The 120,063-nt window shown below is 37.5% G+C and overlaps 6 protein-coding genes across 7 annotated transcripts; 4 read left to right on the plus strand and 2 right to left on the minus strand.

Annotated features, from left to right (window-relative positions):
* Window positions 1-14,028: 14,028 nt before the first annotated feature.
* Window positions 14,029-21,087, plus strand: LOC140169439 (uncharacterized). Its single transcript, XM_072192700.1, has 4 exons — window positions 14,029-14,088; window positions 14,213-15,381; window positions 15,752-16,446; window positions 21,008-21,087. The coding sequence occupies exons 1-4, from the start codon at window positions 14,029-14,031 to the stop codon at window positions 21,085-21,087; spliced, it is 2,004 nt and encodes a 667-aa protein (XP_072048801.1).
* A 4,475-nt stretch (window positions 21,088-25,562) lies between these two features.
* On the plus strand, window positions 25,563-59,112 carry LOC140170143 (LHFPL tetraspan subfamily member 6 protein-like). 2 transcript variants are annotated; one of them, XM_072193465.1, is made up of 4 exons: window positions 25,563-25,730; window positions 40,448-40,920; window positions 57,180-57,278; window positions 58,480-59,112. In XM_072193465.1, exons 1-4 carry the CDS (start codon window positions 25,672-25,674, stop codon window positions 58,623-58,625), a joined length of 777 nt encoding a protein of 258 aa, XP_072049566.1. In that variant the 5' UTR covers window positions 25,563-25,671; the 3' UTR covers window positions 58,626-59,112. The 2 variants fall into 2 exon arrangements, with proteins under 2 accessions (XP_072049566.1, XP_072049565.1); XM_072193464.1 differs by lacking the exon at window positions 25,563-25,730 and adding an exon at window positions 34,552-34,744.
* A 12,719-nt stretch (window positions 59,113-71,831) lies between these two features.
* LOC140170147 (peptidyl-prolyl cis-trans isomerase NIMA-interacting 4-like) lies at window positions 71,832-79,840 on the minus strand. The gene is made up of 4 exons (XM_072193468.1): window positions 79,684-79,840; window positions 74,779-74,834; window positions 73,609-73,728; window positions 71,832-73,161 (listed from the first exon to the last, which is right to left on the minus strand). Exons 1-4 carry the CDS (start codon window positions 79,760-79,762, stop codon window positions 73,003-73,005), a joined length of 414 nt encoding a protein of 137 aa, XP_072049569.1. The 5' UTR covers window positions 79,763-79,840; the 3' UTR covers window positions 71,832-73,002.
* Window positions 79,841-79,983: 143 nt separating this feature from the next.
* On the plus strand, window positions 79,984-99,220 carry LOC140170145 (uncharacterized). The gene is made up of 5 exons (XM_072193467.1): window positions 79,984-80,192; window positions 89,873-90,588; window positions 92,639-92,806; window positions 94,246-94,416; window positions 96,092-99,220. Exons 1-5 carry the CDS (start codon window positions 80,120-80,122, stop codon window positions 96,248-96,250), a joined length of 1,287 nt encoding a protein of 428 aa, XP_072049568.1. The 5' UTR covers window positions 79,984-80,119; the 3' UTR covers window positions 96,251-99,220.
* Window positions 81,421-85,678, minus strand: LOC140170144 (uncharacterized). The gene is given in 5 exon segments (XM_072193466.1): window positions 81,421-83,896; window positions 83,898-83,969; window positions 83,971-84,898; window positions 85,067-85,298; window positions 85,439-85,678. Coding segments are annotated over 4 exon segments (3,399 nt in total). The 5' UTR covers window positions 85,261-85,298; window positions 85,439-85,678; the 3' UTR covers window positions 81,421-81,691.
* A 2,860-nt stretch (window positions 99,221-102,080) lies between the features above and the next one.
* LOC140170148 (ADP-ribosyl cyclase/cyclic ADP-ribose hydrolase-like) lies at window positions 102,081-114,370 on the plus strand. Its single transcript, XM_072193469.1, has 7 exons — window positions 102,081-102,418; window positions 102,857-102,983; window positions 106,865-107,086; window positions 107,570-107,646; window positions 110,989-111,081; window positions 111,332-111,418; window positions 113,318-114,370. Exons 1-7 carry the CDS (start codon window positions 102,195-102,197, stop codon window positions 113,412-113,414), a joined length of 927 nt encoding a protein of 308 aa, XP_072049570.1. The 5' UTR covers window positions 102,081-102,194; the 3' UTR covers window positions 113,415-114,370.
* The last annotated feature ends 5,693 nt before the right edge of the window (window positions 114,371-120,063 follow it).

The following is a 120,063-nucleotide window of genomic DNA, read 5'->3' on the forward strand; positions in this document are numbered from 1 at the left end:
CCATTTAAACACCTGGGTAGAGAGGAGTAATCGAGATAAAGTACCTTACTCAAGGGCACAACACGATGGCGTCGCCGGGGCTCGAACCCGCAACCTTCCGATTATGAGTCAGTGCCCGTTCCGCTAGGCCACCGTGCTCCCCAGTAGTATTCTCCTTCGTGAATGGCCCATTGTGCCCCATTCAAAAACATGACAAAGGACATACAGGCATACTTAGTGGCTTTAACAGGTGAGTGAACACCAAAGCAGTAGCCAGGGCGTTTTGAGTTACTAACACCTTGCGACTTTACGCTGACTTCGTGGTAGCAGGTCACATATTGGCTTTTGAAGAAACAAGCTTTACGTTGTTATATCTGTCTGTTGTATACGATATTTCTGATCATGGGGTGCGAGTTGAGCGCAGATTTATACGCCCTCGTCATTGACTTACGTAATCGCGGCTACAAACAGAAGGATATTGGTGCCGCTTTAGGAATTACCTAAGGTGCAGTTTCTAAAATTTTAAAGAGACGTCGAGAGACCGGAACTACTACACCTAGACCAACCGCCAGGAAAGGCCGATATCTCCGGAGACTTTGCCGTAATGGCCGCACGAAGCCTGCATCTCGACTAAACAGAATGGCTGAGGTCCATAAACTCGCCTTTTACCAGGAAACTTGTGAGCAACCCAGCAAACACAAAACGTTTTCGACATCATTCGCAAAAGGTTATAAAAGGTTTAAATATCGGGTTATATAAAGGGTATATTAAGGGTATAAAACGTTTTCATAACATTAAAAATCATTTTTTGATAATCTACTGCTCAGCAAACAAAAAATGTTTTAGAGAAAATGTTTAAATGTCTGGTTATATAAAGGGTATAAAACGTTTTTTTAAATAACATTCCAAAAACATTTGTGAAAACTTGACACAAAACATTCTAAATAAAATGTTATTTTGGGGTTGAAAAAATATTTTGCGAAAAATGTTTGCCCAAAATATTTGCAATAACGTGTTTTTTTTTATATAACCCGACATTTAAATGTTATTAAAACGTTTTGAAAAAAACATTTTAAGAACGTTTCTGTGTTTGCTGAGTGCAAATATTCTAACATAATGTTATTTAAGTGTTGACAAAATATTTGGCAAAAATGTTTGCAAAAATAGTTTACAATAACATTTTTGAAAACATTTTTTAAATATTGTTGTAGTGTGTTTTCATACAAAACGTTTTCATGACCTTTATATAACCCGACATTTTAATGTTAGGGAACAACCCAAATGTTCGATGAAGACCTATAAACGAAAGTCCTTTCGTTAGGGAGGAGGGGGGGGTCAAAAAGTCCGATTACGTTTGTAAAGAAGTAGTCAAAACATCGGTCAAAGCTGATCTTTCTTTAAGGATTTAATATATAATTGTAAAATTGTAGTATTTTCTGCCGATTTTCTAAATACGATATTGACATTTTACAGTGGTTGCTTGAAAATGTTTTCAAATAAATATAGAGTACAGTACTTGTGAGTTCGTTTTTTAAAGCAGCTGTACCGCACCTTGATTCTTTTTTATTTAAAAATCCAGCAAGTCCTAATTTATATGAAGAAAAATATTTCAAAATAAAATAGAATTATTGTTTCTTAAACGTGATCAATATCCTAGCAGTGTCGCACCCCTCCACAACCCCATCGACCATAGCGAGGCCCTGTGCCCAATGAAAACGGATGGGAATTTTCGATATTTGACACTTACGTTAGAGGAGAGGGGGGAGGGGGTTAGCCTTCTAACGAAAGGACTTTCGTTTATAGGGCTTCATCGAACTTTTGGGTTGTTCCCAATATTAAAACGTTTTTATGTAAACCAAAAGCCAAAATATAACTTATTAAAAACGTTTTTAAAACGTTTTTGTGTTTGCTGGGAATAGACTGGTAAGTGCATGTTTTCGCGCAAGATGACCAGTAAGAAATGCGATACTTCTGCAAAGACATTGGCATGCGCGCTTGCTTTGGTCACAGAGACATAGCCATTTGACAGTAGGCCACTGGCGTAATGTGTCCTTCAATGACGAGGCCCGATTCCTCCTTTACAGACAAGATGACCGATTCAAGGTCCGAAGACAGGTTGGCCAAGCCCTGCTTGAGGATTGTATCCTACCTAGAGTCGATGGAGATGGTGGTGGAATCAGAGTATGGGGAGCACTTCCCAGTAGGTTAAAATGTACATGTAAAAGGCACACATGAACCAGGACCAATGCCTGCATTTTCTTGATGCAGTTATGCTTCCATTTGCAAGAAGAGACTCCGGGAACAATTTTGTGATCCAAGATGATAACACCACGGAGGTCCCGAAGGTATGGGATTACAGCTTGCTGCACAGAATAATGTTCAATTTGGCACATTCTGTTTGAAACCTTACTACATTCACAAGAGACGTGTATTCAGTTATGAAAAAGGCGATTATGTCACATGTGGTGTCATTTTAAAGGTGAATGTAGCAGCTATCTATTGATATGCAACACGATATAAACATGTCACAAATAATCTGATATATAGATGCTTGAAAAAACTTGTCAAAATTATTGGAGGAGTTAAAACTTATATAACTCATACTATTGATTATTTTGGCTATTTATAGAAAAGGACTCGAATTGTCCATTTTCCATTGCATTTACTCGCAGACACAATATTAATCGATATCCGCATTCTCAAATTGGCTAAGATTGAGTGGTTTACCGCTTTTCGCTATATTTGAACCAGTCACACGAATACCAAGGAACAAAGAAGCAGTGGCGTATCGGTCTAAAGTTCGAGGAGGTTACAAAGTTGTCCCGCAACAGTGGCGTACCGCGGCCGCCCCTTCCCGGGTGAAGAGCAAAAAAAAAGGGATTTATAGGCGCTATCGCCCCAAAAGCAACACATTTTGATGTATAGTACATTTTTTTCACATTTTCCGCCCTTTTTTCTTTACTAATTCTTTTTGCCGCCCCTCTTTTGCCGCCCCTTCCTGTTTTGGCCCTGGGGGGTGGGCCCCCAAAACCCCCCCCCCCCCCAAAAAAAAATACGCGCATGCGCAAACAAACCTCAAGGATGAACAGGTGATTAATTGTGTTTTCAACTGATTAAGTGTCCCAGGTTAAAGAAGAAAACAAACAGACAAACAAAACATATGCGCATGAGGTGGAGCGCGAAAATTTGTAATTTAAATGCTAAAACGTGTCCAAATTGCAAAATAAAGTAGTTGATAGATAGACTATTTTGTTCTGCGTAGCGTAGTTTGATAGACCTGATTCGGCAAGATACGATTTTCATAACTAAAAAGGAGAGCTTTTCAAAATTGGCACAAATTTACACTGACTTTTGATCGAAGAATGCAGATATCGAACACAGAAGAGTATTAAAAGCGTTCATCGGTCAGGCTGTAATAAGGCCGTAATAAAGGCAGTGGAAACTGTACCTTTGTCATTCATATGCGTATACGAGCGTAGCTTTATAAAGTCGCATCGTGCCGAATGAGGTATCAAAGTTCTTTATTTTGTAATTTAAATTTAATAGTGTCTTTTGTTTTTAAGTGCTCGGATACTTTTTGCGCGCAGTATTATGCGTTGAACCAACTGTTCTGCTCCTCATGCTTTTTGTTCGTCGTCATATAAGGTTAAATACCACGAATTCTCTACAACACAGTTTTCAATTGAAAAAAGGCCATTTCAAGCACGATTTTCTCACACAACTGTCAGAGTGAAAAGACATTATTTTGAATTGTCCAATGTGATCGTACACCACAAATGAGCCATAAATGTTCTAAATTGCATTCTGAGTTACAGTGTAAAATGTGCATGAAGGTCGTATTCATAGGCACCTCAAGTTGGTGCGACATATGTCTCATTTTGATTTGATGGTCACCTTTTAAACCAATCAATAATCCTATTGTTGAAGAGGATAATAAGCTTCTACCTTAGATGTCTTTAGAATTCTTAATAGCTCTGGTCTTAGTTTACTTCGGCTAAATCCTGTTCAAGTGGTGGGTTACAAAGCATTGTATTTTGTCTAGGTGTGTATAACCATCAACCAACATACTGGTAGCATAAATACTTGCAGCGACTTTTGAAGCAAACCAAACACCAATTTTCACGCACACTGCTGATTTCATGTTTCTATTGTGAATCGCTACATAATAGCAAATCACCCCATGGTTTTGGGTGTTTTTAATTGTCACGCGCTTTTTTAGATTCAAGTTTTTGCGTAAACTTATCCTTATGCCTGACTATTCACTGCTCTTTCATTCATTCATTCATTCATTCATTCATTCATTCATTCATTCATTCATTCACCCATTCATTCATTCATTCATTCATTCATTCAATCAATCAATCATTCATTCATTCATTCATTCATCGATCAGTTAAGTATCGGTTGATTGCTATTGTTTGATTGAGACCGACTGTTTAGCTGATTCATAGATATCCCGGATGTACCAGTTGATCTCGAACGCCAATAGCACTCGCGTAGGTGGGTTCTAATGTGACGACAAAAAAACCCATACACTATCGGATTAATACAGCTATTCACGTGACACATAAGCATGACCACGTCTGCCAATATCACGCTGCCTGTTTCCCAACCCGCAACAGATGGTACAAAGGCAAACAATATTCGTACCAAATAGAAGGGACAATAGCATACGAAGAATGCCGTAATATAGGACAGGACCATGCGATTTAGCCTGCGGCAACTTTTGAAATCACCCACTCTTAAACTGGTATCTCTTAGCTTTATAGCAATGGCGCGGTAGCAGAAAATAATAACCGGGAATGGTATTACAAAACCCAACATGGCAGCGTACACAACGTATAAGCGTTGAGCTAATTCTACGTGGTTAAACGTGCTAAAATCTGATCCGCATGCTTCTTGTTCGTTGTCATAACTGATGATATAAATAAAAGGGCTTGCAGCGGCTATGGAAACCACCCAAACACAAATGTTCACGCGCACTGCTAGTTTCATTTTTCTATTGCGTATCGCGAAGTCCCTGTGACATATCGAAACATACCTATCAATAGCCATCACATTGAGGCAGAATATAGTGCAGAACTGGTTTGTATCGTTTATTATGAGTACAATATGACACATGGCCCTTCCAAACACCCACTTATAGTCCAAGAAATTTGGGATCGCTAAAAAAATCACTGATATCATTAACATAATATCTGATAAGCTTAAGCTCATAATATGAATATCTATTATCCTTTTTATTTTAGTGACCCTAAAGATGACAAACAGGACTGCAATATTACCGAATAATCCAAACACAGCCACAACCATGAACAATATGCCCGTAACAGTTGCACCAACCACTCCGCCGTATAAAGTCTCATCAGTTTCATTGTAGGAATAGCTGTGTGGCATCGTGGCATATGGAATACATATGATCTTAGATATACCGCATTCAGTGTTTCTAGATCCCTATCACTAATCTCGTAAATACGATGACAGCAATCGTATTCCAGAGAATCCAAAGAGAAAGTGCAAATAGCAGCCATATCCGTTCCTCCATGAGTTCGTGTTGAGGACAATCCTTCATTGTTCAATTCCGAGTCACACCGCCACTGGATTGGAAATAAAATGAAAAAAACACACTTAGCCAATAAGGAGAGCGTGGTTGCGTTGGGAAAAGCATGTTACTTTTTCTCATTGGTCATACCACACCACCTTACGCCATACATAAATTCGCCTAGCCAATTTTCCTAAAATAAAATGTGAAGTTTCAGACAAACATCATTGAAACTAAATTGAGAGTAACTTGGTTAAATTTTATGATTGCCAAATCAATAAAATACTCACTAGTTTTAGACTTTCGCCATCTCGGCTGATGGCTTCTTCAGAAATGACCATTGGGATCCACTTTTCCCGCGGTTTTGGCCGCTGCTTCCTGTGATTTTCTCATCTCTCGGCGGCTTGGTTCTTATAAGTGGATCGCATACATGGTCTAGAGCTGCCGATGTCCCTGTTGACTGTTTTGTCCCCCCGCCTTCTAATCCAAATTGCTTCTCTGATAAGTCTTGTTTGTTGGTTCCCGTCTTTGTCAAGTAGATTAGGCTCCTCCCAATTGATGACATGGTAATTGCAATGTGGTCGGTTATGGCAGATTTGTTTAATTCCGAAGTTGATACTGTTCTATTTTTTTTCTGGTGTATTTTCTGTTCGCGACTTTTTTCCGCATCTTTCTGGTGCTCTTTTAGTCTAACTCCGAAAGGACGACCTGTCTCACCAATGTACGACTTGTCGCACCCTTTGCAGCCTATCTCGTAGACCACCCCACTAGTCATGGTGGTATCCACTTTGTCCTTTGGGTGTACTAAAAGTCTTTTGAGTGTGTTGTGTGATTTCATGGCTACTGATATTTTGTGCAGTTTTTCTGATAACCCTTCCACATAAGGAATTACCAGCACGCCTTTCGTTTCAGTCTCCTGTGTGGTGTTCTTCTGTTCTCCTTTGCTCTTTTCCAACTCCGCTTTACCTTCTACCTGTTGTTTTTCCTTGTCGAATGCCCACTTTGGATATCCACAATTGGTGACTGCCTTTTTGATTCTACATTCTTCTTCCTTCTTTTCTTCGTCACGATGGAATGCATTCTGTCAAGCAATGTTCTGATGACGCCTATTTTTTGATGAAGTGGGTGTTGTGAATCGAAATTCAAATACTGGTCGGTATGTATTTTCTTTCTGTATACCAGAAGTTTAACTATTCCATCTTCCTTTCTCACAATCAGTGTGTCCAGGAACGGGATCTTGCCATCGCACTCTTCCTCATAGGTAAACTTGATGTTTCCTGTCGTGTCTACCGTGTTTAGGTGCTCAGTTAGTTGTTCTGTAGTGTCTTTCTTTATAATTTCTAGGACATCTTCGACCTAACGACGCCATAGCCGGGGTTTACATTCTAACGGAGCGGTGGCGATGGCCTTCTTCTCCAACCATTCCATGAAAAGGTTTGCGATTATCGCACTGACCGGACTTCCCATTGCTGCGCCGAATCTTAGACCATGTATACGATCCACTTATAAGAACCAAGCCTTCGAGAGATGAGAAAATCACCGCAAGCAGCGGCCAAAACCGCGGGAAGAGTGGATCCCAATGGTCATTTCTGAAGACGCCATCAGCCGAGATGGCGAAAGTCTAAAACTAGTGAGTATTTTATGGATTTGGCAATCATAAAATTTAACCAAGTTTAATTTCTACAATCCTACAAATGCATCTATTTCACTAAATTAAGAGATTCAGAAATTTTTTAACAACTAAAATTTGAAAGTATTTATCGACGGAAAACGTTATCGACGGAAACTTTTATAATAACACTACATTGAAATACAGTGGCAGACCACCCGCTGTGCTAAAGGTCATTTTTCAGATATCATGTCTATAAGCTGTAATGTCAGCGCCCGTCTGGTCACGTGGACATTAAATAAAGTGCCTTTTATAAAATAGCATAAGTTTGCTGTTAATCAACAGACGCTGAAATATTTTGTATAATAATGGATGATAATTATTGTCAAAGTATGTAAAAGAACAAGATTGAATTTGGTGTTTTAATAACCCTCTGGACACTACTGGTCATCTAACAGCATTTCTGATTGGTTGATGGCTTGATATGTTCATTTCAATTGCCAATTATGACTAGGTTTTAAACTATTGATGGTCAAACTTGCATTTGCAGGTGATCTTATTAATTCCTCCTTGATTGATTCAAAATTGGACACAATATTCATTTTCAACCAACTAATTGCATAAAATTAATATTCAAGTTGAGTAATAGGGAGAAGGTAAGAGTAAGAGAGAAAGAGAGTAATGTCAGACCTTAATAACCTGATTATGGTTTTCATGAATATTCATTAACAGGCAATTAGAGACAAGTCATAGTCAATATTGTCGCTATCTCTCGGGGGATGATTGTAGCTAGAATTTGACATGCATGTAGTATGTACTCTTTGTAGAATAGACGAAAATATAACTCTTCAGACTCATTGGGGAACACTCAACAGTTTGAATAATATTCAGTTAAACAATACACAGTTCCTGGCACAAATATTTGTGGGAGCATACAGCTGTCAAATAGACAAAACCGCTGAGAAAATACGTAATACAAGGTGTGGCGTAGCCAGCTGGGGGCAGGGGCAGAGTAATCCACCCTCTCGACAAAAAAAATGAAAGAGAAGTGCCCCTCTGCCAAGAAATGACAAAAAATTGAAACAAAATCGGGAAGAGAAAGAAAAGAAAAGGGGCAACGAGCCTGTTACCCTCCAAAATTCACTACGATCATGGCCCAAAATAGTGTAAATTATCATTTTTGCACGCTTCCTGTATTGTAAATTAAAGCCATCTTATAAAATTTTCATACAAAACAGATTCGCATTTCTTTGCCATCAAATGTTAGCTTTTACTGTCAGATATATCCCCTTTTATTTTTGAGCCGAACAACTGAGGTAAAGCAAAGAAAATTGAAATTTACTACAGGCGCAGGTGGTGCCAATACGTATCACCTTTTCGGTCGTGTCATGGTACGATCCTTAGTTGTGTAGATCACCGTCCCGCAAGCCATGTACGTACTGTGTTATGAACATCGTGTATGCGTTCGACTAATATTTCCATCGTAATAATAAAACGACGGTTCCTGCGTTTTATTCAAAATCTCGGATTTTGACAAAACTACAGCCCTTAGAGTCTTGATTTTTGCAGGGTATGTTGCTTTAATAAAGTACAATATAATCGTGTAAAAGATAGTTTTGAACAATATTGAGAGCGTTCTCTTCAGCAAATGTTATAATATGGCTTTATGCAAGAATCTTTCCACACGCGGTTTGCGGCTGAAAGTTTGTTAGTTAATTATTATTCAAGCCTTCCCTCATTGTGAAGTCGTTTTCACGGAACTTCACGATATTGAGTAGAGAAGAGACAACACGGGTCTTTAAAATTATTACTAACAGCTTTAATTGATACTTTACAACGTTGAACAATTTCTTGATATGCCCCCAAAATTGGTTACCGCTCTCAAAACTACAAATTTGCCAAAAATGTTCATTACTTTGTACTTTTTATAAAGGTGTCACTTAAACAGTCTGTAAAAATGGCAAAATGGCAATACTTATTTTCCGTTTTAAAACCGAAACGGTCTGTAAAAATTGAACAATTCTGTAAAAAACTAAAAGCAAAAAACTATGAACTTTATTTGTTGTTGCCTTACCTGACGAGAATAAGCAGACTCTGAAGAATAGCGATGTAGTGAAGTATTTATTCCCCGAAAATAATAGAAAATGCTTGCAGATATTCAACATCTAGCTATTTTACGATGTGCTTCTCGGCTCTTTCCAAAATGCGGACAAAAACTGCTTTCAGATCAGAGTTTCCAAATCCAGCGCCTTTACACTCAATGGCTTCCTGTACATATATTCCGAAGATTCTAGCAGTAAAAATGAGTAATTTCAACTTTGGAGAATTGTACAATTCACTTTGAGACAGCGGGAACTTTTATAGGTAATTAACAGGTAATATTCATTATGAATATTCATGTTCGACCGAAACTACGCCCATTTTACAAATTTGTTCGCAAGTAACGGTTTACGCGCATGCGCAATACTCAGTTAAGCTGAGGGTTACAGAACTAGTTCAACAGTAATGTTAATGGTGCAACTCTATTGTCGAGTTCAGTACGGTGATCCTCTATCGCACTACTATATGTGGGCATTTTATGCGTTTGGGCACTTTCTCAGGAGGAGTTTACTTAAGATTATAGCTTAATGGCATTTGGGCACTTATTTCAGTGTTTTATTACACCGGGAAAATCTGTAAGGGCGGGGGTAAGATTAGCCCGTGTCCTTCAGTCCCTTTCTTAGAAACTGGTAAACATAGCGATGCGTAGCAGTTGACGGGTTGATGGATTCATCTAGTGTAAGATCAGAGTTGACTATTATCTGATTATTAGATGGGTATAACCTGATTGAAATCTCACCCCGCCCACGTTACCGTAACCAAATTGAGAGATGGTATCTAACGAAAGCTCATAATATTTCAAAAACCAAAGTAACATTTTATGCATGAAATATATACTTAGTATTATGTTTTACATAGTCTTGAGCAATAAAGTAGTACTATCGTTCCTTAGACGAATACCACCGGCACCGTACAGTTCTACTATATATTGTGGTACAAGGTGTATCAAAATAATTGGTACCCATCAGTTTTAGTAATGAATGAGTCTGATCCCTGTGGGGCACATCTCTATTGCCCATCTCACACCTTTATATGACCCGACGTTTTAATGTTTTAAAAACGTTTTTACCTAAACCAAAAGCCAAAATATAACTTACTAAAACGTTTTTGTGTTTGCTGAGTTCCAACAAATTGTGTTTAGTATTAATACGGCGGGCTCACTCATTAGAGAATGAATTTGGAGAAAACCTTCTGATATTAATTACAAACACTCGCTGAGCAGCAAGACCTTCCCTCTAAGCTTTTAATCCGATAAGCTGATTATCTATTTGTTTTCATGAAGACATTATTTGATATATTACTGGAGCGTGAGCCACCCAGGCTGGCGGTAGTATTTTATTAACAGAAGGTTTTCTCCAAATTCGTTTCCTAATGAGACGAGAGTTAATTTAAAAGTATGGTTTAAACCGCATTGGCATAGGCCCTATCATTATGTATTCAGTGTATCCATGATTATGGGGATTTCATCACTCAAAACTGAGATTTTTTGGAAAATAGAGGTACTTCTTGGTAATTATAATGTTTAGAAACATACTAGACAGAAAAGCACTTATTCGCCCTTCGGACGTGACAGTACTGTGCCTAAAAGACCTCGCCATTATGCAGTCATGTCTACAGCAGAATTCACCACGACCTTTGGAGGACTTAAACCCCATTACACCAAGATAAACCTCATTCAAAACAGCTCAACTATGTTAAATCAGGGATGTGTCTCATATCCCTGGATAAATCCATAAATATATGTTTCTGATTTACCTGTCCGATATCGCAATGTGCTGTGATGAAATAGGTATTATAATTTCAGTTGGATGCACCATTACAAAGCAAACGCACATTTACAATACTGAGCGTGGCCTTTGTTTCAGAATGAGAACACAAGTCTGCATATTGTTATCCAGCCATGTTGATGGTACAACTCATGTCAAACTTGTCACATTTATTGTGATCGTATCACACAAGTATGAGAAACATGTCGTTTTAGACTTAACACGGTTGGGAAAAAGTTTTTCCATTTTTTAGCTCCCTATCGGGCAGTCAGAACTCCATATTTGGGAGGGCTCGACAACAATCTTTCCAAAATCGCATTTTAATCATTTTTAGATGACCATAGAGGGAAAGAATTAAATTTTTTTTCACAGCTTCTATGGCGAAAATTGATCAAACCGATCACACGATGGTGCTCGCTCGAATTTGGAGCTATCTCGAGCCAGCTGTTGAGCACAATTTGCCATTAAAATTACACGCACTCTCTTCGGAAAAACAGCTCGACAACAGCTTTCCCGTGACATTTTTTACTTCAAATTGTAGTATGTTAAGGATGAACATTATAATTCACATGTGAGCCTCTATGGCTATTATTGGATGAAGGGTTTTCCCTCCAGCCCACTAACTAGTCTATTGCTTATACCTAAAGTACAGTGAGTGAGCTAAAGGTCAATCATCAATTGGAGCGCTGTGTGTGCACTGAATAGGAAAAACGGAAAGTAACGCAGCCATTATAAGTACGCCTATTAATTCATGTTATAATTTAGGTTCACAACTTACTACTGTTAAGCGTATTCACAACATTTTAACATAGAAAGGAGTATGATTTATTTACGCCAATTATAATACCCAATTAGTCCAATGTCGTTCAATATTAAAGAAAAATGCCCGAATTTTAAAAGTTGCCGTTAACAGCGATCATTTGTTATTACGAAAGCATAGTGGCATGTGAAATCCGCCATAATTTTCATTCCGAAGTCAAATCAGACAAATAATTGTGTTATTTATACATATGTGACCATCCACCACACGGATGTCTCCAGTGCCACTATTGAGATATGCTCCATTAAACTTAACAATAAACAATAGGAAACAAAGGATTTATTGACTGTTTTATTGATTTTTCATTACTTAAATGTCAAGTACTATAGACATGATATCATTTTAAAGCTAATTTCAAGCAGAATATGGTTGAATATCTCAAAAATGATGATTGGCGACTTCAGGGCTCAGTTGTGCTGGATGGTCACATATATTGTTTCATGACATGTAGAGCTGTATTACTTTTTAAGCAAAGTTGAACACTGATGGCGCTATTTATCTTAATTCTTGCTTGCATCTTACGGGTAGACACTTGCATAACGGCATTAAAACATCATAAAAATGAGTAACATATGATCTACTTTTTATCATGAAATGAAAGGAATAACTCATATTATCGGGCTAAATTAATTTAAAATATATGTAAATAGCGCCCTCAATTTGCACACAAATATACAGCTTATAGGATAAAAATGACCACAAAAAGACAGAAAAAGACAAATTTGATAAAGAAAAAAAATCCAAGTTAAAAATAGCTAAAATATATATTTGTATATTCGTGTTGGTATTGTAATTGAAAATTAAGTAATGTTTTGTTGGAAACATTAAATAATGGTCACATCAAACAACCGTGTAATTGAAAATTAAGTAATGTTTTGTTGGAAACATTAAATAATGGTCACATCAAACAACCGTGTGTTAATATTGAACGACATTGGACGTATTGTGTATCAAAATGCACGTAAATAAACCGCCCTTCTTTCAATGTTTAAATATTGTCGATACGGTAAATAGTTCTGAAGCCGATATACTTTGATCAGCTCGTAATAGGCGGGAATTGTTAGCCTTTACCACTACGCAGAAAAGTAGACCCACGTTAATAAGAGAGCTATATAGTTGACCTGACTGGTCTTTGTGTGGTAAAGAAAGTAGACAAAGTATAGGACTTGCATTAATAATTCGTGATGCTTCTTGAGAGGTGCGACAAGAAAATTCTCAAAATAAAATATTTTGAAATTAATCCGCGATGTTATAAGGCCCGCCGATTACGAACTGATCAAAGTATAGGTGTATTTATAAGGGCTGCGTTGCTTTTTGTGAAGTCTTTATGTCACGAACAGAATTTGTTTCATTCCAGATCTGATCTAAGAATATTATTTTATGCACTCTCCTCGCTACACTCAAGTTTTGGAAAATGTTGATGTAACAAATAGGCCCTATGTCGTATTTGCATAGTGATTGTGAAGCACGCAATGGTTGCGCTCTATAAAAGCAGTATATTGTTTACACCGTCCCACGTTAACTGCAGACGACAAGTTTCAACAAAAACTTAAAAAATCCAAAATTTCATAATTGTAAATTTTCATGGCCATATTTGGAATCAGCATGACAAATACATCAAAATGAGTACAAACAAGCCCAGTTCAGAGGTTCTTAAGATAGTTGTTATGAATTTTTAATTGGGGAATTAGTCCATGGTAAAGGAGAGAGCGAGGTACCAGATTTGGAGTCTCAAGGGATGAGGGAATGAACGGAAACGGGAATGACTATCTCTAAATGAACAAGATGAAACAGAAATTACGTTTAATAATAGAGTTACGTCGCAATAAGTATAATTGAATATATCAAGTTGATTTAATTAAAATCTAGTCAACTGGACTTACTATTTATTGACTGGCGACGTTTCACATCCTATCCTGGATGCTTCCTCAAGCCGTCTGATTTTTCGGCGGCGATTGGTCAGTGACCCGTGACGGGGTCACAGAACTGAGACGTCGAGGGATCTTTTGGATTGCAGAACTGTAGGCCCCCGCCAAGTTGTGGCGTAGACCTCCTCCTCTGTTCAGCGATGGCTCCTCCCGCTTCACATAAACAGCCTCTTTCACACCTCTTTCAAACCACCGCGATTCTCTGTGAAACGTCGCCAGTCAATAAATAGTAAGTCCAGTTGACTAGATTTTAATTAAATCAACTTGATATTTTATTTACCTGGATGACTGAGAATATACACAAATATATCGGTAACCAATTTGGCAAGGATTGCCTAAATTCGGTGAGGAACTTTGAGAAAACGTCGAGGAAACTAGCGGACTATAGAAATCATCTACGGTTCAATTTGCGTTGCCTGCATTCAAACGTAACACCCCGCAGTTTATGGATTAAACCTCTCGTAAAAGGGATACAAGGCTGAGAAAATCATAGCCAAAGCTCAAAAGGATTTATTAAACGAACGTGTTCGCCAGACGAATTTTACGATCAATGTCTTGAAAAATAAAGTGAGTGAGATTTCTGATAATTTGCGTGGCCGGTTACCAGGTGATGTTCATGATCGTGTGTCACAGTTCACGGCGCAGTCGCAATTGACACAACACCAGAAATCGAAAGAGAGACAGCAAAATAAATACGCAAGGCTGCAGAATTCTGCACCGTCTGCACGGCGGTCGAGGTCTGACTTGGACAAGAACTGGAGAAATAATGATGGATTACATCCAGATAGTGATTTAAAAGATAGATGGGTAAAGAACCTATCTAGTAGACCGCTCAGTGTTGTGGAGAGAGATGTACTCGCGAAGGGCTTGAATTATTCGGTAGCGCCGGATCGCATCCCCCATGTGGAATTAATAACAGCAACAGAGTCAGCCATTAAACACAACAATTTGGATACATCGACAGCGGACGAGTTGAGAACAAAAATATCATCGTGTTTAGTTAACGCTAAGGTTCCGAACTCTAACCTGAATAAAGAGCAACAGGAGGCTGTTAATTCGCTTGGAAAGGATAAGGACATCTTTATCTTACCAGCTGACAAAGGCAGGTGTACCGTTGTGTTGGATAAGGTTGATTATGACAAGAAAGTGAGTGAATTATTGAGTGATTCTAAGACCTATGAACTCCTCAAAAGGGACCCGACCAGTGGATATAAAAAGAAAGTGATCGATTGTCTACAGCAGCTTGAGAAATCGGAGGTTATTGACAGACCCTTGTATTACAAATTATACCCGGGGGAGTCGGTTCCTAAATTCTACGGGCTACCAAAGATCCACAAACAGCACGCCCCCTTACGACCGATCGTAAGCAGCATAGACTCTGTTACCTACAATGTTGCTAAACACCTAGCATACATAATCGGTCCATTAGTCGGTAAGTCGCAACACCACATCGTTAATTCCAAAGACTTTGTTGATAAAATCAAGGACATTCAGTTGGAAGAAGGGGAGACTATTACATCATACGACGTGTCTGCCCTCTTCACATGTGTTCCACCGGATGAAGCCGTTGATGTTGTGAAGGAGTTTCTGATCAACGACAACACTAAAGCGAAAGAACAAAGCTTAATCCTGATCAAGTGTGTTCATTGTTAGAACTTTGTTTGAACACTACATATTTTGTATACAATGGAAACTTCTACAGACAACGCCATGGATGTGCCATGGGTTCCCCGGTTTCTCCGATAGTTGTGAACTTATTTATGGAACGCTTTGAACGCCGAGCCTTGGAGTCGTATACGGGTACAGCGCCATCGCATTGGTACCGTTACGTGGATGATACCTGGGTAAAGATCAAGGAAGATCAGCTTGTTCCATTTTTGAGCACATCAACAACGTGAACCAACACATCAAGTTTACGCAGGAGGAACCGAAGGACGGAAAACTCGCGTTTCTGGATTGCCTCGTCAGTATCCAAAGTAATGGTGAACTGATCACTTCTGTGTACAGAAAAGACACTCACACGGACCAATATCTCCTATTTGACTCTCACCACCCATTAGTCCATAAACTAGGGGTTATCAAAACGCTATTCCATCGTGCGGACACTATTTCATCGAATGAAGACGCCAAGACCAAGGAACACAAGCATTTGAAATCTGCACTTGGTGCTTGTGGATACCGCAAATGGACATTTGAGAAAGCGCTTCATAAGCCAAAATCGCCAACAAAGGACGACGCTTCACATACTGCAACAGCAGGGGAAGAGAAACGACGACACAACGTCACCATCCCCTATGTGTCAGAGCTCTCCGAGAAAATTCGTAGAATTTTTAGAGGATACCAAATCCCTGTCTCCTTTAAGCCCACCAACACACTGAGGCAAAAACTTGTTCACCCTAAGGACAAAGTCCCGAAAGACAAACAAAATAATCTTGTCTACGCGATCCCATGTACAGACAATGGGTGCAAGGACTTGTATATAGGGGAAACCAAGCAACCGCTGGCTAAGCGCATGTACCAGCATAGAAGAGCAAGCTCCGGTTGTGGAGACTCGGCTGTATATTCGCACCTCAATAGTACCAACCACACATTTGATAACAAGGACGTTGTCATATTGGACAGAGAATCGCGGTGGTTTGAAAGAGGTGTGAAAGAGGCTGTTTATGTGAAGCGGGAGGAGCCATCGCTGAACAGAGGAGGAGGTCTACGCCACAACTTGGCGGGGGCCTACAGTTCTGCAATCCAAAAGATCCCTCGACGTCTCAGTTCTGTGACCCCGTCACGGGTCACTGACCAATCGCCGCCGAAAAATCAGACGGCTTGAGGAAGCATCCAGGATAGGATGTGAAACGTCGCCAGTCAATAAATAGTAAGTCCAGTTGACTAGATTTTAATTAAATCAACTTGATATTTTATTTACCTGGATGACTGAGAATATACACAAATATATAATTGAATATGTTTCACGTGCAAGACATGATGACATTATAATCGTCATCATGTTACCAGTCTAACTATTCATCATGAACCAAAGTTGAGTAGGTCTGCATCAGTCGCAGGGCTAGCAAGGAGTGAAGACTTTATTAACGGAGAAACAAATCCTTGCTTCACTCAGTGCAAGTGATGCACAGAAACGGATATAAAAAACGTTCACTTGATGAATGGTTATCTGCACTATGATCAATAATCAATTATTGACTGAATTATCGTCACAACATAGTTCTTGATATTTTGAGAAAAAATCTAAAAACTTGGAATTTTTATTTTGAAGCCTACGGCTAGCACGCAGAGCATTGAATATCGATATAAACACAACAAAAAAAGATAGTTCTCACTTATGTAAACTAGTCCGACGAGTGACCCTGTTTTTTTCTTAGTTACCAACTATGCTCTGACTCTGATCGCTCAAGAAGATTAACCACACAAATCCACTATTTGTCGGGCGGCGCGGTCACTGGACTTTCGCGATTCGTCTTTCTTGCGCCATGTGAGATAGTGATCACAGTGTGAAATGAGTATAGTCTGGTAACTTAGAAAAAAAGGTCCTACTCGCCGGACTAATGTAAGCCGCATTAAATCTAAACCTGCTTATGCCGATTTTGATTTATACAATCTTGTTAGCTCTAATTTGATACCACATTTGCTACCAAAACATCTAAATTGGCCAATATTGATACCAGTATAATTTATGAAATCTGATACATTTGTAAAAGTTGATTTAAAAAAGGAGCACGCAGAGCTGTCACATTCTAAAAGTATAAAAAAACGATACTGAACAAATCTGGATTGGGCTGCCCTCTTCAAAGTGTCAGGTATTTTGGCACGGGTCAATTAAGGTCAAACAGGAGTCAAAATTTAAAATTATCTCCAATTTTTTTACCAAAGTACTACCCTAGTCATAAGGAATATAAAAGGTATAGTTTGCAATATCTGCGACCTTTGGTTACTAAGCTATTGTCAGAAACGTGGTAAAAGTCAATGCACTTTCAGCTAAATGCATTTTTACTAAAACGGTTAGCATGGTTAGGATTGCCAATTTCAACGATTTTAGTGTCTAGTTATATGTTTTCTGACAAGATAAATTCAATTGAAGGACTTAAAACATCTAAATTGTCGCCTTGGCCTTGAAATTTCAAAATGTCAATATTTCAGGCATGCTAAAAAACACTTTCAAACCTTCGTTCCAAGATTTGGTCACGAAACATTAGCGTTCTTCTTCTACTGTTATCAAATTGGAGCTAACATGATGACGGGGTACCCAGCAAACACAAAAACGTTTTAAAAACGTTATATTTTGGCTTTTGGTTTAGATAAAAACGTTTTAATAACATTAAAATGTCGGGTTATATAAAGGTCATGATAACGTTTTAAAACGATTTGTATGAAAACACACTACAACAATATTTTTAAATGTTTTCAAAAATGTTATTGTAAACTATTTTTGCAAACATTTTTGCCAAATATTGTGTCAATACTTAAATAACATTATGTTAAAATATTTGAACCCAGCAAACACAGAAATGTTCTCAAGATGTTTTTTTTTCAAAACCTTTTAATAACATTTAAATGTCGGGTTATATAAAGGTCATGAAAACGTTTTTAAAACGTTATTGAAAATATTTTGCGCAAACATTTTTCGCAAAATGTTTTTTCAACCCCAAAATAACATTTTGTTTAGAATGTTTTGTATCAAGTTTTCAAGAATGTTTTTGAATGTTATTACGTTTTTATACCCTTTATATAACCCGACTTTTAAACGTTTTCTGTAAAACATTTTTGTTTGCTGAACAGTAGATTATCAAAAATGTTTTTTAAGGTTATGAAAACGTTTTATACTCTTAATATACCCTTTATACAACCCGACATTTAAACGTTTTCTGACAACCTTTTATAACCTTTTGCGAATGATGTCGAAAAGGTTTTGTGTTTGCTGGGTATGTAACACTAATGCAATTATACATACAATTTTAGCTATTTTTAATACAGATTTTTGATATGTTTTTTATCGACTTATTCTGCATTTTTGTGGTCATTTTTATTCTATAAACTGTATACTTTCGTGCAAATTGAGGGCGCTATTTACATATATTTCAATTTTAAATTAGTTAATTAATACGATTTAATCCTTTCAATTCATGATAAAAAGTTTTTGAAAATGTCCTTGCTATTCGTTTCTCATAACTGATGTTTTAATTCTATTATACATTTGTCTATCCCTTGTAAAAATGCAAAACAAGATTTAAACAGGAAGCCCCACTTGGCCAGTTTTCCACAAAAGAACTGACCTACACCTGTTTCATTGATGATAGACAGAACAGAATTAAGGGATCGTTCACAAACACTTGTAAGGGGGCCCTGATGCAAAAAGGGGGGTCCTGAAAATTTTGACCCTCCTAAGGGGGGCCCTGAAAAAATGACCACAAATTTTCTTGGACAAATTGAGTTTATATGCTTTTCTATGGGGTTGACCCATAATGTTCATGTCAAAAAGGGGAGCTGGAGGGGCCTGAAAATTTTGAGGTCTGTAAAGGGGGCCCCGAAAACTTTTCGCGATGAATTTTTTTTGCATCAGCCCCCCCCCCCCCCTTACAAGTGTTTGTGAACGGTCCCTAACATGTATAAACTTTAACCTTGACTAATTCCCTAGCAATTTAGGCCAGAGGCGGGGCTTCATCTTTAAGATAAATAGCGCCATCAGTGTTCACCTTTAGCTAAAAATGACTTCTTGGAAATGATTTAAGTTACAACCGTTTCAGAAGCACAGCAGAGTTGATAAGGCTTCTCCAAGCTGATTTTGATGGAGGATTTATAATCAGGTCACGTGCATTTGGAAGGTCGTGATTGTTGAGGAACTTACGCACAACTTGAGCAACTTATGAACCAGCTTTTTGATGAGATATCCTTCATAGATAGTTGTCTTTCTGCCATATTACTGTTGTGACGATAATTGATTCTATAATTGAATATTGATCATAGTGCAGTAAGCCATGATAACTATTCATCAAGTGAACGTTTTTATATACGTTATACGTGCACCAATTGCACTGACTGTTAGCGATGGTTTGTTTGTGCGTTAATAAAGACTTCACTCCTTGTTAACCCTGCGACCTATGCAGACGTGCTCAGGATGGCTCATGATGATTAGTTAGATTGGTCAACATGATAACGATTATATTGTCATCATGTCTTGCACGTGAATCATATTCAATTATACTTATTATGATGCGATGAACTCTACTCTGGTAAGACTTTATATTAATACATACATTATATTATTTTGATCAGCTTGTCTGATGATGTAAATTCGTAATAAATTGTTATACTTAATTTCTGTTTCATCTTATTCATTTCGTGATAGTCATTCCCGTTCCCGTTCATTCCCTTTTCCCTTGGGACTCCAAATCTGGTACCTCGCTTTGCTTTCCCCTTGGTCTAATTCCCCAATTAAGATTCATAATATTATTTTCCAAAGAAGGGGAGGAGATCGTCATCAAGAACAAGGACAGGATAGTTGTTTTAGCTCGATCCTGACTCTCATTGGCATAGCTCCCAGAAGTAAATAAACTGCAGCATGATCTACTGTTTTGTCAGGCATTTTGTATGAGTATCTTTTTCTGGAAGGATGTAAGGGTTTAATATCACTCACTTTCAGTGAGGTGCATTGTCTCAAGACCATATAGGTGCTCTGGCTCCACATATGCAAAATATGTATGTATCAACTTCCACGTATATGGGTTAATACCTTTCAATCCATGTAGACCAGTCCCCATGAGAGTATAGTTATAGCTCGTATGTCTGTCAAAGGTGTTGCTTGTACGACGGATTTATTTGACAAATGAATGCTTCTCTCAACTCCAATGTGCATACCACTCTCTGCCACTTTCACTTCGTCATCATTTAGAGACAGCGGATTGAATTCATTCAAAGAGGAGAAAGGGAATTTAGATTTGACAGGAATTACCGATTCTGTGGATGGAGGATGGAGGATAAATCTTTTTCTTTGCGAGTAGATGCCTCATCAAGCATCATACTGTTGGATGCCAAAACAATATCATCTGCACAAGTTGGTGCTCCAATTCTGTACACCTTTGGAAAGTTCGAAACAGCCAGATAATTCACCTTTCCATTTCACTTTGAATCACACCTTCATACCAATGCTTGATGATAAGGGTGGTTTATTTACAACATCAACAATGATCAAAGACGTTTCTTGCATCCAGTGTTGCAATGAATACATTTGTCTTGTTGTCTTGTGGTCCCTAGCTTCACTTGGCAATTCTGATATTACGAGTGCAGAAGACAGTGAACATGGTGAAGATCATCAGAAGATGTATTTGCAGTGAAGCCTCTCTGGAGTTGGCTGTATTTTTGGTTCCAAGATGAGTCTCATACGGGCGAGAAGTGCATTCTCAAAGACTTTTCCAGTTGTGCTGGGTGTTATCCCACGAGAGTTCTCTTGAGGAGACGGTATTATCCTTCTTTGGTACGATAGAGATGACAACTCCTTCTTTGAAATCTTCAGGTACTTCTCTTTTTGTCGTAATATGACAGAATAAGTGAGATTGTGGGTGCAGAACAGCATAGCCTGCTTTGTAGACTGTTCTGTTTGATTCCCATACCCGTGTGTGTTTTTCTATTGTTCAGCTATTTAATAGCTGATTGGCTGAGTCCATATCACCAGCGTTCAGTTGCGCAATGATTTCAAGATCACTTCAACTTGTTTCAGGTAGACATCATCAAACATGGAGTTATTCTTTTACCTAACTTTCGCTTGTCAGAACACAATTAATTGTAGGGGAGACCGGGGCAAAGTGGACCGAATTTTTTTTGTCCAGCCCAAACAGGATTACAAAGCAAGGCATGGTAAAACTTAAGGTTTATAATCTTACCTATAGGACTCCAACTAACAAATGACAGAATAGCAAACGCCAAACCAATATTTTTCTTGGCTTTACTCTGGTCTCCACTATATTGAGAGCAGGTCTCTTATTTTATCCCTTGAGAAAGAAAAGTTTTGTCTTTTCGAAACATCGGGTTTTTAACTTTGTTTATATGTCTTGTAAACAAGACACTGCTGTGTACAACAAGATCCTTTGTTTATATGTCTTGTAAACTGGACTTTGCTGTGTACAACAAGATCCTTCTGAACAGGATCCGACCCCACATTGATCCTTTACTGAGAAGCAACCAGGCTGGCTTTAGATGGGGTCGCAGCTGTGCTCAGCAAATACACATTTTGAGGAGGATCATGGAAGGCTTCAAGGAGTACCAACTTCCCTTAACAGTCACTTTTGTGGACTTCAAAAAAGCCTTCGACTCCATCAACAGGTCCGTCATCTTTTCAGTGCTGCGGCATTATGGAATACCAAAGGTTGTGGTCAATGCCATCCAGGTGCTCTACAAAGACTCCAATAGTGCCGTTATGGTAGATGGCAGTATCTCATAGCCTTTCCAAGTAACAACTGGAGTGCTTCAGGGTGATGTGTTGGCACCATTCCTGTTCATTATCCTGGTAGACTACCTTCTGATGAAATCAACTTCTGGAATTGACGCTGGAATTGTTACCTACCCACGTCGGTCAAGCAGGTATCCTGCCAAGATGCTGAATGACCAGGATTTTGCTGATGATATTGCCCTGCTGGAATCTTCCATAGCCCGGGCCCAGTCACAGCTTACTAGGACTGCAACTGCAGCAGCAGATCTAGGCCTTGTCATCAGCGCACCTAAGACAGAATATATGACTGCAAACTGTAACGCCCAACCAGCACTTGAAGTCTATGGTAGTACCATCAACCATGTCACAGACTTTAAGTATTTGGGTTCCAAGATGGGCTCTAGTGTTGGAGACCTAAAAAGAAGAAAAGCGCTAGCCTGGGCAGCTTGTAGTCGCCTGCTCCGCAGCCGACTGATGATGATGATGATGATATGTCTTGTGTTACTCCCCCATTGGATGTTGTGTCATATTTTCCCTGTTTTTAATTTTAACAAATGACATTAATAAGTTTATAAAAAAACGCAGTTTTATTCAATGGTGTGAGCTTGAAAAAGTCCGTTCCTCTTTGTCAGGTTTTTTGGGCAGGGGAAAAGTGCAACATGGAGGTGGCGTTACAGAAATGCACTCCCTTCCGGTGTGCCTTCATTGTCAACACCGCTTAGGCCCTACCTCCTGGTACATCAGTATACTATGTACAATTGTATTACATAGTTCTGAGTGGGGTCTGTTTCTGGCGTTCCACTTTGCCCCATCCACGTTGGAAGCTGTTGGACACGTTCCACTTTGCCCCAATCCACTTTGCCCCGACCAAGTGAGATCTCTCCCAACGTGCATCACTATCATGTACGCTAATTGTATGCTACCCCTGTTACCATGCACAGAGTAGACTTAAACCCATCTATCATTAATACAGACTTGACATTTAATATGGAATATTTTTCGCAAAGTTCCAAGACTGGTCTGGACGGGCTAAATATTAATGGGGTGTGTCGGGAGATGGTGTACAATAATTATTATTTGATAGAAAATGTGCTTTCGATATGTTAACATTATGGTGCGCATAATGTAGCACATTTGCCTAAAATGGCGGATTTAGGGAGGCTGAATTTGAGCTTTGTGGGGGACACAATTTCGGACTTTATGCACTCGTGGTTCTGTTATAATTACATTTAAAGGGGTTTGAGGTGATATTTCTTAAACTTCGTCAGCAACTGGCATTCATCACAGCTGAAATACACTTACAATGTACCAAGTTTTTTGAACAGGGGAGGAGCTTAAAAATAGGGCTCTTAAATGGCCCCCTGGATTCAAATGTTATAAACTTATGGTTCAAAAACAACTGTGCGGATTCCTGGTTGTCCAATGAACTCGCACTGTTTCTTTGTGTACAGTAAGAAGTTTATAACATTTGGCCCAGGGGACCATTCAAATTGTCTGAGTGCATCCACTTTAGAGCCATATTTTTTAAAGCTCCTCCCACTTTCAAAACTGGTAGAGCACAGGTGCGTTTCAATTCTGACGCGGAACACTTATTGGTATTTAGGTTCAATAAAATTGCCTCAAACCTCAATAAATCTGATAATATCGGAAAAATGTTGCTCAAATTCAGAAATTTTACCCCCACAAAATTCAAATTCCGTCTCCTTAAATCCGCCATTTTAGGCTAATTTACTACATTATGAGCGCCATGATGTAAGCTAATGGAAAGCACATTTTCTGTCAAACAATTATTTTTCCCCATCTCCCGACACACCACAATTAATATTTAGCCCGTGCCGTTTATGCAGACCTCTACCAGACCAGTCTGGGAATTTTGCGAACAATTCCATATTAAATGTCAAGTCTGTATGACTATCGAAGTAATTCAGCAAGCACAGTACTTTGGCAGATAATAATATCATTAATTATCGGGTTAAACCCTATCACAAACAATGCTGGATCCTAGCCGTGTTCTAAGCCCGAGCTTGGAGATTGCAGGGCAGCATAGGCCTAGGCCTATTCGCGCTACTTGCACGGTTCCGCCATTATGCACTACGTGCGGGGAGAGCCTCGAACTGGCAGCATACATGAAAGGAAGAATTATGTAACCTTACACAGAACGTTATGACTAGTTCAATTCCCATTCATGTATGCTGCCAGTTCGAGGCTCTCCCGCACATAGGGCCTAGTGCAAAATGGCGGAACCGTGCAAGTAGCGAATATGCTAGTAAGTTAATGGGGTGTTTCGTTTTGCCCCGTGGTCCACTTTGCACCGCCGCGCCGTCTCCCCTATATAGTTATGAACGTTCCTAATACGCTTAAAAATGAGTCACTAAAATGCGTGATTTAAAAAAAAAGTGGATTTTTTTAAAAAAAATTTCTCAAATTTTTGGAATTTTTTGACCAAGAAAGCATGATGACCCGGTGGGTTCAGTCTTCACTGACAATGTGTACGCATGATGGTTCCAATTAGGGGTACTTTTCAAGAAATGTCCGCGGAATTTTCGAGGACAAAATTGTTCGCGATTGTTCAAATAAGGGGTGTTTTGGAGCAAAATTGTCCTTGAAATGAAAAATAGGGTGTATTTTTAGGACTTTTGTCCTTGTTTTACCACTACAGTTTTCGTTTTTTGTATTTTTTCTGTCCGTTTTTTAATAGTTCCACACAAAAATTGATAGGATATTTTTTCCGATAAAATTTGTCCTCATTTCCCCGTGAAATAGGGGGGGGGGGATTCAAAAGCGTCCTTGAAATGGTAAAAATAGGGGTATTTATTTTGGAAAAATGTCCTTGATTCCTTGTGATAAGGGGGTGAAATGAAATTGCGTCCTCAAATGATAAAAATAGGGAGGTATTTGGGGCAAATTTTCCTTGATTTCGCGCAAAATAGGGGGTAAAATTGCTACAAATGTCCTTGATTCCCCGTGAAATAGGGGTCATTTTCAAATCCTGGAACGGTCATACGTCCCGGGCATACGTCGTACCTTCAAATACAAACTGAACCCACCGGGCATGATGAGAAACCCAATTTCGGATATGAACCGAAAAAGCATAAAAAACACGCTTTTTTTCTTCTTCTTCTTCTTCTTTTTTGTTGCTCCCTACCTTTTTGGCCTTTAGTGATGGGGGGGGGGGGGCTACCTACGCCCCTGCCTCCAACACCCACCCCAACTGGCCCCACAAGAGCTCGAAAACGTGCAGTGACTTTTTTCTCCTAAAATAGCCCCGGCATATTCCTGCATGCTTGACGAGAATCTTGTCTTGTGTGGCCTGATGCCGAGTCTGTAAAGTTTTACAAATTTAACAGCGCCGTCTAGATTGGAGGGCAGTGACCTCTGATCCATGCACCTGTTTCAATGTTTTGGAAGTTCGGAAAACTATTTTAGTGCCGATGCCGGTGCTACCACCAATTTTATACGAAATTACCAGCCTGTGGTTTTGTACCGTGTGTTTATGCATATTGTTACAGATGTGGAAAGGTGGAAGGCCCGTAGATGCATAGAGGTTAAAAGGTAGGGATATCATTTTTCTCGGGGGATATTTTTTGTCTTCACCACCATCATCAGTGACAGTGTCATCATCATCCATCATCATAATCATGCATGCATGACATAATTAAACCAGTAAGCTTACCAATGCTTACCACCATACATGTACAAGCGAATCTAGTCTTGCCAGCAAGACTTCAGTCTTTATCATAAACATATGACATCTACGGACCTGAAGTCTTGCAGCGGTACATAGGGATGCACTGTACGTTTAAGAAATCCGAACTTCAAGCATCAAGAAGTATACCTTGCATAAATTTGTCAGTTTTACCTCAGAGATGTTGTAGACCCAGCTACACAGTGCAGAAACATCACAAGGAGAATATTGTGATGTTTCTTATTTGTGGAATAGATATTAATAGAGAGCACTGTAACCATAGAGAGTATGGTTACAGTTACTGGAACTACAAGCGAATCAAGCCTGCCGATACGGAGACTACTATTATTACGTTGGTTTAGATGTGTTGCAGCAGTTCACCGTTACCGACGAAACCACATTGAGATTGAGATTACAATACTACTATGACTACTCATGAATATTAATTGTTATTGATAGCTTTTATGCATCGAAATGGCACTATTACTGTCTATTTTATTTTATTTTATTTTATTTAGTTAAACTTAAAGTTAAAGCCATATCATTTGCTGAGGAGAACGCCCTCAAAATAATTTTAATTCTGGTTTTTACACGATTGTAATAATTCGAAGTAAACAAAGATACTCTGCAAAAATCAAGACTTTAGGTGCTGTAGTTTTGTCAACGCTACCCTTTTTTGCAAAAAGCTTGAAATTGATGCCCTTATCGCGGCCACAGAACACCCTATACCCTTTTCGGCGTTTTTCTGCTCAGGGATGACTTCAAGTTTGATTTGAGTGCCCCCCCCTACCGGGTACATCCTGGGCATTAGTCCCTGCCCCCTAACCCTGGGGCAACCACTGCAAAGATCATAAAAATCAATATGCATGAATTAACATTAGGAGCAACATTTTGGATTACTAGTATTTGGATGATGCGTGAGATTGTACTCATTTTCCAGCGTTTTGTGTGAGATTTACTACCTGGGAGTGAGATTATACTACCTTGACGTGAGAAAGTGACCCAATGCGTGAGAGTTGACAACCCTGTTGTTAAGTTAAATTTAAGCACGTATCATATCCCCACAACTTGTGACACGAGTGCAACCATACTGATTTCCTAACTGACTTTATCAACTTAATATTAACCTATTTTTCAAAGTCAAACAGACCATAATAATTTTACTACAACAACAGAGTTCTTGATTCGCCATTGTCAATATGGCCTAACCATGATGATATTTCAAAAACGGAGACTTAAAGCCATATTATAACATTTCTGTAAAAATAGATTAATTATAGTATTTATTTTCCATAAAATGTTAGCTTTTACTGTCAGATATATGTCCCCTTTTAATTTTGAGCCGAACAAGTGAGGTAAAGCATAGAAAATAGGAATTTACTACTAGCGCCGTGAATGTTACTCCCAGCGGTTGTAATACGGTTCGATCCTCGGGGTGTGTGTGTATGTGTATCCCGCACGCCGTGTACATACTGTGCATACGTGTTCGACTAGTATTTCCATCGTAATAATAAAACGGCAGTTCCATCGTTTTATTCAAAATCTCGGATTTTGACAAAACTACAGCACCTAAAGTCTTGATTTTTGCAGAGTATCTTTATTGACTAGAAAGTACATTACAATCGTGTAAAAACCAGAATTTGAAAAAAAAATTGAGGGAGTTTTCCTCAGCAAATGTTATAATATGGCTTTAAGGGGGTACTACACCCTTGACAAATTTTGTGCCTATTTTTGCATTTTTTTGAAAAAGTATAACACATTGGATGGTGACAAGTTAGATACATGTATATTATAGGGGCAAGGACTACAACTACTGTACTGAAAATTCAGCAACTCAAAGCAAGTACGGTAGTTATTGATTTATTGATCAAATATTTTGTCTGTGCTGAAATCAAATTTCCAGTGCAGTACATGTAGTTGTAGTCCTTGCTCCTATCTTACACTACGGGATTCTCATGAGAGTAGCAGCGCTGCTACCCTTGTGGCCCAGCAAGCCGGCTGCAACTCGCGAATACCTTGTGGTGTAGGTACTTTGAAGGTACTCCGAGTACCGACATTGGTACTCACCTGCCAGGTACTCTGCAGCTGAGTACCGACATGGGTACTCTGGCAAGAAAATGAGGCAAGCGGGTTGCCATTTCTTATTTATTTCTGTTGCCATATTGATTTATATTGATTAATATGTTCTTGATTTATGTTTCTTATTTGTTTTTTGGGCATTTTTTAAGCGGATAAGTTAAGTAGGCCTATTAGTAAATGAGTGAATAAATAAGTAAATAAACAAATGTATGTGTAAGCAACTTAGTAAATAAATAAGTAAATAAATAACTAAACTAACTAAAGGAGTAAGTAAATAAATAAGGAAATAGGTAAACAAATAAATAAGTTATAAAATAAATAATTACCCAAAGAAGTAAATAAATAAATAAATAAATAAATAAATAAGGAGATAGGTAAACATCTAATTATGTAAATAAGTAAATAATTAGGTAAATAATAACTAAATGAGTAAGTAAATAAACAAGGAAATAAGAAAATAACCAAGTAAATAAATAAGCAACTAAATAAATAAATAAATATCGAAATGAGTACGTAAATAAATAAGTGAAGATAATAAATAAGTATATAAACAACTAAATAAATAATAAATAGTGAAATAAGTAAAGAACTAAGTAAATTCACAAGTACATAATTAGATAAATAACTCAATAACTCAATAAATAAATAGGTAATAAATAAATCAGTAAATAACTAAAGCAAATAATGAGCTAATGAATAAAAAACATGAACACTTTAATAAAATACACGATGGAATCTTTTCTAAACATTTCTGGAAAATAATACTTACTAAATAATTAATTAATTAAGATAAAAATTACAAATGAAAACAACCAAGCTGAGTAACCATCAGCAAAGCAAACAGCTAACTAACCAACCAAGTAAACAATCAAACAAACATAAAACCGTGTTATTTTCCTAACAGAATAAAACAGAAAACAAAAGAAAAACAACGGAATTATAACACTGTCGCCGGCGCACGGAAAAACTGCATTGTGCAATAAGCAATTGCATCCATCATAACAAATTAATAATTCCACTTCAACGCGTTCGTGTGCAAGCCTTGTTGAACGCGTAGTTGAACGCGCAGTCGGCCGCGTAGTTGTACCACGGCGCTGCTGCATGCTTTGAAGTCAATGAACTTTACGATCAAAGGACTTTGGCGACGGAGTACCTCGCGGGTGAGTACCTTCACTGCTACTTCACTGCTGACACATGGGTACACCATGGATGCGGTTACTGTGCAGGTACTTACGCTGAAGGGCCAACGAAGTACCCCCGACCATGGTGTGCCTATAAGTCACCTACCGGTACATCGCAGTTGACTCTTAGGTGACGAATGGTGGAGTATCAATGTAAGTACTTTGCTACGGGGGTATCTACAGTATGGTGGCCGACGCTGCTACTTTGGTGTAGTACCAACGTCGGCCACAAAGGGTTTGGGTACTCGGTAGTAGCAGCGGTAGTAGCCGCGAAGTAACATTGCAGCAGAGGTACTACGTCGCCAGGAATCTTGTAGTGTACTTGTCCCCAATGCACTATAATTTTGGAGAAAACTGCAAAAATAGGCACAAAATTGGGTAGGGTGTACAATGTAGTACCCCCTTATTAGCAGTGGCGTAGCGTCATATGGCATGGGGGCACGTGCCCCCCAAATCGATTGCAAAATTGAGAAAATCCCATAGGAAAATTGGCAAAAAACAGCTTGTGCCCCCCACCCCAATTAGACCCAGTTCCCCCTAATCATGGTCGGTGCCCCCCCCAATCGCTATGCCACTGAATATTAGGGTGAAAGTGTGAGATTATCTATCAGTATAAAAGGGTCCAGCCACATGGATTTTTCGCATTTTTGGACAGATGTTTCAATTTCAAATGGACAAATTATATACCAAAATGTTCAGAAGAGTCTGGAGAATCTTTTCTACCATGTTGTCAAATTTGTAACCTGGGCATGCTTTTCCGTTTCCATGGCAACGGTCATGTTATTAAATTTTGTATTTTTTATATTTAGAAACTTATTATTTGGTGTGCAGATTGCAGAACACATGACGCATGAATATTTTAAAAATATCTATGATCTTTTGGGGAAAAAATGTATATATCTTCAATACAAAAGGTCAACATTTTCAAATGATTGACATACTTCAAGCACATATCATTAGATTTATAAAGTTTTCATCAAGGAATGTTAAATGTCAAAAATATAAATTTTTAATAATTTGCCATAAAATTTTGTATTAATACATGATGCATTTTTCTAGATGTATTATGTTCTAAGGTGGGGGGGTGCATACCCTGGGAGGGCACATCAAAAAATTTGGTGGGTATGTTCCCCAGAATTTTTAGGTGGTGGGTCTTTGGGAGGTGACAGCGTACCGGTAAAAGGGGGTCTTTTGGAGCTGCGAACAAAAAATATTTGGGACTTTTGGAGCTGCAAACAGTCAAAATCAAGGGTCTTTCTTGGATTTTTGGTTGAAAATCCCCAGAAATTATGAGGAATGAGCAATTTTGGGGTATTTTAGAGCTGAAATTATGAAAATCAAGGGCCTTTCGGAGCTCTATTTTGGTCAAATATAGGGGGTCTTTCGTAGCTGCGAAATCCAAAAAGGGGGAGTCTTTTTTTACACTAAATTGATGTGTTTAAATTAGGGCTCTCAACTAACGGGTAATTGTGAACCCGGTACCGATTGAATTTTTGGGCAGGAATCCGGTACAGTACCAAAAATCTGAAAAAAAAAAAGATAAAAAAAAAATGGGGTTTTTTTTTTTTTTAAATTTTTCAAAGTTTTGGCGACTTTGGAGAACCACTTGACCTATTCTTAGGATTATTCACAGTTAATTAAAAAAAAATTGAAAAAATTACGAAAAAATTACAGTTTGTTATTCCTAAATATGTAAACCACAAACTTATGTTTACCTCTTCATGTATCACATATTATTTATGCATTGGTTTTCCATGCATTTATAATATGTAATATATGAAGAGGTAATGAACGGGCGGGAACTCGGGTACCCGGGAATCGGTGAGAGCCTTAGTTTAAATTATCTTGGCTATATTCCTTTCTAAAAATGTACAGTTTGTACACACTATATCAAGTACGAATAAGGCCAAAAAAAGAGGTTTGTCTCAAAGCTCACAAGTGGTTTGAAAACAAATGCGATTTTTTAAACTATTATTATTCCCGACTTTTTTATGGTATATCTTGAGAAAAAAGTCTGATTTTTCCGAAAAACTATTTAAAAAAATTGAAATAAAAAAATTTTTTGCATTTCTTTTTTTTCAAATGTGCGCGATTTACAAATGCTGCGCAAGATGCAAGCTTTGAGACTAACCTTTTTTTTTTTTTTTTTTCAAAAAGTTTTGCATAATCTGAGACTGAGAGTTCCCCATAAAGCAAGTAATGTTGTTGTTTTTTAATGCTTGTTTGTTTGGGTTTTTTTTACATTTTTAGCAGTGACAAAATTGATTGCACAAAATTACCATTTTTATAACTCATGTTTAAGGAGCAGGCTATATAATATAGTAATTTACTAAAGCCATGATTTCTCTGTGATATGGAAAAAATGGAACAATTCATAAAATTTGGGGTTTGCTTGAACGGAAATTTGAAAATGCCACAAAAAAACTTTTGTGTTGATTTGCAACAAAGCAAAGTGATTATTTAGCAGTATTCAATCATTAAACAATCCATTCTACATGTAGCATTAATTCTAGGCCTACGATGCAAGATTCTGGCCATACTACAGTAAAAGGTAAGACATTTAATACACTTTTAAAACATGTTTGATTGAACTTTTCAAGTGCTTATAGTGGGAAACGGAAAATCGCAGAAAGAATCCAATTTGTAATACGGATTTTTAATTTTTTAACACCGAGAAATCATGGCTTTACATATTACAAATGATAACATCGGGCTATTCTAGTTGAAGTCCATACACCCCAACATGCCCAATGTAGACATGACCATAATCTTTCAAATGGGATTACCAGAATGGGTGACTCCATTTGAAATCTGCACCCCCTATATTATGTACCCTCTCTTCTATAATAAGGGGTGTATGGATTTCAAGAGGAATAGCGCATTTTATCACAGATGATGAAATAGGTTCATGACTCCTGTTGACCTGTGCAGGACCTACCTACCGATATTCATCACCCATTGTAATGTGCGGTGTCCGCCTCATTGTATTGTTATTTACCCGGCCCCAGGTAAACTTAACTTCTCTATGTGTGGCAAATAATACCTGCTATTATAAGTTGTTTAGCAGGAACTGGAGGGAAGTGGGGAGAGTTTTCTTGGCTTGAAACATAGTGATATCAGATATCAGTGGACTGAGGGGGAACAGTCTCTTGCACAGACTTGCTGAGTGAAAGTGCAATATAAAGTTCAAGCAGGTCTTCTAGAAAAGGAACATGTAGAAAGTAATTTTAGATATTTTTGTTTTTAAATAACTTGAATGATTTTATTTAAGGCCCATTTTTTTTTAAACAGGGTCTGTTTGTTTAAATTTGGTTGTTTGTAAAAATGGTCATAGGCCAGTCAAGATTTTTGTTATATAGATTACTAAAGATCTGTGCAATAGTGAAAAAAAAAATGTGTAGTAGGGTCTAAAGTTGTGGAAAATAATGACGGATCTTTCATCTTTGGTTGAGAGGGGCACTCGATTATGAAAGTGATGTACATGTACCTGTGCCTACCGGAGTATGATACGAAGAATAGGGCAATGTCTTGGATAGGATTTGTTGAAGGTTTGGGTGTGTAATTTCAAAAACCTGGGTGTGTAAATTAAAGATTTGTGTACAAAATATAGCCAAAACTGGGTGTGTATTTACAAATTTAGGTGTGTAAAACACTTCCTACATGGCTGGCTGCAGAAGCTCTTGAAATAGGGGGGTCATTCAGTGGGGGCTACAAGAAAATGGGGGTCATTCTGTGTTAGAACACTATTTCATTGACCCTGAAAGTAACTTTCTGGGGAAAAAATGTGCAAAACTTTGTTAAATTTGTACAAAATGCATGCACAAATTTGCAGATTTGGTGTAAATTTGTTTTAAAAAAAAAAGAGGGTCATTGGGTGTAAGCTGATGAAAAAAGGGTCACTGTGTCACCGGATGGCAGATTTGCAGGAAAAAAAGGGGTTCTTTTGACAGGCACATGACAAATGCCAATGTCCAGTATTTTGATTTAATTCCAAACTTCACATGCCAATAATGCAAGTGCCCCCCCCCCTCGTTGACCATAAAACCTGCTTTACCCCATATTACATGTAGGGTGATCATGCAACATATAGAATAAAAAGTTCAGCTGGAAGTACACAAAGTGAAGTATAACTGTAACTAAACTCTGCCAGACTGCAATGAAAGACTATCCGTAGTAGACATGAGATAGTATAAAGTAAGTTAGATTTCCCCGTAGGCTGTGACTCCCATATGTAACCCACTCCCCAGTAATTGACAGGCTAGTGATAAACACAGTGAAACGGGATACTGTTAAACTTCTTATTTTCACATACTTCATTGTTCACAAATTATACTAATTATACATTTTCTTACTAATTAGATTATTAAAATGTATTCAAAATATATCAATGTTCTTCAGATTTATCAATTTTATACCTAAATTAATTTATCAAGTTTAAATTGACTCTAACCGTATCAACATTGAATTTATCATTATTTTCAAAAAATAAGATGGAACAAAAAAATAAGAGTTTATCTATGACAGAATGGCATTTAGCCAGTGATGCAAAATGATATTAATGTCACTCTTGAGGTAGATACTCCTCAGATCACACCTTTGATTAGGTTCGGTGCAGAAGGAAGGAAGGAAAGTTTCAACAGAATATTGTCAACTTTCAAACTTTGAATTTGTTATCCGATTTGTGGAATTTCGTTGTGTCTGACTGGTATCTTTTTCTAATAGACTGGGATTACTGCACAGTTGTGGATGTACTGTAAGATTGACAGATTTAAAAGCTTGTCTGAAATCCAAGGAAGGCTTTTCCGACTTCTTTAAAATCTATGTTTTTGACATCATTGGGAGCTGCGAGTTTCACATCACATTGTTCTCAAAGTTTGATAATCAATACTCTTGATACTTGTATTTGAATGGTGGAATCTGATGATACAGTACTCATATTTCAATTCAAACCAGGAGTTTCTTCATTTCTGAAAGTGTTATCAATGCTTATGGATTTGTGAACTTCAACTTTTCCTGATCATCTTGATTTTTCTGTTCATTTTATTCACTTTCTGTTGAATTTTGTGGATCTGCTGCATAATTATACTTATTTACAAAATGTATCTTTGGAATGAAGAATATATATTTACAACTATGTGACATAAACTAACCATTGTTATATCAGACTTCATAAAATTTGGTGGACTTTTGTGTGGAATCCCTGTGGATCAACATCAAGCTTCTGCAACTGATAGTAATAGTATTTCACTTTTATAATAACTGCCGACAGTTTCAGAACAAATAATTATCTACATCTGTGTCAGACTTATTGATAATCGACATCCCTGTGGATCTCCACAAATCCACATACATCTAGGCCTGTGAATTTACTACATTTTTTTTGTATACAAGTGCATCGTCTACTACTTCAATGATTGTAGGCAGATGAACTTCCCTAATTTTGTGAACTTGAAATTCTTGCGGCTGAGTTTTAATCAGTTTTGGCACCATCGGCTTGCCTACTGTTGTTTGGCAGACAAAATGGATGCTTCCTACCAGCGAGGGACTTTTCCATCCCGTGGCTTCACATATGGGCATAAATCCTCAAGCATGCCACCAGGTTACCCTGCAATTGCATACAAGTAAGAAAATTTACTCGGGTTGTGTGTGTTGTAATCTGTTGCAATGTTCCTTTGATGCAAAACCATTGTTAATCATGATTTAAATCACAATTTCTTTTCACTCATTACAATTTTTGTTTAATTTTTGGTAATTATGGACAATTCACTGTTGTTTGGTTAATAATCATATATATATACATTAGCAGTGGCTACCCAGGGGCTGGAGAAAAGGTGAATTTGAAAAAGTGAAGAGGGAAAAATGATAGGCAAGAATAGGAAAGAATAATCTAGGTGTAACCCTAGGCGCTAGCAACTAATAACAATTTTTTATGTATAATTCCATTTCTTTAACAATTTTAAACCTTTTGACCATTTTTTTTTTTCTTATAATAATTCTTTCTCCGCCTCATCCTTTTTATTTCATACCGTAATCTAGGGGTATTGTGTTTTAAGGAGCCACTTTCGTGATTGACTTTCGTGGATGTTTTTGTGGTTCGGAAGAAAAGAAAAGAAATAAAATTAAATCATGAAAATCAAACCCATTTTGGTCACCTGAACCTGAGCCTGAATCAGGTTCAAATTCATTTTTAAAAATGTGAGAATTTCATGACTCACAGATTTTTTTTGCAAATCACAGTTCAAAGAAGCATGTTTGCACCTTGTATTTGAATAATTCTTCAAGTTATATATCCTCAATACCAAAATGAAAGAAATTTGTAACTGCAACAAGTCACCACATGAGTTTCTCGTCTCCATAATTCGGCAAAACGGTCCAGCTATGTCGTCAATAAAAGATGCCCTTATAAGCGTGTTTGACTACAAGTTGTCGTGCAGTGCACACAGTTGGAGTTTGTTTTACTTGCAATATTCTTTGAGGTTTTCATGTCACATTTATATGATGAGGTTTGTCATGCACTGAAACTCAGCTGTCATACTCCTGTAGATAATTTGTAGATGAAAGCATATAGTTCTATTGAAAAATGTGTGTGCCCTGCAAGATTGGTGAACATGTTATTGAGGAATGAGGCTATTTTTGAAAAAGTTAAAACTTCAATTCTGAGATGAACTTCACTATGGACCACAATGGCCTCAGCCCAATGGCATAGTTCAATAACTTCAATTAAACAATCATAGTGCAAAATTTGACCTCAAGTTGCAGAGTATGAGGTTTTGTACCCAAATTTTCAAAGGTCATTCAATGAATGTGTAAATGTCCCAGGTAAATGTATTGGGGTTAATTAACTGTGCCCTGATAGATGAGAATGTTGTAGATCCTAGCGCTTGGTTCAGCCTGTAATGGTATGGACCCTAACTGCATTAAGTTTTTGAAGCAAAATAACTCCAAAGGGTGCCACTGATAATGTAAAGGTCATGTGGTATCTGGTTGAGGTCAGTGAACTGTGCATGGGTGATGAGGTTGCTGTTTGAGGCGCCATAAATGAGATATTTCATTATTGGATAACCTGATGAGATGGCACACATATTTTGTAAGAGTTCAGTCAAGTAAATGGTCATACAACGGTCACATTGGAGCTGGAGATGATTTGATTTGGGAGGGAGAATAATGCTGCATAAATTTACCCAATTGTATGTGCAGGGGTTGTTTGAAGTGCAAAACATTTTTTGAAGACACTTTTGTTTGATTCTCTTGTTCATGCATGACTAATTTGGACAAATATTTATTGGGACATCAGTTTCTGCTGGAGAGGACTAAATCTTGATATGTGTATGCTGTGTGTGGTATGTAAGAACTCTGTCATTTTCATTTGAACTAGTCGTATGTGATAACTATTTCTGCATCTGATAAAAATGTCTTCGCACGATATATTGAAATTATTTCATTTTTCAATCCAATTCAATACTATTATGGAAACTGCAGACAAACCTGCAAAATCATTTCTCTTGATCATACTTGGATTAAAACAGTGTGTGAGCAAGGTTGCTGAATTTTTTTATTTCAATTTTTTTTTAAATCTAATTTTTTAAGACTTAAATCGGATTTTTCAAATTTAAATTTTTATTCCAAGAACTGATAACCCTATGATAAAGTCAAAAGAGACCAGTGTATTGCATAATCCTAAAACAAAAATTCAAGGCATGTTGGGTTTTTTTAAAGTGTTTTTTGATTAATATTGCAAATTCAAACTTTTGGGTGAGAAAAATCACTTATTTTGGAAAAAATATGTAAATTGCGCAACACATGAATTTTCTAAAACTATGTAGTGCATACATTTTGCTCTCGTATACCGCATTTTCCGTATACCTGTAAAGGTATCTATAGGATGTAGGTCATAAGAAGTTTTACACTGGGAAGTTGAGCATCTCTCACATGGCGTAGTTCAGTGAGGTTCCATGATACACAAATGAGTCCAACAAACTCGGTCCTTATAGATGAGCATGATCCTCTTCATCTTCATCCAATCCAATTTGTTGAATTGCTGATGAAGATGTTTACTCCTCACATCATAAACACTACAGTGCCACAACATGCTCATCTATTAGGGGCACAGTTCTTTATTGCCAATACATTTGCACATTCATTGAATGACCTTTGAAAAATTGGGTACACAAACTCATACTCTGCAACTTGAGGTCAAATTTTGCACTATCATTGTTTAATTGAGGTAATTGGAATATGCCATTGGGATGAGGCTGTTATGATCCATAGTGAAATTGACGTCAATATATATTATTTGGCCTGTAGTGATCAGAAGTGAATTACACAAAAGGTTTATTTTTGTGGCCATAAATTGTTGAAAAAAACATCAATATCTTCTTCAATTTCACCTTCTGAATTATGCAAGTTAGGTTTTTAATTTTACCACCACAATAAGACTTTGTAAGATTCAAGTTTGTTGATTTGAGGTTGAGTCCTGTCATATGAAATTGTATAGAATTGAATAAAGTTGAAAATGAAATGGATATTTAATAGGCACATATGTATGCAGTAGATTAACTGGGTGCTTACATTTATCGCAATCGCTTCTCTGCATACCAGTACTTAACATCATCAAGATGGCTGTATGGAATAAATTTGAATCAATCACAACTGCTTACTAGCATTAGTATAGCCTATATATTTAATTGTCTCATTGAATTTTGATTACTGGTACTGCAAGTGATTTGTTTGCGTTTCAACTACAATTAAAGGTCTATTCAGTGATTTCAGCGAGGTGTAACAAATTTAAATTGTTTATAAATTGCGTAAAAGTGAAGGATAAGTCATTCAAATTGTCATTAGGTGTTTTTGGCATGAAAAAATGGCAAAAAAAACCCACGAGGAAACGGCAGTATTGGCAAAGTTGAAGCCCCATTCAAATACATGCAGTTAATATATACTTTTAAAAGTAGAGAAATTACTTTTACAGATTCATCTCAAATGTCTCATTTTGTCTTAACACCCCCCCCCCCACCCACGACACTACCTCTGATTGGTCAATTACATGATATCTTCACTTTAATCACCAATCAGAATGGAGCTTTGCAAATAATTCACCCCAATTTTTTGTGTGGTGAAATTATTGTAACAATGTTGCTAATTGGTCCAATTGATAATGAAAACTTTTTTTGGCCAATCGGCAGGTAGTTCTCATGGGGTTAATACACAGTTTTCAGCTTAAACCACTGGCTAGCTATGTTAGCACATCTATGACACTAACAAAGGTGCCAAAATCTGAATTTTGATGATTTTTATGAATCTCCAGATGAGCAAATCACTGAATGGGCCCTTTAAGTGTAATAATTGGTACGGCTTCATAGGCGTGAGATACGAATCTCTTGGTCTAGATCCTCGTCATATCTTTGGCTCAGTTTTATAGGGTTTTTTTTTTCAATATAACTCATGTACATCTTGACAGTTCTTTGAGTAGTTGCCATCAACATTTTTACCATCAAGTAGACCCCCCGGCAGACCCATTTTCCATCCCCTTGGAAAGTGAAGGTACACTAGCCCGGGGCACTCAAGTATGATAGTTTACGCATGCGTGACCAAATTTTCTTTAAACACCCCCTAAACAAGTTTTACCCTACCAGCAAATTTAGGCCCTTAATAAGGTAATTTAATATAAAATTTACCCCCAAATGAGTTTTTTGGCTAGTAAAAATGAAAAAATGTACCCTTTTTGGACTCGTAATTTACCAAAACTTTGAAAAGGTACCCTAAACAAGTTGTTCAGATTCAGAGAACTACCCTTATTCTTGAAAATCAGTGTTTTTAGACCCTAAATCGTCACTCGCAGTAACTTGCCTTGCCTAAAAAAACACCCCCTTTTCCTTGTTTTTTTGGTCACACATGCGTACAGACCATTTATGTGAGTGATCCCCCCGGGACACTAGCACAACCAACAAGTTTGGCTATCCAAGGGTAGTGTTGCAAAATGCATAGTGGGCACATTCTTTATTTTGCCAAATCTTACATCTGGATATTTTGGTTCTAATTGGTCAGAACCGGTACTTTGCAAGAAATGTTCAACTTGTTTCAAGTTAAATGTCAGCTGATTGAAAATAAGCAACAAAAAAGTATGCAATTGCAATTTTGACAACTCGTACAAATAAAATCATGCGAAATTTGTAGAATTTCACATTCCTAAGAACGTTGATTTCTATTTTGTGCACACTATTTGTGCTCTTCCAGTTGAAACCCATACACCCCTATGAAAGACTTGACCTTATAATCTCCCACACAGGGAGTGTGAATTGCAAATGGGTTACCTGATGAATGGGTGGCTCCATTTGAATTCTACACCCCCTTTGTGGGAGATTAAGGGCAAGTCTTTCATAGGGGCTGTATGGATGTCAAAAGGAATAGCTAATTAGTCAGTAATCATGCTAATTGGTTAATTGCTATTTTGACCATGACTTTGTAGCAGGTTTATAGAGATTTATTATTATGCTTTTATGCATGGATGAGTGAGGAATTTTGCAAATGGATGAGCATGAGTATATACCTCGTTAATTCCAATTGGATGCCTACAAATGCAGAGTTCAGGTTCAATATATGACATTGCTGCCTGCTGGCAGCCTTTGATTGGGATTTGCATCTGAACTCCTTAAATGCAGCCATTACTTGCCTATCCACATACAGCTTATTAATTCATGGGATGATGTAATCTGAATCAACAAATGTTTAGGTTGGTTGAAAATTTGTGCATGGAAAATTTCAAAGAATTTATTTCAAAAACAGATTTGGTATCATTTTTAAGCTTAATTTCTATCATAAAGTAAAATTTAAATTGTGACATTCTAGGTTACGGAATTGGTCACATTTGGATCAGATTGTGTTTGTGGATACATGCAATGCAACAATCCAACTTTGATTTGAATCAATCCAGTTTATTATAATGATATGGATGCCCTCATTATAGCTTTAATACCTGGGTATTACTAATCACATCATGAGGCTGATTGAATTGTGCAGTATCTTGGTCTACATTGTAACTGCAACCACTATTGCACTTGCAGTTTAAGTCTCGGACCACTTACAACCGCGGCTTAAACAGCACAGCAGCCTGATTGGGTCAATGCTTTAAAACTGATATTCACATACCGTACATTATATTGCCTCTTTTGCATAAATCGGTAGGCAAATACATTTATGTGCTTTAGGCTACCTATATAATGCATTTTGTGTTGGGTCCAGGAACTTAAGTATCAGCATTTTCGATAAATTTGTATGAATTGTGTGAAATTTACCATTTTTCATTTTTTCTTATTTGCAATTTGCAGGATACCAGAGCCTGGGTCATACAGCAAACGCTCCTTGAATTCTCTCAACTCAACAAACCGTTGTCGACGGACATCATACAATGATAACAGCGCCATGGTTTCAGCCGGCCTGACCGCTATTGGTGTACTATGGGCCATGATATCATTCCTCGCAACCTGCGCATCATGCGTAGGTTACATGCTACCATACTGGATCCAAGGCTCCATGCTCAACAACACACAGGCTGTATATTTCGGGGTGTTCAGACGATGCAATTACCCGACTATCGAGGCAGGTTTTGTGAACCAATGCGGACGTTATAAGACTTTTGTGGATATACCGTCGTTATCGTGGCAGATTTGTACGGTGGTGATCGGTGTAGGGTGTATTATTGCAATGTTTGTGTCATTTACAGCATTATTAGCGTGTTGTATGAACGACTTGGTGACCAAAAGAGTTGGCAGATTTGTTGGTTGTCTTCAATTTATGGCAGGTAAGCATGGGTATAACCAATGATCGTCTAAGAGCTCTTTTGATTGGTTCAATGCATGTTATATCCCTCTTTATAACCAATCAAAAGGATTGTTCTTAACCACTGTGAACATAATTATTGGCTTCTAAGAACTCTTTTGATTGGTTACAAAGAGGGCTATATATATCATGTGATGAACCAATCACAAATATGGTAAGAATAGGCAATTAAGCTAAAATTACAACTTAAAGAGATCTAAAAGCTCCATTTTGATTGGTTACTTAGATGGAAATATCATGCAATTAACCAATCAGATCACAGTACGTGCCTATGGGGTTAAAGGTGGATGACCCGAATGACAGCCTCATCCCCACTTAACTGTACCGCATTAAAATTTAGATTTTGTAATGCAGGTAAAAGCTCATATTTTTTTTCATAACCCCAGTGAAATATTTGACATAAGACATGTTTTGTTTTAGGCGGTAAGTCCCATGCTTGTGTAAATTCACAAAAGCATGTGTCAGTCACATAATTCTTACTTTCGACTGAATTTATGCCATTGAAATGTGGAAGTTTTGGTCCAGAAACTTTTTCTTGATTTGTTTGTTTTGTTTGATTAATTGTTTATATTTGCTGAGTAACTTCAAGTTTAAACCTTTGCCAAAAGAGTGACATACATGACATGAATCAGAAGTGAGTGAACAACATGGTGTGAAATAGTCTACTTCAAGCCCCCTTTTTCAAATTCATAAAAGTATCACACAAGTTCAGAACGAGAACCGCTCCAAAAACTGATGCCACAAGAAAACTGGGCAAAGTGCAGTTACTGGATATGTGTTGTGTTTTATGTAAGGGCATAGCTGGGGTGATTTGTTTATCAAAAAGGGGCTGTAAAGCAGTCTAGATGTGAAATAGTTTGTCAGTATGGAATCACAATTTTAAGCAGAATGTTTTATGACAGGCAAACCCAGCATGGTGCAACAGCACACCATGTTTCGTTTACATGCCGTAATGGATCTTGGCACGTCCACATTTCATAGTAGGCTCAGCTTTACTGTAGGCCTATAGCAGTCTGCATAACACAAATTTCTCAAAATGACAACAATTTAAAGGGGGGATTTGGACGAGTGTTTATAATATAAACACATTTTGTATAAAGAATATATTCTTATTTAAATGTTAGTTCTCACTGATCACATTGTCCCCTTTTAATTTCGAGGCAAACAGCCGGGGGTGATGGGAGGGGCAAGGAAAAGTATTAATAGGCAAGCCCATGGACACACAAAAAGCACCCTAAACAAGTATTTCTGAGACTGAAATAAAGTGAAATTTGCTCCCTCAACATCAAGTATATGTAGTTATAAGTAGTGCGATTTGTTACCCTAAACTTGTCAAGTCCTTAAAATGAAAAAGTTTTGAATTTGATATGCAACATTGCAGTTAAATGCAGTGACCAATGGAGACCCATGCCTCTTTAATTTCTTAAAGTTAATATGTTACTTATAATTACCAAATCTGGCCTTGTAAACAACTCGGGAAATGATTTTTGTAACTTAATAATTTGTTTTGAGATGAAAAAAGTGAACTATTCGTCACTTTTTTAGTTTTTGCCATTTTTACCAGCAAAAATTGGCAAAAATTGTTTTTGCCAAGTGGTTAAAACCACAGTTTAAATCATGATTTTTTCCACCTGTGGCAAATGTGAACCCTGCATGTTGGAGGACAGTAAATATGACACAAGAGACAGATCTCTAGTTCGATTCCACAACTCATGATATTAAAAAAGGTCTCTTATCAAACTCCGGATGTGTCTTAGACTTGACTGAAATCATTTTAATAAAGTTATTTCTGGAATAAATAAATAAATAAATAAATGTTATTTCTGGATTCCCTATGATGTGTATACATGTATGTATTATTGCACATGTCCAAGCATTCATGATAATCCTGATAACCTATACCATGCTGCATAACCAGAATACTTCCTCGTACCTAAACCCATCTCACCCAGCCTAAGGGTACAGATACCACGCCACGGTATCAGATACCGTAATTACTGCTACGCATGAGCTGATAACGATGGTGACGGATATTTATATCACCGATATGGATGGTGGAAAAATATGCCATGCATGATTAGCTTAATCGTGTTAAGAGTTGATGCATCAGGGAAATGCAATTGTTGACTGTGATTTTATGATGATGAAAGTGAATGCAGTTTTATTACATACATAGGCCTACATTGTATGAAAATTGTGTTGAATAAAATTAATATTATGAAATAAAATAAATGAGAATCAAAAATTCAAAATACATAGAATTTTTAACATTGGTTTATTCAAACCTGCAGTGTGGTAAGGCCAAAAAAAATAGTTTGTTTGTCCACGTCCGACCGACCGTGTACCCTGGTGCCGACCGTTTTTTTTTTGTTTTTTTGTTTGTTTTTATTTGCGTTGAATGTGCTAGTAAAACAGTGGTTAGTATAAATTTAAAGAAAGAAAATGTAAAGAAAATGAACAGTATAACATGCAGAACCATCTCAAGAGTTAAACAGTAAAGTGCTGTTTGTTTTGACATATTTACCAGTCTTCAAATTGTCAGTTTCAAGTGCAATATCTGTAAAAATTGTTGTTTTTTTAAATCCGACCTACCGACCATAAGCCTCTATGGACAAACAAACCTTTTTTTTTTTTGGCCTAATCAGTATTGTGCTTTTTTTTCTGGAAAATCATAAAATTATTGTGTGATCATTTTCTACTGCTGCAGAAAACTGCTTTGAAATTGGACACTTCATTTTAAAGAAATGAGCAGTTGAAGGGTTTCAAAAACAATAGGAAAGAGGAAATTATTATATCGTAGGGAGGCTATCCTCCTACGATTCTTGAGTTTGTACGTGGCCACGAGCTTACTTCATTGTCAGTGAAATAGTATGAGTGCTTGGGTACATGGTATTAGGTTTCGATAAATGGTGGTGTAGTAATTAATGGATATTGAATTGTTTTTTCAATTGCGATTTGTGTAGTGGAGCGTGACAGGGTAGGAAAATGTGTTTTGGGAGGAGTTGATGATTTAATGAATGTGGTGTTAATGAATGTTTGGACTGGTTTTTATGGAGTTTCAAGGGTTAATATTAATTGGAATTTGCAGTGGGAATTGGTAAGTTTGTTTAGTTGAACTTGGCCAAATTGTTTGTTTTCAGTTGATGGAGATTAATGGAGAGAGTATTAACATATGGATTGATAAGGTTGTGAATGCACAATGATCCCTAGGGAGTAGTGAAAGGTGTTTACTAGAAGTTAAATACCAGTAGGGATTTTAGGAGTTGTAAGTGCAGTAAGTAATGTGACATTGATTGAATGGACTTGAACCGAGTTCAAGGTTGTAGGAAGTTGTAACCAAATAATTTAGTTACTTTGAACTCAGAAAGTTTTGTAGATGACTTGTGTGATAGCTGCTGTAAGGTGAGTGGCTGCTGTTTGTGTTATTCTTAATTGTGCGTAATATGGGACGTTTGTTTTAAAGGAGCTGTTATATTAGTGGCAGGATTGGTGTGGCTGTTTTGTAATGAAGGGAGTGGTGTTCACACTAGCTAAGGGGTGTTCAGTTGTAAGTATGCGAAGGTACTTTCACACTAGCTGTATTAGAGAGAGGGGTATTTAACTTTCGAGTAAACTGGGTATTTATACCTCGAGTAAAGTGCCCAGTTGTGGTAAGCGTGTGGTACTGTAGGCTTACCCCATTGACTCATTACAAAACGTTTGTTTAAGGGCTTTAAAGACAGATATTACTAGTACTTGAGGAATATGTCACTAACCATTTGCTTGCCTCATCAGGGTATAGATAGTACCCGGGAGATAGTAAACCTTAGAGGAGAAGGCCCTGTAAGAATGGGTGACCATTGGGAGAGTCTGTTTAATATTCAGTAGTAACACTAACATCAATCCCCATCGCACCAGTTCTTTTGCCCAATATTTCTGTACAATAATTGAATGACCTTTGAATGTGCTAGGTACAAAAACTCATATTCCAAAAGATGAGGTCAAATTTGAGCAATGATTGGTATTATGCTGGTGAACGATAGCCTTTACGGAGATGGTGTCACTGTACATACCCACAGATTATAGGTACTGTGGTATATATGAATATGAACTTGACCAGGTCAGTGACTTTCTCTGTCAAAACATATTATGGTATTGTTTCAGTGCGAAAGGGGAGATATCTGAACAAAATGATCATAGTGCAATTATCTTGATTGTATCAAACAGTCAAAAGTCTTTTTGAAACCAGTTTTATGATGTAAGTTGATGTAACAACTTAACCTTTGTTTGAGATAAAGAGGTATTGCAACAATGTTAATATGTCTTCACATCCGAACTGGATAATATTTTGATGATTTGGAAAGATTTGTTGGGTGATTTGTGTTTGTAATTTTTGCTATTCGTGATGTGTATTTTGAGTTGTGTTGGTGGAAAAGGTAAGCTTCTGAACCAAGTTTGAACTGATGAATGCCAATGGAACATGTAGTATGAATTGAGGGAATCATTCTAAAAATTGTCAATTGATCAGAATGTTCAGCAGTAGGCCTATTGATCAGAATGAAATGGGGGAAATGATAAGTACAATCAAGATCGCTAGTTCTTATTGACAGAACGAACTCATAAGAGTCATAAGTTCTGAATATTGGGGAAAATATCTCAGGTTTGGGCATATAGCCACAAAAAAAATGGTATTTATAAACAAGCAACGAGTTAATAATAGGTCATCACTGGAGTGATTGGTTTCTGGCCCCCAGGTAAACCATATAATAACAAAGCTATTGTGGCACTCGACTGCCCATCTATATGCTTGTTCAGACGATCGCTTGTAAAGTCGCTTGTAACTACATTCAAATGTAAACTTGCATGTAGTGCCCGTCTAAACGCACTCGCATGTAGCTACATGCAAGTTACAAGTGACGATTTTACATGTCAGATATCTTACATGTAGCGAGCCGGGGGCACTCCCACTTTGGAGGTCACGCGTATGTAGGGCTGTTAAGACCCCCCTTTTTCAGCGTCGCTCTACCCAAAAACCCCATATTTTTTACGAACACATGTTCTGTCACCCGAAGGCCCCTTATTTTTCCATTTGATCTGTCACCCAAAGACCCTTATTTTTCAATTTGAACAGCAATTTTCATTTATCACTGATTTTGTTACCTATTATTTGACAAAACAAAGAAATTTGAAGCCTTTTTGAACTAAAAATTTGATTTTTGAGGTTTTTTTGACACTGTTTCGGCTCTCACCCAAAGGTTCCAAAAGTCATGTTCTCACCCAATGACCCCATATTGTTTACATTTTGCTCTCACCGAATGCCCTTACTGCGAAAGTGCCAGCCCTACACCTATATCCATTTCATATTGAAGTGCCCCGGTAGCGAAGTACATTGAATGTAAGGCCAGTGTGAACAAGACTTGCTTGTAAACTCGCATGTAAGCATGACCTTGATGACCCAATTCTATTCTGATTGTGCATAATCATGGCATAATTTACCAGTGAAGGTCACTCTTACTTTTGAGTTGGCTCATAGACCATGTTGGCTTACAAGTAAGTCCCGTGTGGACACACACTCCCTTGCAGCCTAGTCTCACTTCCCTGGCATAATTTAATTGCCGGCTTGCTTGTAAGTAGGCTACCGTCTAACCTAATTTGCAGTTGGTGGTGCAATAGGAAAGGTTTTGGGAAGGATATCAGTCTTTGGTAGGGCATTAGGCACAACTAACCACCAACATCCTAACAACCAAGCCCCAACCCCACCTCATCCCCCCCCCCATCAAGAGTTACAACAGCCATCACAGAAAAAACCTACGATATATGTGGCTCGAGAGCCACAGCGGCTCTAGTTACCTTTGTTTGGCTATAGATATCTCAAAATCAGTATTTGCGACTTCCAACTGATTTTGCTTGATCATGTCACAATTTATATGGGCTAAACATAATTTGGATATGGGGTCAAATTCATTAATTTCCAATATGGCAGGGGAAAAGGTCATCAAAGATGCAGATCCCAAGATTGGGAGGAAATTTACCCCCTCCCCCCACCACCACTAACAGATAGACAGGGAAATTCATTAGCAGTGGTTCTTTTGCCTGTTGGATCCTGATGCTCCACATTAGGCCAAAAATATATATTTTTTTTTTTTGAATGATGATTTTTACAGATTTGTTCAAAAACTCAAATGTTTTTCACTTAAAATTAATATGTTATTGAAAGACTAGTCTTTAATTGATGTCTAACAGGAATCCAGAAGTCAAAATTGACAAATGTCCCCTAATTGAAGAAGCATTATTTAATATTTGAGGGGACTTTTAAAAACTGAAGGTTTAAAAAAAAAAAAAAAAAAATAATCCGACCGTCCGACCCAAATTTCCCATTTTCCCACTTGAGGGCAACCCAACAATATTTTTTTTGGCCTTATCATCAGACTCTACCAATGATGATAATAGAGGATATTTATATCACTGATGGTGATAAAATATGCCAAGAATGATTAGTGTAATCATGTTAGAGATGATGCATGGATTGAATCAGAATGTGAAGTTATCAAAGGAAGGAAAGCTTAATTGAGAACAAATAAACATCATTTAACATGAATCGTCAGTACTATGTGTAGTATGTGTGATCACATTAGACGGGTTTGGTCTGTCATATCTATGGGATTGCGCAAGATGGGGCACAAGGGAAGCTGATGGGGATATGAAGACCTTTGTTGCAAAACCTCTTCCAGCTTCCACCCACTTGCCCAATTTTGAGAACACATCAAAAAGTCATCAAAATTCACTGATATATGGTCGCATGTCATAAGTTGGGTATGCAAAAAGGGTGGAGGGATTACACTTTTCTGAAAATTGTGATACAAATTTGATTGGCTTTCCGTAACCCCATATCCTACAGCAGTGGTTGATACCTCATTTTAAGCCTAATTTTATACTCTTTCAATCTACTTAAGCATATAATTATACATTATTCAGTAAAAAAATCACATCAGTTGAAATGAAAAATGCCAGGGGTGGAGGAGCAGGCGGATGTGGAGCAGGCGGATGCGGGAGTGTGCAATAGGGCCTATGTGAAATTTCACATGTCAGCATGTCATAACTACTGGTTATTTTTTCAAATCTAGTGAGGGTTTGATGTATTGACAGCTTTGAATGTTGAATTTGTACAACTAAAACAATTACTGACTACTTAAGGTGGTACTACACCCCCTGATAAATTTTTTGACTAATTTTGCATTTTTCTCAAAAAGTAACTACAAAATTACTACATTTTGTGTACACACTGGTAACAAAAGTTACGTATTATTGGGGTAAGGAATCCAATATACTTCACTGAAATTTCAGTGATTCAAGACAAAGGGGTTCTTTATATAAGTTAAACTAGAGATAATTTGCGCTCACAGAGCGCAGACAATCGCAAGGCATGTAACCCTTTAATGGCAGTTTGACCGGACCTTTGACCTTAATGTTTCCCGGGTCACGAGGTTGTCACTGAAATTAAGCCCCCATACCCCTTACAGACAATGAAATTACGGTATAAGATTTGACCCCAGATAACCTTTGACCTGACCCCTGCAAAGTGTTCCAACATATTCCCCTGGTCATTAAGTTTGTTGTCACCGAGTTTGAGCCTCGTACCCCTTACAGATGTCCAAAAATGCATTTCTAAAATTTGACCTTTGACCTGACCCCTGCAAAATGTTCCCCTGGTCATGAGATTTGTTGTCGCTGAGTTTGAGCCCGATACCCCTTACAGATGTCCAGAAAAGGAAATTATAAGATTTGACCCCAGATAACCTTTGACCTGACCCCTGAAAAGTGTTCCAAAATATTCCCCTGGTCATTAGGTTTGTTGTCACAGAGTTTGAGTCCCGTACCCATTACAGATGTACAGAAAATGCATTTCTTAAATTTGACCTCTGCATGACCTTTGACCTGACCCCTGTAAAATGTTCCCCTGGTCATGAGATTTGTTGTCACTGAGTTTGAAGCCCATACCCCTTACGGATGTTGAGATAATGCATTTGTAAGATTTTACCCCTATAATGACCTATGACCCCAATTCTTTGTACAACTTTTAGACACTGGCTAAAGGCGATGCAGGTATGCAAGTGGCGACATTGTGTTATGTAATTTGTGGAAGAAGAAGCATTTTTAGTGAAAATCACATTTTGGCCATAATGACCTTTGGATGACCTCTGACCCCGAGTTGGTCATGTAACATTTGTGCCCCCACCCAATGGTCCTTGTGACCAAATATGGTCACACTGGCTTAAAGCATATGGCTACGATGGCTCGTTAAAAGTTTGACAGAAGAAAGAAAGAAAGAAAGAAAGAACTAGAGATAATTTGCGCTCACAGAGCGCAGACAATCGCCAGGCATGTAACCCTTTAATGACCTTTTGATCTGACCTTTAACCTTAATGTTTAACAGGTCACGAGGTTTGTTGTCATCAAAATTGAGCCTCGTACCCATTGCAGATGTCCAAAAATGCATTTCTAAAATTTGACCTCTGCATGACCTTTGACCTGACCCCTGCAAAATGTTCCCCTGGTCATGAGATCTGTTATCACTGAGTTTGAGCCCCATACCCCTTACAGATATCCAGAAAAAGAAATTATAAGATTTGACCCCAGATAACCTTTAACCTGACCCCTGCAAAGTGTTCCAATATATTCCCCTGGTCATCAAGTTTGTTGTCACAGAGGGTGAGTCCCGTATACCTTACAGATGTACAGAAAATGCATTTCTAAAAATATGACCTCTGCTGACCTTTGACCTGACCCCTGTAAAATGTTCCCCTGGTCATGATATTTGTTGTTAACGAGTTTGAGCCCCATATCCCTTATGGATGTCGAGATAATGCAATTGTAAGATTTTACCCCTTAATGACCTTTGACCCCAATTCTTTGTACAACTTTTAGACACTGGCTAAAGGCGATGCAGGTATGCAAGTGGCGTCATTGTATTATGTAATTTGTGGAAGAAGAAGCCTTTTTAGTGCAAATCACATTTTGGCCATAATGACCTTTGGATGACCTTTGACCTCGAGTTGGTCATGTAACATTTGTGCCCCTACCCAATGGTCCTTGTGACCAAATATGGTTACATTGGCCTAAAGCATATGGCTACAATGGCTCGTTAAAAGTTTGACAGAAGAAAGAAAGAAAGAAAGAAAGAAAGAAAGAAAGAAAGAAGAACTGACCAAAAACAGAACACTCGCAAATTGGAAATTTGCGATTGTAAAAATGAGGTACATTCTAGCGGTACCTCTTTTATCATAAATAAATTATACCGCTTGTCTTGAGTCACTGAAATTCCAGTGTAGTAACTTGATTCCTAATATTCCTATAATTTACATAACTTTTGTTACCAATGTGTTATTATTTTTTGAGAGAATGAGAGAAATAGTCACAAATTCATCAAGGGGTGTAGTACCACCTTAAATGGTTATAATGTTCCATTTTTTAAATTTTAATGAAATCCTAGTTGAATTTCAGTATTTTTAGCAACATGATATAAATGTACATTTCTCTTCTTGATATTCATTTCCTTAATAATAGAATAACCGTCTCGCTAATTACTCATAAAAAGGTCATTGACCTTCACAATGTAATTAACATCACGCATACAATTATTTTAAATAGTTCATTTGAAGCATTAATGTATTGAGACCATATCCTCCAAATCTGATGACATTCTTGCATAAAATAAAAATTTTACAGTCATTTTTGTAATTGAGGTCCGATTTGAGAAAAACGCATTTGAAAATTGAGATTTACATAGACACCTGTGTATTAATTAATTGGTAATTAAGCATTATCTCAAAAATTAAGCATGTGATAAGGTTAAAAATGGTGTTAATTATTAGATGTTGTCAATATATACAACATATCCAAAAATACATTTTTTGTCATTTTTGACCATGTAATGGAAATTGTACCCAACTTATGACATGCGACCATATGGGGGTTTGCAACAAAAGCATTTTTTTGCAGGATGCTTGATGGGTAGGATGAGCATGCCGCCAAAAACTGCTTTTGTTGTAATAGCAGTGATTTTTTTGATGATTTTGTGATGTGTTCTCAAAATTGGCCAAGTGGATGTAACTTGTAAAAGGTTTTACAACAAAGCTCTTCATACATGTCAGCATCTCAAAATTAAGGGACTTTCAGTGGAGACATGATGCTAAAAAAATGGGGTCAATGGGTAAAGGCCCTTAAAAGTGGGGGGGGGGGGGCAAAGGGCATTCATTTACATTGTAGACTTAGGACAATTTTGGATGTCATAACAAAAAATTGCTGAAAATGTTGTGAACATTTTAATTACAAATAATAAAATGAAGTTACTTTAACTTTTATAGAAAAATATGTCATTTTATGAGAGATTGTTAGAATTAAGAATTTTGAAAAAAAAATGGATCAATTGATTTCAATTTTAAAGAAACATCTGATAGACTTAGAAACAAATTTGGAGGCTGGAGACAAGATGCCTGGAGATATATATTGTATTCAAATTTATAATGTTCTTTTAAAACACTCCAGTAGGTTCAAGTTCAGAAGTAAACACTGGTAAATCAATGATTTCCTCATAAACACAGGTGTAGGGAAAATAAACATTTGAGTGAATGCCACAAGCTACAGTCTGTCTGTCATAGAGGTGTTGACATGGGGACCACCACTCAAAGGAAACTCAAGAAGATCAGAACCCTTAAAGATCCAGTCAGAGGTTTCGCCCGTGTGATCACACTTTGAGATTTGACACTCCAAGAAAAACTTAAGAGGTTGACCCACCTCAAACCCCCAAAGTGTTGACATGGGAAACAACCACTCAGAGGAAACTCAAGAGGATCAGTCAAGAGGTTTTGCCTGTGTGACCACACTTTCAGGTTTGACACTCCAAGAAAACCTTAGAGGTTGACCCACCTCAAACCCCCCAAGGTGTTGACATGGGGATCGAGACAACCACTCAAAGGAAACTCAAGAGGATCAGAACCCTTAAAAATTCAGTCAGGGGTTTCGCCTGTGTGATCACACTTTGAGATTTGACAGTCCAAGTAAAACTTAGGGAATGTAATGTGGTTTTGTTGCACCTTCAAGCTGACTTTCTTTTATACCTACTTTGCAACCCATCAGTATACCAATTTCCCCCAAAAAGTACCCAAATTTGCCCATTTTTAAAGGCACTTTTGGCTAAATGCACCCAACTGGTTTTCCACTGAAAAACTATAAGCATCAATATACCAAAATTGCTGAAGGTACCCCAGAACCGTGGCACATCCCGGTCCCGTACACCTTCAACCAGAACAGGTTTTCAGCTGCTGAAACCACTGTGTTCACACAACTCGGACTTATAATTTCTACATTGGAGGTCCAAACCCTTGAAGGCCTGTCTGAACTAAGAGGTGTTGACTTGCTATGGAGAACTAATCTTGACATCAGATCTAAATAAACACTAGAAATTGGTACAGCTGAATATTGCCCTGAAAACTATTCATGGATAGTTTTCCCAGACTTTCAACTTTGCTTCAATCATATACAATTTTTTTGTGAATGCATTTTTCAGTCAGATATACATCTGTTATATAGGGCCTATATAGTGAGGAATTTTCTTGAAGTTTTATTTTCATTAGGCCTATATTATAATGCTTTTCACTGCTATCATGCCCATTTGTCTTTGTATCAGGGCATGGAATGAGATTCTAAATTTCTTAAGGGAAGGGGTATGAACGTTTGGACAGTATTTATTGTGGGACATTAGAGCACATCAGACATATCGAATTGCATTCTGAGTACGAAGAATGTCATTCTGATATCAAATAATTTTGATTTTTTGAAATTCGCAATGTAATACACATTTTTATGGCAAATCATTAAAAATTGATATTTTTGATATTTAACAGTACTCGAATTAAACTTTATAAATCTAAATCTGATGTATGTAGGTGGGATGAAAAGCCGACGATCAATTGAAAATTTTGACCTTTCATTATTGAAGATATGGATTTTTTTCCCAAAACACCAAACAAAATTAGGTCTTTTTGGGAAAAAAATCCATATCTTCAATATGAAAAGTCAAAATTTTCAATTGATCGTCGGCTTTTCCTCCCAGCTACATACACTTTAAGAATATATCATTAGATTTAAAATGAAAATTATTTGATATCAGAAAGACATTCTTCGTATTCAGAATGCAATTCGATACGTCTGAGGTGCTCTCATGTTCCATAAAAAATACTGTCGAAATGCTCATTCCAGATCCCTTAAAGGGCTATTGAGGAATATTGTACAATTGATATGTTGGGAGGGGGTTTTCTTTTCCTTGCTCGTTTTCCTCAATCTGTTCCTTCCTTTTCTCCTCATATAGACCAGCATGCTTAAGCTTTTAAGGCTTGGCTTAAGTATTTTTGCTTGAGCCTGGTCCCATCAGGATCCAGGTGTGTATCTACCCGAACCGACCGGTTAAACGAACAAACAAGCAGATAGAGTTAATGTTTTCGAAGTCATCATTAAGGTTTTATGTCATTTTGGTTCACTCTTTTGGACGGATATATATCATCAGGGTGTAACTTCTATTAAACTTCTTTATTGAAAGAAATAAAATAATAACTTTGATGGAATAAAGTGGAATATGTGAATATTTTGCTTTATTCCACAATGGATTGCATTAATTTACATATAAAATAACATCAATACACTAAGTCTCCCCCCCACACACACACAAACAAAAACATACAAACAAACACCATCAGTAGCAACTGTTAAAGTACTGTTTAAAAAGTAAACATGATTTGGCATACATTGCAGTTGATCATTACAAAACTTCTAAAGAAAATATTCAAAATAGTCACCATTCATTCAGAACAGCATAATGAAAACATGCAGGCCTACATTGTAGCTCCAGGGTTGCCAAATTTGCAGCCCAACTTGAGGGTCAAATAATAAAAAAGCACCCAATGTTTTCATGAACATGGGTTTCTTTCAGCAGTGGCATAACAGGGAGGGGGCAGTGGTGTAGCACGAGTCATCCTATTGGGGGGGGGGGGGGCACCAGCCATGATGGGGGCCACAGGACTTCATTGAGGGCACAAGTCATTTTTCGGCAATTTTTCTATGGGATTTTTCTAAATTTTCAAATTTAGATGGGGGCTACACCACTTGGGGTTGGTAAATGCCCCAGTTAGAACTCTTGCCCCCCCATAAAACCTAAAATTACACAATTTCCACTTTTTGCAGCAATTTTGCACAAAATGTGTTAATTTTGGCCCCATTCACTTTGCCCTCCACCCATATAACCCAATCCCCTGAAAAAAATTCTTGGTGTTAATGGGACAGGAAGCTGTAGGCCTACCTGAAGTCACAGGAGCCATAATGTTGAAAATTTGCCCAAATTTTAAAAATAGTGTCTAATAGGGGAGAGCGGGGAGTGTTCGCCCTAGGGGTAGGTTCGCCCACCCCTTGTTTCTCAGCACTACGGCTTTCGGGGAATTTGATGATGGCAAAATTAGGTGACATAGGTCACTATAGACTTCTCATATTAGCTACGCGACATATAGGGACGTGTTCGTCGAACTGCAGCCAAAACAAAAAAATTACACCAAAACGTATTTTTTTCTTGCATTAATAATGTTGTATTATCATTGATACATAAATACAGATGGTTTTAATGGAAATCTGTATTTGGAACATATGGGATTTGTAAAAGATTTAATGCAGTTATAAACTCCTTATTCGATTTGTATTTTGCATACCCTGAAGAAAATACAAAAAATGTGCACAAGGGACACGTTAAGCCCTTTGAGGATGGGGCATGTTAGCCCCATATCTTCCCAGGCGGACTTACCCCAAACTGGAGGCGGACATGCCCCATTAGCGTATTATGCAAAATATTGATAATTAAACCATTAAACAAGGTAAAACTACTGAAAAGCATGTTTTTAAAGTTATGTGGTATCAGTATTACTCATACCACCGTTTATGTCCTAATCCATAATCCCCGAAGTTGTAAACATGATACGTTTAAGCTCACTTTGGACCCCTACATTTTATCCTGACCCGACCCCTGCAACAAATTTAGTGATTCCCCAGAAGAGAATGAATGCCCTATATACTCTTGCTAAATGTGTACATTGAATATGTTATTGTTACGCAATGTTTAAACCTTTTTTGTGATTAGGGTGAACTTACCCCACCATATGGGCGAACCTGCCCCAATATGGGGCAAGTTCGCCACTTTGAAAAACTTTTTTGTTTGCTCTATCCTGTTGCTATTGTAAGGCCTATAGTTCTGGGATTGTGGTCGTATATAGCTAAGACATAGGGCTTTCACATGGGCTAATCAGGTCATCCCTAACTTTAACATTGACATCGCTAGGCGGGTCAGAAAAAAATAGGGCGAACACTCCCCGCTCTCCCCTACTGTAGGCCTACATGTAGTCACATGGAATATCTTCAAAGGTCACCCAATTGGGCCACCAAATCGCTGGTTTGGCAACCCTGGTTAGCTCCACGGTATTCAACTCACTTTGAGCCAAATAAGTCTCATTTCCATGCCACAGTTCACAAACATCCATTCAACAATGATAATGCAAAAGTTGACCTATTGTTGTACAGGATGAGGTTTTGTACCCTACAAAGTTAAAGATCAGTCTATGACTACAATGCTATTGGGATGGGAGAACTGTGCCCTCTCATGTTGGAATGTTTGAGATCCTTGCAACTAGCAAATAAAATCCTTTGTTGGATTATTTTCATCACTTCAAGGCATGTATCCCACCTTTATAAAATTTTGTACCTGGCAAACAAGATCCTATTACCTTACAGTAATGGAGTGCTATATACCCTTATTACTTTCTATATTCCTCATAATATAGACCACAAAACAATTATTAAAGGTACCAGTTAGTTTTTCCCCCTGTATCCTAGACAAAGACAGATATGTCATAATTAGAACCAGCAGCCAATTAGCTCCATCTTTTAGCTCAGATATAAGACCTCATTTGTTAAAATTGATTTTAGTAGATTGAATTCAGAATTTGCTTCTAAAATATTTTCAATTATGGAATTTGGTGTTATTTTGAAATGTTTTATATGCCCTCCAATTCATATTGCAGGGCCTTTCAAAGAAAATTGGGTTTCAGCTGCATATGATTCAGGCAATATGATTCAGGCCTTAATCTTATTGAATAGGCCCCCCTCTTTTTCACGCGTGCATTTTATAGATGCGCCTTCACACTGCGTTGTTTTTAAGTCGCGATCTTTTTATGCTTGTTTTTTACACGTTCGCATTAATTTTTCTTGCTTGTTTTTAGATTGTTTTCTTGTGTCATTTCATATGTAATAAAGCCTGAAGAAGGTACGCTGTACAACTGTTTCCGTCTTCGTTTGTTTTATTTTATGTTATATATTTCACGGAGTGCATCTTTAGAGATCCAGTTAAAGTATGTGTGTTTCGTCAACTTTCTGTCTACAAAAAGGCAATATTTTTATATGCGAGAACTTTTTTTCTTATTTTTGATTTTTCAGGCTTAGTTATTTAAAGTTTGCTGACCTTGTTTTCTACCCCTACGGCACTAATGATATTTTTGCATTCTGGTAACTTCCAACTGAAATAATCAGAAGTAGAGTAGACATGTTTTCATATTTTCAGTCTTTTCCAGATTCGTATGTTGGTTCAGCCCAAAAGTTCATGATGTATATGGAGGCATATTCTATGAAAGGACAAGGATCAGTTTAGATACTGATATTTCCATTCAGATGAGCATGAACCTCCAAAGTTTCAACCCTAAAGTGTGGAAATGAAATCCTCAGTCACCCGGAGTCGGTGTCGTAGCCAGGTTTTCAGAACCGGGGGCACAAACTTCTTAATGTACTGGCAGAAATGTTTTTTGAGTAGTGAGTTGCCCATTGCGCTCAAGAATCTAACAAGTGAGGGAGGGGTCCTGAGCAGCGAGAAAAATGTTATACAATTGTTGCACTTTGTTTCTTCAACATGCATAGCAGTGCACACAGAATTGTCTCTTGTTGACCCAATTTATTTATTTCGCCAAGGCCCATCGTGTGCCGACGACGGCCTAAGATGTACCGATGGTCCATGATGAGCTAGCTACACCACTGCCAGTTTCCTTATTTTTCAGGTTTATTGTATTTATAGCGGTTGACTGCCTTCTCTGACAAGATAGACCATGAAATAATCCATGCATCTAACATGTAAAGCATTTTATTTTCATTTCTCTTTTTCAGGTATATTGGTTGGATCAGGCTGTGTCCTATACCCTCTGGGATGGGATCATACACAAGTTCAGCAAGCATGTGGGCAGATGTCTGGCCTTTACAGACTAGGTAAGAATATTCTCCCCTCTCGCCAAATACACCTTGCCCCCCCCCCCTTCACCCCCCCATTATGTTTCAAGTCATCTCTATAGAGAAGGTAACACAAGGGATTGTCACAAAATATAAAATTTTAAAATAATTGTCACCATATTTTTTCAAAAATGGACAAACAGGAATATTGGTATGCTGAAAGGGAATGGAGGCATGCAAACCTGTGGTTTCTAGAAAATCAGCCAATGATTGACTATCTCGGACTGTGCCCCAATTGGTGTCTTTGTGTACAAAACCCCTGAAAGATATTTCAACTTCATTAAAATGCATGTACAATATACAAATGAAGAGCTTTGTTTCAAAACCCCTTAAAAATCATCAAAATAATCACTGATATTAAGGTGTTTTTCAACAAAAGCAGTTTTTGGCAGGATGCTCATCCTACCCAAGGAGTTGGGATGCAGAAAAAACAACAACACAGACTCAAAAAATGCAATTTATTCAGGCAAACATTGATTTCTTTTATTGCAGCTTCATAATAAACACATTGAATGACATCCAAACATATCATAATACTAGTAATTGTGATATGTGTCAAATGCAGAAATTGAATCCTAGCCTGTGTATAATGCATACGTAAGCTTATACAGCAGAAGGACAGACTACTACCTCGGCGATTGAAGATAATGTTCACATTTGCCCTTCGTGCACATGCACAACAATGTAAGCTTTCTCATGGAAGTTATAGTCACTGACATTGGCAATTACAGCATCTGGGATGCCATTCTGCAAAACAAATTCATCCATATCACTTCATTCATTCGCTCGCCACCACGAAATCGCAAAAGAAAGATGGCGGCTGAGCAGTCCAGGAAAAGCGTTTCGATTTGATCACGTGCATGCACCATCAGCGTTGTGATTGGTTTACTGTTTAAGTCTTTGAAAGATTTAAAATAGAATTTCTTTTCCCGATCCCAAAGAAAATTTAAATCAAACCTCGCGTAAAATAAATCTTAAAGACGTCAAAATTTTCAAGTCTCAACTAAGATTTAAATTTTAAGTCTTTCTAATTTAGAGAGCAAGTGGATGTAAGGGGTTTTGAAACAAAGCTCTTCAAATATTGACTGCTGTGAGGGATAGCATGGTTTTAGCACCCTTCAAAAGTTACTGACTTATGTAAAATAATTTTGACTTTTTTTCTTCTTGTTTCATTCTACAGGTGATTGTAGTATGTGTTTTGGTTACTACACGACCATTGGTGGCTGTGGCCTTCTACTCCTGGCCTCTTTATTGTCATGGAAAGCAGGGACTTCAAAGACTGATGCATATGGTATAGTGGGACACTGTGACCCAAGGAGGGTATAGTGTAATGATATGCAAAATGTGTATGGAGGTCAAACCTTGCAGCTCCTTTATATTGCCTCTTTATTATTGCATATGGTATAATGGGACACTGCGACCCAAGGAGGGTATAGTGTAACAATATGCAAGATGTATTGAGATGTCAAAACTGAATGGAGGTCAAACCATGCAGCTCCTTATTATTCCCTCTTTATTATCTGATGAGTATGGTATAGTAGACACTGCGTCCCAATGAGAGTATAGTGTAACAATATGCAAAATGTCAAAACTGAACAGAGGTCAAACCATGCTGCTCCTTGCCTCTTTATTATCATAGAAAGCAGATACTTCAAAGGCTGATGCATTATGGTATCCCAAAATGGATATAGTATAACGATATGTAGAAACTGCAGGGAATTCAGAGACTGCTCTGCATGCTGCTGGACACTGGTGTGACCTAAGAAGGGTATAATGTAACAACATACAAATTGTCCATTGGATGTCACAAACTGCCAAGATATCAATAACTAATGCATGTTGTATTCAACAGTGGGAAACGAGGACCCGAGGAAGGTATACATGTAGTATATGGATAACAAAATGCAAAACCTGCATTTTATATCAAAAACTGCAGTTGAGTTAGGCCTTCTTCAAAAACTGCAGTGACTTCAAACATTGAGGTACCTGTGCAGTAGTCTGTTGTGACCTGAGGATGGTATAAAATGAGGCAAAAATGTAAAATTAATCTGCATCGTTGGATTTCAAAGACTGGAAATAATTGTATCAAATGCTGAAATATGGGCTATTCCAGTTGAAATCCACACTACCTCTGCCCCAGGGGATATATCGTCCACAGGGGGAGTGTGTTTTTCAAATGTAATTGGTCAAGGTTAATCATTTTGAAACCCATACCCCCCCCCCTTTACCTATATCTTCTACAACTGGAGTGAGTATTTCAAGTAAAAGTTACACAACTTGTACATTTAATTGTCTATTCTAATCAAAACTCTCTGCGAAAGATCTCAGCCAAATCTTCCACAGAGGTAGTGTGGATTTTAAATGGAATAGCCCAATGCATATGATAAAGTGGGGTACTTCCAAAAAGGATAAAGTGTTACAAAGTGTACTTTATTCTTTCATATGGAATAGGAGGCTCCAAAGACTTGATACCAAAATATTATACCATTCATACATGCTGATGCCTACATTAATTGTACCATATTGTATTTGTATTTTGGATCAAGGTGTATATATATATAGCATTTGTATTCATGACCAAAAGTATTGTAATGTTGTGCAAGGAAGTTCTATCAGCAATAGCTTTCTTGTGTTATTTGAAGTTTATTCCATTTTCCTGGACCTTGTTGAATAAATTTCTGGATTCTTCATCATAAACAATAGTGACTGCAGCCAAGAAAACTATTACTCATACATGTACATTTATGTACAACTCTCTTGCACTTACACAACAAACTGATTGGTTGTCTTCACCAGAGTATAAATAATTATATGCAATAATGTATGTGTAGCAAGGGATAATAAGTGATGCCAGTAATTCGCTCATTTTCATCGATGTCTGTATACCCTTGAGGCAGGGTTAGAAGTTTTTGTGATCGACACTGCAAATCAATTTGTGCAGAGATTTTCACAATAATGGTAAAATCAAAATTAATTAATTTAATCATTACCACTTACACATATATGCACGGGACGTCAGGAAATCAGGAAATTTTCGCAAAAATTGGATTTTCAGTGATTTTTTGTCCTGACTGCCACCACTGTTTGGAACTTTAAATTGCGATGGTAACATTATTCAATTTTGTATCAACTCAGCGTTTTTATTCAATGTTTGTATTATTATATTTATTGTTTACTCTTGTTAACCAAAGATTTCACATGTCGTCACTGGGCGGGAAAAACCTACATGTACTTTTTGCCCTTGAACATGGTTGAAGCAAACCATTCAATATAAAGTCTACACCTACAAGGCTTTATCCATTATCAAGGGCCAAAAGTAAATATGAGGTGTTTCCTGCATGTTCTTTTGGCCCTAGAACATGGATGAAGCAACCCTCTCAATATAAAAGTCTACACCTACAAGGCTTTATCCATGTTCAAGGGCCAAAAGAACATGAGGTTTTTTCCACCCAGTGACAATGTATAAAATGTAAGCAACTTGTGTCTCAACTTGAGAATTCCACTGTAAAATGTGTATGTGATCTGCTCTCACAAAATGAGTATAGAGTTTATAAGATATTTCAGACTTTAGTCCTTATATTATAAGCTTTTGCCATGAATTTTGCCATGTTGAATGGACTGAGCAGGTCACATATGAAAATGTGTAACAGGCACACTTTTTCCTCTAACCTTGTAAATGTGATGCGATCAAGTAAAATGAGTCTGATGTCGATCAAAATCAAAATTTAGTTTTCAATTTAATTACATATGCCATTTTGCTGCAAACCCCATCATAATTTGATTTATAGTTTCAGAGATATGGCCATTTTAGTGTTGCTCAGAACAATAAAATACAAAGGAAGTTGAATACGATTATTGGCTATATCTCAAAATCAATATTCCCGACATCCGACTCATTTTGCTTGATCACATTACAAATTAGAATGTGATATGCTTCATGAACAGCTGAAGTGTGGATGTGAACAGCAGCTGAAATTAGGCCTATGAAATAAAGCAGCATTATAATGACTTTAATAGGCCTACTTAAAAATAGAGAGTCAAACATGTGTATTTGAAGGCACAGAGGAACTTTTCTCACTGCTACCACCACCCTAACCCTAAAATAAACCTTTATATCCTAACCCTAATACAAACCCAGGGAATACAAAGCTTTATATCCTAACCCTAACACAAACCTCTTTGTCCTAATCCTAACATAAACCTTTATATCCTAACCTTAACACAAACCTTTATTTCCTAACCCTAACACAAACCTTTATATCCTAACCCTAACACAAACCCTAACCTTAACTCAAACCTTTATATCATAACCCTAACACAAACCTTTATATCATAACCATAACACAGACCCTAACCCTAACTCCCACCTTTATATCATAACCCTAACACAAACCTTTATATCATAACCCTAACCCTAACTCAAACCTTTATATCCTTACCCTAACACAAACCCTAACTCAAACCTTTATATCCTAACCCTAACACAAACCTTTATATCCCTACCCTTACCCTAACACAAACCCTAACCCTAACTCAAACCTTTATATCCTAACCCTAACACATACCTTTATATCATAACCCTAACACAAACCCTAACCCTAACTCAAACCTTTATATCCTAACCCTAACACATGCCTTTATATCCTAACCCTAACACATACCTTTATATCCTAACCCTAACTCAAACCTTTATATCCTAACCCTAACACAAACCTTTATATCATAATCCTAACACAAACCTTTATATCCTGACCCTAACACAAACCCTTTATGTCCTAACCTAACACGAACCTATAGCTGTACCCTAAAGCAAACCCTTTATATCCTAACCCTATATATCCTGGCCCTAACACATCTACCCTTTCCTAACACTAACTTTTATCTTAATCCTAACACTGCTGTAATTACTTCAGGTGGTGGTAGTGGGATGAACTTAAGCAGAATGCCCTATAGAATATATATGAACAACACTTTGGACATATTTTGCTTTACAAAGTAAAAAAAGATAACTTTTAGCTGTAGTTTATATATCCTAACCCTAACACATACCTTTATATCCTAACCCTAACTCAAACCTTTATATCCTAACCCTAACACAAACCTTTATATCATAATCCTAACACAAACCTTTATATCCTGACCCTAACACAAACCCTTTATGTCCTAACCTAACACGAACCTATAGCTGTACCCTAAAGCAAACCCTTTATATCCTAACCCTATATATCCTGGCCCTAACACATCTACCCTTTCCTAACACTAACTTTTATCTTAATCCTAACACTGCTGTAATTACTTGGTGGTGGTAGTGGGATGAACTTAAGCAGAATGCCCTATAGAATATATATGAACAACACTTTGGACATATTTTGCTTTACAAAGTAAAAAAAGATAACTTTTAGCTGTAGTAATTCATAGGGTCAGTGAGAAATGTATGGCCATTATTTCCACTGATACCAAAATATCCATTTTGATGGAGAAAAATTAGGAATGAGGGTTTTGCATGATCAGACCATCTTCCTTTCTGGTTCTAATCAAATACTTCCCAACGCTTCATACGAAACCAGGCTGGAAGGACCTGGGCATGTAAAGTTAGGGGGATGAGGCTGTGGATCTCAAAGAGCTTTATTGGAATGAAAACAGTATATTTTGTCAGTGTATTGCTTAGTATTTGTCATTATTGTAGTTTACAATACAGAAGTATATTTTTAGATAGAATTATCTGCACTTCCAATATATATTTGTATGTGATTTGTATATTTTTGTATTCATGTTTCTTCCTCTTGTATGTATGATATATAGTCCATCCAACATCCCTCTAACCCACCAATTTTTTCCCACCAACATACCAACCAAATCTACCTCTCCCAGAATCCCACTTACATGTAGGCTTAAAAATAAGTTTGTTTTCATTTGAAAAAGTTCATTGGGAATGTTAATTTCAGCTGTTCATTTTGAACAATTCCTGGTAAAAACAAAGATTTTTACTCATATTTTAGTTTTCCATTGATTCGCCATCAAATAAGGCTAGTAAATGTTGCAACAGATTGAGAAAAAAATTTCAGTTTGTTTTGCAAAAGAAATCACAAGAAAAGTGCAATTTCTGTTAATCACCAAAAACATGATGAGGGAATTCTTAAATTTTCATTATTGACTACCTCCTCTACCCATACAACTAAGAAAACTGCTGAAATTATCAGCAGGACATGTGCGACATGTGACATTTTAAGATTATTTCCATCTCAATTTTCATGAAAATATTAAATGAAGAAATTTTGCTAAAATGAAAGTCATGCAGGCAAGTGACCGGAAATCAACTTTCATTAGCCTACATGTACATGTAACCCAGAGATCCAATGCTCCGGGACAATGCTAGACTGATTTCAAACCAATTGAAATTAGTCATTTGCTGCATGCTTAGGAAAATGTCAGTATTTATATATGTCTTATGAGAGTATACATTGATTAGTTTATACCATTCAATAAAAAGATATGTAAATCTATATGGGCAGGTAATGTTTTACAATATTTACATTTTGTATCTGTGTGGATTCAACAACTTGCATTTACTGTAGCAAAGTTAATTTTGTAGAGCATATTTGTTTTGAAAGTTAAGCTGTAACATGCATGATTTGTTACATGTACAGTGTACAAATAGACATTGTGGTGCATGGCAAGTTTTTCAAAAGAACAAATGCTATCACTAAGTGTTTGAAATTCTGACTGATACTAAATGAATTGTCATAATACTTCTTACAGGGTTAAAATATTGAATACATTTTCATGGTAAAATAAGAACAATCAATCAATCTGGTAGTTAAAATTCTTTTAATTGTGTTTGAAAAGCGATTTGAATCATTTCAAGTCAATACGCACATGTAAAATGCATTAATTCAATTTTTGGTGTGATTTATGCTGACTTTAGTCAGGGCATAAATGTTGACTGCTCAGTGCCAGAAGTGAGCAAGTGCAATAGCTGCCCTGTGAACATTTGGAAATTTACACACATATTTTACTCATCTACACCTGGCAGCTATTGCATTAGACTTGCCCATTGCAGGCACTGAGCAGTCAATGTATGCATCTCTTTGTGATCACAAACGACTTGCACTAATTCTACATGTATTTAGCAGTGTAAACCTTTGTATTTGCAAGTGGTCTAGAATTTAGTCCATGTAATTATAAGATTCATTTGGAATTTGTGCCATACATGTATCTTGTGATTGCAATGCTGTCATATTTAATTTACTTCATAAAGGTTTCATATGGGAGCTTCAACTTTCTCATGCAGACCAGATCACGTCTCCAATAAATATAACTTGTGGTAAAACATTGATGGGTAAATTGACTGCTCAGTGCCAGAAGTGGGTACATGTAAGTGATCCGGGCTGCCTGGTGAACATATGGCAATTTCCACCAGTATATTGTGCTCATCTACACATGGCAGCTATTGCACGTAAACCACTTCTGGCACTGAGCAGTCGAAATATGAACAAATTGGTGTAGTATATTTCACCTACAATCTTGGCGGAAAAGGTTGCCACACCAAAGCATTAATTGGCCAACATCCATCCCCGCCCCCTATTGCAATGTTGATTTGGACACAATGGTCATCATGTCTATACATTTCGGTATCCCAACATTGAAAGATGGGGGTGGGGAAGGGGAGGGTCTAAATTGAGTGTGCATGCATTTTTGCAACTATTATATAAAGATAATGCGGTACTGTGACATATTTAGCTCTGGCGATTTTAACACCAGCACATGCTGGTGTGGCAACGAATTTCTGCCAAGGTTGTAGATTACCCCTTGTCTACATGTAACTCGTATAACCCTTTGTGATTGTGTGTTATGTTTAATTTGATTATTTTATATGTAGCATTTGGGTTTGTGTATATTTTGTACTTGCAATGTATTTTAGCAGCATTAACTTACATATTTTTTGTACTCAAATATTGTATAATATAATCATATTATCTAGCACAGTTATGTTTTGTAACTAATGTATTCAAAATGGTTCATATCTGTATGAGCAAGGAGCTTAAACTTGGAGTCTGTAAAGGCACAATCAAAAGATTAATGAAGTCCTATATGAACAAAACTAGTTTTGTTTGAGAGTAAGAGGTTATTGTTGATTACGTTTCGCCTAGATCATGCTCTTCTCATGTGGTGGCCGCATTGCATTCTCTAAATTCAGTAAATTTTCATCGTCAACCGTGTAATTGAATGGGATTATTTTGAAATTTTAAAACGCTTGAAATATCACAAACAAATAGGCCTATGTTGATAAATAATATAAATACAAGCTAAAACCGTTGGGGTTCGATAATGAACCCCACAAAACTAACCAAGTATTTGAAAATGCCATACGGCCGGGCGGTTTCACAAGTTGCCGGCTCGATCATGTCATCCGCCGCCTGCTCTTCTAAAACATTGATGGTATTTGGACCCACTTCCAGTTCAATAGCGATGGGAGGGAGAGGATCAGCTATGAAATGCTAGTACGTTTATAAGACTTCATCAATCTTTAGGTTTAAATGTTCCCTATAACAAGACCGCCCTGGTAATGAAATCTGTATTCAAACCAAAGATATTATATGTAGACTTCAAAGAGTCAAGACTCTGCTCAGTCTGTAACGCTATAATAAATCTGCCATATTGGATTGCGACACATGGAGACTAAAATAGTGTACTTCCAACATTTCGAGGGGTCAGTGACACAAAGACGCAACTCCATTTTGGCCATTCTGAAAAAAATGAATGGTCCACATTGACTAATGCTTTCTCTGGCCATTGATTTCAATGGGGTGCTAAATAGAGTTACTTCTATGTGTTTATTGGAGAGTGCTCATGTTTCTTAAAATTTTGATATCAAAATCTCATTTTCGCAAAAAAAATGGAGTTACGTCTTTGTGTCACTGGTCCCTTGATTTATTGCAACAATGGTTTTGGCATTCTAAATGGTCTATTCCAGTTGAAATCCATACACCTCCTATGGAATACATGACTTTAATCTTCCACACAGGGAGTGTACATGTAGATTTCAAATGGATTCACCCATTCAGGTAATCCCATATGAAATTCACACTCCCTGTGTGGGAGATTAAGGATGTGTTTTCCATGGGGGTGTATGGACCTCAACTGGAATAGCTCAATATTTCTATTTTGCTGTCAATGAGCAACACACAAACATGGCAGAGTTCAGACTCTTTAAGTTGGGGTTCTCAACTGGCAGCGCACATGCCACTTGGTGGCGCATTTGCTGCATTCCAAACGACACAAAGCAGCTAGTAGCCCAAGGGAAAAATTCTAAACATTGAAATCCTGTCCAAGGGGCGCCATCCCAATTAAGCTATCAAAAAAGGCTAAAATCCAGGAGCTTCCAGGGGCACAGCCCTGTGAAACCTCCCATCAGGGCATTGCTTGCTGAACCCCACCACTCCACCAGGGTCCTATACGTTGGTTTGCTTCGAGTTTGGTAGTGACATTAGTGCCTTTTTACAGTTGTGCCGCAAGCGTGCCAACAAACTACCCTTGTATGTGTGCATTTCGGGATTAACTTAATGTGTGCGATTCAATACTGCGACCAGCGAAATACATCACTACCGAATTTGAATTGAACCAAAGAATAGTGCCCATATCACAGGAGTCCCTATGAGTGTAGCATTTTGTAACTGCTTTGCACTATGATACATGTATGAGGTGGGCCCATGAACCCCATGCGTTAATCACTCCACTCTGCTGATAGATAGTGGCACTTCAGAATGTTATACATTTGAAACGAATTTGTGTTCCCAAGTCTTTACATGTAGATTAGGGGTCCTCAATAGAGAATTTTAAAGTGCCACCAGGCCTTGCCGTCTAGATTTCAAAGGCGAGTGGTCAATCGCTCGCTACCTTGATGCTAGGCGAGTAATCGAACCACTCGCTAGTGGTCGAATCACTCTCTAGGTCTGAAAGAGCAATCAGTATGACACACTTACGCACTGCTGACATCCGGTCTTTCAGAAATCAAGACTAATTTATTACGAAAAATTGAATACATTGGAAGTGCTAAAACTTGAATGTAATTTAGATTCAATTTGGGTGAATCACAGCGAGCAATATTTATATGGTGAGTGGAAAATCGCTCGCTAGAAATTGAGTTTGGGCAAGCGGTGGCGAGCGAGAGCGATCGTTCGCCTTAAACGGCAAGGCCTGTGCCACTATATCCATTAGAGTGAAGGCATTGACTAACAGCTGGCATTCATGGGCTCACTGTAGGGCCTCTGGTCCGGTAGGGTCCATGGCCAACCCCTCAGTGGGGGTGGGGGCAGTACCTCTGGAAGCTCTTGGATTTTTAAAGCCTTTGTCTATGGCTTAGGGTGGCTCTCCTTAGACATGATTTCTTAATTAGTCAAGGTACAAAAACATTTTCCCCCTTAATAGCCTCTGTGTGCCCTTTGGGACGCAACACTGTGCCACAAGTTTTGTGTGTGTGCACTGCCAGTTGCAGATCCCTGATCTAGATACCTTTTCGATATTGGACAACTATGCAAACAGTCTTTATATTAAACCAAATATATGTTGTATATTTATTTTTTAAAAACAGTAACTTGCTGTTGAATTATTATTCAACCAATATGTTACCAAATTTAGCAAAATGAGGATAAAGTCAGGAATTTTTTATTAATTCTCGTATTTTGTCAAGGAACATAATAATTTTCATTGTATGGTGCAAGGGTGAATAAATATTTATACTGTAAAATGGTAAAAATGCTCTAACATTATTAAAATTATTTATTCAAAAACATCTGCATTTCTGTGACTATTTATTTCATGCTTTATCCAGGAATATTCATCATATTACAGGGGTGGAATTTCGTAAAGTGCCACAGGAGTCCAAGTGGATTCTCGCAAGAGAGTTTTGCGAGAGTCCATGGATTCCCGTAAATGGATTCTTGTTGTACAATCTTGCGGGAGTCCAAAAGGTATTATATGTAGGCCTACGTAAAATGCATTCAAACAAACAAACTCAAAAATAAACTAACAAAGTTAAGTTTTTTTAAATATATGTGTCATCATACTCTCACTTCCATATATGTCATCAATTGCATCTTTGGCGACTTTTCCTTTATATTTTGCAGGCTTTGAGTTTTATGGTGTGTTGAACTTAAACGCAAGTTCGCTGAGCCGATCATTTCCAGCGCGAGTCCACATGGACTCTCGCAATAGGACTTTTACGGGAGTCTCTGCGAGAGTCGACTCTCGGACTCCCGCCGAAATTCCACCCCTGATATTAATGAAATTGTTCGAGTTATGACTGTACTTATATCGCCCTCAATCACAACACACACATAAGAATCACAGTATCTAACAGAATTATTTAAAAAAAGGAGTTCAGTTTAATATAATTGATATTACGATGTTACAAGTTTATGGACCATTGTAATCATGATGATTGGGCAATGTTTAAAAATCCTTTGGAGCTATATTAAAAAAGACATTGCAAGTTTAAGTTGATGAACTAATAAACTGGGCTCAAAAAGAAACTTATCATTTTTCAAATATATCTTTAAAATATGATGAGAACTACTTGAATTCAATTGTATGATCAAGCACATCATATATTGTTGAACTTAGTAAGAATGTGAGATGCACCAAATACCATATTATTTAGTTTTATTGTTAATGTTGAGAGTTAACACGTTTTTATAAAACCAACTAGCAATATTCTTGAGATAAATAAAAAAAGAAATGTTATAAACACAATTAAATACCGGTATATTTAAAAAAAATCAATTTGATATAATTAACGGTTATAAATATATCTGAACATATAATATGAAAACTTCAAATTTCAAATAACAATTGAGCTACAGCACCATTGGTGCTCTTGTTCAAATATATCTTAAAAATATGACCATCAAAATGAACCAAAATTGCACACGATTACTTCAATACCCTATTTAATGACATGTCAATATCCAAACGGTTAATTACCTTACTGACACAGCTGAAAAAATGCACTAGCATGGAACCGCGCTTGCTGTATCACATGTCACAGCCTGGAAATTTCGGCAACATGGAGCTTAAGGCACGTGAAGAAGTCAAAACATATGAAGGTATTTGTGAGAGTGTGTTGAGGCGCCCGGGCGTATGTGTCCGTGTCCGCCTATGTCGGGGGGTGTTTATGTTCGTTGGGTACGAGTGTTATTTGTGCGAGGCAATCCTGCGACAGGAAAGTCCACATTGATGTTACAATATTGCTTTACACATCAAATGGGCTGTGCAATGACATGTGTGGTACAGGAAGCCGTTCAATGTCAGTGCGTTTTGCTGTTGTGTCAGTTGGGCAACTGCTTGGTTTAATACTGACATGTGTTAGAGAAAAGTATTGAAGTAATCCTGTTTGTTATTTTGGTTCATTTTGATGGACCAACAAAAAATGATGTGGGCAATTATCGTAGTAGGGTGACGATTTGAAAATATTGTCCTAACCATGCAAGTTCTTCCAGTTTATCTATAAAGTCACTTGGTGTCCAAATATTATGCCCATATTATTTTGGTTCATTTTGATGGACAAGATTTTAAATTATAAGTTTCTTTTTGAGCCCAGTTTATGTTGTCTGTCATGCAGAGCCCAGTCATTACTGAACATGTTCAACAAGACTGTTCTTGAAAATTACAAAAACAAGATTTCATAATTCTAGCCCTATAAAACTACTCACTGTGGACGTTTTGAAGTACACTACCGTAAAACGGGGTGAATCGGGACACCGGGGTGAATCGGGACAAAACACAAAAAAGTTTTTTGACACCAAATTTTTCAAACCTAATTGATTGTTTTGTGTGTTTCTCTTCCCATGTTAAAAAAATGGACTGTCAGTATCAGAATGGTGGCTTTGCACATGTGATACAGGAAATATGGAGCCCAGGACACTAAAATGAAAATTTCCTCTAATTGCTCCAAAAAAATGATGTGGTCAGAACTTTATCCCTCCCAGTGGAACCATTGGAGGAAATGAGCTGGAAATGCACAGGGACCTCACAAAAAGTGTCATACATGTGCTGTAAAAGTGAAAATTTGGTTAGTCCAAAGAAATTTTTAATTTTGTTGATTTTTGTACTTTTCAGATTTGAACTTTTGAGAATGGGGTGAATTGGGACACAATGTACTGTAGCTTTAATGGTATTAAGTTTGGATTATTCTCTATGTGGCATCACCTTAAGCCTGTAATAGTTAGTTGTCCTCTACCCGGTACCACCCACCACTAATTTTAAAAACAGGAAGTGAGTTTTTACTGTCCCGGTACAAAATTTTACCACACCTAATATTCAGAATTCCAGAAATAATTTTTTGAAAGGATTTTCAGGTTTTAAATAAATACGTACTTTGTTTTTAAAATATTGTTATTAATTTGTTTGTATCTTTAATGGTATAACTTGTATTAAGATATGTATTGGTAAAACAGACCTATTTGCACCTTCATTGGGCACAGGTCATTGGGTAGCTCTATAATTTGACTTAGAATTAGAAAATTAGAAAAACAAATTTGAAAGCCACCCACCCTTAACCCAAAAAAGTTTTGGAGGACAACCATTTGAACTATAATGTTGTTAGTCTTATCCTGAAGTTCCAGTAATTATTGAGTTATTTATGCTTTGAATATTGCTGTTAGAGTTGGAAAATGTTTGTCAATGTTCAATTTGTTGGACTGATCATTCGTGAGTTGTTTTTAATGGCACTGGTTGCAAGTTGGTACCAGTATGGCATTGCTAAATTGCCCATAATGTGTTTGGCCAAAGGTTGTTTTGCTTTAGGCTGTATGTACATGATAATTGTTATTGATGGAAAATCACATGCAAGTAGCAAGAACATTTAACAGTTGTCTGCAATATGTGCGAAGTTGTCCATTTTTGACTGAAAGTCACAGCTCGCTCGTTATTTTTTCCTTTAAAAATGACACATGATTATCGGTATTTTTTTTTAATGTTTAGGGAGAAATGCAGTATTTTATTTGGTAAGAAACACTGTAGTATTACCTTATGTAAGTAGTGATAAGAAAAGAACAATGAAAACATAAGTTTTAACATGAAATGTGAAGGTCAAAAGTTTTATTACTATTTTACCGTAACAAGTACAGTCCAGTTGAGGGTACCAAAGAACATCCAAGTTATGGCAGTAAACATGACATCAATTGTTGTTAAATTGTTCTAAATTATTAGAGAAGTATTTAAATACTTGTTTAATGTCCCAATTCACCTCATTTGTGGGGATAAAGGGTACAAAAACTAATTCAAACCTTCATCAAATACTATTTACTCTGCTGTCCCGATTCACCCCAAACTCGGGGTGAATCGGGACAGTCACTTTTTTAAAAAAAGAGGTAAAGCACTTGAAATCCACTCAATCTAACATTACCAGTATGTAGATCTCATGTGTGGACACAAAATGCACCAATTATTGTGGCAATTGAAGCTACAAAGAAAAAAATACAATTAAAGCCATGCCCAAACTGTCCCGATTCACCCGTTTTACGGTACTTAATCAACACTTTTGATGTTGTGACGACCTTTACTTTCCTGCAGAGGATGCTTGCAGCGTTGGCCAAAGCCAATCTCCCGGAGCAAAATGCTACTAAATTTGGATCACTTTGCTACATAATTTTGGAAATGTGTAGCAATTATATGCCATAGACTTATACAGCGAAGTGTGCAAATGTAACAAAAATCAAGTAGTACAAGCTGATAATGCTACGCATAAAAATTGTCTTGCATCCAATGCTGGATGCTTGCTCAGCAATGTTGTTGCCAGTTTTGGGGTTTTTTCCCCTTGAGGAAAAAGTCAAACATTGAGTTACTGTTTTATTGGATTAGAACTATTGGTATTAGGTTTACATATGTGACCCATCACATCGAAACAGACCACTTCGCGGCTAGCTTCATTGGCAGATAACAATGAAAGAAGATAAAAAAATATAAAGAAAATAAAAAGAATTCTGAGCTTGTTTTGTCTCATAAAACATTTTTACTGTATCTGATTTCAACAAGTAAGGTGTCATTTTCAAGCAACAGTTTATCCTAGTGTTTAAATCTCCATTTTCATTTCTGCCGCAAGGTGGTCTGTTTCGATGTGATGAGTCACATATGGTTGGTGGTGGTAACCACTATTCTGAATTTGATCCAATTTTATATATTTTATTTTAACAAGTGTGAGTAATAGTCACCCTGCAATAATTTCACCATGCAAATTTGACCAAAATATCTCAAGAACTTGGTTCAATTTCAGATCAGTTTTATAGCAAATTTATCTGCACCTACCCCAATGTGTGATTTTCATTCTCATGCCTTACTTGTCAAAGCAGTATTTCGTCAGCCTACTACAATATAAATGCCTACAATGTAAGTCATTTTTTGTTATTTTGAGAACAAAGTACAACATATGGTTCAAAGATGCATTTAAACATACTTATTCACCAATCTTTGCACAAGAACAAATGATAATGATACAAATTAATGGGAATAATCCGATATAATCACGGTGATTACGTAACTGATGATGCTTGAACCACATTTTGTACTTTGTTCTCAAAATTACAACAAAATGACTTTTAGTAGGGTGACGATTTATTTGGAAATATTGCCCTGACCATGCAAGTTCTTCCAGCTTATCTATAAAGTCACTTGGTGTCCAAATATTATGCCTATCATAAGACTTGGGTCATTTTTTGCCTTCTACCATGATGATATGATAGCCAAATTTTGTTTTCACTGGTGGGTCTGTGTAGTTAGGCTTGTCCACTGTGCTATTGGGTAATGCAAAAGCTGCATCTTGAAATGGTCCTACCATTGATCCTCTGGTCATCCAGCCAAGGTCTCCCTGTAGTCAGAAGAAAAATAACACACATAAACAAAAATTTTCAAACAATGCAAAACACTACCTGTAGATAAGTAAAGAATCCTATTACGGTCTTCCAGGGCTTGATTCTTGGAAATGTTAACCTTTCTCATATGGTCAGAAATACCAATGAAATATGAACAAATTTGTAATCTTTCCCCAGCCAGAGTAGGCCACGTTGTTAAAAAAAACCAGTGCACCCGGCCGAATTCGAACAGACGACCTTCGTAATACTAGCACAACGCTCTAACCAACTGAGCTAGAGAAGCATGTTGGAGAAGAGCAGAAGATTTAAATCTATAGGTATTAGATTCGAATGATGTTCGTCGCATTTCTTTTACAGGGTACCAGCCTGACTGGCTACTGTAGTGCCAACAAATATTATGGCCATATCTGCTCAGCAATTCCTTGGTATACATTGTAACTTACCCCTTGCCTAGCTTTGTCTTCACTATACTGCTCAGCTACTTGATTGAATCTCTGGCCCGCTTTTAATTTCTCCATTGCTTCCATTGACTTGGAATGCTTCTCACATAAAATGTGACGCACCTGCAGGAAAGAGAAGGCCAGTTTGACGATATTAATATTTTAGGCCTTATACCATGTATTGTAATGGCCAAATCAACTCTTATCAGTGTGCCTTATAGGGTATATATGTACCATAGCATGGGGTACAAATGTGCGCAGTCAATGGGGATAGACATTGCTAACACTTTACATCCAGAACAAGTTTTTTTGGTTTTTTTTCTTTCTTTGTCTGATCCTTCCCAATGGGAAACTTGATAGATTAAACATGGTACATGTACAATGTTGCTATACTTCACCAGTCAAACAAGCAAGGATAATCAACCACATACAGTACAGTATAATGTACTGGGTTGCCTACTTACATGAAACAATAATTATTGCTTTAGGCTTTTTAGTTCCAGAAACAAGAAACTATTCCTCCCAATAAAGGACCAAATACTATTTGTAATTATTTGCAAATTAAAGCATGGGCTATAATGAAAAGCAAATGGACCAATAGTCAGTGTTAATGTCGTTAAGTGACTGTATTAAAAGGTGAACTTTCGTGTTTCTTTTTTTTAATGAGGCTTTAGTCATTGCTTCTGAGATTGAAAAATAGCTGCAAAATGTGTGCATTTAATTTTCATAATCCATAACTCAGCATTGTTCAAAATGTCACTTACTACACTCTTGCAATGACACAATGATTCGTGTATAAACTAAAGAAATACAGAGTATCCGCAAATAGCCAAAGTCCCTGTGTTTTGTATATGCTGTGAATTCTTGCATACATTTGTATTCATGAGGGCAGATCCTTTGATCCATCATGCATGTCTAACAATCATGCCAGTGTTGCATGCCTTAGCGTACATGTATACGAGATAGAGCATTGTGTTTATGTGAAATAAGACCATAAAATTTGCGGTATGTGCGTACTAAGCAGTTTTGTCTGTCTCACTTCATGAAACGATCAGCCCTCATTAATGGGTGATACTGGGACTTCGCCTGTTTGTGGATAGTCTATTTTTAGTCTTTGATTGTCTCTATAGAGCTGTAATTCACAATATCACACGGAAAAAGACTGCTTGTCACCTTGACTGTCGTTCCTCCTTTCTTTTGTTTTCCAGATGCTCCTTCTGATCCATCATCTGTAATCACATCAAAACAAATCAATACCAAAATAAATCATCACACACATAAGACAAACTTAGGTTTTAACGCATAGCTGGTTTCCTTGGTGTCACCCATACAGCTGACTCCCAAACATCAACCGCTATACCAGTTGAAATCTACGGAAGTACAACACAGGGAGTGTGAATTTCAAATGGGGTTGCCTGAATGAGGGACTCTGTTTCAACTACACCATTTGTGTGGGAGATTTAAGGTCATGTCTTCCATAGGGGGTGTATGGATTTCAACTGGAATAGCCTATTTGAATCACTGGCTTCCATGTTAAAATCACAACTTTTTGTTAACTCCAGGGTTACCAAACCTGAGATTTGGTTCCCAATTTGGTGACTTTTGAAGATTTTCCATGCAACTTTTGACCACTGACCTTTTCGGTAAATCCCATATATATATGCCTTTGCGAGTAAACCTGAGAACTTGTCATTTGATGTCACACCGACTTCCAATGCGCAGTAACGATGTTCAGATCAGCAGGATATCAAATGATGAGTTTTGCTTGAGAAGTCTAGCCAAGAATTTGCTCACCGATAGCTTCACATTCTAGGCTAGAGACCATTGCATTGAAAATCTAGTCGGATTTGCTGAAGCACAACACCGTGTGAAGCAATTGAAGTACAGAAGTAAACACAGCCGATCCCGACAGGCGATTGCATCTAAAATGTTGCTAAAATTACACTTCACCAAAATTTTAGAATGTCCAAAATATGCAAATCTTGCTCAAAAGATATGTACAGTTGATTCATCGAAATAACTTTCATCAGGCCTCGAAATAAGAAGAAAATTCCAAGGGTCCTCCGGACCCTTACCTTTGAAATTTTAAGGGTCCTCGCGAATTTTCAAGGGTCCGACCTCGGACCATTGCCTTTGAAATTTCAATAGAGAAAATTAGCTACGGCGATCACGGTATGTAGATTGTAGAAAATTGAAAACCCGGGTTGAAAACTTGATGGGAAGCTAAACTAGGATTTTCTGCTCTTTGCTTGGTTCAATTTTTACGGGTCACACGGACTCTTACCGTAGGAAATTTGCGGGTCCGCGTCTACTTTCACGGGTATTTGACGCAAGGATGCGCCTTATTTCGAACGCTGACTTTCATCCAAATTTCAACATTAACAGAATAAATAACCACCAACTGGTGCAAAAAATTGCACCGCTGTCCGACCAAAAAACGATAGTAACGCACTCTAGCATCGAATGCGTAACTATCGTGTACAAATTCGAAGCTAGAGTTCTCGAGTAAGACAATTTCTCAGGTGTACTCACAACTTTAGTCCAATGCCGGAATTTACCAAAAGCATTTATAGCGCCAATCCCACTTGAAATGTGGGGGGATCACCTGGCCAAAATTGTTAAAAAGTGGCTGAAAAGAAAAAAAAGGGGTAATTTTGGGGGGAACACATCACCCTGCCCCCGGATTGACGCCAATGCCGAAAAGGTCAATGTCCTGGCCCATCTAGACTATGCTGGATGATCCATGGCTCCTGGGGATGATCACAACATTTTCAAGTAGGATACCGGTATATTTCACATGCAATGCATGCAAATTATTTTGTTTTTGATTACTGTAGGCTAGCACAGAAATTGCAGAAGTACATGATGTACGGTACGGTACTTCATGATTACTAATCAGATTAGTATCATTAGTAAGCTTATAAAGACTAGTTCATCATGCTAGTTAGTAAGCTTACAATTTTACATCCCACATCATCATCTAGTCCGAATAATCAGACCCAGAACAAAATATTAATTTCTGACATGATCGTGTACTGGGTCTGAACTGTTTCCATATGAAATCTTGATGGCAAATTGGACAATAGAAGCACATGGTTATACGTGACAGCTTTTTAATCCCTATTCAGGTTACGTGAATCACGCTATTGTGGACTTATTATTATTATTTTATACTTTATAGGCCATAAATAATTGAATACTAAATTATATAGCCTATTATAAAGTACTAATAAGGTAACATAATTCTAATAACAATAATATAATAATAATTAAAGGGGCATTTCGTGATCCACAGCCTCATCCCCCCACTTTTCTAAAAAAAAGTTGAGATTTTTATATCGCTGGAAACCTCTGGCTACATAATGTTTATGTACAAAATATCTCTTGCAGATTAATTCGTTTAGCTAAGATATCGTGAAATTTGAATTTCGTTCTGGTGCACCAGAACGAAATTACAACGCATTGTCTATGGAGCAGTGTAATACACATAATCATGCATAACTCGCAAACGCAAAACGGGAATCAACTGAAATTTTGGGAATAGGCTTTTTTCGTGGATATGTACTGAAACATGTCATAAAAAGACGATGCTAGGATCAATAAATCCTCCTTTATATATAATAATAATAATAATAATAATAATAATAATAATAATAATAATAATAATAATAATAATAATAATAATAATAATAATAATATAATAAAAATAATTAATAGGCTTAAAATAAAATAAAATAGAAATGAAATAAAATAAAATAGGCCTAAGAAGTAAAACAAAATAACAAATCAAAAACATAACGAATACCAATCTTTAGTCGAAGCACATTTAATATATCGTAATAATATAGGCCTATTAAATTCAATCGAACCGGAGAGTCCATCAACATACTATTGGCTTTTGTACACGCTGGACCCAGTACCGGTACTGCAAACACAGACAATCAACACTCAAAAGTCAACCAATACTATACGGTCATTTTCACGGTAAAGGGTGTAACTTTTGATTTTAGGGTCAAAATTTCAAACCACTTAAATATGTTTCTGTTTACTGAAATCATGCATAGAAGCAACTTAAATTCAAGTAAAATAATGTTTCAAGGCTTAAACCTTTTGATTTCTAATAAAAATTTGACATTTGCATAACATTTTGGTTAAAATCTAAGAAAAATGTATTTTACATAACCTCAGAAAATTTTGACATGAAAGCTGGAATACATGTGAAATTCCATTCCAAAGTAAGTCAACAGATATAAGTTAAATTTTATACCATGTTTTGCTATGTTTGTAATTGCAGTTTTGAAAATTTTTAACATCAAGTGTCATTTACAATGGAAATTTCCAAACCTTAAACATATTTTTTAAGTTTTAATTGGGTTCCTAAAATAATTTGAATGTCTAACTTCATGTACAAATACTACTTGATGAAAGGAACCTCCCAGCCAAGTTTCACAGAAATTGGAGTTATTTTTTAGAATTGGCAATTCAAGCGATTTGTGTTTCGGAGGCTTCAGTTAACAACACAGGTGATCATAAAAGTAAAATATTTAGCTAACTACTACAAGTTGACATAAAAAAATAGGTAAAAAATATCACAATTACCAATTTTCATGCTTTGCTTCTAAGTATTGAATTTCAGTTGTGACAAAAATTAAATTATCACAGCAAGTCATTTTTTTTGTTTCGAGGCTTCATGTTAACAATTGTTAAACATTGCAGAAGTAGTTTTTTGAAAACAACAGTGTTGGGATCATCTAAGCTGTTATTTTCTTGTGTGTATTGAATCAATGATTCTATGCGGCAGATATTGTAGATTTATCACACATTAATTTTTTTCACCCATTTGTTAATTATGGTGTTTTTTGCATGTGAAGCCTCCGAAACAGGCTTTTTAAGGTATCAGTATATTTTTCAAACATTAACCATAATGTCAATTTTTTTTTAAATTTATGACATTCTGCACATATCAAGTAATAATTACAATGCAGATATCAGTATGAAACACACCAATTTAGATATGCATAGATGATAATTAAGTTAACTGTTGTTTCGGAGGCTTCATTTGTTTGAGGCTTCAATTGTTAACGGAAAGTTTGTATTGGGTCCCATTTTCAAACGGTGATATATATCTCCACGATTTAAAAACATGTGACTTGAGGATCTACTTTGCTACATTTTGATAAATAGATTGGATGAGCTCTTTTATTTATATTTGCACAAGCTTGCTGAACAGTTTGTTTGGAGGCTTCAAAAAGTTAACGGAAAAACGGCTATTTGAAGTCAAGATTTTATAAAAATTTTAAAAGCTTGCAAATCGGCTAATTTTTGTTACCCATTTCAAGTTAAGATAACAACTGTTATAAATCAAGAAGAAGTGAAGAAATAACCAAGAATTATGAACCAAAGCTACACCCACAAAGTTTGTTAACAATTGTTAACGGAAAATGAAGCCTCGAAGCGACAAATATCGAAGTCCGGTTCTCAAAAATACAGGGCCGTTCACAATTAAATCTAATGTGGCAGTGTTTACTGAACATATGACTGTACTTTCAGGATAAGAAAAATTATCCATGAACTAACTGAAGAAAACACAGGGTTTTACAAAAATGTTACTGTTTTTATAGTTTTTCCAAATGGCAATATTAAGTACATTTAAGCCTGCTAAAACTGAACCCAGTAACTCCCAAAGCTGATTATGCTACCCAAGGTAGCTGCTAACTAGATGACTTATGTGGCCAAAAATTATGGAATTCTGTGGCTTTATTAGAACACTACGGATTAAAATGTTAAAAATCCAAAGTTACACCCTTTACCGTGAAAATGACCATACACATACAACACCCCAATGTACCGCCGGGAGTTGAAGCGATCGATCGTGCATCATCAATCAATAGCAGCACATTACCCGCGGTTTAAAAAGGGGGCGAAAGTGCACGGGTGCGAAATTGAAAGGGGGCGAAAGTGCACGGGTCCGAAATTGAAAGGGTGCGAACCGTCCTGTTTCCCACTGATCATCATCATGATGAATGATCATGCATGCAGCCTGCATGACATGAATGGTAGTTCATACATTATACGTACCTCCTGAACTCCCCTTTCCTTTTCCTTTTCCTCCTTTGGCACCACCTCCTTTTCCACCACCTCCCTTGTTTTTCGGCATCTTTTTCCTCAGAAAAACCCAAAAAAAATGTGGTTCCAATGCAATGCAATGTTCAATTGATGAGGACACAGCTGTCCGTAAAAAGAGTGACAGGCGTTATTTAGTCATTGATAATTGCTGAACCAATAGAAATGAGTTTTACAACAGAAAGTTTGTAGCATTAACCAATCAAAATTCGTGTTTCAATACTAACCCAATCAATTATGTCAAAGGTCACACATTTTGCAAGAAGAATATTGTTGACAACAAACAACATTGGATCGTGTGTATTATTTTTTATTAGTGACATTCACTGCATCCGCACTGCATTACTTTGTAATTTACTACCTGGTATTCTCATAAATAAAAATTAAAAATATGGATGAAATTGGGCCTGCTTTACCCTCCGAGTGGAAGTCTGAGAGGAGAAGAGAAAAGTATAACAAATCAGGTAAGCTTACGCCCCAATGATAGGCATGTTCATAAAATTTTGAAATTTAATAAATTCATCTAAAATTGCTTTCATTAAAAAGAGAATCGTTTAACTTAAAAAATGAGGGGTCAATCATGTATGTAGGCCTATAATTGGCAATGTTATGAGGAAAAGTATGCTCGCCTGAATGTCCCAAAATGGGCCAAATTGTTGTTATTTATGATAAGAAATAAGGTACCGCTAGGATGTACCTCATTTCCTATCATATATGCTGAACCGCTTGTCTTGAGTTACTGAAATTTCAGTGTAGTAATTGGATCCCCAATAATATACATAACTTTTGTTTAATTAGGGTTTTTAGGTGAAAATTTTCTATGGGGGCTACAGGGTTGATTTTGGTATCAAATTAAAGGAAATGTGAATAGGATGAAAATGCTTTTTAAATGAAGTTTATAGGTCAAATAGTTTTCGAAATATGATTTTTTAAAGATCGGAACTTTGCCCATACTGCGAAGACACTCACACTGTTATATTGTATGGGACCCCATGTCCCCAAAATGGGTGAAAAATTGGGTTAAAATAACACTCAAATTGACACAACTTCCACATTTCTTAAGCTATCAGCACCAAACTTTCAGTATTTATTTAATAAGTCTTATTGCTCATAATAATACATAAAATATAATTGTAGATTAAAATTTAACCCGTACGTTTCCATGGTAACCAGAATTAGGGCATGGTAACCAAAATTAGGTCACCGACCTACATTCTTAAAGAAAATGCCCTGTTTCAGTAGACCGCATGTATCAATCATTTCTCTTCCAAATTTTATGACATGATAATATGTGTAGTTTACAAATGAATCTAAAATAAAATAAACTGTTTTGTTTGGCTATTTCTGCCATTCTGGTTGCCATGGAAACAATATATATAAAAAAACACTTTTTTGGGGAAAAATAGCATCCTCAAATGTTTACATGGGTATAACAACTTTATAATCGTTATTATATTTGCACAAAGTGATAAACTAATGTTAGCAAGTTATTTAATATAAAAGAATCAAAGTAGTTAGGTTTATCACTCCACTTTACCTGTTGGTTACTATGGAAACAGCATTCACAAAAAAACAAATTTTCTGGAAAATTGCATTTTTTTTCAATTTTCTTTTTCAGATTTAAGTTTCATTTGTCAAACAATGATACATGATAGTTAATTAAAACTTAATTTTAATGATACATGTGTATAGCAACTCTACAGTCCTTGCTTTCTTTCAATTGATTTTTGGTTGCTATGGAAACTGAATTGACAACAATAATAATTTTGTAAACCGAGGAAACAAATTAAGGGAAAACAATCTTTCCAGAAAATTTGTATGTCCAAAATCTACACATTTTGAAGTGGATAATTCACAAGTTCACAAGACTTTCTTATAAAATTGCATGTACATTTTACCATGAAATTGTATCAAGAAAATAAAAGCATTTTACACTCAAATGTGTGTGAACTTGTCTACAATTTTAAGTAATAATCATAAAATCCCCCTTTTTCAGGTCCATCAAGAGAGGGAAAGACCAAGTGTCAGCAGGAAATTCATCGTAAATAATATCGAATTTTGTGCCGATGACATTTGATTTGATGTTGTTAATTGCAGTTACAGTAGCGCTGAACCATTCTACAGTGCCATCATCCTCTCGACACTTGTGTTTACATCTCTTCCCTACTAATGAAGTTGGATTGGCTAGAAGTTCTGGGAGAAGTGTCTGTTGCTGCTTTGCCTTGATATGATTTCTTTGTTCCGAACTCTTTTGGAACATCATGGCTTTACTGGATTCCACATTGTTCTTTGTTTCTTCATTTGCATGGTACTGTAGATTTGTACTTGCAGTAGCAGTACTCTGTACATTGTCAGCAGTTATTTCATTCAGTTCGAGAACTGTTTTCAAGTTCTCCATGAGTGTAGTTTCACTGTATTCAACACTTTGACTCGTCTTCTGGAAAAGCTTGTGGTTCCCCTTGGAGTTCAAAACTTTTTTGTGATACTTCAGTTGTGAATAAATTGCAGCTTTCCTGTTTCTTGAATCCACTTTTTGTACCGCATTCTCACATGAATCCAGTGTCCAGACCCCTCCGTATTCTAGCACACCGTCAGTTGCTGCCACTTTGTTTATACGACTCCTCTGCTCTTGCTTTTCCTTCTTTTCTTGCTTTCCTTTCAGTGCCTGTTTATGTTGCTGCTTCAATGTTTCTTTTCTCTTCAAGTACTGTTCTCGGATGGAGCTGTACCGCCCACGTGCCATATCCAACAACTTGTCCTTTTCATCACGATTCATCCTGTCGAGCCATTCACTTGGTTTGTTATGCAACCAGAGGATATATGTCTCAAATGAATGACAGGATGCAGCTGGTTTAAGACGCACTAATACGTCCAGAACTGCGAAGTCCCGCTCTGAAACGGTATTAGTTGTGGGTACATTCTGTGCAGACTTCTGCTGTGTCTCTGATGGATTGAAGTATTTTCCACCTTCAAGTTGGTCCTTAGCCTGTCTTTCCAAAATTAATACCATTCCTGTTAGAATCATTTCCAAAGCTACTTGTGTGTAGGTGGTGAAATCTGTGTCGTCACTTTCTGTAAACAAGGCGTCATATACTTCATCTTTGTGAATATCAATGTTGCTAAACAGAGGTTCCTGCTCCAGCAAGGGTGTTGCATTGATAGCCCAAGACTTGAGTTTTTGTAGCATGTCATTAAGTGGTTTGTTGAGTTCCAGTACATTGGGAGTCTTCTCCACCAATCTCCAAAAAGGACCTGTTATGACTTTGTCGATGACACCAAGCGCACGTATTTGGGCGAGGTAGATCTTCTGTTGAATGTCATAGTGGACTGCTTTGAGAAGATTATTTGGATCTGGTAGCGAGCTGATGAAATCATAAATGTGATGTCTGTGGTAATAGGTCGCAGCGGCACTATAAAACAGAACATTAAACCGATTGGCTCGATATGATATCAGGTGGTTCTTCAAGTTTAGTTCTTCCAAATAGGTGAGCCAATTTGCACCCATACCTGACATGTCGCAACCACGTGTAGTCAATGCCTTTGCTGCAGTCCTTACGAGACGTGCTGCCCCACTCTCTGTCCCAAAGGCAAACTGGTTCTTCCCTGCCGCAACAACATCTGCTTCGTTGATCTTGAGTACTTTGTCCGCCTCTGTGGCAAAATTCACAAACAGATGCATTTTACAGAAATAGTTCCCCATGTCTGCAATTGACTCTTTTGATGCTGTTGACAATGTTTCCCAGTTTGCGACGGCTGAAGGCAGTAGGGTTTCTCGAAATACTTTAAGTTGTGCGTTAAACTGTGGGTTTGTTGGCCCTTGGTCTCCCATTGTGTTCTTCAGGGAGGCGACTAATTGAGCAATTTTGTGCGACTTGTCATAATCATTGCAGCTCATAGCCTCTGCCAGATCCCCCACTATGCTTTTAAATGCATTCAGATAAGTTTCAGCATCACCAGCTCCTACTTCTACAAGTCCTATACTTATCTGCTGACCATCTTTCAATGTAGCCTGGAATCCCTGGTAGTGTCTGTGAAATTTTGTTGTTGCATCTGAATGCAGCGTGTTTCCTTGAAGATCAGCAGGATTACCACCTTCTTCCATGTACTCTGCGATCTGCGCCTGAGCAACAAATTTGGCTTCGTTCAAAATCCTGTGAAGGGTGCCCTGTGGACGGAAGCTTATCCGGCAGTTTTCCCAACAAGTTCTTGCATACTGTGCTGATGACTTTACCCACTTTTTGACATACTTACGTTGCACTCTGTTAGAAGGACCATTACTGTTTCTCGGAGTTCATTGATAAACCGACCACCTTCAAAGGTGTGAATGATGTCTCCTTCAAGTAATTCGTTCAGTTGCTCCAATTCTCTAATGCGCGCATCATTTTGCTTTACTGTGTCTTTAAGTTGTTGAATTTTTGACTCATTTCGAGCAATAAGGATACACTCATTTCTTTTTGCACGTCTCTTTACCTGACCCAAGTCTTTTAAAGCTGTACGGCGATCCTTGACTGCACTTTCCATCTTCTTTGTTGCCACCTGTAAGCACTCATCTTTTTGTACCATTTGTTCTTGCATTACCTTATTACTTTCATTTAAATCATGTATTTCTTTCAACCTTTTTTCATTACACTCTGTATCACGTTTTACTTTTTTCTTCAAGTATTTAATTTTTTCTGACTTTGCACTTGACTTTTGTTTCAATGTATTGACCTTTACATTTACATTGTCTAGTTCATTTGATTTCAGTTCATATGCATGTTGCAGTCTAGTTTTCTCTCTTTTGAGTTTCTTTATATCTTTAGTGTGGGTTGTTATAGCAGTTCTGTGATTTATTACCACTTCAGCAAGTTCATCTGATAGTCTTTGGGACAGTTGGACAACACTATGAAGTTCGTCTTCAAGATGCTTCTGTTCTTCTTCAATAAGGCTGAGTTCTTGCTTTATTTCATCATTTTCTGCTTCGAGCTCTTCATAAGTACGTTTTGTTGCTGTTGTAGCCGGTTGTCGAGGTGCTGATGTAACTGGAGGTACAAACTCTTTCTTTAAAAAGTCTAGTAAGGTCTTCTTGCTGTTACGCTTCTTCCTGCCCCTTGTTGTTACTGCAGAGGCTATCTTCTGACGGAGACTATCTGGGTTAGATTGGTGTATGGGAGAGTCTTGATGAGCTAACCTGTATAAAAGAAAAACATGAAAATATCATTTAAAAATATGTTAAAATAAACTGATATAGAGTGGTACTCAATTTACACAAAGTAGATGATAACTTGACATGATAAACATGCAATCTTGTTGACCAAGCAAAATTTCATTGACCATAAAATGCTTCATGTCCACTGACCTGATCAGTATATCTGCTGCTTCCTTGGAACTGTGGCTTGGGATATTGTCGATGATTTCCAGAACAAGACCATATTTGATTGATGTCAACTTCCCCGCAACAGGCTTGGTCAAGTCACTGGCCGTAATTCCACTCTCACTGGCGAAGGGACCAAGAGAAAATTCATCTTTTCTTGCATCTTCATCACCTGCCATGGTGTGACAACAGCAACTTCAATCACTGTACCAGATACCTGAAAGCGAGAGAACAAACACTGGAATCAATGATTTTAATATTTCAATAATTATAATTTATAGGTGTAAATTTAGCTTGTTAAACAGATTGAGATGTAAATATTGAGTTTTAGTTTTGTTGTGGTGATCATGTGCTTACCTTATCAGTGATACCAGATGATTATATATATGTACGATTGCAGTTAAAAAGTTGGGGTTGGTGGTGATCAACTCATGGCTGCCACCCTTCTGTCACCTCGGCGCAGTGTCTGTATTTGGAATTTAAATTATAGAACCTGCGAAAGAATAAGCAATAAAGAAACAATTAATCAATGTACAAACAATTACAAATAACATTGAGTACAAAAAATCATGAATGAAACAGGTTCCAACCCATTTAAACCCAAACAGAGTCCGACTTTTAAAAGTTCGAGTCAAAAAAAAAAAAAAATTGAAAAAAAAAAAAAAAATTGAAAATTTGAAAAAAAATTATATTCACAATGATGTGCAAGTATTTTAGAGGTAATGAAAAAATGAATTCAAGTAAAAAAACTGAAAAAAATCTTTGAAAAGTGAAAAAAATAATTAATTTTATGAAACTGCACCTCCAAAATCAGACCCTCACCCCTATTTTGATAAATGGAATCACCCGCAGCGTGCCATGCGACCGCACCCCTGTACACATAAACACGATTTGGGCGATACCATTATATACTATTGAAAGGGATATTTCCGATTTTCATTTACAAATTCATATTTATTTTGAATTCTATAATCTATTTTATGACAAATTTAGCATGAAACCACACTTTAATATGTTAAGATTAATATTATTTACTTCAAATTCATGCTTTGGTACATTTTCCATCAAAACGGAGAGCATTTGTGTGACGCCATGCACAAGCATGTTGGCATGTTGTCATTTCGCCAAGCACAACAACCAGCTGACGACTGAATCGAAAAAAAAACGAACTCGTACTATGGAAGCGCTGTACTAAAAATGCTCTCCGCGCTTTATTCATCAACTTATTTTCAAGATATTTCATATATAGCTACTAAAAACTATAAAGAATCAAAATATACTCACTCGTTTGTTGAAATCGGTGAATTTCTGCAAAATTTCGATGTCTACATTTTCAATTTCTTGTAGCTTCATAACGCAACAAGCTATGAATTTCGAGTAACCTGTAAACAGGAAGTACACCCCTGCATCACAAACTGGGCTACCCTCACACTGTCAATCATTTCCACGATGCCCGGAAATCATGCCGAAGTGAGCTCGGTACCAGTCCGACGGCTGAATTTTGGTCCCGAGAGTACCGATTGAGTCAGTCGTGTATCTTCGGGCTGTTAGAGGCGGAGCGACAGGGCTTCATTCATGAATTTCTGTGGGCTTAGGGGGTCAGTTTTTCGATCGTTTTTTTGCAGCATCGTAAAGGACAAGGTTTAAGCTTTCTTTTGATATATTATTTGCCAGGGTTTTGTGTAAAACGAAGCAATGCTAGCGAGTTGGAAATAGACAATTTTTGGGTTCTGCGACAGCGCTGCTGTGCTGTGTGTGTGAGTGTCTTCACACTCAATTACACTGACTGAAAACCCTAGTTTAATACCCGGTACTGTGTTTATAGTGTGTTATTATTTTTGAGAAAAATGCAAAAATAGTCACAAATTTACCACAGACAGGGGTGTAGTACCCCCTTAACTTAAGCTAGTTCACACACATGATCACAGACTCAGGGCTGTCAACTTTTTGGAATTGCTTGGCGTGAGACAGAGTCGTGCCGGGATTTGTCGACTACAATGTTCATTTTGACCCATGATTATCGAGAATCTGAAAAGCAGGGGGGGGCGGGGGGTAGGGACAACAAATTATTTTGATGATGCGTGAGATTTTACTCATTTTCCAGCGTTTTGTGTGAGATTTACTACCTAGGAGTGAGATTATACTACCTTGGCGTGGGACCGTGAGAAAGTGACCCAATGCGTGAGACTCACAGCCAATGCGTGAGAGTTGACAGCCCTGCAGACAGTCACATATGTACTGATGTAGTATGCATGTATGATCGATGATAGCCTTCTCTACTCCTGCAGGAATAATATTTATAAATACGACAGCCCTAGGCTATTACTTGTCTTAGTTAAACAGCGGGAGTATTCAACAACCTCGAACTATACGACTAGGATTGAAGAGTACGGTAACTGTTTGCGTTGGATAACCTTCCTTCCTTCAACTTTTCCTTCCTGCGGTCAAGTTGCTGGGATTACAGTTCTGGTGGCGAGTGTAATAAAGTTATTTGCCGTTAGAGATGCAGGGCCTTTTGCACTGGGTTTGGGAGGTGAACCGCAATTGTAGTTTTCCTCACTGTCAATGAGGTTCTCCCAGTTGAGTTCATTTTTCATTGTTGTGAAACTTGACCTCTTGTACATGTAGTTGCCAGTTTAGGCCAATTACAATTGATTCTTAGTTTCCGCCCGCGTCCAAAGTAGAGAATTGCAAAATATTTAATTATTTTATTTATATTATGGATTTTCTCTTTAAAAATAACTTTTAATGACTACCATACTTTCTGACTTTGATCATATCATCTAAATGATGAATAAACATAGAACCTAATTGTACATGTACCATTACTTACATGTATGTATAAAATCAAACATAGAAGTAAAATAATTAAATGCATGCTCCTTGTCAAAATGGCTTGATGTAGGTTGCGACCACTTATTTTAAAATAAAGAAAATAAAAGGTAATTATTTAATAATTAAAAGTCGCCTCATCCCTGGTTTTCAACCATGAAACAGGAAACTAAGAATTAATTGTTGTGATGAAGCATGAAACGGTTTAAAGTAATGGGTGGAAACACTTCAGAACAGAGCCAATCACGACAGGTGATTGCATCAAAAATGTTGTAAAATTGCACTTCAATTTAATTTTAGCATGTTCAAAATAAAGCAAGCTTTGCTCTAAAGATATCAGTTTCAACTCATCAAAATAACTATTATCCAAATTTGAACATCAACAGAATATTTAACAAGCTTTGCCAAAAAGGGAGATCTATACTGAAAATCCTATCGGGTTCTAACCAAGGGTGAAAATAAGAGAACTTGAACCAGGGGGCCACTTTGGCAAAAAAAGTGGCCCCTGGTTCACCAAGATTTGGAAGAACCAGGGGCCATTTCCAATTACCAAGGGGCCAATAAAAATAAAGATGTGCTGGATGAGTTAAATAAGCACTATTTGCTTGTAATTTGATATTTTTGGTTCACTTATATCCAGGGGACCAGTTTTGTGAGAAAAGTGTCCCCTGGTCAACTAAAATTGAGATGGAACCAGGGGCCATTACAGAGTTTCTGGGGGCTCCCGTCTCCCACTTAATTTCACCCCTGGTTAAAAGTTGCCTCATCCCTGGTTTTCAACCATGAAACAGGAAACTAAGAATTAATTGTTGTGATGAAGCATGAAACGGTTTAAAGTAATGGGTGGAAACACTTCAGAACAGAGCCAATCACGACAGGTGATTGCATCAAAAATGTTGTAAAATTGCACTTCAATTTAATTTTAGCATGTTCAAAATAAAGCAAGCTTTGCTCTAAAGATATCAGTTTCAACTCATCAAAATAACTATTATCCAAATTTGAACATCAACAGAATATTTAACAAGCTTTGCCAAAAAGGGAGATCTATACTGAAAATCCTATCGGGTTCTAACCAAGGGTGAAAATAAGAGAACTTGAACCAGGGGGCCACTTTGGCAAAAAAGTGGCCCCTGGTTCACCAAGATTTGGAAGAACCAGGGCCATTTCCAATTACCAAGGGCCAATAAAAATAAAGATGTGCTGGATGAGTTAAATAAGCACTATTTGCTTGTAATTTGATATTTTTGGTTCACTTATATCCAGGGGACCAGTTTTGTGAGAAAAGTGTCCCCTGGTCAACTAAAATTGAGATGGAACCAGGGGCCATTACAGAGTTTCTGGGGGCTCCCGTCTCCCACTTAATTTCACCCCTGGTTCTAACGCAAAATGGTAATATTTTGAACAAAATAAGTTTGCATGATGTAAAAAAAAAATGTTAACATCCTGATCGGCTGTGCTTTACTTCTGAACTTCTGAACAGTATCTGCAATAAGTGTGCAGCAGTAGCAAAATGCTACACAACACAATTTTCATCATTTGCTACACAATTTTGGAATGTGTAGCAATTTTATACCATCCATAAGCATATTCGCTCCAAATTTGGTGAGCATTTTTGCTACACAAATAAAATATAGCTTAATGCGGACCCCAGTGCTTCTGAACTTCATGGATTTCTACCAGATTTCAAATGCAATGGACTGTAGCCTCGAATATGATCAGTAAGCACATTTGTGGCTAGACTTACTTACAGTACCCGTTAAATCAAAAGAGCTGTTATTCAAATTAAACATCAGCAAGATATCATGCCATGCAAAATAAAGGATTTCAGAATATAATGCTTGAAGAAAATATCTTGCTTAAAAACACTCCACCAGACTGCAGCACTGTTTGAAACATGAATGATCCAGGTATATATTGTTCACACTCCTAAATTACTGTTACTTTTGTTTTGTCCCTCAGAATCTTCTTCACCGTCGGTCTCTACCATCGGTCCCATGGTGCCGCAAGATTTAGATATACATGTAGGCCCAAGACTCCCACCAGAACTCACACTTCATGCCTCTGATGACTCTGATTTAGATGAAAGCGATGAAGAACAGCCTGGTGTGTCAATAGGCCCTACAATGCCAAAGAGTTTCAAACAGAAACAACCTGAGAGTTCCGACGAAGACTCATATGGACCACGATTACCATCAAGTATGAGCAAAAAGAATGATGATATGTATGGGCCAACATTACCTGGGTTACAAAAAGCATTTGATGATGATGATGATATGTATGGCCCATCATTACCCAAAAGTTCATCATCATCAAAGCCAAACCTGGGTAGGGATGATGAAGCTTATGGGCCAGCATTGCCTAAAAGTTCCTCAACGTCTTCAAAACTAAACAAAGATACTGTAGATGATGATGATGATGATGATTCATATGGGCCAGCCTTGCCACCTAGTACTTATAATCAACCTGCTGGTGGGGTGAAAGGGCCATCATTACCTCCAAGTAGGCCACCTCATCATAAGGAAGAGGCAGGGGATGATGACGATGAGGAGGAGGATGATATGATAGGACCGCTGCCATGGATGATGCAATCAGCATCAGATACAGATGCAGGGCAGTCGGCAGCAGAGGAGTTTGAAGCAAGAGCAAGGGCTATGAAAAATAAACTGACAGGAAAGGTATAGGATCAACTTTATGCACTCAATCAATTGGGCCATTGTATTTAAAATTCACACTACCCCTGTGGAAGATTTTGGTAATATCTTCCACAGTGGGAGTATGAATTTCAAATGGAATGACCACATTAGCCAGCTCCATTTGAATTTCATATACAGTTACACCCTCTGAGAAAGATTCAACCGGAATCTCTCACTGAAGGAGGGTGAGTTTCAAATGGAGCTGCTAATGTGTTCATTCCATTAGAAATACATACTCCCTCTGTGGAAAATATCTCCAAAATCTTACACAGGGGTAGTGGGGATTTTAAATGGAATAGCCCAATTGTCAGTCCGTATTCCATAGTGGCGTATAGTGGGGCGCCGGGAATAAACAACTTTTCGAGAAAATCGGGTTTGAAGAAATGCCAATTTAAAATCGAGTTGTGTAAATCAGACATTCATTATATTTTGTAAATGATGTGAAATTTCTGTAGTAAACTAAATAGATTTTATTGTTATATATTTTTCAAAAGAAATAAATACATACTTTTGCTGGCAAACTGACAATAAAACTATACGTCACTATGGAAAAGCGAACAAAACGCATAATACCCTAACCTTTTTTCAGTATTCCATAGTGGCGTATCGATCATACGCCACTTTTTATACACATTTATAATTATGAAATATCGGCAAAATGAAAAACATCGTATTCCATAGTGGCGTATAGGTCCGATACGTGTATGCCACTATGACACACGATGTTTTTCATTTTTGCCGATATTTCATAATTATAAAATGTGTATAAAAAGTGGCGTATGGTCGATACGCCACTATGGAATACTAAAAATGTCACTTTGTAACTATACGCAACATTTAATTAATCAATTACTAATTAATTAGCTAATTATGACTGATGAAAATAAGAAAAAATGAAAGAGAACATCATTAAAGACATATGTGCCAATTTTCAAAAAAATGACCAAAAATCACTATACGCCACTATGGAATACAGCCGACGAATTATATATCTGTAAAATAAAGGATAAGCATACTACTCATAAATCTTGCATGCAAAAATCTTTGTAATATCCTGAATTGATTCTTACACTGAATTCACCAAAATGTTGCTGAGTATGTCTTATAAGGGAACAGGGTGGAGGATTTCTTTCTATGATGTATACGTGTATACAGCTCCCCTATGCTCCATTATGTCTCAAAAAACACAAATTTTGTGGTGGTGTTTTTGGTGGCTTATATAGAAATACAACCCAACATTTAAATGTTATTAAAACTTGTTGACCAAACCAAAATGTCTTTATAACACCTTTATAACATTTTTATTTTTAAAAATCTTTTTGTGTTTGCTGGGTGTATCAGCACTAAGCAGTGCCCATTGTGTTTGCTGAAGTCTTGTGAGATAAGCTAATTATATTTTTCTCAACTTTAAAAAAAAAAAAAAGTTCTGAATTTCATAAGTTCCTTGTGCAGAAAGCCACTGACCAATTTGGCACAAGACATAAATAAAACCAAATTTAGGGGTGCAGCTCTATACAGGCAACAGAACTTTATTTGAAAATGGGCCACATACATCGTAGCCATGATCGGTACCCAAATTTTGTATAGGTAGCTTGTACAGGTAGCTTGTGACAATTAGTACATAACTTCTTTGTCCAGGGTAATCGCATCATGCTACATGTAGCTCAATTTTTCCATGAGAACAAAAGTATGGGCCTGCTGGGGCTGGAACTCATACCATCATGCACAAGAGTCTAGCTACAGTAGATGGACTGCACTGAAAACTAAACTATATAATGTATATAGCAGCCTGTGTTTTCTGTTTTTGTCATATTGGGCTTTTCCAGTTGAAATCCAAACACCCCTATGGAACACATGATCTTAATCTTCCACACAAGGGGTGTAGATTTCAAATGGAGTCACCCACATGTATTCATCAGGTATTAAACCCCATTTGATATTCACACTCCCTATGTGAAAGATTAAGGTCATGTCTTCCATAGGGTGTGTGGATTTCAACAGGAATAACATATTTACTGCCTTCTCTTTGTAGGATGAAGTCAAAGCACCAGAAAGAGAATCCTGGATGACAGAGCTACCGGGCTACTACTCCAAGAATTTTGGCCTCGGTCCAAGGACGTTTCGAAAGAGAGATGTACCTGATGCGGGTGATAGATCTGGTTGGACTGACACACCTGCAGATAAGGCTAGGAAGGAAAAGGTTTGTTCATTTGTTTGTTTGTTTGTTTGTTTGTTTGTTTGTAGGGATACTGTAAAACCCAGCCATCCGACAAAACTCATACACATTAAGGGCTGGGGTATGAACGTTTGGACAGTATTTATTTTGGTTTTTTGGGACATTAGAGCACATCAGACATATCGAATTGCATTCTGAATCTGAAGAATGTCATTCTGATATCAAATAATTTTGAATTTTGAAATTCGCAATTTAATACACATTTTATGGCAAATCATTAAAATTGATATTTTTGATATTTAACAGTACTTGAAGTAAACTTTATAAATCTGATGATTTATACTTAAAGTGTATGTAGGTGGGTTGAAAAGCCGACGATCAATTGAAAATTTTGACCTTTCGTATTGAAGATATGAATTTTTTTTTCCCAAAACACCAAAAAAAATTAGGTGTTTTGGGGAAAAAATCCATATCTTCAATATGAAAGGTCAACATTTTCAATTGACCGTCGGCTTTTCCTCCCAGCTACATACACTTTAAGAATATATCATTAGATTTATAAAATTTACTTCGAGGACTGTTATATATCAAAATTGAAAAAATATCAAATTTTTATAATTTGTCATAAAATTTGTATTATATTGTGATTTTCAAAAATGAAAATTATTTGATATCAGAAAGACATGCTTTGTATTCAGAATACAATTCGATAGGTCTGAGGTGCTCTCATGTCCCACAAAAAATACTGTCGGAACGCCATAAATGCTCATTTTAGATCCCTTAAAGCCATAATAAGTGATTTACTTCAGAGCGACACCCTCAATTTTTCTTGAATTTCTACTTTTACATGATTTTAATGTCCAATGGTGTACTAAAATACTACAGTATGTGAAAGACTAAAACAAATTTTACCTGCAGTTGTCTGTGTTCATTTGTTTGTTTTGTTTTCTAGGCTTTGCATTTATCTGTGTTCAGGACAAAGCAAAAAAATTGCAGTCTGATTTCTTCTTGGTCTTTATACTTTATAAACACAACAACCTACATAAAAATAAATTCTTAAATTTGTTGTCCGCATGTTAGCAATTCTTGGGTACCTGTAGACTTCTCCGTAGTCCACTTGCCCATTTTGCATACTCTGGCTATACATAAAGCATAAAACTCTGATTTATATTGATTTGTGTGCAACTGATAGATTTTCACAGAATATACAGTAGATCAACCTGTGTAAAGACTGTACTAGTATGTAAAAGTGACTATCCCACACAAAATGATTTTTGGTATAACAATATATGTATGGTCAGGTGGATTTTATGCAGATTAGACCTGCACCCTGCTCTCATTCTTTTAGAAGTATTGCATATGCTAGAGTGATATATCAAAAACAATTTGAGATAACAAAGTTGTAAATTGGTATCAGCCAATAGAAATTATCAAGTCATTTCTTCTTCACATTGTTTTACTAGGAAAGGAGAGAAGGTAAAAGTTCCGCCAAGAAAGCCAAGTCATCAGAGGATAAGGAAATGAGAGTATCAGAAAGAGATAAACATCTATCTGAACAGATATCAGGCTACAATAAATCCAAGAGAGCTGAGTCATTGATGGACATGCACACCAAGGAAAGAAAAGAAAAACTGGTAGGTCTACTTTATATTTTGGTGAGAGGTTAATTCTGTGGTTACTACTACCTTTCTTACAGTTCCTCTGATTGGATATTGACACTATAAAATCATCTATAACCCCCTGGGTAGGCCTACTACTGCCTTTCTTACAGTGACTCTGAATGGATAATGACATGATATAATCATCTGAGTAACCAATCACTCTGATAACCGCCTGGGTACTACTGCCTTTCTATAACAGTGCCTCTGATTGGATAATGACATGATATAATCATCTGAGTAACCAATCACTCTGATAACCGCCTGGGTACTACTGCCTTTCTATAACAGTGCCTCTGATTGGATAATGACATGATATAATCATCTGATTAACCAATCAAAATAGGTTAAAAAAAGAGGGACAAAGCTTTGTTCCCAGGCTGGAGTGCTCATCCCTCTTTCAAAGCGATTAGGCCAGACTCCAAAATATAATGTTGCTGCTGGGGATCGCTGCACATCCACGGCAGCTCTGTTACCTTTTCGGCATTGAAAGAAGCTGGGACTCCATGGTTTGGGAGAGGTAATAGGGGTGAAGATCCTTGCCTAAGTGCACGCTGTGGGGATTCGACCTCACAAAGACCTTGATGTACCTCACTATTATGAATCGAAGTCTTGACCGCTGCGCCACCATCCTCCCCGTATTGTAGGTGTGAGACACTCTAGATGCCGGGGATCTTCAACTGGCAGCACATGCACCACATCTGGTAATTTGACGCATTCCAAACGGTGCACAGTGGCTAGGGAAAAAAGGTTTTGTACCTTGATCAAGCAAGAAATCATGTCCAAGGAGAGCCATCCTATGCCATAGACAAAGGCTAAAATCAGGAGCTATGGGGGTTCTGCTCCCTGGACCCCACATGGGAAGTTGCGCATAAACTCCAATAGTCAATCTCCTCCGCTCTTGTTAATCTCCTCCGCTCTCATGAAGAAAGTGGCAGTTTGGAATACACAGAGTACGGTCAGCTTAACATCCCCTCCGAAGGACTAAGTATTTTCTTGGTTTATTTACCCAACTCTGAAATTCTAAACGAACCATGGGGAGAGTGCAAGTGTTAATTTAAATCAACAGATGTTGCCAATTAAATCAAGTGCAGCAAGTTGCCACCAGTAGGAATTGAACCCAGGACCTCTTGCACCATAAGCAAAAGCCCTAACCATTGGGCTATTCCAGTTGAAATCCATGTACACCCCTATATGGAAGACACAATCTTAATCTCCAGGAATAGTGTGAATTTCAAAAAAAAAAGGGGGGGTACCTGAATGGGTGACTCTGTTTGAAATATGCACTCCCTGTCTTGGAGATTAAAGAGGAAGCCCCACCAGAGCAGTTCTTCTGGGTGAACCAAACCTGCCTGGTTATCAAATTAATGAATGACAAGGTTATCTCTGAATTTGAAAGGTGCTATAAATTGATGTTTGTTATTGCATCAATTAGCACCTGTCAAATTCAGAGATAACCTTGTCACTGATTAATATGATAGCCAGGCAGGTTTGGTTTACCCCAGAAAAGCAGCTCTGGCAGGATTGCTCTTGAAGGCCAGCCATGTCTTCCATACAGGGCGTATGGATTTCAAGTGGAATAGCCCAATGCCACCACATTATCACCTTTTGTTAACTGCTTTTGTTTTATTTCCTTACTTTTACCCACTAGTTGGCTGAAGGCGACCAGCCCAAGGAACGCAGACCATTTGACAGGGATGTAGATCTGCAAGTCAATAGATTTGATGACGCACGCAAGAAGAACATGATGAAGAAAGCTGGCCAGCTGGGGGACAAGTTCTCACACAGCAAAGAGAAAATGTTCTTGTAACTTTTAGAGACATTATTCAGAAACTGTCATTTGAAATGGATGTTCTTAAAAGAGCTGTAGGAAGCTCTTCTGGTGTCCTCAAGATGAGCTGTAGAAAGCTCTTCTGGTGTCCTCAAGAAGAGCTGTACCGATATAACTTTAAAGCTGTTCTGGTGTCCTCAAGAGGAGCTGTAGAACTTAAACTCTTCTGGGTGTCCTCAAGATGAGCTGTAGAAAGCTCTTCTTGAGCTGTAGAACTTAAGCTCTTCTGGTATCCTTAAGAAGAGCTGTAGAAAGCACTTCTGGTGTCCTCAAGAAGAGCTGTAGAAAGCTCTTCTGGTGTCCTCAAGAAGAGCTGTAGAACTTTTAGCTTCTAGTGTCCTTTAAGAAGAGTTTTTAAAAGGGATGTTTGCACCAATGAGTATTAAAGTGAGTTAGTGATTCAGGACCTATGAATTACTCTTGCAAAGTCAACTTAAACCAATATTGTAACATTTGCTGAGAATTAAGGACGTCCTCAATATTTTTCAAATGTCTGATTTTTATGTGATTATAATGCAATTTAATGAACTAACATACCCTGCAAAAATCAAGGCTTTAGGTGCTCTATTTGTGACAAAATCTGAGAATTTTAATAAAACCATTTGTCAAAATATTATATTTTCATAACACTGCATGTACATGACGTACAGGATGGTCATAACACATCAACAGAACAGACCTCAGTCATGATCCACGGAGGTACACGCATTGGAGATGTAAGTGCTGAAAAAACAATTTTCTTTGTTTTTTCCTTGTTTATTATTGTTAGGCTCAAAATTAATAGTGCAACATAGTGACAGTGAAAACTTACTTTTTGTGAACAAGAATACAAATCTTTTACCAACAATATTGCTTTGGGGGTCCCAAATTTTCCAAAAGTCGGCGTCAATAAAATGGGACCCCCTCCCTATTTCGGCAACAAAAACTTTATGACCCTCCACCACCGATACACCTTACCCCCTAAACAGGCTAAAATTGTATTGAAATCAGTTTTTTTAAATAAAATAAACACACTATCTGTGGTCATCTTGTGACTCCCTACATTTTGGTCATCAAAAATGTTATGACCCTGCCTATTTTTCTTTCCAAAAATATATGACCTCCCCCTTACAAAGAAAATGATAGCCCCCTTGAGTGGTGCTACAGAGGAGCACTATTGCTCCTCAGGGGCATAGCCAGCTTTCTTGGTCAGGAGGGGTAAAATAAAATTTTGGGGTACAGACAAAAAAATTGTAGTTGCATCATACAATACAATGTACATATACTGGTTTTGTTTTTAGAGGGGCTTTATTGGGATGATATGCGTGTGTAGCACGCAAACATTTTGTATTTTACACTATTTTCGCCCATGATCGGGGTGAAAAGGGCTTTATTGTGACAATGGGGGCACACAGCATGCAAGAATTTCATATTTATACTATTTTGGTCCATTATCGGGGTGAATTTTGGTGGAAAAGGGGCTCCTTTCCTTTTCCTTTGCCCTCCAGATTTTCTCTTTCAATTTTTTTTTTGTCAGAGGGGCACTTTTTTCGTCCATTTTTTGTCAGGGGGGCACTCTGCCCCCCTTGCCACCCCACTGGCTATGCTACTGTTGCTCCTCTCAAAACATAATGTGTGGAAATTGTAATATTAGTTAAATTGTGCTCTTCTATTTGAAATTCATACACTCTGTATGGAAGACATGACCTTAATCTTCCACACAGGGAGTGTGAATTCAAATGGAGTCATTCAGGTATTCCCACTTGAAATTTAAGGCCATATCTTCCATAGGGTGTGTGGATTTCAACTGGAATATCCCTTTGCTTGATTGCCAGTCAGTATTTTTTCCATCAGCCATTGAAGCATAATACTATAAAGGGTTTGATCTCAGTGGTGAAATTTATGGGAATTTTATGAATTTTTATATCACGGCAAAATTCTTGTGTTTTGTTAATTTATGCAGACAGATGTTAGATATTGTAATACTGTAATAGAATTTATGTATGAGTGAATAAATGTCTCAAATTTGCATTGGTAGAGAGTAGAAATTGACTTTTCAATTTAAGAATCTACACACACAATCTGCAAAACAGAGAGAGCAAGAGAGAAATATAAGGGGAGACGAGGGATGAAGTTGCAGATGGAGTATAATCCCTCTCAAATAATTGGATTATGCACTGGATGTCATGTTCGGTAGTCCTGGTGTATATGTCCAGTGTCAGGTGCCTTGTCATGCACCCTCCCCTTTACGATCACGCTTTACCCCCCAGGCCTGTATCAGGGGGCCCCAATGATCAGGATCACCCCTCCCCCTTAAGGGAAAAGAAAGAGAAAAGAAGTAAACAGGAAGGGAAAAAAAGAGAAGGAAGGAAGAAAGAGAAACAGTGAAATTGCATGTAATTCACTGTCGTAGTGCACGTTAGTAACCATTGGTTACTGTTCCAAGCCTGGGCTCATACACCTGTTCCGAATTTTGATATGCCATAGGCTTTGTGTTGTGATCATTTCGATCTGTGGTTCTTAACAAAGAAACCATGATCCAGTTGACCTAGCAACGGTCGTATTCTAACGTGCACTACGACAGCGAATTGAGTAGGTCAGTGTCTAAAAGTCTAGCTTTTAACATTAACTGGAATACATATAGTTGGAAAATAACCAATAATAGTGTCAATTGGTGCACCAAATGGCTTCATAAACTTTGACAAAAAATTCTAAAATCTCAGGGTGCACATCCGCCTCAGCAGAGAGGTAGATGCACCAATACCGATATTTTTCAGGGGTCAAGTTACTACTCTGGGTCTGTTGTTCTACCAGGGGGGTACTTCTTTTAAAAATACCCTTTTCTCAGCAAAACAGTTTTTAAATATCTTCCACCAATCGCTAAATTTATATCTATTCTCTGTCTTACGGAAACCATTAAAGGTGAAAGCCTGATGATCGACAAAGTTTGAAATAAAACGATCAAAACTTAGTGTCTGTTTGATTTTATAACACAATCATTTATATGAGAACTTTTTTGTGTGTGGAAAGTACTTGTGCTCTAAAAGCTATGATTCACAAACAGCTGCACTGATCAAATATGCCTTACATAGCAGTAGCACTTTAGTTCATGATCATTTCCTCGAACTTGTTTTCATGGTATGTTTGAAAGAATAGTGAGCATTAAGTACAAACTAATTAAAACCAAGGTCTCTATTAATACAAATCAATTAATAGTACAAAGACAACAAACCAGTTCTTAACATTTTTGACTCTCGATTCTAAAACAGACGTTGAATGTTTACCTCCGCTGATTGCCTTCCCGCATCATGTAACTTCATGTTCAAGCGACAGAGATGCCGTTGTGAATTTCAATCTATCAAATTCCATAGCTTCACTGTGAATAAGAGAGAATTATTTACCTAGCCGTGACTTTCATCACGGCTAGGGCTTTTGATTTATTTTCAGCACATATTGTGGCTTTTTGGCCTGCATTCACATGCTTGTTCAGGTATTTCGCACCAGTTTCAAGGGTTTTTTTGTGTGAAACTGAGTGAAATTAGATCGTACCTGAGAAGTTTGAAAGAAGTTGGCTCGGATATGCAATTTTTGGGTGTGAGGAATCCATACAGTTTACACGGACATTTAAAAAAAATTGGGTCCATCACTAACTGATCTATCCCAAAAGGCTGGCATGTGTGACATTTTGTTTTCTTGAAATACATCATTGACACCTTGGGTGCACTAACAATTCATTTTGTTGCAGTCAGTTTAAGCCTACTCCCTATTCCATAAAAATACAGCCCTAATTTTTTGGGATTAAAAAAACATTATCAAGTTCTGCCAAATGAAACATACCTCAATCCTAATCATTCATTGAGTACTATAAAAACTGGAGATAAAAGAAAAAGTTCACTGTTTTACTAATTTCTTGAAAAAGAGCCAAAAACATGTTTTCTGACAATCGAGTCACACAAGTCAAAGACTTGGATCAAGTATAGGCATTCAAAATCTTGAGTATATGCCGAATTTTGGTCTAATGTTTACTTTTTGTGTTACTTTAATTAAATGAATGGTTATAAGAATGAAACGTGTATTTTCCAAAAAATAGAATGCATAAAATGAAATAGTCTTGGGAAGTCTTTGGGCTTGATTGTCACAGCATACGAAAAACACCCTAAAAACGCATATTTTTGGACCTTATTTCCAAATATTGGCCATATATTAAAATTTGACTTATTGCTACTGTATAGTTAGTAATTAATCAGAGCCTCAAAACGAGAAACAAAGTCTTCTGGGCGAGATTCAAGATTGCATGGATATGAACGAGGATGTCTAGCAGGATAAATGATAGACCGACGGACAGACACCCACCCACCCCGACAGACAGACAACAATTTTATATGCAAAGAAAACCAAACGAACAAATTATGCACCCACCCCACCCACACACATTGCGTAAATGCAAAATACATAACATAGACACAATTCGAATTACCTATTATACCGGGGCTTGTTGTTCTCTGTGGTCAGCAAGCACTCAGCAAGGACGGCATCAAGGTAGACTTTCCCTTGCCAAGGTATCCTCGCAAAATGTACAGCGTTAATCCTCTCAACGCAGGCCGGGTATCGACTGCAGACGACAAGTTTCAAATTTTCTTTATACATTTTCAAAAAGTGCAGAATTATACATTTTTGTGATCATTATGGAATCAACATGAAGTATGCATTAAAATGAGTACAAACAAGCCTAGCATTGGTTCAGTGGTTCTTGAGATAGCTGTTGATATTTTGAGAAAATATCTCGAAACTTGAACTTTCATGTTCAAGCCTATGGCTAGCACGCAGAGTAAGCCTATTAATATCAACAAGCACACGATGATTTTTTTTTCTTTCAATGTTCAACAAATAACAAAAAAACAACATCAGACAATAAATTTTAAAGTAATTACAAATTGGTGGGTAACTCAAAGTAGGCCTATACATACTATGACCATGCAGCCATTTATAGGCCTATACTGAAACATAATATAGGTATTAAAGGTCAAACCTCCATTTACGGAAGTGGGAACTAAAACACACGAATATTAGAAATATACACTCGAACCTCCCCTTTCCCCTGCCCTCCCCCAATACACTTGCTGCGTAAATTACAAATTCGTTCTCTGTGGTCAAGAAGCATCAAATACGCCATCAAGGTAGACTTTCCCGTGCCCGGGTATCCTCACAAAATTTAATTATTTATACAATCGCATACCTTCTATCAGTTCTCGATACGAATAGAGGATTAAGGGATGGGTATGAACGTTGGGACAGTATTTTTTGTGGGACATTCTTCGTATTCTGAATACGAAGAATGATGTCCTGATGATATCAAATAATTTTGATTTTTGAAATCTTTATATAGGCTAGGCCTATAAGACGACATTTTAATTAAAATTAAATTAAAACGTGTTCACCAAAAGTAAAACCCACCATAATCCCACAGTGCCATAATCCCGTTGTAAACGTTTTAGAGACGTTTTTTTAGAGACGATTGAGTGTATTTCTTGACTTTTGATGTCGAGATTTCTTACGTCTTAGTGCTTATACGCCCATCAAGGTAGACTTTCCCATCTTGTTATTCAAAAGCACTATCCTGTTTATACGGGCGTAAGAACCAAGGCGTAAGAAATCACACCCTCTCAACTCTCTGTCAGTACAATCAGCTCGAGCATAGGCGTAAAATGAGTTAAAACAAGACAGTGACTGGATTATATAAATATTAATGAGCACTGATGGGCAGCCGTTATTTTGAATAATTAAATCTGTATAAATTGAATTGCATCCAACACACCATAATAGTCTCATGAAGAGATCTCGAGAGCGTTGTAGAAGAGCAGAGGATAAACGCATCGTAATCCATATTGTATAAAAACGTTCAAAACCTTTAGGAAAGGGATTATTTTTTTGTTTATACTTTAAAATGGAGGTAGTTAACTTATTGGTAGGAAGTTTCTTTTTTGCAATGATAGTATTTGAAGTTACTGGGCATAGACTTAGAGCGAAAAGAGAAACGCACTTGGATGTAGGCCTATGTCCCATGCCTATGCCGGATGGAACGACGCCTAATTTGGAGGAGATTTTTTTAGGACGATGTTGGGAGTTCCAATACTTGTATTCGTCACAGGATAACTGTCCGGGAGCAAGGTGAGATTTCATTTCAGTCCAGATTGGGCTATTCCATTTAAAATCCACACTACCCCTGTGGAAGATTTTGGAAATATCTTCCACAGAGGGAGTATGAATTTCAAATGGAATGAACACATTAGCAGCTCCATTTGAAACTCGATTCTACCTCAAGGGATGATTCAGGTTGAATCTTCCTCAGAGGGTGTATGAAATTCAAATGGAGCTGCCCAATGGCAGATATTTTCAAAATCTTGTACAGGGGTAGTGTGGACTTTAAATGGAATAGCCCATTGTCGATGATCACGGTGGCATTTCGCGTAAATCAATGGCATCAAACATTAGGCCTATAGCATCTAAAAAGTGCAATGAAGCGCATAGGCCCCCCTACCCTAAACACCTTACAATATAAACCATCGCACCCAGGACGAGTTTCCTTTTATTTTCATCTATTTACAGAGTCGACTGCTCAGATGCATGGCAGAAGTTTAAAACGGCTTTCGTGGGGAAAGACCCGTGCAACATCAACGATAACGCCTACGATGAACTACTGGGCCTCATTCCAATACGATTTGCAGATGACATGGTAGGTTCCCGCGGTCTTTTTATTGCTTGGTTGCATATTTCAGGTGGTTTTCCCGAACCATGACAGCTTTCCATATCCTCCTGTCCTAGATCTTGCATCGCCGTTCCCAGGTCAGTCCAGTGTCCTGCTTGAGTACATCTACATATGTAAGAGGTGGTCTACCAGGGTATCTTATTCCATGTTTGGGTGTCCAGGTTATCAGATTGGCGACAGGTTCGCACTTACTCCTGAAGCTGTGTCCAGCGAAGCGTGTCCTCCTTTCTCTGATCTTCTCAGGGCCGGATTTACCATAGGGCCAGATGGGCCCCCAAATTTTGCAAAAATGGCAAAAATTTGTGCGCTTCGCGCGCACTGGCCTGTGATATAGCAACATTCACCTTCAATTCGGACTAAAACAGTCTAAAATTTAAATTTTTTTCGTGCTTCGCGCGCAAACATCGTAGTAGAATCTCAAAACTTGGCCACTTTAGTGCACCATGCCTTCTACACGAAAGTTTGGGGCCTCCAAATTTTGGCCTGGCCCAGGGCCCCAAAACAGGTAAATCCGGCCCTGGATCTTCTCTGAGAGTCTTGGAAGGTCTCCATACAGCTATTTGTTGTTTATGTGGTGCTTCAAATGGATGCCCTAAACATCCGAGTGTAACAGCCGTCCAGCTCTTTAGATTTTAGCTTTTGGAGTTATGGAGTTTAACTGATATACACTTGGTAAAAAGTTTTTCTTTGCGGCCTATGCTCATTTCCTTTGTCAACCAAAAGTATCGTGGTAGTTACTCTTTAAACTTCAAATATGGACATATTTCTACGGAGCCCCCGAAGTGATATGGAAGAAAAACAAAACTATCTCGGGGCCTCGAGATAGCTAGTGTGAAAAAGATAATATTGTGAATTTTTGCTTAATATATTGTTGGTTGATGTTCTTGCAGTGAAGAGAGGGAGATAATGACGAAATTTGTTTGGCAAATGTGCATTGTCTCATGTAGGCCTTCGTATGGTGCCAGCCCAGACGTGTCAGAATTGGGCCTTATCAAAAAGTCCAGAAATCCGACGGGGTGTGCATCTAATTTCTGGAATAGCCCATTGCATCATATTTTAAACACGTTAACTCACTATGAAGTGTATTTTGTTGTTAGCAGCTGCCATCGTTATAAAATAATGCCATCAAAAACAATAATTGTCTTTATGATAATGACACATTAAGTCAAATATTCACAATAAATTTATGATATACAGGGAATATTTTTCGCAAAATTCCACGACTGGTCTGGAAGGGGTCTGCATAAACCCATGCACGGGCTAAATATGAATTGGGGTATGTCGGGAGATGGTGTAAAATATTGTGTGATATATTTTGTTCACGACTACACTCTTGAGAAAAAAGGTTATACTAAGGCTCTAGCTTGACATTTAATTGATTTTTCACCCGGGTAAGTCGGGTGAGAAATAAATAAAATAATAAAATATCCAAAGCTAACGCTAAATATAGGGCGCTCAGCCTAATATTGTAATTTCACAGAAAGAACCACTTTGATGAGACTGTCGATCGGGTGACACCCCTTAAATGCACATGGTTCAACGAAGAACCTAAAAAGTTCTGGAGAGGCCTAAAAAACACGGAAAATGTTTTGTAATTTTACATAAAGAACCATTTGAAGTTCTTTCAATGTCAAAGAACCATTTACAATCTACAATCAAGAAACACTTGTTCTAATAACTGTAACCACCCCTAGTCTTTATTAAAGACGACTCACGATCGTACTCAGGATTTTATTACGGGATTTGGGGGGGGGGGGGCTGATTTTGAAAAAGTGGACTTAAGTTTTTCCAAGGGTGGTGGCGATTTTGTGACAAATGGACTTTCTTCTCAATTGGACCTTTATTGTACAAAAAATCGTAAAAACCCTGGCAACTGGCAAAATATAATATTTTTGTAAAGCTTTGGAAATTTCATTTTATTGTTATATAATTGCAATAAAATGGCGTATTAAAAATCTTTACACATAAAATAATACATTATCATTTTTATGACATCGAAACGTTTATGTTTCTTTTATATGAATAAATTGTTTACAATTTAATGGTAAAAATCAACGATAAGGTAACTTTATGCAGACATTCAACTTTCTAATGAGTTGAATATCTGAATAGATTGTTGCAAGTCCAGCTGCAAACCAAACTGATATTGTAGACAAAAATATGAATCAAATTCTGGACTCACCGACGAATTTTTTACTAACGTTGCGACCCGTTCACCGGGTCTTCATCAGAATACGCAGAAACTTGACTGATGGTTTGGTCACGTGATGGTAATCGGCGAGGAAGTAGTTTTACGGTGGGGTCCCAGCCAGGCGTGTGATAACAGGAAACGGAGCCCCCCTTCTTATTGAGATTACCATCACGTGATAACAGGAAACGGAACCCCCCTTCTTATTGAGATTACCATCACGTGACCAAAACCACCAGTAAAGTCTCTGCGCAGTCTGATGAAGACCCGCGGTGAACGGGTCGCAACATTACTAGAAAATTCGTTGGTGAGTCCAGAATTTGATTCATATTTTTGTCTATTTTATACCACTGGATGACTCAAAACATTCATAATCTTCAATCTGACATTGCTTTGTGCAAGAAAAATAGTCAACAGTTTTCCTTTGGAATCTCATTAATCCCGGGGAGGAGGAAATCGACGCTGGAAGTGACGGGGATGTGTGGACAGCAGTTCGAAACTATGTGTCTTTCGGTGAGAGCCTAGACACTGAAAAAGGGGGGTCTTTCAGTGAGGAGGCCCTCAAAAAGAGGGTTCTTTCCGTGCGACCGGGGAAATCTGACCAAAATAGGGGGTCATTCAGTGAGACTGGGAAAAATTTTGGGTCAAGATATTAAAGTTGATAAAATTTTTTGGTGACAGGAAAACAAAAAAGGGGGTCACTGGGTGAGAGGTAGTTGAAAAATGAGGGTCAATGTGGCCGCACGTCCACGTTACCCATTTTAAATTATATACGCGATGCGTGCGATCCAATGATATTTTGTTATGTGAACATTATTTGCTTTGGACCTCGGAATATCCTTCGGGGCTACATCCCCTCGGGATAATTTCTCGGTTCCAAAGGCAAAATGAATTTTTACAATGCCCTCCAAATAACCCATGCGCAGTTATTAACCTCTAAATAATGACTTTGATACGAACTTGAGCAATTATGGAAAAAACGGTGGAATGAAAACTTGCCTCATTAGTCCACGCGTTCACAGAAAATTCACAATGAGTAAAAAAAATGATGAAGGTGTTTGGTTTGGTAAAGCCGCACACCGATATCTTTGGATACCGGGTTAGAAAATGATGTATATCTCCCGTAATTGTTTTATTCTAAAGAAGCCATATTTCGATGCTTGCACTTGAATATATATGTTGAAAGGATATGATAGTCGTTAGCTTGCGTATTGAGAAAGAACCGTGCGTATTGAGTCAAAAACTGACAAAAATTCTGATTTTATATGTGACGAACTATAGCGCAGCGTAGGCCACACGTGGAGGTAGTTTAAAAGCAGATGACCCTATGGCGTATACCATGCTCACTGACATCTACAGAGGTCAGTTACCTGGCTATTGTCAATAGCCTTAGTCGGATGTCCCTCGGCCCATTATGCGTCTCAAAACTATTAAACAGGTCGGAACAAAATGGCCATGCATGGCTGTGGATTCAACCTACCATGGCGATTTCTGTCATGAAGATATCGGGGCGATGACACTGTGAGCCGGTGTTTAGTCCGAAAATATATTATTATTTGTTTGACGTTGCTTGATTATTATTAATTTCCATCAGCTTTTTTTTTTTTTTTTTTCGCTATCAAAATTTAACTTTTTGATCATTTTTTGCTGTTCTTGATAGACATTATTCTGGTCTGGAACTAATGAATTAGCGCATGGGTACGCAGACGCTACACCCATTGACACACTCGAAGATTCCATGCTGGGATACATGCTAAATGGACTCAATTGGTGCAGTTCTGAAGGTTCGGACCGATTCAGTTCTGATCCATGTCCGGACTATGATCCAGAGAGTTGTAGTCACACACCAAGTGGCGTGTTTTGGTCTTCAGTTTCAACGATGGTACGTATTGGTTCAGTAGTGGCACTTCCTTGGTTAGGCCTGCCGATGGATAACACATGACATCACAGATGTGTTGAGTAGGCGTAACTTGAGTACCCCCCCCGCTCATCATGCCGTCGGTACATCTTAGGCCGTGGGTACACGACGGGCCTTGGTTTTAAAAAAATGGGTTCAACAATAAACAATGTTGTGTGCATTGCTTGTGCAGGGTGAAGAAACAAAGTACATGTTGCTCAAATACTTCAACTCTTTGATGTGACTCCTCCCTTCTTCCCTTTTTGCCTGATTACGTTGCCACATTGAAGGATATTGACATAAACGTAAATGCGTTTTAAAAACATTTTGGAAAATTTTACTCTGATAGTAAAGTGTACTGAGGCGTGTGGTTTTATATGCTTGTGCAGAGCGCACTATAAATCGCTGCGCTTTTTTCTTTACGAAATGGTTTTTTAAATCATTTTCTTTTTTACGTTTCTGATCAAGCTTGCCAGAGAAGCCAGTGGAATAGCAACTGTAATGATCAATGGTAGTTCACCTTGGGACGCGTTTTGGAGCGGCAGGTGAATAATAAACTTTTCGTCTCATACCGTAATTTCCGGGTTATAAACCACACTAAGTATATGGTCGAATCCAACGAAAAGTGTACACGGCATGTTCAGGGCCATAACTTAAAAGTATTAATCAATTGGCATTCGTTTTTGTATTGTGTTTATTCGCCTTGATCATACGCTTCGCGCCATATATAATAAGACCCCTTCTGTGAAAAACTTAGACACAGAGACCCCAAAACATGCTATTTTTACCCATTTTTTCAAAATATTTCTTAAAGTATTTTTAAAAGCATCTAAATCAGTTATGAAAAGAAGTCATTGGATTGAATCTAAATTGATTTCCTGAAAGGTGTGTATTCAAAGATTGCCTGTTCAATTTTTCACATATTTGTACATAATTATGAAATTTTGTGATAATTTTTGAGTGGTATTTTTTACATTACCTACGAATACAATTTTTCATGGCACTAGATATATCTTTAAAAATGGAAATCACTAATAAATGCGCAATTGATACAAGCTTTGATATGTCCAATACTGAAATGCATTGCATTCGGACATCTTTATTATTGTGTTTAGCTGCCAGAAATTCTAAATGGCACAAAGGTAGGTTTGGTAAAAAATATGCATTACCTCCGAATACATGTTAAAAGCTGTGTCATTTCCACAAAGTGAGAGAATAGTAAACAATAGTTAAGCAATAGGTGCAGGGTAATACACTCTTTATTTCTACCAAGTTTCAATAGCCTGCGTTTAAATATTTCTGAGATGTCAACAATAAAAGCAAGTATTCGTAGGTAAATTTCGGTAACCGAATGTTACCTATATACGAATACAATTTGACATCATGACAGTATTGTGAAACACCGCCATTCATGCCAATGCCCATATTGGTACATAACGAAGGCCTGTATGTTTGCTATCAAATCATATGTCAATGAAAGTTGCGAATTCACATACATGCCCACCATGCAAAACTGAATACGGCTTAATTGTTGAAAAATATGTACTGAAATAGACGACGGTCTGCTCATTTGAAAGAAAAATCAGATTCAAAGAAGATTAGGAGGGGATAAATACTTGGATTTGTCAACTGTCATGTGTGCTTTATTTTAAATGTTTACCGACCTTTTGGTTTCTGAGTAATTTGTGTCCAAATTGATTTATTCGATGTTAACTTTTGACGTTTTCGCTAAGGTTACCTACGAATACCATGGAAAAAACAACTGTTCTCATTGTCTCATGATCTAGACAACACAGTGATGGACCCTGGTATAAAGCTAATTTTAGTTGCCCTCAAACGAAAGGCCACAAGCCGTAACTGACTCCAAGATGGACTTCACAAGTCTGCAATAACGGTTTTAAGCGATTTGTGTGCAATTAAGCAAATTAAAGTCACTTTAGTGCCTTTGTTTCTTACTTCAATCCTCTTTCAACCGCTGTGAACCGACATTATTAATACATGAAAGGGTCTAAAGTATCAATAAACGCACATAAAGAAAATAATACATTCAAAGTGCTTTATAAAATGAAGTTTTGATTGCGATATCCACCAAAAGTCTAATTCTTACCTACAAATACTGAAATGTTACTTACGAATACAGCATAATACATGACATGTGTAATGAAGTGTCCCTACCAATGGAAATTAATTGTCAAAAACTTTAAGCGGTACCCCAGGACACTATTATTACCCATATACGAATTCATTCAACAACTATTTATTATGTAAAATTGCTGATTAACTACTTGAATATCAAAATGAAGTGGTCAAAATCTTGCTAAAAGCATCATTTTTTTTTGATCTAAGGTAATAGCATTTATTCATTTGGACGTACCATCTGAAAGAGATCTAAAAACTACCATTTTATTAATTCATTACCATAATAGCAAAATTTAAACCTCTAAACTCAATATAGATATTGTTAAATCGCTCATGTTACCTACGAATACCCGGGTTTCTTCACCTTTTCATTGTATAAAGCGTTAGGTGTATGCGTATAATTCCTAATATTCTTGAAAACATATATCCTACTCGTTCTTATACAATGTGTAAATTGATTCATACTCATTTGATAAATAAAATACAGAAACTGACCTAAACTTCATTTTCAAAAATAAACTAGCATAAATTGACTAAGATCATATTGATCGCGTTATAAAAATAAAAACAAAATTTTCTAGTTGAGCTAGCATTTTCCTGACACCCTGTGGTCTACATTACACGAAAAAAGCGTTAATGGCAATATTCCATTTGTTTTAGGTTGATTAGTATTGCGATAGTGAAAGCATCCTAGTGGTATTCGTAGGTAACATTGGGTTTTGATATCACATTTACTATCACACGTCCTGGATTTATTTTTCAAGATTAGTAATGGCACTTTTGGTTCCTATAAGGTCAATATGTCATCAATCAATGGGCAAAAGGAAAAAATTGTGGAGACATTTTTATTTCGGACTTTTATTTTTGGCCCGTGGACACTTTTGGTTGGATTCGACCATATAAGCCGCACTGCCGCCCGGACTGCCGCATCTTCAAAACAATCGCGAAATTGAGATCCAGACGATAATGTATATTTAGGGATGAATTCAAAGCTCGACCGGCGGTTGACTGGCGATTCCGTCCGGTTGCCTTTGTTTAGAACAATAACAACCGGACGGAACCGGCGGTCAACCGCCGGTCGAGTTTTGATTTCATCCGTAAGAAATGTATTGTGAAACATACATGTACGTAGCCTACGCGTACGCTATATTTAAAAAATCAATATTAGATAAACCTCAGATAAGTGAAATAAATAAAAACATACTATTCACAAGCGTCCACGCCTGTTTAAAACACTGGTCATAACTGTGACGTCGACCGCACCGGGCCCAACGGAGACGCCAGTTTCACAGTTCCTGTTACACCTTCTGTAAATCGCCCGCGTTCGCACTCCTTTGTAAAAGCGACGTTATTGAATTTTATCAGTGCCCGCCGTTTTTCTTGGTCACTGCTTTTCTTGACAAATAAAAGGCATTCCATGGTTTATATAGGAACGGTTTATTATGATCTGGTATTCGACACTATGTGGAATATGCATTCTGTAGAGAGACGAATAAACTTCGTCGAATAAAGCGCTTCGAGCGATTCGCCGAGCGCGAGTAGCGATCAATCTCTAGTTTTATTCTGTTGACAGAGACGGCGACGTTACTGACATTTTACCAATGAAAATCCGTTTCTGATTTTTAAAGCGGTTTATACTTGAATTCTATTTGACAACATGCCGTGATCACAACATATTATTTCCAAATATTTGTGCGATCAAATTAAATTATTGCTCAAAATTAACTATTTACATCTATTTTTCCTAGTTTCTTTGCCAAATATGAGCTTCCAAATCTTGATGCGGAAAAGGTGACCAATCTACGCATTATAGTGGCCCACGACATTGAAGGACCAATAAAGTAAGATTGTGTTTATGTATTGTTTATCTCATTATATTTTATTATTTTCCACTTTAAACTTGTTGAATTATTTATCATTAATTTTATTGCTTTTCCTTACAACCCGATATTGTTAAATAGTATATAATTATCGATTATTTCTTTCAATTCAAAGTGAACGTATTATCAAACATTTTGATTGATTCAACTAACATATTAATAAAAAGAATAGTTTGCCATACCTCAGTTGTTTTCTTGTCATGTCCAACAGTGAGGAATGCGGTGAGGACTCTGTTAAAAGACTAGAAGATATTGCAGCAGCAAGCGGATTGACGTACACTTGCGAAAATTCCCCACGGTAAGAGTGTATGGGTTTTCATGGCGGGTTGGTGTGGGGTGTGTGGACAATGTGCTCATATTGTAATGCCCTGTGGAGCCAATTATGGGTTTTAGAAAAACCTTATGGAGATTTTCCCTTGTGGAGACACAAAGCAATGTCATGCTCCATAAGAGTGTGTGTTGGGTTTTGGCGGGATGGTGTGTGGACATTGTGCACATATCGTAATAATGCCCTGTGGAACCAATCATGGGTTTAGGCAAACCTTATGGAGTTTTTATCCTTGTGAAGACACAATGCCATGCTCCATAAGAGTGTGTGTTGGGTTTTGGCGGGATGGTGTGTGGACAGTGTGCACATATCGTAATAATGCCCTGTGGAGGCAATTATGGGTTTTAGAAAAACCTTATGGAGTTTTTTCCCTTGTGGAGACACAAAGCAATGACATGCTCCATAAAAGTGTGTGTTGGGTTTTGGCGGGTTGGCATGGGGTGTGTGGACAGTGTGCTCAGATTGTAATACCTTGTGGAACCAATCATGGGTATTAGAAAAAACTTATGGAGCTTTTTTTTTTTCCTTATGGAGACACAAAGCAATGCCATGCTCCATAAGAGTGTGTTTTGGGTTTTGGCGGGATGGTGTGTGGACATTGTGCACATATCGTAATAATGCCCTGTGGAACCAATCATGGGTTTAGGCAAACCTTATGGAGTTTTTATCCTTGTGAAGACACAATGCCATGCTCCATAAGAGTGTGTGTTGGGTTTTGGCGGGTTTGCATGGGGTGTGTGGACAGTATGCTCATATGGAGAGCCCAATGGAGACAATGATGGGTTTTGGAACCGTATAGCATTAGAAATTGCTGTAAATTGATTCCAACACTAAAATTAAGGAGGGTGTCTACACTGTGGATTTGTTCAAGTTGGTGTTTTATAGTGTGTTTATTACGCACTGTGGAGGAGCGAATTATGAGTTCAGGTACACCAATAGCTATTCGGTCGATTCACAATACGATGCGCCTCCAGCGTTTGCTGGGGGAGAGGTTAAAATACGCAGTGCATATTGGGAAAATACGAATACAAATTATAATACAACTAACACAGAAACATAATGTCATTGTGTGTTTTAAAATGTCAATAAAATGAGGTTACTGCGAGTCTGCGAGTAGATCCATTTTCTTCTATTGATCATGCGGAATCCTTCGTAGAGCTGTTTACAACATCGTTATTATCACACTCGCGTAAAAATCCAATGGTGGCTATCTGGAACAGCGATGTCGACCCTGAAAGTCAAAAATTGGATTAGAGTAGAGTGGCAAGTTTTCCGTGTCACGGAAAAACGGACAAATTCACGGAATTTCAGAAAAAAACGGAAAACACGGAAATTCGCGGAAAACATGTTTTTTCCTTGAGAAAAATAAAAATGAAGAAAAAATAATGAGATGTGAGGTTAAAATAATGAAAATGAAGTCCATATTCAAAGATATCAGGCTTAAAACAACTAAGAAGATAATGCAAGTAACTTCTTTTTACCCCGAATAAGAACACGCCAACACGGAATTGAAATTACATCACGGAAAATCACGGAATTTAGTATTTAAAACCACGCACGGAAAATCGCGGAATTCGGTGTTTTAAATCACGGAAAACTTGCCACTCGAGATTAGAGCAACCGCTGGCGGAGCATCGTATTGTGGATCGCCAGAATTATTATATAGGAATGGTCATAGCTTATATTTCATCTGGCGTGTGGGCAGGTTTCTGTTTAGGCGATGGTGGTGTGGTAACGGTATGGGGATGTATATGGGGCGATGGTTTATGGTAATGTAGACTTGGCTCTGGGTATGTGAATGCGCGTTAATTGTTCATGTTTATCAATACCATCTGACTTCAATCATATTTTAATATTATTACTTGACAGAGATGTCCGTTTGTTTCAATGTGTGGATAACGTAAATCACCGCCAATGTCAACCGAGACGCAATCGTAATCAGATCAGGGAGGAGACTACAGACTAGATTCGAGGTGAAAGGGTATGTGATCTACGTTATATATGTGAATAACCAGGGCCGGATTTACCATTGGGCCAGATGGGCCAGGGCCCAGGGCCCCCAGATTTTGGGGGCCCCCAAATTGCCCTGTGCATCTTCCTTTTTAGCCCCAAAACACCATGTTTTTGGCCAAAATAGGGTAAAAATGGAAAATTGTGCGCTTCGCACGCACTGGCCAGTTATAGAGCCAAATTCACCTTCATTTTGATCTTAAATAATCTCAAATTTGACATTTTTTCGCGAGCTTCGCGCACAAATGTCCTAGCTAAATCTTTGTCCATCTCTCTCTTTAAATTGTAATGCTCCCGTCGACACCGTTGATCTATACCTAAACTAAAACTAGGCCGCTTAAGTGCACATGCCTTGAGTTGGCGGCCTCCAAATTTTGACCTGGCCCAGGGCCCCCAGAAAGGTAAATCCGGCCCTGTGAATAACGTAGATCACAGCCAATGCCAACAGAGACGTAATCGTAATCAGGGAGGAGGCAACAGACGGAATGCGAGGAGATTATTCGCATAAAAGGGTCAGAAAAAAACGAATTACTAATCTTTGGATCATGGCATGGTTTGTCTCTATATCTAGGGAAAATTTATCAATGATTGGACTTAATAAATAAACCCTTCTAAAATGTTCAAGCTGGTTGTTACTCTTATGAAGGGTAGCTTCAGGCATGTTTGCAATTTACCCACCCAATACCATTTTTTTCCAGGGTAACCGTATCCCGCCTTGAAACTTGGTCAAAGTACGTGTTGTTTGCCATCTAATTTGGAAAATTGCATAATTAATGAGCTAATTTGCATAAGTGCTAATTAATTATGCAAACATACAAATTAGTGGGCGGCTAGACTATATAATAATATTAGAAACATAATTTGACCCAGTTTCAAGGCAAAAGTATGCAAAATAAAAGTACCCTGAACATTTTATGCATGGCAAAAATTTTACGCATGGCAAAAAATTACATATTAATGAGCTTTAGATCATTAACGTGATTGATTATGGATAAAACAATAAGATTCAAAGCAATACTTTGTTCTACTCAATAAAACATACTCAGAGCATTTCCTAATTTCCAGAAATATCCCTATTTTGCACCTTAATGCAGATCGTGTATAGTCACCCTATATCAGGTATATCACGGCCCTTTAAAACACGAAACAAACGAACAATAAAGTGTATACACTATTAAAAATCGATTACGTTTCTTCATTTTTTTACAATGTCAAATTTACTCACATTTTCACATTTTCAACGATTACATAAAAAAGATTCCCACGTGCTAAGTGCCCAGCAAACACAAAACGTTTTTGACATAATTTGCAAAAGGTTATAAAAGGTTGTCAGAAAACGTTTAAATGTCGGGTTATATAAAGGGTACATTAATGGTATCAAACGTTTTCATAACATTAAATAACATTTGTTGGGAATTTACTGCCCAGCAAACACAAATGTTTTAAAGAATCAGAGAATTGTTCATTTTGGGCCCCGTGTGGAGTCCACATTTTGACATTTGACCTTTTCCCCTGTAACTCAAGAAATGTACATCGGAGATAGGTCAAACTGTATTTTTTTCTGAATCCTTATGATGAAAGCAATACATTGGTATGGTGTTTAGCAAGATTTGACCAACTTTTAAATTTCGCAACCTGCATAAGCGGCCATTTTGGATTTATGCAAATTAAGCGCTATTCCACAACTTGGATTTTTGGAGACTTTTGATATGTTTTTTGTGAGCTATTTGAGAGATGGACGCCTTTGTCCATGCATCAGACACGGGTCATTCGATATTATGGTCGTTAAAGAGAGTTGAAAGATTACTCGAGAAAATCAAATCACAAAACTTCACAACCAAAACCAGTAATGTTTTCAGAATCGGCATATTAGAAATGTAAAGGGTAACTCCCGAGGCTTTCTGTGCGATTCCCAGATCCACGTGTTTGAGAAGATCCATTAAATAACCGAAACCAATCCAGAAACGTAGGTAGGACATGGTTCCAAAGAACAGTAAGTCTCCAAATAAAATATATACCTTGTCGCAACGGTATATACGCATCATAGTGACTAATATCCGCAAAGGAGTGGTACCATCATGATAAATCCACAGACGGCAGACGGCAGCTCCGGAATAGCCCAGGAAAAGTGGTATAAACGAGGCGGAAATCGAGACACAGTGATGAAATATATACGTTTTTCTGCCATAGGTGGTCACTGATAATTCAGGAATAGGTAGCATTATCCTGATAAAATCGTATGTGTAATATCCCATACAAATTGCTAATGTGATGATTACATCTGGCGTATTCGGGCTCTCTGAAAAATAATAATGAAAAAAAAACGGAAGTTGTTGTTATTGATGTATTCCTGATCATATCATAATAACAGCAAGCTTTTTTAGTACGCCCAGTATTAACAAAGAACGTCTGTGTTTTATATTACCTGCAGAAACAAATCACACTGGAATTGATAATGAACATTGCATAATCCTGCTATATGACAATGGTATAGGCGAAGATAATAATAATAATAATAATAATGCGTTTCATATAGCGCCCAATGCCAAAAAGGCCTCTAGGCGCTTTACATAAATACAAAATAAAATCGATACGCAAGGAAAATTTACAAAGATAAATCTTAAAAAAAGTACAATAAAAGAGTGACCTGCACCCAAAAGTCTTAAGTACACATAAAAAAGCAAAGCAGTTATAATAACAAGAAACACTTTAAACCATGGGAAAATCCCGGTAACGAAATATCATAAAAACACATCAGACCAAATAATCAGCAGATATTGCAACAAGTGAGATGCGGGCCGCGCAGAAAAAAACCAAGCAAACACGAAAAAGGAACGAGCAAACAGAAATTAATCTGATGGTCGGCATCTCACTCAATATAATCAAAGATAAATAACTTGGCAAGTGGCATAAACAAACTACACAATTGGATTATTAAAGAGATGAGTTTTCAAGTGTTTTTGAAGATGGCAAGAGACGTGGCTTTCCTGATGGACTGTGGCAAGCCATTCCAAAGCTTGGGTGCAGAAGTGGAGAAAGCCCGCTCACCATAGTAAGATGTTGCAATACGACGAGGCGGGTCCAGAAGAAATTGAGTAGCAGAACGAAGCGAGCGAGTTGGTTGATATGTAGTAAGAAGATCGGCAAGATATGGTGGAGCAAGCCCGTGAAGGGATTTGTAGGTGAGCATGAGGATCTTGAATGCAATACGATCCCTTATTGGTAGCCAGTGAAGCTCACTTCGTCGCAGATCGTTAATATCAACGCGATATCCTTTAACTCCTAACACGAGTCTTACGGCACTGTTTTGCACTCTCTGAAGTTTTGAAATAACAGTACCAGGAAGACCGTATAATAAGCCATTATTCGAGTCCAGCCTTGATGTTACGAGCGCATGGACCAATCTCTCTGCCGTAGAGCGGTCAATATACTTGCGAATACTGCCTATCTTCGCTATTGCAAAAGAGGCAGACTGGCATACTTTGGTTACATGCGATGATAGAGTCATGTATTTGTCCATGATGACACCAAGGTTGCGCGCCTCGTAAGATAGTTCGACTTCTGAGATGCCGACACTGATGGCAGATATCGGATTCGGCTCATGCTTAAAACGCGAAGAGAAATGTATGACCTCCGTCTTCGTATCATTGAGAAGCAGTTTATTTGCAGCAGTCCACTCTTTTACACCGCGAATGCAATCCTCGAGGCGCTGAAGTGCACTATCGCGATTCTTTGAGTCTAAGACCAGATACAACTGAGTATCGTCGGCATATATCATGCTTTCTACGCCATAGGACTCGATGAGATCTTCAAGAGGAGCGGAGTAGATGGTGAACAAGAATGGACCGGCAACCGATCCCTGAGGAACGGAGCAGTTCATAATGTGCGTCCTAGATATGCTCTCGCCAATAACAACGGCTTGCCGACGTTCACACAGATAACTGTTGCACCACTTCAGCGCGTCGTCACACACCATAACGATCTCTCAGCCGCTGAAGTAAAACTTGATGGTCAACAGTATCAAAGGCGGCTGAGAGATCAAGCAGAACCAACACAACATCAGAACGTTGGTCCACGGCGCGTAAGATGTCATTTTGGACTCTGACGAGGGCAGTTTCAGTGCTGAAATGTTTCCTATAAGCAGATTGTTTTTACCATACAGTCCATTCTCAAACAGAAAATCTTGGAGCTGTGAAGAAGCCGCTTTCTCAACTACTTTTGAGACAAATTTTAAGTTCGAAATGGGCCTGTAGTTGTTCAGAGTATTCTCATCCAGTCCAGACTTCTTTATTAGGGGAGTGACAAGTGAGGTCCTATATGATGAAGGAAAAGTGCCAGATAATAACGAGTAATTAACGATCCGAGTGATTAACGGCAGGAGCACATCAAGGCAGTCTTTGAGTAACCAAGTAGGTATTGAGTCCAACGAGCAAGATGATGATGTTGATTCCATGATGAAACGACGGATTGTATCATCTGTGACCTCAGCGAACTTGCTGAAGGTTGCGGATGTGGAAAACACCTTATCCGAAACTATCGTAGGAATCGATGGAATGTTGTCCAGTTTATCACGGGGGATAGATTCCCCCACCCCCAATATTTTGCCAAGGGGGTTGCTCATACAATCAGTCCCTTTTCCCAATGTTGACGCCTGTACAGCCTGTCTCAAAAACAACATTGTGCAAGTGGAAAGCGCCCTCTTTGGCAATTAGAAAATACTGTTGTGTCATGATGCTCACATCATTGTCAATGTAGCAGTCATAGCTTTTAAATACCGCTTGTTTCATTCATTTTGGTTTCGGCAATCCAGAGATCTGCTTCACTAAACACAAATGAATGAAAACCCTTTTGCGCCACTTTTTAGGAAATTGAATAGAATGTTATATCCATCTGTACAGTACAGTTAATAAAAGAACATTCATTTGTAGGATTAGAAATGATTATGTAACAAATGCTCAGTATAATTGTATTGAAGATGAGGGCAGCAAGATGCATTGCTAATAACGGTCACGCAGAAGGAAGGGGGCGAGTGACCCATGTACACGAACAATAATGTTAAAGAACAAACAGTAAAATGGACTAACTGTTGATTTCTAGCAATGTCGGATTCAGCTGCTGCGCACTCGGAAATGTGCTTATGATTTGATAAAAATCATCATGAATTTTAAATCTTTAGTGTAAAATGTCAAACGTATAATTATGATGTGCAATATTTTGTTGACATGATTTTAATTTTACAACAGAGTGTGCAATATTTGTCTGTCTTTTAACATGTCTTGAGTGACAAACATGACAAAGAGAACAGTATTTGCCATTATGAAAATCATTGACATTGTACACATATTTAATTTTACAGCAGAATGTGAAATGTGTTTTTATGTTTTTATCTGTTTTAAGTGGAAAAAGAGAATCATTATACCTGTATCATGATAAAACAGTAAAACAATTTTGTATTGTTGTGTTATCGATGCATTCCGTTGATTTCACGAAAGAACTCTTGATAAACCTGATGGTATCATTGATTTACAATGTACAGCCCTCTTCCCTAGTAAAAGTGGCACAATTGTGATTTTACCCTTTCGTTGTTAACTAAACATATCACAAGATTACACCAAGCAAATTGAACAGAACAAATTCGAGAGCGAAGACTGCGCCCTTGACGTTGATGTAAGCATCATGTCACAAGAGTATTTTCTTAATGCCAAAGAGGGCGCTTTTTACTTGCACAATTTTGTTAAGACAGGCTGTATGTGGGTTTCTGACCAAATTAACCTCATATTTAATTGGCTATTTTAGCCCCAAAAGTATCAATTTTTGCGCGCTTTGTGCGAATTTCATACACTCCTATATCAAAGCAGCCAATCAGAAAAGCTGTTAGAAAAGTACGAAACATGCATTGATTGTGTATATTGTGCACTCCGCGTACTACGCGCAGTGTTTCGCGCGCGTTCGCGTCGCGTAGGATTGATTCATTTCTCGGGCGGGTTGATGCATTTATATTTGGTTCGGCTTTCCAACATTTTTAGTGATAATTTGTTATATAAAAAAAGTAAAAATCACGTGTTTTTTTCTTCTCGTGTACTCCCCCCTTCGGGGCTCGTGCATTAGACGCATCAACATCAGCGCGCGTGCATTATTTTGTCTAATTTCTCTCCCAATAAGTATTACGCGTTCATTAACCTATAAATATTCCATCCACTTTGCACCATATTTCTTCATTTTAGCTTCATTATGGCAAAATATTGCGCGCACTTGTACAATAAACTTTTTTGCCTTCAGGCCCGTAGGCCAACATAGCAAGGGAGGCCTTGTCAACAACATCAAAAACATCTGTACGGGTTGCTTCAGGCCACATAATAAGCTGATACCATGCATTGTTTTTGCGTGGTCAATTCGTAATTTGTCATTTTTTAAATTGCACGAATTTCCACACAACGGCTCCTATGCTCACGATGATTAAACTTTTGATATCAAATTTGGTATCAACCTTCGAAGGAAAGTGTATAGAAAATTATTATATAAATTATATATTTCGCCATAAACTCATCAGACTAGTGGAGACTTTTTAATTTGGCTGTGTTTATATACGCCGTACCTTTTTGTAT

The sequence above is a fragment of the Amphiura filiformis genome, chromosome 14, assembly GCF_039555335.1.
Source record: "Amphiura filiformis chromosome 14, Afil_fr2py, whole genome shotgun sequence".
NCBI lineage: Eukaryota > Metazoa > Echinodermata > Ophiuroidea > Amphilepidida > Amphiuridae > Amphiura > Amphiura filiformis.

Bases quoted from the DNA above. Each gene is read 5' to 3' on its own strand.
- LOC140169439 (XM_072192700.1), top strand. From the start codon at position 14,029: ATGACTGAGAATATACACAAATATATCGGTAACCAATTTGGCAAGGAT. The intron at 14,089-14,212 runs GTGAGGAACTTT...CTCTCGTAAAAG, and splicing joins GCAAGGATTGCCTAAATTCG to GGATACAAGGCTGAGAAAAT. The intron at 15,382-15,751 runs GTGTGTTCATTG...TTCTGTGTACAG, and splicing joins CAAAGCTTAATCCTGATCAA to AAAAGACACTCACACGGACC.
- LOC140170143 (XM_072193464.1), top strand. From the start codon at position 34,644: ATGGATGCTTCCTACCAGCGAGGGACTTTTCCATCCCGTGGCTTCACA. The intron at 34,745-40,447 runs GTAAGAAAATTT...TGCAATTTGCAG, and splicing joins TACCCTGCAATTGCATACAA to GATACCAGAGCCTGGGTCAT. The intron at 40,921-57,179 runs GTAAGCATGGGT...TCTCTTTTTCAG, and splicing joins TTGTCTTCAATTTATGGCAG to GTATATTGGTTGGATCAGGC.
- LOC140170147 (XM_072193468.1), bottom strand. From the start codon at position 79,762: ATGCCGAAAAACAAGGGAGGTGGTGGAAAAGGAGGTGGTGCCAAAGGA. The intron at 74,835-79,683 runs GTACGTATAATG...ATGTGATTACAG, and splicing joins AGGAAAGGGGAGTTCAGGAG to ATGATGGATCAGAAGGAGCA. The intron at 73,162-73,608 runs GTAAGTTACAAT...TTCTGACTACAG, and splicing joins AAGACAAAGCTAGGCAAGGG to GGAGACCTTGGCTGGATGAC.
- LOC140170145 (XM_072193467.1), top strand. From the start codon at position 80,120: ATGGATGAAATTGGGCCTGCTTTACCCTCCGAGTGGAAGTCTGAGAGG. The intron at 80,193-89,872 runs GTAAGCTTACGC...TTTGTCCCTCAG, and splicing joins AGAAAAGTATAACAAATCAG to AATCTTCTTCACCGTCGGTC. The intron at 94,417-96,091 runs GTAGGTCTACTT...TTTACCCACTAG, and splicing joins AGGAAAGAAAAGAAAAACTG to TTGGCTGAAGGCGACCAGCC.
- LOC140170148 (XM_072193469.1), top strand. From the start codon at position 102,195: ATGGAGGTAGTTAACTTATTGGTAGGAAGTTTCTTTTTTGCAATGATA. The intron at 102,419-102,856 runs GTGAGATTTCAT...ATCTATTTACAG, and splicing joins GATAACTGTCCGGGAGCAAG to AGTCGACTGCTCAGATGCAT. The intron at 107,087-107,569 runs GTACGTATTGGT...TTTCTGATCAAG, and splicing joins GGTCTTCAGTTTCAACGATG to CTTGCCAGAGAAGCCAGTGG.